At 38.4% G+C, this 144,179-nt stretch overlaps 2 protein-coding genes across 2 annotated transcripts; one reads left to right on the top strand and one right to left on the bottom strand.

Moving 5' to 3' along the window:
• Positions 1-24,964: 24,964 nt before the first annotated feature.
• On the bottom strand, positions 24,965-25,710 carry LOC145979641 (histone-lysine N-methyltransferase SETMAR-like). Its single transcript, XM_083112605.1, has 2 exons — positions 25,552-25,710; positions 24,965-25,372 (listed from the first exon to the last, which is right to left on the bottom strand). Exons 1-2 carry the CDS (start codon positions 25,708-25,710, stop codon positions 24,965-24,967), a joined length of 567 nt encoding a protein of 188 aa, XP_082968731.1.
• Positions 25,711-81,142: 55,432 nt separating this feature from the next.
• On the top strand, positions 81,143-136,770 carry LOC145979805 (growth hormone-regulated TBC protein 1-A). Its single transcript, XM_083112818.1, has 7 exons — positions 81,143-81,540; positions 98,983-99,184; positions 113,383-113,616; positions 119,117-119,277; positions 124,281-124,389; positions 125,906-126,091; positions 136,129-136,770. The coding sequence occupies exons 1-7, from the start codon at positions 81,521-81,523 to the stop codon at positions 136,216-136,218; spliced, it is 1,002 nt and encodes a 333-aa protein (XP_082968944.1). The 5' UTR covers positions 81,143-81,520; the 3' UTR covers positions 136,219-136,770.
• Positions 136,771-144,179: the final 7,409 nt, after the last annotated feature.

Genomic DNA, 144,179 nt, shown 5'->3' with positions numbered 1-144,179 from the left:
TTCAAACACGAAATTCTTTGAGGTGAGAATTAAATTGAAAGATCTGATCTTTCTTTTTTCTTGTCGGTGAACTTAGATAATAGAGTTAGCTGTATTGTACGAGTCAATGCGTACGAAGAATAACTTCACGACTCCTTAATTGTTCTTGTAATGTTGGGAGGTGGTCGAGTGGGGTCCCAGTAACATCATAAGACAATTCTGCGATAATGAGCAGGGTCGTACTGACTCAGCCACAGGAACCCGGGCAACTTGACAAGTGGCTTCCCTCCGAAACGCCACATTAATTTATTTGTTCGAAGATGGCCATCAATAGGAAAAAATCCTTGACTGTGAATCCTGCCCGGTAGGACCAAAATGACATTGGAACCTGACCCGTAGAGGACCAAAAATGAATGATGATCCGGGCCGGTAGGATTTAAATGTAAGGGTATTTGTAGGTTACAACTTACATCCCTCTGTAATGGATTATATAACTATAGGGTAAGTTCACCACAATCTTCTTGGGAGTTGCAAAGAAAATACAGGCACACACACTGATAACTATAACCATGTATTATAATGTATATACACATAACACTTAATTACACTTCCCTGCACTCCTGCCTAAGGAAACTGTTTACATGAGGTTTGCAGCTGGTGTTACAATAACGCGCCACTAATGAAACGTAGCCACGTTAAGCTTACGGTATCCATAATTGTCCGCGACGGCTTCCGGCTGTTGCCCAAGTGGCTTTTCTACACGAACACTGAAACTGCAGAGTGCAAAGATATGGCGTAACAAGACACCTCGCTCAGAATGAATTTACCAATGGGAGTGCAGGTTTCTTAAGGCATTTGATATACACAAATATACAATTGAAGCTATATGCAAATAAAAATATATATATAAAGAAAGAATAAACGTGGTTAGTTTTAAAGATAAATCCCCAACATTCCTCATATCTTACCTTTATAGCTACGCCATTTGTCGTAAACTTATAGAGTGCAAATTGTCTACAGTTAGTAGTCCTAGTAAGAAGGTTCAGTTGCTCAGCCAGTCGGTCCTTATTGCTTCACAATAAACAATCAAACTTGGAAATTTATGAACTTTTACCACTAATATTTGTTTTACATGTTGTATTAAAAATGTAACTTCTCACCAAATATTTCCAAGGAGGTCTCAAGCCACTTCATATTCAACTAAGAGCTAAGCTAAATTTTCCACACCTATTACGTGCTACAGGTTAATTTCGATTTTTAGCTTTACTGTGGCATGGTAGATCATTTTCCTAATAATTGTTAAACACTTCAAAAGGGCCAAAAACTTAGCAGGAAGTGATGCCCAGGGGGCAATTATCCTCTTGCCACAAGGGCCACCTCAGGGTATACAGTGTATGAGTTGTCACCATAATTTGGATATATAAAAATATACAAGGTGGGCACAAAGTCGCTTTTTCCAAAACAAATATTTCTTCATTTATTGGGGAAAGTGAGTTTGTGCCCACCCTGTATTAAAAAAATGTTACGAAAATTTGTCATAGATACAAGTAAAATCAAACATTATTTTGAAATAATCAGTTAAATTTTATTAAGGAATTTGAAAAAAATCTCCTTTTATGCCATTTAATATTGAACAGATAATATAATAACCAATGCATCTGGCTTCAATTTTAACCAGTTTTCACCTTAATCTTATCACGAAATTTTGCCAGTTACGTAATACAATATTTCACACATATCTCATTGATAGTAACATGAATTCAAAATGGATGTAAAGGAAGTGGATTTTAGGATAGAAAATTTCCATAACATGGTATCATCTCCATCCCAAAATATCATTGTAACTACATGATTATTCTCCAAAAACTGTAAACAAAAATTCTTAAAACTATTTGATATACTTCCCTAGTTGCATGCCAATTAAGAATACAAATATTTTTAGCTGCCCCTCGATGACTTAAAGTACATATTACATATTCTAAGATTTCTTCATGGAAAATACACACATATATGTCCAATTGGAATTGACGCATGGAGAAGCGTTGCTTCCAAAAGCCTTAGAGGAGGCAATGGACATTCTATACTCTTCAAGCCTCTAATTCCGAGAGCTTCTGTGTTCACCCATGCTACAAAGTTGAAGAAGGATGTAAACATTTTATCTCTACACTAGTCGATTGAGATACGTTCTCATCAAATACATTCTATCTTCGTAATTGTGAATCTATAATCTCAGTTAATCGGGGGAGGGGCAATTTCATGTGTGGTCAGTGGACCCTTTCCAAATCATGGACACTGCAAAGGGCATTGAGTGCTCTTCGCACTAATCTAATCTCTTTGATTGCTGGCATAAATGTTGCAAACAAGTGCAGTGCGTAGGTTTATATTGTACCTTGATTTTATAACAAAATAGGAAAGCTAGTTGTTATTTTTAATGAATGGTACTTTATGCTGTTTCTTGTGAAGGAAATGACACTTCCTCACATATGCAGTACTGACGACACAACACACAATCTCACTGCTTTCTTCTCCATTCAGACAAATATTAGACCTACACAAACTGCCATTTCCCCACACTATATCCACATTTAAGAACACTGAAAATTGCACAGGAGTCTATAGGTATTTCCAGAATACAATGACTACCTAACAACAATTGTTGTTGAACAGTGTAATATATATGAGGATACCTGAAAAGCCGACAATCATTAGGCGGATGCGGAAGTTGTCACATCACATTTTCGTCAAGAAAGTGACTAGCGCCATCAAACGAGTAGGAAACGAAACTAACAGTCCCAAAATCACTAGTGGCTGGAAACAGCTTTAGCAACTTGTGAAATATACAGTCAATAGTGATGTTATGACCTTATGTATTTATTGTCTGCTCAGCAAACTACGCTAACAACACTAAACCTAACCTACCTAACTACATGCTTATTTCTGCTATTAGATAAGCTTACATGCGTAAGTAGGTTAGGCATGTCAGATTTGTTCGGTTAGCACATCCAACTTGCTATCTCCTTGTCCCAAAATCATAGACAATTGATAGGATCTGCCCTGCTAATGTGGGCGAGCCCATGAACCTAACTCATACAGCGATGCTGTAAATTATTATTTTTGTATTACATTTTCTGCAGTACCTTGTTACGTGCTGCATATTCAAACATTTAAAGTTCAAACTGTTGTAACTGAGATTTCCTGAGATTTGACGTCATGCAGATTGTGACGCACTACTCGTAGTTGGTTAACTTGTGGTAACGCACGGGGTACCAAGAACATTAATTTTTTGTTCTTAGCAAGATTATTAGAATTACATAAGATTGAGTTGCCTGGGTGTATACTCAAAATGCATACCATCTGATGACGTCAATTGGGATCGGGTGAACCTAATCCTCGAAAATTCACATGGAGGTGTTGTTCAAAATCACTAAAACGCGACCACTTTTGCGGTCCTACCGTTGAAACCAAAAAACGTTTGCATAAAATGTGTTTTAAGGCTATTAAATCAAGACGTTTGGTAATCTTATAATTGCATTGTTGTTACGACAATGTACAAGTGAGTCCTCTTTTGAATATGTGAATTCTATTATTCTTGGAAGCCAACAATACTTGTATCCCATGGAAATGATCATACTAGAACGCTATTAAAAGCTGAGTCTATATTGAAATGCGGTTCAAAGAACAAAAGGTAATTAGTGCTTACATAATAATATAAATAGCACATGTATGTTTTTACTCGCTCCAGTGCTCGAAGTTGAAATTAATACTTGATGTAGGGGAAGGGGAAGATGGTTGTATGAGCAACATTGGGACAATGGAGTAGGTGGGGGATGCCCATGCATATTATCCATCTGGGGAATGCTTTACGAAAATATTCTTAACTGAGGGGATAGTATCCCCTACATGTCCCCCACCCCGCTTCGAGCATTTGCTCTCTCACAAAATGTTAAGATTTCAAAATTTAATTATCATCAGGAATGTTATTTTGTTATCATAAGGAGGTGAGTGGTAAATTCGTCTACAGAAACAGAATAATGAATTCCATTACTCATTAAATAGGTTAGTGTGCATTAACCGAAATTACAACGGACAATCTTTACCAGTTCTAAAATTTTCGTTTCTTGTGAGAATTGTGGTTCTTGTAGTATAAGAAACTCCTTTTACACAGATTGACAAAAATCATTGCAGTATTTGTTATTTGTCCTTCTCCATATTGCTTTAACTTTCAAGTCAGATTTTATATTACTCTACACACTACAGTATTTAAAACAATTGAGTATGGTATTGAATTTAATATTACTATTATAAAGTTGTTGACATATTTGCCAAACAGAAATTTCTTACAAATGATTGTCTGTTAGTACGTATCAACTGAATTCTGTAATAACACTTCTTAACATGTATTGTTGCAAAATCTTTCATTGGCCTCCTTTTTTATAATTCTCAGTCACGCATATTTAAAATGACATTTTTTGGTCTATGTGTAAATATTTCAAATACAACAATAAGGTATAACGCAATAGTAAAACATGTCACTTTGTAATCAAGGAATCCCGGATTCGATTCCTGGTAAAGACACAGTGAAAGAGTTCGATTTCTAATTTACAGTTCCAACTAACCTTTTTTGAACATAAAGAAATAAATTTTTGATAATCTTTACACTCGAAATATTAAGAATGAACACTGCGGTGACTCTAGAGATCCATGACAAAGATGGACAATTGGTGTATGTCAGAAACAAACACAGAAAACGGGATCTGCACCTAGGACACCTAGTTATATTTCACCATGCCCTAACCACTATAACACAGGCATTTTTATTTAATACTAGCTGATTACCCGGCGTCTCCCGGGTATTTATTTATCCAAATCTTGTATTAGACAGGAAAATAATGAATTGTAACTAAAGTAATGTAAATAATTTTAAATGTGATCGTAAATGTCACCACTTAACTTAGCGACTCCGAAAAGTATGGATTCGACACTAATCTAGGTCATTTGTGGCATTTTATTTTTCACCCCCTCTCAACCCCCATGCCGATAATCGATGAACCGCATTGGGAGTGTCACGAAAACTACGGATTCCATTCGCAACACAGCCTGAATGTCAGACAACCCGAGAAACACTATCATTATGCGAATTGCATAGAGTCACGGATGTCTGTTTGTGCATAATTTAATATCGGTGGTTCCCGATTATTTTTACATGTCACCCCTTCCCACCCAATCCCTAGGGGTGCCAGGGGTGTCTTACCCCCACAGTATTTATTTCCAGGTTGCAAGTGATACGCGGATCAAGTTTGGTTGAAATCGCTCCAGGCGTTCGAGAGTTATGCCGGAACAAACAAATATACACACACACACACACTCACATATACATTCATTTTTATATAGAGAGAGAAGAGAAAATGCGTGCAAACTGATAAATCTTGATCGAAAAAACGAATGTTACTTGATTAAAATATAGTCCAAGTATACAAAGTGTACATAAAAAAATGTTATTTTTCGATTTGACTTGATTGATTGATTTGGTTTATTTTACTTCTCTTCTCTGCCAATTTTGGCTAACCGCAAAGATGAGGATGAGTGATGATACAATGAAATTGATGAAGGTATCCTCGCAAGGAACACCCATTGCCCAGGCCGGGATTCGAAACCGGGACCTCTGACATCGTAGCATGCTGTGCTAACCACTCCGCCACGGAGGGCGCTACAAAACACATGGTTTCGAAAACTTCGAAATCACATTTAGATATCTCCTGCAGATGTCGGCAAACTAATATTACGTATTTTGTACATTTTAGGTAGCTATTATTATTGCAAAGAAATAAAATGATTTGATTTGTACAGAAACTTACATTTTATTTCTCAGGCTACGACATCTTCAACGAGCCATGTGTACTGGATGATGGAGCTAAGTTCAACTTCCTAACGAGGCTATGACGTCGAAGGAGCCAGCAACAGCACCTGCCAAGAGAAGTGCCTGTTAGTAGCAGGTAAACTTTCAAGACAGACAAATGCTTTAATTGATTGATTGGGTTTATTTTACTTCGCTTCTCTGCCACTTTTTGTTAATCGCGAAGATGAGTCATGATATGATGACATGATGAAATTGATGCAGACACTCACAAAAAGAATGCTCGCTTACATAGGATGCAAGATGACCTCGACAGCAAAAATGGTGGTCTAGAATTTTAAAATAAAGACCATATTATTTTTGAATGAGAGAGATCTAGGTATGGAAGCGAGGCGGGAACCAGACAAGTCAGACGTTTGTCAAATCAAGACTTGCCATTAAGAGGTTCTCGGTTCGCTCCAGACATCAGCAAAGGCCTATTAATTTGAGACATAACAGGGGGGGCGTGTGATTATTACTCATGGATTGCTTGTGTACAAAATTATTTAGATTTTTTAGTCCGTTTTAGTAAGAGCGTGTGTGTGTTCTACCTAGTTCATGACAGTCTGAATACGTAAAGCCGCTGGCTTAATTATTCCCTTCTATTCGCTGCACTTTTTTGACTGTTTGCACTCACGCGTCTAGGTGATTACAAAGGGCGACATCGAGTCATTTACTTCGTGTTGATTTGGTGTCACGTAGTGTATTTAGTGTCTCGACCGTTTGCACTACGTTCTGGAGCGGTGGTGGTGTGGTGTATAGTCGAATGAATGTTGAAAGCAGCAGACAGGCATTTGTTGATTCTACTGAACTTGAACACAGCTTATCGTCTATTTGCACTACACTTGGGATACACTTGCACTACACCTTGTGTGAAAAAGTGTAGCGAACCAGACGGGCTATTGACTGGTAGAATTTAGGTTCAGCTGAGAATAAATAGCATTACAGCACTTGGTTCATTTGCTTCTTACTTTGTCCTTTTCAGAGGCAACAGAGTGACACAGGGACGACAACGACAGTCAGATTCCCAAGTGCTGCCTCCTGGGAGCAGAAAACTCACACAGGGCTGGTGAGTACCACTTATTCCATGTTCTGTCTGCCGCTCTTTGATAACATCACAGATGCTATTAAGCACACCACAGGAAGGAATCGGTTTCGCTTCAAAATCGTTCCCGCATTAGTTTTCAGCTTGCCACTGCTTTAGTTTCATTGTTATAATTACTAAAATTGTTCATTTTACAGCATGGTTAGTATGAACATGTTCAATATCTTTGTGTAAACATCATAGGCTTGCGCAGATCACGTTATTTCAGGCTGCCTTATGGGGTGTTTCAATTGCCTATCTGGACAATGTAAGACCCATTGTCGAAATTTTATGTTCCTTTTTCACAGAAACTGTTAGGTATATGAAGATGAAATATTAACATTATAGTTTGAGTATTCGTTACCGTTCCAGCACAGGTTTTCCTTTGTGATGATATTTATATTATTTAAATAATGAAAGTAAACAATTGAAAGACAATATTCGTGTAGAGTAACCAACTCTAACAAATGTAATACAATACAAGTCTATATCTCCACAGATAATATCAGCTGAATCACTCTCTTTAGATAAATCTGTAGGTTCAGATCTTTCACGTTTTTTAAAACGCGTTACATCATAAAATATAATATTGTGCCTGCTGACTTGATAGTTAATAGAGTTCCAGCTTTCAGATCTCTCAAATCAAAATCTGAAAATTCATATTTCTTATATATTTTAGTCATTCGAACTCCATTAAGGGAGTAACATAAATGCTTTTTTGTGATTTCCAAAATTTACATTACACAACTTCATGCGACATAGTTTTTCACAAATGAGAAAATATTTAGCAATTTATAAGTGAAAAACGTATTTACTACGTCATTAGACGGTGTCGCAGGACCTGAGTTGCACCCCTTGTACCCCCCTAAAATAATTTGAAAGACGCAAGGTGCTGCTACAAAAAAGAACCTATTTGCTAATAACTCAACACAAAGTTTATATTGTTTACAAACATTATCTTCTGTTCCAAAAGGATTGAAAACAGGGTTAACTAACCTATTCTACTATTTGTGGTACTCTAAGTTAATTCATCTGTGCTCTTGTATACCATTTTAAGGGGATGAAAACTGTTTAAAAAGTGTGTGAAACGATGGAAGCGGATACGGATAATGTTAAGTTTCAGGAAATCATGCTGCAGGCTAATGCTCCTTTTTGTAAGAGGTGAGGGGCGTACACTTTTCTAAAGTAAGTTAGTAGTCAATTGATTGATTTATTTTAGTAAATAAAGTCACATTGTTTTGGGGAGAGCGAGAGAAGAAAAAAAACCTGTCAATGGGAAAAATATAGATTTTTTTCTGTTCATGTTCTTTACATGCATACACGGGGGAAGAAGAGCCCACCTAATCACCCCTTAACTTGTCCTAAAAAACTAAAAAATGTAGAAACATCGGTTTAGAATTCCGTTCAGAGCATCTTAGTGTGGTTTGCTTGCGTTGTTGTCTAGATACATGCGATAATATCGTGGCACAGTGAGTTTATTTTTCTATCACTCACAGATATATGTATATACAGCAGGGATTAAGCTACACAAATATCAGCTTGAGTGCTGAGCGCTTTAGAAGGAATTCTGAACCATTTTCATTTCTTCAAAATAAGGAATACCATATCGCAGGCTAGAGATCCAGGACGGTCTTAACGAAAAACATTAAGCGTCAACCATTTCACACTTTGCTAAATCAGATTATTGTTCGATTAATTTCAGTTTTTGTCTTAAGTCCACTTTATGCACAGGTAGGCTAATCGAGACTCGACATACAGTTTAAAGTGGGATCCGAATGACTATGTGTTTCAAGCCGGTATCGCATCCGGGACCCCTTAATTACAAGGCGACGACGTTACCACTACGCCATCGAGGAGGCTACATTAGATTATTATTTTCAGAGGAGTGGCCATGGGGAGGGAGGCGGGGTTGATGGTGGTTATAATCTCTCTTTGACCCAACGTTCATACAACAAGTAGGTAATGAAATGTTGTAAAATATAGTAGTGGCTGCTAAATTAAGCAGATCTCCCAAATGGTCATGCAAACCCTTGGCACGCCACTGACCGTCTCTTTCCAATGCTTTAACTGAGGCTTGAGCAACTCGCTTGTTCTTGTGGAGACAAATGAGCGCTCCATGCAGCGTGAGCTTAACTCCTGCACCTCGAGGCCAGCAAACAGTAGAGCAGGAGTGGGGAAGCATCTTTCGTTGAGAGAGAGAAAAATAGTGCGGAAGAAACCGCACGAAACCACCTCCTGTTTTTCTACCATAAAGTAGAATGCCAAGGTGTACTGTTACCAACGAATAAAACAAAAGGGTTTCCTACTGCACGGACGCGACCGACGGAGTCTCTTGCCTAGCTCATCCCCTTCTCTTCGTTCCTCTTACAACGCTGCACTACCGCCGCTCGCTCCGCTCTTCCACACATACGGCGGGTTGTCCAGGCTTGCTTTAGCTAGTACAGGGTGTCCCACATAAAACCGGTACGCCTGTACTGTACGATACATCCGGTGCGTAAAAGTTTTATGTCGAACACGCTGTATATGAGTAGAAGTGCTGCCTGTACGTTGGGAAAGACACATCATTTATATCTGGAACGTGCGATGAATATTGGGGAACATCTTGCTTTGCTTTGAATTTTTGCTAATTAGTGTCGCATTTCTGCCACTTTTGGCTAATCGCTGCGATGAGGACGAGTGATGATTAGATTAAACTGGTGAAGAATATCACCCATTCCCATACCCGGACTCGAACCCGAGAACTTGGGTGGTGTGATCTAAAGCCGTAAAGCTCTCTCCACCTAGTCGACAGGAACTTCTTCCTGTATAAAAATGTAAGTCAATGTCTCGTTCTAGTTATGAACAGAAAATCTTTAAAACATAGTTTGCGTATGAGTGAGGATTTTCATAAAAGTTAAATAATTTATTTATGAAAGTTCAGTTTTTAAAGGCAGATTAAATACATTTCTGCTGTAGTTTGCTGGTACTTTTTTCTAGTGACGAATTAACAGAGGATACAAGAAGGTAAGACATGTTTATCGTAAATGTTACGTGTCAACTGTTTACATCGGGAGGTCAGTAGCATGCGTGCGTGTCAATGACGACTGCAGCTCCAACATTCCTCAACAGGAAGACGGACAACGCAATCAATGTATATTCTGTACTGTACGGATACGCAAGCCACGAGCTATAGCTCTTGAAGTGATTATTATTAACAAAATAAAGAACTAGCTAATTTACATTGTTTTTCAATCTCATAAACGACTAAAATAGATGTTATTATTTGTTCCAGGTTCCACAAAAAAAAGTTCGTTGCCTAAGAAACCCCTCCCTCGATAAAAGGCCAGTTTCGGCGCTAGAGGAAACACTGGGGTCCATCTTTTAAAGGGTTGACTCACGGGAAGGGGGAGGGTTTCAGAGGGGGAAGAAACAGCACTGCGGAGGGGTGAATGGTCCGTGGGGGATGTAACCCAGGCCAGGAGGTACGTAGGCACCAGCGGTTTGCTGAAAAAGCAGTCGTTGGTGAAAACTCCATACTTCCACCCTTTGCCGAGCCCTGTCTGAATGGGCTCCTTGGGGCTCCTGGTCTCGGTATCGGGGTGGTGTGATGGCGTACAGGAGGCGTGGGTGAATACTCGCCTCTGTCGGTGTTCGTGAGAGGCGGGGGAGGCCGTCCCTTTTCCCCTCCTTAGTTGTGTAGGGGAAGGGTTGCAGGGGATGTAGTGGTTGCATGGAAACACGCACGACTCGCTCCTCTACACTCCACACCGCTCTGTCGCCTGGAAGCAGTTCGATCTCCTTTCCATTTTTTTCCAGATTTTTTCCAGTATTCTTCCAGTGACTCATGGTCCACAAGCAGAACAGCCAGCTAAAGGTGGCAGCATTCTTTGGCATTCATTGCATTTTGGTTATTTAGCATCCTCTTTTTACTTCTTGAGGCTAATCGCGACATCAGAAGCGAGTGGTAATATAGAGGGGACAAACACAATGACGCATTCATGCCTTATCCAGAATTCGAACCTAGGACCTCTAACTTCAAAGTGCTTTAGGCTAACCACTCCCATCATCACAGTCACTGACACACAGAACATATACATGTCAGTACAGGAAATCACTTAATCCTTCACACGTTATATCTGCCACGTATACAGGGTGTCTCAATAAAATGTATACTCACCTTGAATGTTTACAACGTCAGTGTTCATTAAGGTAAAGTTTATTTTAAAAATTTAAGAGAATCTACAGACATGAATGATTTTTCCTTTTCAATGCCTGTTATCAAACTGATGATCGTTCTGGTCCAGGCCCTGCTGGAAACATGCAAAGTAATGGAATCTCGAACATCAAGAATCACTCCTCTCGGTATTTGGGCGGATTCTCGTTCAATCGCTGCCTTCAGTTCGTCGACTGTTTCCGATTTTGTACCATAAACTTTATTCTTTATATATTCACAAACAAAAAGTCTAGTGATGTGAGGTCTGGTGAACGCAGAGGGTATTCTTCTCATCCTCTTCGTCCAATCCATAATTTAGACACATTTTCCCAAGTACCACTCACAAAAGTGCAATCTCTGGTCTGGATCATCTACACTGAGGGCATGGACTTCTTGGAATGTATCTCTTCCAATACCAGTGCTATAAAGACATGTATGGATCATCTACACTGAGGACATGGACTTCTTGGAATGTATCTCTTCCAATACCAGTGCTATAAAGACATGTATGGATCATCTACACTGAGGGCATGGACTTCTTGGAATGTATCTCTTCCAATACCAGTGCTATAAAGACATGTATGCCGCACACATATTCTTGAACTCTGGCGATTCGTTACCAAAGCTTTCATACGTTATGAGGCTCGTCGATGTCCGCGGTTTTCCAGAACTTTCCTTGTTGACATTCTGATCATTTTCTTCTTCAATTCGAGTGATGTAAGTCACGTAGGTTGGTCTGCTTGAAATTCTCTCCTAAAGTGTCTATACACTTCAACTGCATTTCCAAACTTCCTGTCGCACTTTAGGATAAATTTCTTTTGTTCATCGCTTAGTCTGGCTATTTATTTCAAATTAGATTCAAGTAAATTGATTAAACCTGAAAAGGTCAGAAAATTATTTGAGTTATCTGCTGTTAAAACGTGTGTACATTTTACGGGACACCCTATAGCATTCACGTGCGTTTTCTCTCACACAGAATTCATAAAAGCTATATTTACACTTTCATATCACAGTTTAGATATCAAAATCTTCTAGAAAGCACAGGCAAACACAAACTCTATAAATATTTACTCAAAATACAAATATTCAAAACCTCATGTAACACTATATTCTCTATTATCTCAGAACATCTCAACTAACTATAAACTTCGTAGCTACTAATAACACACAACTAACCTTAATAGTAAAGATTTATCTCACAACACTAACTGACAATAATTTCTTGTACTTTCACCATAATCTGGGAATGAGCTCGTAGGCACAGCTTCTCTTCATGCTTTGTTCCCCTTTCTTATGATTAGGAAATTATGGTATGCTGAGTCAAGATCTAGGACTTTAAGTCAAAATGTACGACACAAATCATTCTAACTTAATGATACATTTCTAGAACATGTTAGCAAGTAATGTAATTACTATTAACTTTCCATGTGCCAACTTTTCACATTAGTTGCTGTTAACGTTCTAAAGGCATGAAAAATATCTAAAGGGGCATTCCGTTGTCACGAGTGGGACACAAGACTACACTTTTCATATTAAAGTAACTATTCTTCTGATAGTTAAGCAACATTGTTCTTTCAGTTTCTGTGCAAAGAAATATGAAACTAAAACTGTTCAATAAACATAACTACCCTTAAAATACTTAAAATTCCCAGATTTGCAACTATAAGATCAATTTTGTGTCACGGGTGAGACCGACGAAACATTGCCTCTTCAATTAATAATACATTTATTTTAATTCCTGTGAATTTTCAAATGATGAAAAATAAATTATTTAAGGCAAAGAAAGTAATTGGCCTTTTAGTATTCTAGTGGAGTTGATGGGGAAATGTAACAGTTATAGGAGAAATTAATTGTTTTTCTCGTGTCACGGTGGGACACAATGGAAAACACAAGTGAATAGAATATTTAAAATAAACGAACAACATATAAAATACCTTCTATCTTCTAACTTAATAATAATAATATTGAACTTTTATGCAAATTACAATTTTACATTGTTCAATCACAAGTTACAGCATTGCATTTAAAAATTGCAGAGGCACTTTCACATAGAGCGAATGTCCCTTAAAGAAACAAACTAAGCTTTTCAGCAAACCCCGTGTAAAAAGCATTGAGCAAATTAATGCAAAAAATAAGCCTCTAAATCAATTTTAAGCCGCTACTAAGGTCCATAGGTTCCCACACAATGTGTTCTAATCTTCTTCTCTGCAACATTAGAAAAACACAAGCACGCACATTTAGGGTCAGATAACACGGTTAGGTAAGGTGAATAATGACATATGAAGGCTACTTCCTAATAAGGATAAGGATTATCATTCATACAATTACAAACAGAAATAATTGTATGTAGAACAAACGACATATTATAATTTTTCGTCGCCTTTTTCTTATCTAAGGTAATCGCGACAATGAGAATGAATTTATGAACTAGATAGGGACACAAACTCAACATGCGTGCCTTATTCTGGATTCACACCTAGAGCAGACAAATGACGTAGGAATCCAAAAGCCATTGGATACTGAATGTGAACATGAGTCACTGGACCACGAACACTAATGTCACTTCTATATCTGTCTCAGTTCTGTTTTAAATTCTAAGTTTTTTTTCGTGTTTGTACTTGTGTTTCCTTACACATATTTCATTGGTAAATTTGTCCAATGGTTTTCCTTTAGCTTTATACTTTAGCATATAATTTCTTCCATCCGTTGTCCTCTTGCCCATAGTTCTTGTTTGTTATCTTACCAGTAGCGGCGATTCGGAGCCAAAACTTGGGGACAAGGACAGTTTACTATTTTTTGGTTAGCATTAAGTATTAGGCTTAGCATTAAGTGGCCATAAGAGAGAGGGGGAAGTAAAGGCAACTGCCCCGTGCCCCCTCCAATCGCCGCCACTGTATCTTACCCTCATCTATTTGATTTTCTACCATCCTGGTGTTTCCCTGTCATCATAGGCCCCACATGCTTCCCTTTCTTATTTTTATTTCGATTACTTTCTGTTGCTTTTGATCTTCTAATCGCAACGAATAGGATGGATCATGAATAGGAACCTTGATTTTTGGATTTTAAAATATGGAAAAACCGGTGTTGTTTTTATTGCTTTTCATGTTATTTTTCTCAGAATTCGCGTTTTCAACAATCAAGCTGCACTCAGTATTAAAATGACAAATAAAACGTTAAACGTTATTAATGCTTAATCTTACCCCAAAATTAATCGAAAATGAACTACTTTTGATACTAAAAACATTTCTTTCAACAAAAAAGATTGTCAAAAGAGCGCCTGTTCTACTGAAGTACGGTTGTACATTACTTATGTACTTATGTAACGAGAAACGTGACATTTCTTTTCCAAAATTGTCGATTTTTGTTTTTACTTTTTCGCCCTACATTTTTCAAAATTAGCGTTTTTATTTTATTTAGCTTTAAATAAGTATATTAATTTGTAGGTCACATTGTTTATGCTGTTCATGACAGTTTGGAAACGGTTTTTGAGGTATTTCTCCCCCGTTATTTTTCGTGCGACAAATACCAATGTAACAGCTCCGAATGACCGTAGGTGCACACCCGATCTCCGTCAGAACCGCGCCATTGTGATAGGTAAAGTAAAAAGTTTCTCACGCGACAAATACCGATCTTACGGCCGCAGGGTGGCGATAAGTGCGCACTCGATGTCCGCCAAAATCACGAATCTTCGCTCGGTAAAGCAAAAGGTTTCACGCGTGACAAATATCTGCGTTACTGCTCCCAAGTGACGTTGATCTTCCGTCCGAACCCAGCGACTTTGGTCGATGATTCCCAACGTTCGCACAAAAGGTGAAACATAATGGAAAACTTCCCCTTAAACATGGTTTCGCATAACTTTCGGAATTAATCCATGTACAACGCACCATAGTTTGTTAGGAGTGTACTAAAATTTTGGAAAACATGCACGTTATACATTTATAATTATAGTACATTTTATTTTTCAAGCCTAAAACACAAGACTGTTGTACTTTCGCGACATTTTTCGTCTTTTAAGCCCAGAATATGTTGATATTCCCGAAAAAAAGCCACAATTCGTATTTTGTCCCAAATTCGCGTTATTTTGCTCTATTGAATGTATGAAAAGTGTGTTTTGAACATGCGACTGTACATACACAAACACTTTTGGGCAACATTTAACATTTTTTGGTGATATCGCGTTTGCGAAAAATCAAGGTCCCTAATCATGAATTGATGAAACGTCCATGCTTTATAAAACATTCGATCCTACGGCCTTTGCCTTCGCAGTGCTAACCACACTGCAAGGAGACAGGCGTTACCTCCAGTTTTAAACCCTTTCAAGAGGAGACTGGACTGCTTCTACGTTCCTTCCTTGCTTTCTTTTGTCTTCTTCAACTTTATCCATCTTTGGGTCGTTCATGGTTCTTCTATTTTCTCTCAAGTCATGTTTAACTGTGGAAATATCTTTATCACTACTCCTATGCAACGTTCATTGATTATTTTTTGATTACTTTCCAATTTGACTCTATCATATAATTGGCAGGCACCTGCAGTTAACTCTTCCAAGATACCTTTAGGTGAACAACTGCATTGCTTGTGAACTATCGATACGAAAATCTATATGAATTTATTAAGAATGTTAAGTTTAGAATTTAGATTTATGTACTATTATAGGAAACGCAATTGTAAGACGGCCGTGGAATATTATCGGAAATCTACATGAATTTATTAGGAATGTTAAATTTAGAATTTAGATTTAGGTTTTATAGGAAACTCAATAGTAAGACGGCCGTCGAAAAAATGATGGGATATCTATATAGATATATTGAGAATGATAGGTTTAGAATTTAGATTTAGGTTTTAAAGAAAATCATTAGTAACACGGCCGTCGAAAATTATTGGAAATCTACATGAATTTATCGAGATTGTAAAGTTTAGAATTTAGATTTAGGTTTTATAGGAAACTCAATAGTAAGACGGCCGTCGAAAAAATGATGGGATATCTATATAGATATATTGAGAATGATAGGTTTAGAATTTAGATTTAGGTTTTAAAGAAATTCATTAGTAACACGGCCGTCGAAAATTATTGGAAATCTACATGAATTTATCGAGATTGTAAAGTTTAGAATTTAGATTTAGGTTTTATAGGAAACTCAATAGTAAGACGGCCGTCGAAAAAATGATGGGATATCTATATGTATATATTGAGAATATTAGGTTTAGAATTTAGATTTAGGTTTTATAGGAAACTCAATAGTATGACGGCCGTCGAAAATTATCGGAAATCTACATGAATTTATTAGGAATGTTATGTTTAGAATTTAGATCTAGGCTTTATAGGAAACTCAATAGTATGACGGCCGTCGAAAATTATCGGAAATCTACATGAATTTATTAGGAATGTTAAATTTAGAATTTAGATTTAGGTTTTATAGGAAACTCAATAGTAAGACGGCCGTCGAAAAAATGATGGGATATCTATATAGATATATTGAGAATGATAGGTTTAGAATTTAGATTTAGGTTTTAAAGAAATTCATTAGTAACACGGCCGTCGAAAATTATTGGAAATCTACATGAATTTATCGAGATTGTAAAGTTTAGAATTTAGATTTAGGTTTTATAGGAAACTCAATAGTAAGACGGCCGTCGAAAAAATGATGGGATATCTATATAGATATATTGAGAATGATAGGTTTAGAATTTAGATTTAGGTTTTAAAGAAATTCATTAGTAACACGGCCGTCGAAAATTATTGGAAATCTACATGAATTTATCGAGATTGTAAAGTTTAGAATTTAGATTTAGGTTTTATAGGAAACTCAATAGTAAGACGGCCGTCGAAAAAATGATGGGATATCTATATGTATATATTGAGAATATTAGGTTTAGAATTTAGATTTAGGTTTTATAGGAAACTCAATAGTATGACGGCCGTCGAAAATTATCGGAAATCTACATGAATTTATTAGGAATGTTATGTTTAGAATTTAGATTTAGGCTTTATAGGAAACTCAATAGTATGACGGCCGTCGAAAATTATCGGAAATCTACATGAATTTATTAGGAATGTTAAATTTAGAATTTAGATTTAGGTTTTATAGGAAACTCAATAGTAAGACGGCCGTCGAAAAAATGATGGGATATCTATATAGATATATTGAGAATGATAGGTTTAGAATTTAGATTTAGGTTTTAAAGAAATTCATTAGTAACACGGCCGTCGAAAATTATTGGAAATCTACATGAATTTATCGAGATTGTAAAGTTTAGAATTTAGATTTAGGTTTTATAGGAAACTCAATAGTAAGACGGCCGTCGAAAAAATGATGGGATATCTATATGTATATATTGAGAATATTAGGTTTAGAATTTAGATTTAGGTTTTATAGGAAACTCAATAGTATGACGGCCGTCGAAAATTATCGGAAATCTACATGAATTTATTAGGAATGTTATGTTTAGAATTTAGATTTAGGCTTTATAGGAAACTCAATAGTATGACGGCCGTCGAAAATTATCGGAAATCTACATGAATTTATTAGGAATGTTAAATTTAGAATTTAGATTTAGGTTTTATAGGAAACTCAATAGTAAGACGGCCGTCGAAAAAATGATGGGATATCTATATAGATATATTGAGAATGATAGGTTTAGAATTTAGATTTAGGTTTTAAAGAAAATCATTAGTAACACGGCCGTCGAAAATTATTGGAAATCTACATGAATTTATCGAGATTGTAAAGTTTAGAATTTAGATTTAGGTTTTATAGGAAACTCAATAGTAAGACGGCCGTCGAAAAAATGATGGGATATCTATATAGATATATTGAGAATGATAGGTTTAGAATTTAGATTTAGGTTTTAAAGAAATTCATTAGTAACACGGCCGTCGAAAATTATTGGAAATCTACATGAATTTATCGAGATTGTAAAGTTTAGAATTTAGATTTAGGTTTTATAGGAAACTCAATAGTAAGACGGCCGTCGAAAAAATGATGGGATATCTATATGTATATATTGAGAATATTAGGTTTAGAATTTAGATTTAGGTTTTATAGGAAACTCAATAGTATGACGGCCGTCGAAAATTATCGGAAATCTACATGAATTTATTAGGAATGTTATGTTTAGAATTTAGATTTAGGCTTTATAGGAAACTCAATAGTATGACGGCCGTCGAAAATTATCGGAAATCTACATGAATTTATTAGGAATGTTAAATTTAGAATTTAGATTTAGGTTTTATAGGAAACTCAATAGTAAGACGGCCGTCGAAAAAATGATGGGATATCTATATAGATATATTGAGAATGATAGGTTTAGAATTTAGATTTAGGTTTTAAAGAAATTCATTAGTAACACGGCCGTCGAAAATTATTGGAAATCTACATGAATTTATCGAGATTGTAAAGTTTAGAATTTAGATTTAGGTTTTATAGGAAACTCAATAGTAAGACGGCCGTCGAAAAAATGATGGGATATCTATATGTATATATTGAGAATATTAGGTTTAGAATTTAGATTTAGGTTTTATAGGAAACTCAATAGTATGACGGCCGTCGAAAATTATCGGAAATCTACATGAATTTATTAGGAATGTTATGTTTAGAATTTAGATTTAGGCTTTATAGGAAACTCAATAGTATGACGGCCGTCGAAAATTATCGGAAATCTACATGAATTTATTGTAATGTAAAGTTTGGAATTTAGATTTAGGTTTTATATGAAACTCAATAGTATGACGGCCGTCGAAATTGATGAGATATCTATATGTATATATTGAGAATTTTAGGTTTAGAATTTAGATTTTATTTTTATAGGGAATTCAATAATAAGACAGTCGTTAAAAATGATCGGAAATGTACATGAATTAATTAAAAATGTTAAGTTTAGAATTTAGATTTAGGTTTTATAAGAAACTCAATAATAAGACGGCCGTGGAAAATTATCGGAAATCTACATGAATTTATTGAGAATGTTAGGTTTACAATTTATTTTCATAAGTTCGAAAGCGAGGTTCCAGACTGGAAATCTAGAGTGAAATAAGGGGAAAAGTATAGTTAGGTTCAGCTTAGGTAAGTTATAAGTTACTTTAGGTAAAGGTTTAAGATAAAAACAACGATAGTTTAAAGTATTTGTGATATGACTCAAGTAGTTTGTAACATGACGTCCATTCTGTCGACACTACAATCACCCATATTCACCATTATCTGAGTTTCAAGAGGCAACAAGAGACAAGGGGGAACGGCTACGAGGCTGGGCCTAAACATGTTGTTACAGATAAACTATCCCCACATACAACAGGGTTTCCGTGTTACCGCTATTTCCGAGGTAGTGTATGGGATTTTAAGGGTGGTCTCCGGCCGTTCGAGCGGCTAGAGACCACAATAGTGATTAAGAGTGATATCTGGCTGCTGTATGGCGGCCGGAATCACTGTAGTAATTAAGTGTGGTCTCCGGCCGTTCGAGCGGCTAGAGACCACAATAGATATTAAGGGTGATCTCTGGCTGCTGTATGGCGGCCGGAGTCACAGTAGCTAGCAAACTAGGGCCATTGTAGATAACCCCCAATTCCCGCTTTAGTTTAGCTCATAGCTTTTTGGATTTCTTTTTTGTGTGTGTCTGTGTGCGTATGTGTGTGAGTGTGTGTGTGCATGGGCCTCTCTCGTCCCTTTCGGCACTTACTACGGAGGGTTGATCCCTAGATCTTCTTCTGCTGCACCATCACTACGGCGTCCGGGAACGCTGGGGGGCTCATTCCCACGGGGAGGGGGGATTCGGTGGGAAGGAGGGCGGAAGGCATGGATGTACCCCACGTCCCCCTCCGACCTGGGCTCCCCCATTGTCCAGGATCTCCTCAGCAGTGTTGGCTTTCCCCTAGGGGAGATTGGAGGGCTCAAAGGGCTCCCGGGGGTCCTCAAAGGGGCCCAGGGGAGCTTTGAAAAAGCCCAAGGTATCCAGAGGGCCGAATTGGATCTAAAAGGGTCCAGGAAGCCCTCAGAGCTCAGGGTGGGAGGTGTGGTTAGTCTGCCTCTTAGAGAGTGGTACTCCAGTGTCCGAGGAAGCATAGAAAAGAAAAGAAAATAATAAAACTTAGGCAACGATCTGCGTCAAATTTGGAGCCTGCGAAGATCAAGGGAAGCAGCATGAACAGGTAAGTCTTGTTGTTTTGTGGAATATTTATATGAAACGTATAAATTCAATAGAAGTAAAACAGCAGGTAGGAATAAAAGTAGTCTCATTGGTATTAATGGTAGTTGAGTTTTCAATAACATTCGATTCATTTATATTTAAAGTAACATTGCTATTCACTACAACAATCACACAAAATAATCCTACTATGTATCTCTTCTATTTACCGAGCTTTGTAACCTTCACTTGGCACAATTAGAATTATATTCGTATACATAAAACACACATCACAGAACTATGTGTATACATATTACTGTTAACACGAACCAAATATCACATGGTCACTTGGCTTTGGCTTGGACCCAGCTGCAAAGGGTATACAGGCGATTCAAAGTAGGTATACAGTTACATTTCTTGATTTATCTCCATGAATAGAACATTCTGATATGAGCAGTTTGGCTAGATATATAGAGATTCTTGTAATATAGTTTTAAATTGGTCGTTCCTAGTGTTGTAAATAATCACTGGAAATTTCTTAGAAACGAAAGGCTTGGGGCAAGAGTGACAAGCCACACTTCTGGCGAATTAATATGTCTTATTGCTTAATTCGTTCTTGATTTATCTAACACTATGATTGTTACAATAATTAAAATAATTTGTTGGGGGTATGAGAACTTGCAGGCTTTTTCAAAATCGATTTTCTCAAAGTGTGCGTTTCCCACAATCACACCATTAACCGTTTGTTTTTCAAGTTCAATGCAGGTGTAAGAGCAGTACTTGCTGCTACCTTTTCCGGAAATCGCGAAGTCGAGAACGAATAATGCAGTGGTGCCTTTGTCAATGCTGCTCTTATCCGGAACCTTTGGTAGGACGATTGTTTGTCGATTACTATAAAACGAGCTGATAGAGCAAAGTAACATACAGGAATGTACAACTAACAACCGTATACCTACTTTGCAACCTCTGTATATTAGTTTCTGACCATAGAGGGACACGATTGTAATACCTCTGGACATTGTTCACTATATAACCATATTTCGTGATTAGAAGGTACTTCTTTAGGGTGCATATCTTGTTACAGAACAAGCTGAAAATAATTTAATGTGTATTCAATTGTTATTCTTTCAGTGTCAAGACAGAACACCCACAGCAAGAAATCGTCCCGAAACTCTGGACTTTCAGCTCATCAGGTGCGGAAGGCGTACTCTTTGGAACAGCAAGCAATAAATACTTTAGAGAATATCAAAGTGTCTATGCTTTAGTCTCCACATTTATCGCTTTAGACCACTGAACTCTATAACATGACAGCTCGGTTCGATCTTAATTGCCTTGAAAACAATGTGCCATGAGTTCTCTAGGATTTCCAGAGAAAAAGTGAAAAGTGAAGATCCATGAGTGAAACAAAACTGCAGCTACTGTAGAACTTATACAGAAGTTTTCTTGCGTGCTTATTTGCTAAAAGCCATCAATAATTTTAATTTAGCTATTAAATGTAAGGGTGTCTTGGATACCAACGATAATATCTCAAGTAATATTTCCACAAATTAAATGTGTGAATATTCCAACTCAGCGTATGGAATTAAAATCGTCTAAATATCCAATTTTATCGGTAAGTATCCTCGTTTAATGAAGTATTTTTAACGGTTCCGTGTAAGCTTAAATTTCGTTACCTAAAATTTTATAATCGTGACAAATCTTTCTGAAGAAAGTTCTTGCTCTTTGTTTCCAGCGCCTTGAAGACTCTTGATCACTTTTTCAAACGTTTCTCTTGTGTAACTAGCGATCGAATATTTGAATGCATAATTTATCTTTATAATACTAAAAGCAACATAACTAATGGAGGGTAATTACAAATCTCATAAGGAATAAACAGTTCTCAAGCTACGACAGGTTATTGAAACTTCAAATTGAAGGAAACATTGGAATAAAGCAATGATGTGCCGTGTACAATATTAATAATCATAAAATGTACAAGTAAAGGGCATTGCTTTGCTAAATTGTAAATTGTTGACGTTGACAACATATGACTTTTGAAATCTTGTTAAATGTTAATCTTTGTAGTTACGTTACTTATAAGGGTTTACGAAAGTAAAATTTAAATTCATTTGATCAAATACTTGGAAGCCTGTTATTTATGACAAAAATCTGGGTGCGTTTGTTTCTTTTCAGCCATTTCAATTGTCTTGACACATTTAGTTGAAGTCTAGCGTATCTCGTTCCAGTAAGTCATGCAACTTTGAAATTGATTTGTGTCTAGAATATGGAGAAATTTTCAATAAAATATCTTCCGCCAATGGAGGATGTAATTAAATATCGTAAATGAAACACATGTAATTTACAATTTCAAGAGTATGATCCAGAAAGAAAATTATGACACGAAAATAGTCCAAAATAATGAAAATAGGGGTCAAATTAACCAGATCGCCAATATTTGAAGTACGTTGTACAGTGTCTCTCAAAAGTTTTAGAACAACGACATTTTAAACTAGGCAACCCAATTTACACAAGCCGTTGGTGGGTTGCGTGCAGAGTTAGGCTCAATTTCAGGGTTGCCACATGCACAATAGATATTTATAAAATATGCGAAAGAAATATAAACAAGTATTATTGTATAAAATTATTAAAAATATCACTATTATATCGCAAATGACAAAATTATTTCTGAAAGAAAAAAATAGCTTTTCTAGTATTTCATCGCTGATGAGTCTACAGTAAGGAAAAGAGGTGAGAGGAAACGAAAGGTTACAAAGGAGAGGAGAAAGAGAAAGCGAAAGGAGAAGAGGAAAAGTAGAGGAGAGAAGAGAAGAAAGAGAGGATAGACGAGGAGAGGAGATGTAGTGAGGAGAATGGAAAAAGATTCGAGGAGAGATGAGGAAAAAAGAGCAAAGAAGAGAAAAGAGAAGGAAAACAAGACGAGAGGAGGAGACGAGAGAGGGAAGTGGAGAGTAGAGTAAAGGAGAGAAAGGAGAAGAACGAAAAAGAGAGAATAGTGCAGTGGAGTCGGAAATCTAAGACAGGAAAGGAGATAAGAGGAGTGGAAAAGAGTGGGATGGAGATAAGATGCGAGAAAAGTAGGGAAGGCGATATGAGATAAAAGCATAACAGAAAGAGGGGAGAGAAGAAGGAGAAGGAACTGGAGAGAAGAGGTAGTTCCAGAAAATATCCTCTGAGCGTCAAGAATGGATGCATTGGTCAAATTATCGACATGAAACATTCAAATAACATTTTGAAATCTATTGGAGAATATATTAGATCGGTGCGAAATGCCTTTTGGCTGAGTTCAGAGCAAGTTAAAATCTTCCATGTAAGATCTTTGATTTTACCTGCGATTACACCACTAAAAAAATGAACGTAATTTTTAATATTTATAATAATTATTCAATTTTTCTCCACTTCTCGGTTCGTTGAAATGGAGATTTTGTAATTCAATATTTCCCCTCCCCCCAGCGTTAATTCCAAACGGAATCATTCCGTTTCACACGGCGTGACAATGAACACAATGGGATATGTCTAAAATTTATGAAAATTTTCTGCCACCGGAAGGGTTTGAACCTACGACCATCAGATTGACAATCCTAAATGGTATCCACTACCCTACAAGCTTTAGCTCCCTAAACCACCTAGCAAAACCACTACACCACGCCTTTACCTTCGAATGAAACAACAATTGTTTTTACGTATTCTGTCCCTCCAATATTGTAAATGTCGTTTGGTATACGTGTAGTTGAACTTTTACTTTAATTTTGATTTGCTTTCTTGTTGTATAACCGATATCTTCGAGAAATAATTTTCGAAGTGATTAAAAACGAGAATATTGGTAGTTGTGAAAATGCGAGTTATTTCTTCTAACTTATTATTGTGATTAGACATTATTAATGGAAAATATCTAGAGGCTTGAACATTACAGGACGATGTTCTTTTCCTGTGATACTGTAACAGACAAGATGCTTGTTTACTGATGCAAGTCTTGTGTCCAGAACAGTCTTATGATTGATTGATTGATTGATTTAGTTTATTTTACTTCGCGTTTTGTGCCTCGTGGCTAATTTGCGAAGATGAGGATGAGTGATGAAAGGATGAAATTGATGAATGGACATTCACAAACAACCAAGCCCGACCAGGATTCGAACCCGGGACCCTTGGCGTCGCAGCGCGATGTGCTAACCGCTCGGCCACAGGGTCGGGCAACAGTCTTATGAAATGTATTTGCTGTTGCGTAAGGTAACACGAAATAATTACACCGTGTGCGAACTACCAAATCTGCGCAACGTTATACGTAAACAGGCGGAAAATTTTATTCATAAAATCATCTCACATTTGACAGTATGAGTCAAGAGAGACTCGTGGGACTCTGTGTTAAGGTGCTGGACTAAATCCTTCTAATTTTTCTTCCTCGAAGAACAACAATTTCTAAGGAAAAGCAACAGTTATGCTCTTTCTTATTTCTTTTAAATGCTTACACTTTCCTTTAATTGGGTTAAAAATAAATAAGATTATTGATTATTGCTTGCATTTCTGTCATCGACGTAGACCAGGTCCGTACGCAGGATTTATTTGAGGGAGGGGCCAGACCCAAATATATATATATATATATATATATATATATATATATATATATATATATATATACAGGGTCTGTCCTTAAAGTAGTAGGAGTGAGTGAATTAAAAAAAAATATTGACAGAAATAATACATACGCTTAATATTCTTCGAAATATGATCCTCCTGCATCAACACACCGCTGCCAGCGGGATTTCCAGTTTGTATACGCTTCCTGGAAGGCGGAAACTGGAATGCTGTTCAGCTCCCTCGTCACGGCCTGTTGTAATGCTTCCACCGAGCCGTGATGATCTCCTTTCAGGGTGGTTTTGAGGCGGGGGAAGAGGAAAAAGTCTGGTGTGGCAATGTCGGGACTGTAGGGTGGCTGAGGCAAGGTTGCAACGTTGTGTTGGGCCAGATACGCCGCCACTCGGATTGTGTGGCTCGGCGTATTGTCATGATGCAGTCGCCAGGAGTTGACGATGGCTGGGCGGAAGCGTTTCCTCAGCCGTTCCAGGACCTCGAGATAAAAATCTGCATTGACAGTCTGTCGTGGGGAACAAATTCCCTGTGAATCGAAATGAGCATGCTTTTCACTTTTGACTTCGTCATGCGCGCCTTTTTTGGGCGTGGGGAATTTCGGATGTGACAATCCGCGCTTTGACGTTTGGTCGCAGGGTCATACTCAAACGTCCACGTCTCGTCCCCAGTTACTACATTGTCTAAAAAGTTTGGATTTTCACTCACTTCTTCAAGAAGGTCCTGGCAGATCCGTTTGCGAACGTCCTTTTGCTCGCCTGTCAGCACTCGCGGCACCAACTTTGCGCAAATTTTCCTCATTTGCAAATTTTCGTGCACAATTTCATGAACTTGGGTTTTAGCAATGCCAAGTTCATCGGCAATCATGCGAACTGTTAATCTTCGGTCACTGTCCAGCAAATTCTTCACTCTTGCAACATTTTCCTCAGTTTTAGAGCTTGAAGGTCGTCCTGACCGTGCGGCGTAAGAGACATTTTCGCATCACTTTTGCAGTTCGAAAAAGTCGGGACAGGGATTGAAAGTAACTCACTGTCCTGACTAAATCGGTGAATCGGACGTCTGGAAGCCTTGGATCAATGATTATAAAACTAAAACCACCCAATATTGCAGCCTGAAGACTTTTGCGCAAGAAACAGATTCATTTATGCAAGAGCAAAATTGAAATTTTTACACATTTCAAAAATCGACAATGTAATTTTCGTATTTATTTATTATTAGGTTCACATTTAAATATTTTAGGGTTCGAGGGGGGAGCATGGCCCACATGGCCCCTCCCCTGGGTACTGACCTTACATAGACAGTGGAAGAGAAATTTTGGAGAACCTTTCTATTAAATTTAATATTTACATTCACCTTATGCTCAGATAGGTTAAACCGTTTATTGACAATCGTGAACTTTTCGTTTAATAGATAATATTTGGTTTTAAACGACGGGAGAACATTGGTCGAATTTCCTTTCTTGCTCTTTTGAGAGAATATATACTTCTACAATAGCAATCGCGTTCGGAAACCGTGAAACAAATGACTTGGTTTTCAAAGGCAGACAAGCTTGGTAGTCTAGCTTGCTCGCGATCAAAGTGACACACTCACGCTATTCAAGGCCGCTTCTTATCGCCAAACATGTGCTTCGATGCACAGTGTCTGCACCCAGCACGTTACAAGTGATCAGAGTCGAATTTGAAAGAGAATCTGAAGAATGATAGATTTCATCAGAGGCGGCTAGGTGGGCATTAGCTCAACATGCAATAGTTTAAGTGATAATTCCTGACAAACAAAAAACCGTATTGAATAATTATTGGGATAGTAATACGTGTATCCGCTTCTTTTTAACAATGTAAGCTCGAAGACAATCTGTATTCCATTTGTTTATATAGGCAACTTGGTCAACCGTAGGTTATTTCATCGCCTTCGATGATCGAATTGTCTGATCGATTATTTTTTGTTTACCCAGGAACATGCCCCATAGATGATTTCCGAGACCGGGTTACGCTACACCCTCGTAGCTCCCCAATTTCCTCACGATGGTGGGTTGCCACCGGTCCCATACACAGGCCGAGAACCTAGAGAGTGAGCATAGGTGGACTCGAATCCATGCCGTCCTGCAGTCGGAGTCCAAAGCACAGCTCCTTAGACCGCACGCTCACGGAGGAGGACTTTTCTTATTTTACCTTTGGCTAATCGTGACGATGAGGATGAATAATGAATAGAAAAATAAAGAAGGTCACGCACAAAGTAGAGGACGATCTTCAACCTCTTAGGTGACGAGTTCAAGCCCTAAATATGAGGATTTCAACCTTAGACGACCTCAATTTCAAAATTATAAACAAAATGCCTACTTACACTAAACTTCTCATCAAGGCCAAAATAGTTTGTAACTGTGAAACTACCCCTGAATACAAATTGACATTTTTTTCCCATTTGAGTAAGAATTAAATGTGTGGCATACAGAGATAGATGATACCTTTTGAGAAACAATTAACTGTATTCTGTCCCAGCATCTCTGGAGCAAAGCCGCGCATAGCGGAAGAGAAGTGGAGAGAGGGGAGAGGCGATCGAGTGGACAGAGCGAATCAGTGCACGCTGCTGGGAAGGCTGGTAACTGAAGTGGGTTTCCTCCCTCCACGCAATCCCGTTCCTCTCACGTGTTCATCGCTGCTCAGATACTTGTCTTCGTTCACCTGCTCCAGAGATAAGTGGGACAGAGTGTAGTTCGCATACATGTAGCAAGTAAAGAAACTTATTCCAGAATGAAAATTCCACATAGTTTTAAAACGTTTGTTTAAGCAAGGAATGACTGGAAACGGATCACTCACAATTCCCTTGCCAAAATTTAGTGGTCGAAAATTAATTTCAAGACATTTCATATCTATTCACCATATTCCAAGTTATAAGGAACAATTTCATAGATGTTCATGAAACTGTTATAAAATTACAAATAAAATATATTCACAATATATATACTAATACGAAGAAAGAAATTCAGAGTTAAATTTCAAATGCATGTGTATAAAGTAATTCTAGAAGTACAGAGCTATATCTGAGTATTTAACTTCTTTTTTCCAGATAACGTTTACAATATTGAGGCGACAGAATAATTAGGAACTGTAGCTCCAAGAGAAACAAAGGGCGTATTGTATTGGTTAGAGTTCTTGAAAGCATTGCGGTCCCACGTTCGATCCTCCATACTAGATGTTCCTTAAAAAATATCCCTTCCATTAAACAAGAGCATGGTAACATTATTTATAATAGCAGTATATAGTGGCTACATTGTTCTGCATATGGAATTTATAAAAAAAGAATGAATTGACACACGTTCAACGGAATATTTTTATATATAAGATCGTGAATTATGATACTCTAACGATAATTGTGTACTGCTTCCAAGACATTGACAAATATTAATGAAATAACTATTTATATGTGTGGCAATTCAGCACATGCTAATTTTACCCCTTTTCCCACTCGGGTTCAATGCAAGGATACCTCCGCAAATATCGAATGAAAAGTTCTCACCATGTGCAATTCTCCATTAAATATTTTCGCCGAGTCGTACTACTTTCGTTTTCTTTGTTACAAACAGTACTTGTTTGCACGTTACATGCAGGAGAGTTACATCTACATTTCTCATTGGTCAGCTCCTTCTACCTGGCTTAAGGAGCGAAAGCTTGTAGGGTAGTGGATACCGTTAAGGATTTTCAATCTGATGGTCGTAGGTTCAAACCCTTCCGGTGGCAGAAAATTTTCATAAGTTTAGACATATCCCATTGTGTTCATTGTCACACCGTGTGAAACGGAATGATTCCGTTTGGAATTAACGCTGGGGGGAGGGGAAATATTGAATTACAAAATCTCCATTTCAACGAACCGAGAAGTGGAGAAAAATTGAATAATTATTATAAATATTAAAAATTACGTTCATTTTTTTAGTGGTGTAATCGCAGGTAAAATCAAAGATCTTACATGGAAGATTTTAACTTGCTCTGAACTCAGCCAAAAGGCATTTCGCACCGATCTAATATATTCTCCAATAGATTTCAAAATGTTGTTGAATGTTTCATGTCGATAATTTGATCAAAGCATCCATTCTTGACGCTCAGAGGATATTTTCTGCAACTACCTCTTCTCTCCAGTTCCTTCTCCTTCTTCTCTCCCCTCTTTCTGTTATGCTTTTATCTCATATCGCCTTCCCTACTTTTCTCGCATCTTATCTCCATCCCACTCTTTTCCACTCCTCTTATCTCCTTTCCTGTCTTAGATTTCCGACTCCACTGCACTATTCTTTCTTTTTCGTTCTTCTCCTTTTCTCTCCTTTACTCTACTCTCCACTTCCCTCTTCTCGTCTCCTCCTCTCCTCTCGTCTAGTTTTCCTCCTCTTTTCTCTTCTTTGTTCTTTTTTCCTCATCTCTCCTCGAATCTGTTTCCATTCTCCACACTACATCTCCTCTCCTCGTCTATCCTCTCTTTCTTCTCTTCTCTCCTCTACTTTTCCTCTTCTCCTTTCGCTTTCTCTTTCTCCTCTCCTTTGTAACCTTTCGTTTCCTCTCACCTCTTTTCCTTACTGTAGACTCATCAGCGATGAAATACTAGAAAAGCTATTTTTTTCTTTCAGAAATAATTTTGTCATTTGCGATATAATAGTGATATTTTTAATAATTTTATACAATAATACTTGTTTATATTTCTTTCGCATATTTTATAAATATCTATTGTGCATGTGGCAACCCTGAAATTGAGCCTAACTCTGCACGCAACCCACCAACGGCTTGTGTAAATTGGGTTGCCTAGTTTAAAATGTCGTTGTCCTAAAACTTTTGAGAGACACTGTACAATTAAATCAACTTCGCCTCCCAGATGATTGAACCAGAACAAGAGCGTATAAATACCCAGAAAATGAATTTTTATCATCAAATGGCGTACACGAGAGAGGGGCTGGTGGGTGTATTGTGAACAGAGTTGCCAACCTTATTCGCATAAAGAAATAACTAAGCTGAATCTTAAATGCAGCTAAAATGAATTTTAAGGAGCCAGAGTTTGGAAAGCCCGGTAAACTGTCTCTTAGGGTAATTTTAGGTATCAAGTAGGGGAAGGGGAAGGTAGCTAGTTTACCATAAACGTTAAAGTGAAGACAATTTGATATTAGTCTTCATCATCTAGATTGGCCGGTACCTCGCCTCTCGATAATCCACTTATGGTCTCATGAAATCAGAAATAAAGGATTCCCGGGTATTATGTCATCTTCACACCAGCCACGGCGCCATAACACTGGCTGCGGCCCACATAGACCAACTTTTGCATAAATATAATACATTTTGCATGCGATATTGTGGTACTGGCTGTGTCGCCCCACCCACTATTACTTCCCCACCTATTTTTTTAAAGCGCAGTGGCTGACGTGAAGATGACAATATTGGTATCCGGTAATACTTTATTTTTTATTTCATACTAACTGATTACCCTGCGTTGCCAGCGTGTTTAATGAATTCTAACTATTGCGTAAAATGTAACTAATTTTATTTACAGGTATTTAAAAGTATAAGTACAGTATACAAATTATGAAGTAATATATTTTACAAATTAGCTATAATATAAATTTAACAACAATTGATGAACAACATTTTTATTCCACCTCCAGGAGCAAGAATAAATAAATTAAACGGCATTGGGGGTGTCCCTATTCATCTTATCGACACCGAAAAATATGGACTCAACAATAATATCGGTCGTTTGCGATTATCTTTACATGTCACCCCCTTCCCACACCCACCCCTAGGGGTGCCAGGGGTGTCTTGGAGTTGAACGGCATTGAGAGAGTCACTATTCATTCTAGCGACCCCGAAAACTGTGGATTCCACATTAATATCGGTCGTTTTAGATTATTTTTACATATCACCATATTCCCACCACAATCCCTAGGGGTGCCAGAGGTGTCTTGTAGTTAAACGGCATTGGGAGTCTTACGATTTAACTTAGCGACCCCGAAAACTATTCATTCCACACTAATATCGAGCGTTTTACATGTCACCCCTTCTCACCCCACCCCTAGGGGTGACAGGGGTGTCTTGGAGTTGAACTGCATTTTGAGTGTCACTCTTTATCTTATCCACCAAGAAAACTAATGATTCCTCACTAATATCGGTCGTTTTCGATTATTTTTATAAGTCACTTCCTTCCCACCCCCACCCCTAGGGGTGCTAGATGTGTCTTGGTCTTGGAGTTGAACGGCATTGCAAGTGTCACTCTTCATTTTAGCGACACCGAAAACTATGGATTCCACACTAATATCGGTCGTTTTCGATTATTTTTACATGTCACCAGCTTCCCACCCTCTCCCCCTAGGGGTGCCAGGGGTAGCTTGGAGTTTAATGGCATTGGGAGTGTCACTATTGTCACTATTCATCTTAGCGACCCCGAAAACTATGGATTCCACACTAATGTCGGTCGTTTTACATGTCACTCCCTTCCCACCCCCACCCCCACCCCCAGGGGTACCAGCGGTGTCTTGGAGTTGAACGGCATTGGGAGTTTCCCTATTCGTCTAATCGACCCCGAAAACTATGGATTCCACACTAATATCGGTCGTTTACGATTATTTTTACATGTCAACTCATTCCTACCCCCACCCCTAGGGTGCCCGGGGTGTCTTGGAGTTGAACGGCATTAGGAGTGTCCCTATTCATCTTAGCGACCCTGAAAACTATGGATTCCACACTAATATTGGTCGTTCTCGATTATTTTTACATGTCACCCCTTTCCACCCCCACCCCTAGGAGTGTCAGGGGTATCTCATCCCCACAGTATTTCTTTCCAGGTTTTAAGTCATATGTGTACAATGTTTGGTCATCGTGAATGTCACATATTAGCTTAGAGACTCCAAAAACGATGGATTAGGCACTAATCTTGGTAAATTTTGACATTTTAATTTTTACCCTCTCTCACCCCACATCCCGATAGGTGATGAACTTGAAATGGAACGGCATTTGGAGTGTCACTATTCATCTTGGAGACCCCGAAAACTGTGAATTCCACAATAATATCTGTCGTTTTCGATTATTTTTACATGTCACACCCTCCCCACCACACCCCGGGGGGGGGGGGGCAGGAGTGTCTCATCCCCAGAGTATTTCTTTCGAGATTGCAAGTGATAGTGTTCCATGTTTGGTTGAAATCGCTCTAGGCATTCGAGAGTTATGCCTGAACAAACATACACACATACCAGGAGCGAACATTCCAGGCTAGCTATTCTATCTTGGAAGCCTGAAGCCTAAAAAGCTCAATACTGAAGAAAAATCGATTAGAAACTGTGAATTAACATGATTCCAGAAATAAGATAATGGCAATTCAGAAGTTGACAGAATTCTTAGGAGTTGGCAACCTGAATTCTTAGGAGTTGGCAACTAGAATTCTTAGGAGTTGGCAACTAGAATTCTTAGGAGTTGGCAACCTGAATTCTTAGGAGTTGGCAACCTGAATTCTTAGGAGTTGGCAACTAGAATTCTTAGGAGTTGGCAACCTGAATTCTTAGGAGTTGGCAACCTGAATTCTTAGGAGTTGGCAACCTGAATTCTTAGGAGTTGGCAACCTGAATTCTTAGGAGTTGGCAACTAGAATTCTTAGGAGTTGGCAACTAGAATTTTTAGGAGTTGGCAACTAGAATTCTTAGGAGTTGGCAACCAGTATTCTTAGGAGTTGGCAACCAGAATTCTTAGGAGTTGGCAACCAGAATTCTTAGGAGTTGGCAACCTGAATTCTTAGGAGTTGGCAACCTGAATTCTTAGGAGTTGGCAACCTGAATTCTTAGGAGTTGGCAACCTGGATTTTTATAAGTTTGCAACTTGACTACCATTGGGATGGCAACGTGGCTTTCTTGAAGACGTCAAGAATGAGCCTAAGCCCCGCGACAGGTTAAGTTAGCAGCAGGTTTTGTGTATCAATCCGCGCGAGAAAGGCGCTCAGAATCTCCCGTGCCAGTCTCGCCTCAACCGCCGAGCTGTTGATATCACAGACATTGAGAAAATTGGCATTATTGCTGCGGAACTATGTTCTGCGCGCACGGTTGTGCCTACATATGCGAAAAGTTGCTGCAATCTTAACCTGTCGCGGGGCTTAGTCTTCTCCCTTCCTCCATACCCTAGGACCAGATGTTATTGTGAGCTAGTCCAGGTCTTTGACACAGCATACGCCACTGACACATACACACATACATCCATCTTTATATATTAGATGACCATTGGTGGATTAGTGACATGGCTGAAGACACCAGATCTAGACGGTGAAAACTAAGAGTAAATTGTCATCACTTTCAAGTTAACGGTAATAGAAGTGGTTCCCCTTCCCTTTGACACCTAACATTACCCTAACAGACACTGTATCGAGCTTTCGAAAAATCTAGGTCCTTGAAAGTCAGTTTTAACTCCATTTAAAGTAAAATTTAGCTCTTTTATGCGCATCAGGTTTGGCAACACTGCCAGAATGGCCGTAGAAGGCAAGGAGAAATGCATTACGCTTATGGGAGGATTATATTATTTGTTATCTTGGGAATATCAAACTTCCGATAGCATAGAGAAAGATATCAACCGAAAGAGGACGGGTTGAAGATGTGATTGATAAGCGGAAAAGTCGAAGCTTCCATTTGATAAGCCGTAACTTGAAGTGGAAGTTGCGTTTTTTTCCATAAGGAATGCATGGGATTCTGAAAATTCTTATTCATCATCCCAGGTTCGATACCCGGTGGTGGCACATAGTGGTTCGGATCCCACTTGAAACTGTAGGTCCAGTTCCGATTAGCCTTACTGTGTATAAAATAGACTTAAACACCAACTCAATCAATCAATCAATCATTCATCATATTTTTTTTAAAATGTCGTATATAGGTTAATAATGAACTTTATAAAAACGCTTCCACTTGCAACATGTGGAGAAATTCACAGTCTCTTGTACACCTTGGTTTCTTTTTCAGTAGCATTGCATATTCCGACGACATTGAAATATATGCATTCCTGGTGTGAAACTGTCACTCTTCGCCTTAACGCGAACAAAATACAGTAAAACCTCGTTAATCCGGATCCCGATAAACCGGACTTCGCTTAATCCGGACAGGCAAAAGGAAAAAACAGAATGCAAGGTTTTAAATGTGGCTAGAAGCACTGCATTGTAGTATTGTTTTACATTTTACTGTATTGTATAGTGTATTTAGGCCTATGCCCTTTAAATACACCATAATAAACATGTTTTGTTGCTATAAACGGAGTTTTAATGCACTTTCTACTGTTCTTTTAGGTTTAGTTAATCCGGGCTTTCGTTGAACCGGTCAACTTATCCCCCCATTAGTCCGGATTAACGAAGTTTTACTGTACTATAATATCATTAATTCATTTGTTCAAATTTTCGCTAACCTAAAACTTCACCTAGCAACATGAGCATGGTGTGAGTTAGTTTCTTGTTTATACAGAAAAAAAATTGAGTCAATGTTCAAATTAAATAAGCGTTTTCGGTTTAGCGAAACGACCTTTTTCGTAGGATTAGCGAACACATTTTTTGACAGGAAAGGAGATAGGAGGGGTTAGCTAACATGTAGCATAAAGTCCGACAGTGGAAGACGAGACTCGGGAGCGGCGCAAGGGGGTGCGAAGGGCTGCTTGCGCCCCTTAATCATCTTCTTCACCCCCTCAGCACCCCTTTTCAACACCTATATTTAACCAAAAACTCTTACAGTATCATATTATGACGTCGTCCTATTGAGCGCCGAATGTTAGGTATTGAAGTCTGGCCCTTGTTATTGTATACTCAAGATATCATCAGGTGCTCGGGAAATTCTTTAAACGCGAGTTTTATTCACGGCTCCCCATCAAGGGCGGGTTAAAGGGGAAAGGACAGGGTGACCAAATATCCGAGGTGCGATCCAAGGGGGTGGCGAAAGATAAGATTGAAGAAAGATAGGGGCGACGAATGATAAAGGAGCAAACAAAGATAAGAATGACGAAAGATAGGGTCGACGAAAGATAGGACGCGGCGAATGATAAGGGGGCGAGAAACATAAGATTGAAGAAAAATAGGGGCGACGAATGATAAGGGGAGAGATCAAAAATAAGAATGACGAAAGATAGGACGTGGCGAATAGTAAGGGGGCAACAAGAGACATGGAGCGAAAAACAAAATTGAAGAAAGATAGGAGCGACGAATGATAAGGGGGCGAACAAAGTTAAGAATGACGAAGGATGGGGAGGGAGACGAAAATAAGTACGAAATGAACTTAAGGTGAAGGGCTAGTATAATATTACTAGGGTGGATCCTTCACAGAGGATCAAGAAAATATTCTCGCCACCTTTGTCTCTTCAGTCATTTTTTTTTCATGCCTGGTCACTGTAGAAACGTCTAGCCAGGGGGAGAGAGCGAGAGCAGTTGACATGTACCCCAGTGCCACTAGGGCGATGATGAAAATAAAATTAGGTGAACTAATGTCACGGATACTTCTGGGTTGGAACAACCTAATTAACTTTTAATGGGGTCATTGCAACCCAGAAGTGTCAGTGACTGTACAACTATCAATCTTAGTAGCTTGCTTCAAGGGCGAATTAAAGGCTTGAGGGGTCATCATTGTTCTCCTACAACCCTCACACTGGCTATTTGGCTATTGATAAATTTGCAAAGTTTGTATGAAATACATCAAACATTGTGACATTTTATGACTATTACAGTTTTTATTTTATTGAAGGTAAACAACTTGGAATGATTGGTGTGCTCAGAAAACGTTGTTATACAGTTTTATAAAAGTCTGAGGTCCCAGTGATGTTTCGAGCTTTGGGGCCTGTTACAAACAGTAATTGTTTTGTTGTTTTTGTGTTTTGTGTATAACTCTGTATGCTTGGGTTTCTTCCATGGTTCAGTGTAGTTTAAAAGAGCCAATAAGATTTGAACTTTCTGCCCTCCCCCATGCGACGAGGGAGGAAGTATAAATATGGCCTCTGACGGAGGACAGGACAGAGAGTGTTTATGAACCGGATAGCAGAAGGGAGAGTGATCTTCGGTCTCCAGTGGCCTCCCATGAGAAAAAGCATCCCGAGGCGGTTCCGCCGATGCTAGCTTCCACTTGGCAGTTCTGTCGTGGGGCTCAAGTTAGAGGAATGTAAATAATGTAAATTAGAGAATTATTGGAATAATCCGAGCCTTGTTTTGTTGGATTGTAAATAAATGTATAAAGCCCATTTCTGCGAGTTTTCAGCAATCAGCCTGCAACATTAATTCAGTAACCTCTTGCCTGTGATTGATTATTTGGTTCCGAGCGCTTTGGTGAGGAACGGGATGGGAACCCTGGACTAACGAGCCTATTTAGTTGTCATTTGGGTTTTTCCTGCCAGAAGCGGCCCGGTAAGGGTGGAGTGTTGAGGAACAGGCCGCGGGCTCCCAACCCATCTTTTTTTCTTAAATTTAAAATGAATATTCCTTTCTTTTTTGTTATGCAGTTAAATAAAGATGAAATTGGAGAAAACAATAACATATCACTCATTAAGTAATACAGGCTGTACTAAAAGTGCGTGCAGCAGGCCGCCGCGATTGAAATGCCAGCCGCAAAGTTTACGTTAGAGCAAATAATTTTTATGCATGACACTTACGTGTGAGATTATTATTTGTGGGGGAACCTTAAAAAATAGTCTCCCGACATAACCCTCATAATATCAACGAACTAAAAGACAATTTAAGGGCAGAACTTGGAAAAATTACGGAAGAAATACTTTTGCGTGTGAATCAAAATTTCATCAAACGATGCCAGGAATGTGCGAATGTCTGTGGACATGACTTTGAACAACTCTTATAACACAGGTTAGTGCTCGTTTTGCAATATTAATATAAATATCTGCATGCTAAAGATAAATAAGCGGGACGTTACTGGTCGAGAATGTCGGCATCTCCGTTAGCGCCGCCCGCACACTTCCCCCGATCTCTCGGCCTCGCAAGGAAATGGACGCATGGTACTTCCTCGGCAAAGAAAAACAAATATATACAGTCTGCGTTTTGAACAATGAGCACAGGTAAACGGAACGGCTAAACGTTGAACACGCTGTGAACACTTTGCTCATGCCAAAGCACGCAAGTGAATGTTCTAGTTTTTCTAATAATTACTTTACACTGAATTTAATATCGTTACTTATGATTGTTCGATATGCGTTAAATACACATTCAACCTTGTTTTGTTGTAAAATGCAAACTTATTTCAATAAACATCAATCATGCAGAGTAGATTTTCTGAGTTAAACATGCAATTCATAATTGTAACCGTCAAATACCATGGCTGGTTGCGGAGGTGGGGGGGCAAACACATGATACACAATTGGGCCTCCAACGTTTTACGTTTTAGTTCCGACAGTGATTTTATGACATATATGATAGGACCGTAGTTTGTGAGGGAAGTGTGCTGGGTGCCAAAAGTTCGGAGGGGGGCGTCGAAATGGGTGTGTCCCCTCCGAGATAACGTCTTTAATCCGCCACTTGCTCCCCTGGAAAATGGAGGTCACTCTAAAATTATATATTTCACACATTTGAAATTCATTTCAGTTACAGTAATTATTATAATAGCGTTGCAGGAACATGATAACTTCAAACTGAAGTTTATTTTTCTTTTTTTGAGAGAGAGAGAGAGAGAGAGAGAGAGAGAGAGAGAGAGAGAGAGAGAGAGAGAGAGAGAGAGAGAGAGAGAGAGAGAGAGAGAGAGACTATTATAACACTCTTAGCGGGAAAAACATGTCTAGTTGACACACCATACCCGTGAAAAAATACCTTCCTTGCCTCTCTCTGAAATTCAAAAACTGCCCTCGTCATCCATGTATGCCTCCCATGGACGTCCGCAAGATTTTTTCCAGGGAGGGGCAAGGAAGGTTTCTTTTTCCAGGGGGTGCAAACAAGGCACATTTCCCTCAATTATAGGGTTGTTCCCTCAAGAAACATTGCTTAAATTTGAATTCATCTTATTCATGCAATAATTAACACATATTATTGTGGCTGTTATGAAATTAAATGTGAAAAATATATAATTTTTGGTTGTCTTTCATTTTCCAGGAGGGGCACGGCCCCACTTACCCCTTCCCCTTCCGGACGCCCATGATGCCTCCCTTGAACAAGCTGTTCATTTCAAATTCCCAAACATGTCGTTCTTGTGCTAAAATCATGCCAAAATGAAGCAACTCCCTAGTATTCTTCAACTTTCATTAGCCTATCATAATATCATATCAAAATCCGTGCGGGATCTACAAATCTTGGGCTCCCCCGCAAGATATTAGCAAAGACCCCCATATACCTACCTACATTTACACCCCCCCCTCACACACACACACACACACACACACACACACACACACACATATATATATATATATATATATATATATATATATATATATATATATATATATACGAGGGGGTATCCAAAAGTTTTAATTACAATAAAGAAGTTATAGAGATATTTACATGAAACTTTTTGTGCATAATCAGTGTCATTGCCATGCATACTTGTGCAAATATCAAATCTTTGTCTAACGTAGTTTTCTTTCCAAAGGCTGTAGAAGACATCAACCTGCATGATGAACAAAATTGAAGCCCAAAATGTCATAAAGTTTCTCCATTTTAAGGGCAACAACGCACGCCAAATCCACGACGAAATGAAAGCTGTGCATGGGGATGAAAGCCCATTATATGACACGTTTGTGTGGTGGAAGAGGAACTTTCAAGGCGGGTAGACCCCCAATCAAGGATGATCTTGCCATGGTGAAGAAAGTGGAGACCGTTATCCTCGACGACAGAAGATCGACCATGGAAAGAGTGATGGCGGAGACTGGACTAAGTTACGGAAGTGCGTGGAGGATTATTCATGAGGAACTGCACATGAATAAGGTGTCTGCACGCTGGGTACCTCGCTTGTTGACACCTCTTCAAAAGCAAACTCGCCACGACTTTTCCCAGCAGAATTTGACTCTGTTGGGGCGGAATGAAGACGATTTTTTTGCTCGTCTCGCCACTATGGACGAGTGCTGGGTATACCTCTACGATCCGGAGACGAAAGAAATGAGCAAGGAGTGGAAACATCCATCCTCCCCCCTCCCAATAAGGCGAAGGTCCATAAATCTGCCGGGAAGGTGATGCTGTCCGTTTTTTGGGATAGCCGCGGGGTAATCTTAACAGATTACCTTCTGAAGGGCGAGACCGTCAACAGCGATTATTACTGCAACCTTCTGGAGAAACTGTATAATGCATTGAAACAAAAACGTCGTGGCATGATCAGCAAAGGCGTCCGTCTCCTGGCCGACAATGCACGCGTCCATACGGCCCAAGCATCCGTTGTCGCCGCCCACCGGTTAGGCTATGAACTTTTGCAGCATCCACCTTATTCACCTGATCTTGCGCCAAGCGACTTCTTCCTCTTTCCCGAGATGAAGAAACCACTTCGTGGTCGGCGATTTGACGACAGAGACGATGTCATTTTCGAAGTGGAACAGTGGTTTTCGAGCAAATCGGAGGACATTTACAAAGAGGGCTTGAAACAGGTGAAGAAACGCTGGCAAAAATGTGTGACTCTGCAGGGAGACTACGTGGAGAAGAACTAACTTTGACCACTGCAAGTGACTATTGTATGTTTTTTATTTCATGGTGATAATTAAAACTTTTGGATACCCCTCGTGTATATGTATATATATATATATATATATATATATACATGAATACATACATACATACATACATACATACATACATAATGTAGTCTATGTGTGTGTGTGTGTAATTCTTGATTACAAAGTCGCATATAAGGGCCTACAAAGGTGATTCAAAAGTAAAGGAGTTAGGCTGGGTACAAATGGTCATGATCAGAGGCGTGGTGTGCATGTAACCGCTGTTACCGCAGGTAACAACAAAATATAAAGAATTGAAGAAACTGTCTTAAAATATTACATACATAAACTGGTAATATTGTCGTAAAGTAAATATTGCAGACTGACATTTTTTTTTTTACACCGGCAAAAGCGAAGAGGAGGACTGTTCCGGTACCCTCCTGAGACAACATGAGGAAAGGGCCCTGAGCTATTCTGTGCTCCTGAGCTCAGGCAAGGAAGACATCTCGTCGCGGCAAAGACTGTTACGGCGGAAGGAGGAGGCGGGTTATTGCCATGCCTGTTTAGCCGCCACAGTTGCCGGTGATCCTAAGCTGTGAAGTGCAGGTGTCGCAGGTTCGAATCCTCAGCAAGAAATGGATATTTCAATGTTTGTTGATATGCTTTTACTTACGTAATAATTACATATATATAATAATAAAAAATATTTAAATAATTCACCATGCATCCTCATCGTCACGATTACGATTATCCTATAAAGCGAAATCCTTAAAGGTAGCAAGGGACGTAAAATATACGAAATAGTAGTGGTGTCAGAAATGAGATTTCTGTGGATTTAGCGAAACATAGGAGTGGGAGTAGTTAGGAAACAGATTGTAACGCTTGTGTAGGGCGGTGCTAACTGACCCGAATTAGTTTAATAATAATGTAATGGAAGCGCGTGGTAAAGTTACCCTTGTCAGCACCCACACCTAGACAAGAGATACAAAACACAAACTAACGCGACGTTCCTGCTACGTGATTGTTCCCAAACACTAATCAGACAACAGAAAGGTCGCGTCAGGTTCCATTATTCACTGGAATCCAAGAGAACGGGCGTAATCCTAAAGATTCCGTTCTTTTTGCCTTTTCTTAAACAAATAGGGGAAAAGGTAGTGGCTATATGCATAGATGTCAATTATATTATAATAGGGCACTTGTCCTAATGCATCACAAGGTCGTTAAAGTTTGTAAACACAAAGGTACACTTTGCATAAATAGATATATAACATAAACCAAACAACTGTTGCATGTCAATCTCCTCAAGGCGTCGCAAAGAAAAAAGACTAATGGCGACGTTTCAACATTTACCGTTGATTAATTTGACACAATCCAAAAGGGAAGGGGAACAATTGTTAACATGAGGCCCCATTCTCTTTACCTATGTAACTGTCTAATCAAGTACGTTCAAAAATGGCTATTCAAATAGGGAAAATTTTAATCATACAAGAACAAGCCGATTTCTTTATATCTTTAACAATTTCTGTTTGATTTATTTCTCAACAAAAAATATAAAAAATCCTTCTGGATTTAACATTAACAGTCATGTCACTCAAAGAGGACAAAATTCAGAACAGGTGCAATATAGCACGCCACGCTATTTGCGTGAAAACTTACAGTTCTAACAATTTACAGTTATTTTTTTGTAATGGTATAATTTCTCACGCATGGGTATTGTTGCTACTATATTGGTATTTAGGTAAGTTTTAATTCAGGTTGGTAATGCGAGGGTTGCGACGTTCGAATCAAGAAAAAGGGAATATAATTAAGCGCAAGATTCTGACAAGCTCCCCAACGATTCGTAAGCAGCACTCTAAGTATGAAGAGGACCTTTCATCATATGATAGCTCGCATAGTCAAAAAGGAGTCGCGTTTGAGTATCCCAGATTACAGTCATTATTCCACGTGGGTAACGTTCGTATGTCTGACACTTCATGCAGCCTACGTTTAAGTCAATTCCCTTTGGGGGCAATTAGGCTTGGTTACTGTTCATGCAATCAACACACGACGCTCGCTTATCACCACAAAAAGGGGGGAATGGGACGTCAAATGCGAGTTCGCAGATAAAAGTTCTGAAGCAAGCAAACTACAGAATTTCAAGATAGTAGTGTCCGATTTACGTACCTTATTTATGTTCCTTTGGTGTCTCCTTCTAAATCATTCTCTCTCGTCCGTTCCGGATACCCATTACTACAGCCGAGAAATCCCGCTTGAGTCCGGAAGCGTAGCTGGTAAGAAAGGTCTTCCGTCTCGATATGGTCCTGGTGGGCACTCAAAGGAACGGGCACTCTAGGCGAAGGTTTCCTGTGTTGCTGCTTGGAAGTCTGGTTGCGAACTGAAGGTTACCCCGATCGGAATCATCGGGGAGAAAAAAAAGGGGGGCAGAAGTAGTTTTCATTATCACCGCTTGACGGCGAGAATCTCCAAACACCGTAGTGCTGCCGTCTATAGGGTTTATTTGAGAGCTTATTTAAACAAATAAGGTCTATATCCGTACCATATCGTACGTGTAATATTCGCAAGTGAAAGGTAGAAATTGTGAATATTACAAGATCAAGAATACGTATACTCTACATACGTCTTATTTGAAGCGAAAATTTTCGCGATTTTGGCAAATCTGGTTTCAAAATAACTAAGATGGCAACAGTAGTAGAAGTGGACTTCTTGCAGTGTAAGGAAATATTGGCTATTGGGGAAGCGCCCATGCTGAGAGGGGAGGGGGCAAGGAGGGTGCTTCACATGTTACAAAAGTAAACAACGGTTGGCGAGGACTGTGCAGTGCGACTTTTGTGAGTGGTGTCCTTCGTCCTTTTCTTGTTTTCGGGCATTGTCAATTAATTGACAAGCGGTGTTAATTACTTGGATGTTTCTGTATGTATCAAATTACGTATTTCTTTATTAGGCTAATGTTTATTGTGTCAACAACAAATGTTTGCGATTTCACTTCAGTGCTTATGCCAACATTTTTTCCTGATTAATAACTTTACCAAAATCTAGTACTGAATTGCAGTCGTACCAGAATAATATTATACGAACTACTTGGAAGACATGGGGGGGGGGGGGCATGAGGTGGGGAGGCGCCCAAGTCTTAAGGCTCCTTCCTTAAATGTCCTAATGATAACCGGTAACACTTTTAAAAATCTCACGCCACGCTACTGGTCATGATCAGAGGGGGAACCATATTGGTGTGTTCCAAGCGGACGTCCGCCATAGAAAATTCAACTCGAAGTTTTTAAATGGGAAAGAAGCGATGTGATATATATACATATGGCACTTTCTTCTCACACCTCGAAAATGATACGTTTGTTACAACCATGCAGTCAGGTCGGTATTTTTCCGGCTTTGTCCCCGCATAAGGCGACTTTATGTCCCACCCAGCCTCAAATTAAATGGTATCCGGGAGGGGGTAAAGGCGGCCGCAGCGTGGTGCTGATCACATCACCTCCGAGAGGCCGACATCGAAAATATGTTGAGCTCTACCCCAACTTACCCTAAATGTGCCTTCATGGCACGGTGCCATGCACAGGGAACTTTATCTTTATCTTTACCTGTATTTTGAGCTTCGAAGCGATAATTTAACAAATGGAGGTTTCGATTTTTATGCTCCTAATTCCTTCATCAATAAATTGTACTCGTTTCTGTACCCCTGAGTACCCAAGATTATTACATACGCATGTACGAACTCTCTACTATGTTAATGGCTGAGGGCCCCCTAAATACTGACTTGTCTCGGGGGCCCCCTGCACTGCGAGGTTTTAGATCCGGCACTGCACACCACCTTGATGCACTTCGTACATTGCTGGAGAATGACCGGCGTTGGAACACCCACCTTATTCTCCTGACATGAGTCCCTGCGACTTTGATTTTCCCTCTGAGGGGGAAACGATTTCCAGATGTCCCGAGCATCATTTCGGCCTCAGGGCGGTCTCTGCGCATACTGGCACGAACGGGAGCTATCAATTGCATCCAACGACTGCCAGATATTTGGAAACGTGTTCACACAGCAGCAGGAGATTACATTGAAGGATTGTAAATGATTCCAGGTATGTACGTATCTTCTTTAATGCCTCTCTCATACATCGTATATCTAAATGTAAATAATTTTTTTTGGGATGGAAATATGTTAAATCTTAGGATTTTCATATTTATTAACAAATTTATGGAAACGTTGTTTTTAATAACATGCATTAACCAAAACTAGAACTTCAGTATACTTATGTTCTTGGTCCAAATCTTCATAATTATGCTTGTCAATATGTAATTCAACCATTAGAACATAGACACGTGATATTTAGCATGTTTCATATGACAACACAAAAAATGCAGAATATTTTTTTTATTGTGTATAAGTACAAGAAATTTAAATTAGTCTCACATAAATTTAAATTTGAAGCAGGTAGTGTTTATATTTCCAATGCTTTTTACGTAGTTATTACTTGAACCAATAAAATTTGCACATCACTGCAATGAAAGCTTTCTAAGTGTCAGTTCATGAAACACAATAGACATAAGTGTCCACTACGACAGACATAAGTGGCGTCGACAGAATGATGATAATCTGTTCAGGCATCCTCTTCGCTCCTTATAGAAATGCATTTCCTTTTCAATGATCTCAAAACTGAACTTCACCTCTTGCATTAAGCTCTTCTTAGTTTTGTTAACTAACCTGCAATGAAAGTTCATAAACTGCACCGTAAGATCGTGATTGAGGCGTCTGTTTTGGACGAAATAACGTCCAACCCGCTGCTCTGAAGCAATGCGTTGATCCGTAAGCTTCCTGCATACCGTTGCTTCCAAATCCTCGATCTCTTTGGTGAATCTCGACCGTGCAGTGTTATAGAGCAGTTTTTTCTTCAGTGCGGACGTCTCGGAGTCCATGAACTTTTTCAATTCTTCATCAGCGCGTTTCCATTCGTCGTTGTACTGCATTGTGAAAGCCTTCTCTTCGTTCCCTCCAGCTTCCTCGATATCTTTCCTTCTGCTTGTCTTCCGAGCTTCGCGCTGAACAACAACCATGTCTCCTCCCTTTGCTGCGAAAGTTACGACCTCAGCTGCCGGGGGGTTCCCTCCTCTCGTGGTGGATTTGCCAGGGAGCCCCGTCAGCCGATGCTGGTTCCTCTAGGCCCTGGTCGGAGTGGTCTTTGGGCTGTCGGCGGAGCTCAAGGAAATCCCAAAGAACTGACTATTCTTCTTCTTCTTCCTTTTCTTCTCCTCGTAGAAACAGGCCTCTTTGCATAATCGTCTGAGGTTGCTCTCTAACTCGTTCAGGAGGTTCTCCTTCAATCGTCTCACCACATTGCGTTGAAAGTTTCCGAACTTCAAAATGTTGTCTGATGTTTTGTTTTTATTTGAGAGCAGGAGGTGTTGAAGCTGTTCCTCCTGTTTAGATTCAAGCTCGATGCATCTCCGTGCTAATGCGGCTTCCAATCTGCCAATTTCCTGCTGGAAAATCGAGAACGCGCCGTCCTTCAAAGTTTTCTCTTCCATGCGCTTCATGGCGGAGAATCTTTTAGTTTCTATGGCCGAGTAAACTGTTACCATTGTATACTTCCACTCGATACGAACATAGTTCCTGATGAACTTTTCCCCTGGTCGAAAGTGCGGTTCCTCCTCTGCGAGCTGTGAGGGCGCTGTTTCCTCAACTTCTAGCTTGATTTCTTCGAAGGGATCTAGTTCAGTTTCGACATATTTGTCAGATCCCCTCTTCATTTCGCTACCGAAAGTCAAAACTCCTGTATAACCCTTGTCGCCTTCTTTGGAATCGCGGGCTGTGACTTTCGGTTCCTTGGGTTCCGAACTCTTTCCTTTGTCCAAATCTTGGCTTATCGCTAGCGATGCCTCCGATGTTACCTTTGCTGGTTCGGCAACTGTGCTGCTGCCTCCTCCGGGTGATTCATTTACATGATGTCTCAATGCAGCGTCTCCAGAATCTTGAGGTTCTGCGGGCGAAAACGGATCAGCTGCCAGAGCGCCTTCATGATCCGTGGACGTTTCCACACGATCTTCTGGCAGTTGACGCGTCGTGGCCTTAGTCATTCTCTCATGTTTTCTTTCCCTCCGAGCCACCTGTATCCCGTGGGACAAAAGACTGCAGTCCTCGTCGCTTCTTTCGTGGACGTACCTAGAAGACCTTCCTCCTTTCGCTGTTTGGGATCTGTGGGTGGTTGCACATCAGCCGACAGAGCGCCTCCATGATCCGTGGTTGATTCCGCACGGTCTTCTGCCGGTTGATGTATCACGACCTCTGCCATTCTGTCATGTTCTCTTTTTCCCTTTCGAGGAAACGGTACGCCATGGGACATGAAACTACGGTATATGTCGTCTCTTTCGTGTACGCAGCTCAAAACATACTTAGATGTTTGTGCTCTATCGTCACTACCTTGAATGTAGACACCCTGGAACTTTTGCTCAACACGTCTCCTCCTTGGTATTTTGCTTGATTCCTCTGTTGGTATCAATTCTATCGAACAACGACGTTTCCTAATGGCTCCTTCTACGGCTGGCATTGCATCCGCTAACAGAGAGCCTCCATGTTCCATGGGAATTGCCCACGGTCTTCTGTTAACGGATGGACCATTGCTCCACCCACTGCTTCAACTTCTGTTGGTCTCATCGTGGCTGACCGGATGCCGTGGAACAAGAGATTGCAATCTTCGTCTCCTGATTGGTGCGTAACTTCTAAATTTCGAGATACGTGATTTGGTTTGTACCTCCGTTCGTCAAGGTCTAACGTTTCTAAGGGCATAGACTGTGTTTGAGCGACAAATCTTCTTGACGTCTTGGTGTAAATCTCTCTTTTATATTCCGGGAATTAAAAGCTTGAGGAACTGGCTGCATTTGTGGTGAAAAACTCATCGTCGCTTCCCGCCAGTAAAAAAGTAAAAAAGTAAAGTGCTCCCCTGTGCATAGCACCACGCCATGAAGGCGTATAGGGGGTGTGGGGGTAACGCTCCACACTTTCTTGATCCGGTCATGAGTGGGGGTGATGTGATCAGCATCACGCCCCTGACCGCCTTTACCCCCCAGGGTTTCCCCCAGGTACCCATGTTATTCGACGCTGGGTGGGCGCCGGGGCCGCTTCCAACCTTAGAAAAGTTCCCGGATTTGAACCGGCCGGGGATCGAACCCGGGACCTTGACGCTTCCCGCCAGTGCGGGGAGTGAACTGGTAGCTCCTTGGTCTGTTCTATCTTTTCCTTGGAAGAATCTATCACACCGAGCACAGGGTGCTGAACAATCTATAAAACAATTCATTTGAAGGGGTTTTATCGGTAATTCGCGGCTTGGTTTCAAATCTACTTGAAGAAGGTGCCTGTTGAACTCTCTTTTGCAATGTACTCGTCCTGTTCTTTGGCCTTACTGAGCTCCTGAAAAATGTTCGGTTCCTCAGCAGCAATGCAATATCTAACCTCGTCACATAATATCTTGGCGCCTGGCGATTTCCTACTCGTTGCAGAAGCAAAAGTAATCACCAGTGCTTCATCTTGAGCCAAATGTATCTCCTGACCACATATTTGGTGTAAACGTCGACAGTTGGGGTCCAATTTCTTGTCTTCTTCCAAAACAAGTCGACTTCTGTTTTCTTCTGAAGCAGTCAGCATTTTACATGTAATGTTTTCACTATAATCCTTCACCAGGAACATTGAGCCTTTATAGAGTAAAGTTCTATCTGTTGTAATAGATATTTCCTTTTCATCAGATTCCGTTTTGCTGTCAACTGAATGACTTGTCGTCATTAAACTTTCGGCAATCGGCTCTAGTTTGTGGAAACCGTGCAGCAATACATCGAAAGCTAACACCTGCAGCGTGTCGTCTGCCTGTCTATAACTTTTTCTTGTACTGGCTGAAAAGAAAACTCTTGTTTGGCTGTCGGCGTGAATGAAAGCGACGCATCTTAACACTGGCAAGGATTGATAAGACACAAGTCGAAAGAGGAATGGAGAGCTATATACAGAGTCCTTGAACTTCCAGAGAGTGAAGAATGGTTTTGTTTGTATCCGACACACAGCATATGAGTAGTCATCGTCACGTAAAAGTTTTGCTAAGCAAGATTCTGCCTTGCTTATATTTTTCATTACCTTAAAGAAAAGTCTTGAAAGAAATGTGCTAGCAGTTTCACGACTAAGAATTTCCAGCCTCGTCTTGACCGAGAGGATGTCACTGAAGAGTTGCGACACAAGATCTTTGATGTTTTCCATTATTTTCTATTTTTTGCACGTCTATCCAGAAAACTTGTGTGCGCAGCTCTAATTACCGGGCAATGTTTTTCCTTTTATATTCAGTGCCAACAATGCGCTTGATCGTTTTTTTAATTGTGCTAATCCGATAACGAATTGTGTTGTTTTCACTGAATGTATAACCTCGCCTTCCCGTTCACTTGCTGCCGAATTCAACCCCTTTTGCTGCTTCATTAGCGAATAAAGACCGAATCACACGGCCAAAAGTATGTTGGCGCTGAACTGACCGGAAGTGATGGCTGCCTGACTGGTTTTGAGGAACAAGTCGTGTTCTAATTGCAACTGTCTTTCCTCGACTGGATTATGTGGAACAGCCAAGTTTGGCCTAGTGAAGATAATCTGTGAGTTTGCCGACGGAAAGTTTTTTGTATGTGTTTTCCGAATGTTGGCTTGTTTCCTTCGCTTCAGTTCGTTAGGTATTTAATTTATGCAAAGCGATTAGATTTATACATTGCAAAAATCCTTATTATAACAAGTGCATTGATTGTTCGATATATTTAGTTGAAAAAATATATTTTTGATGAATGGATGCCTCGAATCTCGTGTGTGAATATACATACCCGAATTAATTGAGAAGTTTTTACAGTACGCATTGATTACCATATTTTCTTTCGAGCCAAGTTTTAGTCCACACTTTTCTATTTTAATTTTCAGTATTTCTCCTACAACATTCTTCAAATCGCCCGTCCATCTTTTTAGATCGACTGGTCTGCGCAATGTCCAGGGTATTCCTACAGGATGTCCAGTTCCGTTTGATTAAGGATTTAGTTGACGCTGGACTGGCTACCCATCTGATCTGCTAGTTATCGCCTCACACGATGCTTGTTGCTGTACTTGTCGGAATCCTTTGAAGGAGACAGTTCCAAATAGCGGGCGAACATTACCATTTTCTTAATTTTGTAAAAGTTCTGTTTCTTCTTGAGCAGCCCTTGTATCTTGGGTCGCTTCGTCCATTGATGCTGCTCGAGCGAGTGTTGTGAGACCTGTAGTATGTTGTTGTGTTTTTTTTAAAAAAACTGAGCCGAAACTCGAAATAGTTTCCGATCGACTCACAAGATATCCAAATTCGATGGATTAGTAAAACATTTGACAAAGTGGTTATTTATAATGGAGTTGGCTGCACTACAAGCAACAAATACTGAAAGTACTATCATTATGTATTCAAAACGGAAACCCTTAGGTTCTTAGAGCAAAATAAGAACTTGCCAGTGGCGTGCATACAATGAAAGCTACCGAAGTATTGCTTCGGAATGCAATAACGTAACAATATATTATGTCATTATAATCACACGATTATTCAAAAATATCTAGATAAAACCGTTCCAATTCTTCGCTACGCATAGAACAAATACCAGTCCCCGCAGGCCTGCACTGAGGTTGAGCCGAAGCGATCTCCCTCTCGCATCTGTTCAGCAGTGGCAGACAGTTGCGCGCGCCTCAAGGTCACGGGCCGTGTGCGTGTATTTCTGCTACAAACGAAGCTAGCATCGGACAAGGAGTTAGTAAAGTCAATAACCGAGCACGGACTGTCTGTTCGTCTGTAGCTATTCGCGATTAAAATTATCCGATATGCCATCTGGTGAGATTTTCAAGAACCATTCCACGTAGGACACCTCGCTGCGCTTCGCCGTGTTGAAGCCGTTCAAAGCATGGAGAACATGCGAAAAAGTAGCGTATACTGTTCAGTTTCTTGCTCTAAATCGTTTTGTGGTTCAGGACAAGTGAAAAGCATACATGTGTTTTCCACCCCGTGGAATCAACAAAATGAAATGTTAGTAGTATCCGAATGAGATAAGCTCGCTCGCTTTTTAATATTCGCAATTCATTTGCACGGGTTTTAATTAATTTGCATGTACTTAGAACTAATTTGCGCGTACTTAGAATTCATTTGCAAGTACTTAGCGTACTTTACATTTATGTATTTGCATGTTTATAACTTTTTATGAATATATATTTATTTATTTTATGAAAAATATGTATATAAAAGGTAATTAGAGGTACTAAATGCTATGCATATGGTTTTATATTCATTACTGCAAAGTATGTAATGTATAAAATGTTAATATTAATGTTTATAATATTGAAAATAAGTTTTCTATGGTTTATGAACCGCTATGAACGGTGGTAATGATACGAAAGAAGACGGTCCCGGTACTCGAACCCGAGATATGTAATATTATTAATTAGTACTATGTAATAATGTATGTTATTATGGTATGAAACACGGTGGTGCAACACGCTAGACAGAATACTGTCTCAGAATTTCGACTCGGCTGTGATGCCAGACAGGAGACTGTGAACTCCGCGCAGGTAGACGAGAAAGGAATTTGGGGGAAGAGCGGTCAAGGTCAAATGACGTCACAACGTCAGAACAAAGGAAGATTCTGATTGACCAATCAGAGAACGCGTCGGTAGATTTTCAGAACCGGTTTTTTCAAGGTTAACCAGTACGCAAGAACAGGGGAAAGCTATGCAATACTGTAGGGCAGGGGAGGGATTCAACCAGACAACAAAGAATGTCTGAGAATGCGCAGCAAGCTATGCGTCGCTTGTAGAACCGGTTTCCGCCGCCAATTAATATTCCGCTCAGATTTGCCTCCAAGGCACAGGACGCTTTAGCGCAGGTTTTTTTTATCTGTACTATGAAGAAGGGAGAGCTATTAGGGACGGGGCCTACAGTTTTCACCATTTGCTTTTATCACGGGGTAACGAACCTAGGACCCTTTGATTATTGATTTAGGTAGTAAATGTATGTTACTGTGTGCTATTTAACTTAATTTTGAGTTTATTTTTTACCAAACTTTGACTTTATGTCAAATCTTTTACAAGTTTTTATGTATTTTTACCAAAATAACACTATTTATACTATTCAGGCAACATTTTTTATTAAATTTTGCACTCACAAAAAACATTTTTACAACTTTTTAACTTATTATTTTACAACTTTATGTTAATTTTTTTACCAAAATAACACTATTTGTACTATTCAGGCAACACTTTTATTAAATTTTGGACTCACAAAGACATTTTTTTCAACGTTTAACTTATTATTTTACAACTTTAAGTTAATTTTTTACCAAAATAACACTATTTGTACTATTCAAGCAACATTTTTTATTAAATTTTGGACTCACAAAAAACATTTTTACAACTTTTTAACTTATTATTTTACAACTTTATGTTAATTTTTTACCAAAATAACACTATTTGCTGATTGGTCAATCAGATTCCTTCTTTGTTCTGACGTTGTGACGTCATTTGACCTTGAGCGCTCTTCCCCAAAATTCCTTTCTCGTCTACCTGCGTGGAATATTAATTCATTCTCTCTGTCTGGCATCACAGCCGAGTCGAAATTCTGAGACAGTATTCTGTCTAGCGTGTTGCACCACCGTGTTTCATACCATAATAACATACATTATTACATAGTACTAATTAATAATATTACATATCTCGGGTTCGAGTACCGGGACCGTCTTCTTTCGTATCATTACCACCGTTCATAGCGGTTCATAAACCATAGAAAACTTATTTTCAATATTATAAACATTAATATTAACATTTTATACATTACATACTTTGCAGTAATGAATATAAAACCATATGCATAGCATTTAGTACCTCTAATTACCTTTTATATACATATTTTTCATAAAATAAATAAATATATATTCATAAAAAGTTATAAACATGCAAATACATAAATGTAAAGTACGCTAAGTACTTGCAAATGAATTCTAAGTACGTGCAAATTAGTTCTAAGTACATGCAAATTAATTAAAACCCGTGCAAATGAATTGCGAATATTAAAAAGCGAGCGAGCTTATCTCATTCGGATACTACTGACCACCTTAAAAATGAAATATCTAAACACAATCAAAAGGTAAGGCGGAACAGGGACATCCTTAAAGGCTTGTCAATGCAGTGTGTTTTCTGGGAAAACAAGAGTTGGCATTTCGAGGACATGATGAAACAGCAAATTCTATTAATCAGAATTACGTGGAATTGTTGAAGTACACTGCAGAGTATGATCCTCTTTTAGGTCTAATTATTTCAATATCTATTCTTTTAATTTAAACTATTACCAGCTGTGATTTTTGTCAAGGCAAGCCTGTCCCTTGATTTACTAGTGTTTACTTAAAAAAAATATATATTCAGTGCTTCGACTATCTAAATGGTCACCGCACGCCACTGGAACTTGCCATGGCTAGAACTCTTGAAACATTGAAAGCAATAATTGATTCACCGTGTATAATGACTGTAGTTCTGAAGTTACAAGAGTAGAAGGTAAACGCGATAGTGGATGTTTGTGCCCTCGGGCGTTTAATATTCGCAATTAATTTGTATGTACTTATAACTAATTTGCACGTACTTAGAACTAATTTGCGCGTACTTAGAATTCATTTGCAAGTACTTAGAATACTTTACATTTATTTATTTGCATGTTTATAACTTTTTATGAATATATAATTATTTATTTTATGAAAAATATGTATATAGAAGGTAATTAGAGGTACTAAACGCTATGCATATGTTTTTATATTCATTACTGCAAAGTATGTAATGTATAAAATGTTAATATTAATGTTTATAGTATTGAAAATAAGTTTTCTATGGTTTATGAACCGCTATGAACGGTGGTAATGGGTGTAGGTACAGGTCCAATTACGATTGGGGACAGTCCTGGTATTCGAACCCTCGATATGTAATATTATTAATTAGTACTATGTAATAATGTATGTTATTATGGTATGAAACACGATGGTGCAACACGCCAGACAGGAGACTGTGAACTCCGCAGGTAGAGGAGAAAGGAATTTGGGGGAAGAGCGGTCAAGGTCAAATGACGTCAGAACGTCAGAACAAAGGAAGAAGCTGATTCACCAATCAGAGAACGCGTCGGTAGATTTTCAGAACCGGTTTTTTCAAGGTTAACCAGTACGCAAGAACAGGGGAAAGCTATGCAATACTGTAGGGCAGGGGAGGGATTCAACCAGACAACAAAGGATGTCTGGAAATAAGCAGCAAGGGTCAAATCTCTGAAGCTATGCGGTTTCCGCCGCCAATTAATATTCCGCTCAGGTTTGCCTTCAAGGCACAGGACGCTTTAGCGCAGGTTTTTTTTATCTGTACTATGAAGAAGGGAGAGCTATCAGGGACGGGGCCTACAGTTTTCACTATTTGCTTTTATCACGGGGTAACGAACCAACCTAGGACCCTTTGATTATTGATTTAGGTAGTAAATTTATGTTACTGTGTGCTATTTAACTTAATTTTGAGTTTATTTTTTACCAAACTTTGACTTTATGTCAAACATTTTCACAGCTTATCCTTATTTTTACAAAAATAACACTATTTGTACTATTCAGGCAACATTTTTTATTAAATTTTGGACTCGCAAATATATTTTTACAACTTTTTAACTTATTATTTTACAATTTTATGTTAATTTTTTACCAAAATAACACTATTTGTACTATTCAAGCAACATTTTTTATTAAATTTTGGACTCACAAAGACATTTTTTTCTACGTTTAACTTATTATTTTACAACTTTATATTAATTTTTTACCAAAATAACACTATTTGTACTAATCAGGCAACATTTTTTATTAAATTTTGGACTCACAAAGACATTTTTTCAACTTTTAATTTATTATTTTACAACTTTATGTTAATTTTTTACCAAAATAACACTATTTGTACTATTCAGGCAACATTTTTTATTAAATTTTGGACTCGCAAAGAGATTTTTTCAACTTTTAATTTATTATTTTACAACTTTATGCCTATTTTTTTACTCAAATAACACAATTCAATCTGTTCAGGAAAGACTTTTAGTTACATTTTCGACACACAAAGTGTGTGTTCTCAACTTCTATCTGTTTATTTCACAAGTTTAGGCTTATTATTACCAAAATAATACAATTCAATCTGTTCAGGAAAGACTTTTAGTTACATTTTCGACACACAAAGTGTGTGTTCTCAACTTCTATCTGTTTATTTCACAAGTTTAGGCTTATTTTTACCAAAATAACACTATTTATACTATTCAGGAAAGACTTTTAGTTACATTTTCGACACACAGAGTGTGTGATCTCAACTTCTATCTGTTTATTTCACAAGTTTAGGCTTATTTTTACCAAAATAACACTATTTATACTATTCAGGAAAGACTTTTAGTTACATTTTCGACACACAGAGTGTGTGATCTCAACTTCTATCTGTTTATTTCACAAGTTTAGGCTTATTTTTACCAAAATAACACTATTTATACTATTCAGGAAAGACTTTTAGTTATATTTTCGACACACAAAGTGTGTGATCTCAACTTCTATCTGTTTATTTCACAAGTTTAGGCTTATTATTACCAAAATAATACAATTCAATCTGTTCAGGAAAGACTTTTAGTTCTCAACTGCTATCTGTTTATTTCACAAGTCTAGGCTTATTATTACCAAAATAACACAATTCAGTCTGTTCAGGAAAGACTTTTAGTTCTCAACTTCTATTTGTTTATTTCACAAGTTTAGCCTAATATTACTCAAATAACACAATTTAATCCAGTCAGGAAGGATTGGTTATTGTATTTTGGATGCACAAAGAGATGTTTTCAACTTTTTTGCTGATTTTTTGCAGGGTATGTATTAATTTTTATTTATTTTGTTTTGTATTATACATACATTTACAAATTTTAAACTTAGAGTTTATTATTTATTTAAATTTTTTCGAAAACACTAAAGAAAAAGTACTTTTAGCTAAAATGTAAGCCACAGAATATATATTATTATTATTATTATTATTATTATTATTATTAGGGTTTACTGATTTTTACTATGCTATTTTTGGATCTGTATTTCTATATGTATTTATTTAGGTCAGGTTACGCCTGCTACGTAGGAAAGTTTGTTTATTTTAGAGTTTGCTGAGTATTTTGTTACTGTTGTACTAGGTAAAAGTTTTCTAAATATATCAGGTAGGGCTCCATTTATATACTTTTGTTTTTGCTATTTTGGAGATGATGCGATCAGCATCACTCTCCATCTGCTTTTTATTTTATGTACCCAATATTATTTTGAGGCTTAGTGAATTCTAGAGCCTATTTATGCAGGAGAGAGGGCTTGAAAATTCTGATCTCAGATAACCCACAACTATTTGTCAGTGTATTTTAAAGGATATTTTATATTTATTATGTGCTACTAGAATATCAAAGCTTGCTTAATTTTTATGTCTGTAACGCTGTTATTGTATTTCTAGCTAAGCCTTACTGGATAAAGTACACGAAATGTTTAACATTTCGACTATTTGCCAAATTTTTAGTGTAACAAAAATTATTGTGTGTCTATGAGGTCTGAAACCCCTTTACCGAGGGGTCCACAACTGGACGCTTACCAACATTGTTTATTTTCTTTTTAAATATAACCATTTATAAATATATTGACAATTCACAGGACAAGACGAAGTTCACAGACGTCTGACTATATGAACCATAGGTCCACTTGCTAAACTTTTTTTCTATGCTAGAAGAATAATTTAGCCTTATAGCCTTTTTCAAGGTATTTTTGAAGTATTTCTGGTTTTTTGGGTGCATCAACACTTGGGTTATTTCCATTTGGTTTATTATACGAGGCTACAATCACTATCTGAACACTGAAATCCTCTGATTGAAACTAAAAGCTTAGGCTGTAACTAGAGACTTAGTATGTATATCGACAATTTATAGGACAACACGAACCTTACAAAGGATTATAGGTGATGTAAGCCCACACGCCAGAGCCTTATTAACCTGCAAGAAGCATTTACAGCTAATGCTACGAGGAAATGAGGTTGATTTTTTACTGTTTCACAAAAGTGCTATCTGTTATACACCCAATATTTGCTTTTTCAAGTAACTACATGTACCAGAAGCACTTACAGGCCAACTAACTCTAACTAGACTTCGACTTATTCTATATCAGGTGCTAAATTTATAAAGAACTATGATTGTGTATATTTCTGAGGAAGTACGCAAAAGCAGATTACCAGATTAAAGTATCTGAAAAACAGATTTTTCTATGCAAGTATATTTTTATTGACTGGATTATTTAACAGATCAAACAGGAAGACTGCAAAATTCATTAAATGTAGTTCTATAGTATAGGTGGTTCCAGAGATATAAAAATAACAAATATAAGATTTCGCTTTTTTTTTTTTTTTTTTTTTGCTTCTGAGGCTAATCGCGACGCTAAGGGTAAATGGCCAGGAAATGTAACGGAGGAAAAACAATCCCAAAAGTTATGGGCTGCATGTAAGTTAATACCACAGAGATATTACAGTAGGTGTAGGTTCTTCCACCAGAACATTTCTATCATAATAATACTGGTTATGCTGTACTGTTAGCTAAAGATGCTGATATTTGAGAAACTTAAAAGCTTATTTGCAAAATTTTAGATAAATAATAATCTGTTAGACTGTAAACATATTTTATATCCATTCTGCAAAAGATCCGATGACAAAATTTAAAAATTGTTATCGCCCAGACAGGGACTCGAACCCTGGACAGATAGGTTAAAAAGCCTAACGCTATACCAACTAAGCTATCTGGGCACAAGGTATTCTTTTTTGAAAAGTTAGTTATGTTAAGAAATATATTGAAACACTTGAGAACACTTTTGGTCTGGTTCGACAGAGAAGGAGACAACATTTCTAAATTTTTACAGACTGGGTGTATTTTTCCACTATAGAGGCCTTCACTATATGTAATTCGAACCGCTAAAGTTCAGCTAGCTTCCAAAATTGAGGTAAAGATTGTGTTTGGCGAGATTAACAAGTTACAATTATATCCAGTTACGGACAAATAAAGCTAAAACTCTTAGATTTACTGTACTAGCCAAGTTTTAGTAACATTTTCTTCACTTTAGTACAAATACCAAAGAAATAGGTATTTGTACTAAAGTGAAGAAAATGTTACTAAAACTTGGCTAGTACAGTAAATCTAAGAGTTTTAGCTTTATTTGTCCGTAACTGGATATAATTGTAACTTGTTAATCTCGCCAAACACAATCTTTACCTCAATTTTGGAAGCTAGCTGAACTTTAGCGGTTCGAATTACATATAGTGAAGGCCTCTATAGTGGAAAAATACACCCAGTCTGTAAAAATTTAGAAATGTTGTCTCCTTCTCTGTCGAACCAGACCAAAAGTGTTCTCAAGTGTTTCAATATATTTCTTAACATAACTAACTTTTCAAAAAAGAATACCTTGTGCCCAGATAGCTTAGTTGGTATAGCGTTAGGCTTTTTAACCTATCTGTCCAGGGTTCGAGTCCCTGTCTGGGCGATAACAATTTTTAAATTTTGTCATCGGATCTTTTGCAGAATGGATATAAAATATGTTTACAGTCTAACAGATTATTATTTATCTAAAATTTTGCAAATAAGCTTTTAAGTTTCTCAAATATCAGCATCTTTAGCTAACAGTACAGCATAACCAGTATTATTATGATAGAAATGTTCTGGTGGAAGAACCTACACCTACTGTAATATCTCTGTGGTATTAACTTACATGCAGCCCATAACTTTTGGGATTGTTTTTCCTCCGTTACATTTCCTGGCCATTTACCCTTAGCGTCGCGATTAGCCTCAGAAGCAAAAAAAAAAAAAAAAAAAGCGAAATCTTATATTTGTTATTTTTATATCTCTGGAACCACCTATACTATAGAACTACATTTAATGAATTTTGCAGTCTTCCTGTTTGATCTGTTAAATAATCCAGTCAATAAAAATATACTTGCATAGAAAAATCTGTTTTTCAGATACTTTAATCTGGTAATCTGCTTTTGCGTACTTCCTCAGAAATATACACAATCATAGTTCTTTATAAATTTAGCACCTGATATAGAATAAGTCGAAGTCTAGTTAGAGTTAGTTGGCCTGTAAGTGCTTCTGGTACATGTAGTTACTTGAAAAAGCAAATATTGGGTGTATAACAGATAGCACTTTTGTGAAACAGTAAAAAATCAACCTCATTTCCTCGTAGCATTAGCTGTAAATGCTTCTTGCAGGTTAATAAGGCTCTGGCGTGTGGGCTTACATCACCTATAATCCTTTGTAAGGTTCGTGTTGTCCTATAAATTGTCGATATACATACTAAGTCTCTAGTTACAGCCTAAGCTTTTAGTTTCAATCAGAGGATTTCAGTGTTCAGATAGTGATTGTAGCCTCGTATAATAAACCAAATGGAAATAACCCAAGTGTTGATGCACCCAAAAAACCAGAAATACTTCAAAAATACCTTGAAAAAGGCTATAAGGCTAAATTATTCTTCTAGCATAGAAAAAAAGTTTAGCAAGTGGACCTATGGTTCATATAGTCAGTCGTCTGTGAACTTCGTCTTGTCCTGTGAATTGTCAATATATTTATAAATGGTTATATTTAAAAAGAAAATAAACAATGTTGGTAAGCGTCCAGTTGTGGACCCCTCGGTAAAGGGGTTTCAGACCTCATAGACACACAATAATTTTTGTTACACTAAAAATTTGGCAAATAGTCGAAATGTTAAACATTTCGTGTACTTTATCCAGTAAGGCTTAGCTAGAAATACAATAACAGCGTTACAGACATAAAAATTAAGCAAGCTTTGATATTCTAGTGGCACATAATAAATATAAAATATCCTTTAAAATACACTGACAAATAGTTGTGGGTTATCTGAGATCAGAATTTTCAAGCCCTCTCTCCTGCATAAATAGGCTCTAGAATTCACTAAGCCTCAAAATAATATTGGGTACATAAAATAAAAAGCAGATGGAGAGTGATGCTGATCGCATCATCTCCAAAATAGCAAAAACAAAAGTATATAAATGGAGCCCTACCTGATATATTTAGAAAACTTTTACCTAGTACAACAGTAACAAAATACTCAGCAAACTCTAAAATAAACAAACTTTCCTACGTAGCAGGCGTAACCTGACCTAAATAAATACATATAGAAATACAGATCCAAAAATAGCATAGTAAAAATCAGTAAACCCTAATAATAATAATAATAATAATAATAATAATAATATATATTCTGTGGCTTACATTTTAGCTAAAAGTACTTTTTCTTTAGTGTTTTCGAAAAAATTTAAATAAATAATAAACTCTAAGTTTAAAATTTGTAAATGTATGTATAATACAAAACAAAATAAATAAAAATTAATACATACCCTGCAAAAAAATCAGCAAAAAAGTTGAAAACATCTCTTTGTGCATCCAAAATACAATAACCAATCCTTCCTGACTGGATTAAATTGTGTTATTTGAGTAATATTAGGCTAAACTTGTGAAATAAACAAATAGAAGTTGAGAACTAAAAGTCTTTCCTGAACAGACTGAATTGTGTTATTTTGGTAATAATAAGCCTAGACTTGTGAAATAAACAGATAGCAGTTGAGAACTAAAAGTCTTTCCTGAACAGATTGAATTGTATTATTTTGGTAATAATAAGCCTAAACTTGTGAAATAAACAGATAGAAGTTGAGATCACACACTTTGTGTGTCGAAAATATAACTAAAAGTCTTTCCTGAATAGTATAAATAGTGTTATTTTGGTAAAAATAAGCCTAAACTTGTGAAATAAACAGATAGAAGTTGAGATCACACACTCTGTGTGTCGAAAATGTAACTAAAAGTCTTTCCTGAATAGTATAAATAGTGTTATTTTGGTAAAAATAAGCCTAAACTTGTGAAATAAACAGATAGAAGTTGAGATCACACACTCTGTGTGTCGAAAATGTAACTAAAAGTCTTTCCTGAATAGTATAAATAGTGTTATTTTGGTAAAAATAAGCCTAAACTTGTGAAATAAACAGATAGAAGTTGAGAACACACACTTTGTGTGTCGAAAATGTAACTAAAAGTCTTTCCTGAACAGATTGAATTGTATTATTTTGGTAATAATAAGCCTAAACTTGTGAAATAAACAGATAGAAGTTGAGAACACACACTTTGTGTGTCGAAAATGTAACTAAAAGTCTTTCCTGAACAGATTGAATTGTGTTATTTGAGTAAAAAAATAGGCATAAAGTTGTAAAATAATAAATTAAAAGTTGAAAAAATCTCTTTGCGAGTCCAAAATTTAATAAAAAATGTTGCCTGAATAGTACAAATAGTGTTATTTTGGTAAAAAATTAACATAAAGTTGTAAAATAATAAATTAAAAGTTGAAAAAATGTCTTTGTGAGTCCAAAATTTAATAAAAAATGTTGCCTGATTAGTACAAATAGTGTTATTTTGGTAAAAAATTAATATAAAGTTGTAAAATAATAAGTTAAACGTAGAAAAAAATGTCTTTGTGAGTCCAAAATTTAATAAAAAATGTTGCTTGAATAGTACAAATAGTGTTATTTTGGTAAAAAATTAACATAAAATTGTAAAATAATAAGTTAAAAAGTTGTAAAAATATATTTGCGAGTCCAAAATTTAATAAAAAATGTTGCCTGAATAGTACAAATAGTGTTATTTTTGTAAAAATAAGGATAAGCTGTGAAAATGTTTGACATAAAGTCAAAGTTTGGTAAAAAATAAACTCAAAATTAAGTTAAATAGCACACAGTAACATAAATTTACTACCTAAATCAATAATCAAAGGGTCCTAGGTTGGTTCGTTACCCCGTGATAAAAGCAAATAGTGAAAACTGTAGGCCCCGTCCCTGATAGCTCTCCCTTCTTCATAGTACAGATAAAAAAAACCTGCGCTAAAGCGTCCTGTGCCTTGAAGGCAAACCTGAGCGGAATATTAATTGGCGGCGGAAACCGCATAGCTTCAGAGATTTGACCCTTGCTGCTTATTTCCAGACATCCTTTGTTGTCTGGTTGAATCCCTCCCCTGCCCTACAGTATTGCATAGCTTTCCCCTGTTCTTGCGTACTGGTTAACCTTGAAAAAACCGGTTCTGAAAATCTACCGACGCGTTCTCTGATTGGTGAATCAGCTTCTTCCTTTGTTCTGACGTTCTGACGTCATTTGACCTTGACCGCTCTTCCCCCAAATTCCTTTCTCCTCTACCTGCGGAGTTCACAGTCTCCTGTCTGGCGTGTTGCACCATCGTGTTTCATACCATAATAACATACATTATTACATAGTACTAATTAATAATATTACATATCGAGGGTTCGAATACCAGGACTGTCCCCAATCGTAATTGGACCTGTACCTACACCCATTACCACCGTTCATAGCGGTTCATAAACCATAGAAAACTTATTTTCAATACTATAAACATTAATATTAACATTTTATACATTACATACTTTGCAGTAATGAATATAAAAACATATGCATAGCGTTTAGTACCTCTAATTACCTTCTATATACATATTTTTCATAAAATAAATAATTATATATTCATAAAAAGTTATAAACATGCAAATAAATAAATGTAAAGTATTCTAAGTACTTGCAAATGAATTCTAAGTACGCGCAAATTAGTTCTAAGTACGTGCAAATTAGTTATAAGTACATACAAATTAATTGCGAATATTAAACGCCCGAGGGCACAAACATCCACTATCGCGTTTACCTTCTACTTACAAGAATGATTTTTACATTTACATGACATTTTAGCATTTTCTTTCAAGACTTAGGTTTATTTTCAGGTATATTCGTATTAAATGCAGATACATGACCTTCAGATGAATATCGTATTTTTTTCTCGCTTATGTGAAAAGGTGAACTTTAATGTAAGCGAAAGCAGGCCACTAGTTAAAATTTCTCACATGCACAAAGAAAGTCCAAAACATATTGTTACGTCATTCAACAACCTTGCGTATCAAATCGAAATTTTACCAATATCAACAGTTGAATGTGAAATCGTGTTCAGTGATGTGAATCTAACCTGAACTGATCACAGAAATCATCTAGAAGTTGCAACACTTTCAAACTTTCTTTTTCTTTCAATAACTGGACCTCCAATCCATTGCTTCGATGCTGAAAAATCTGCAACAAAATTGATCAAGTGTAAGCATCACAGAAGCCTTCGCAAAGCAACTGGAGAGACATCATATACTGGAATAGTCCCATTCATCTAGTCTATTCAGCTGATTTATTTTCTTGTACTCTGCTAAAATTATGTCATTTTCAATAAATTTACGCAAGCATAAAATGGGGAAAATATAAAAATAAATTCTGCTTGTAGTGATGGATTCATACAATTTCTTTCGTGCCAATTGTGGAAGTATTGAATTTGGGAAAATTCAATTTGAAAAATTCGGAAGAGCATACGTAAGCAGATTTATACCTTACCTTTCAATCGACTAATTTTTAGAAAAGTGTAACTCCCCCCCCCCCCGACACACACACACACACAAAGGAGAATTAGCCTGCAGCGCGATTTCCTGAAAGTAAATTTCATCTGATTCCATTGTTTCACACTCATTTTAAACAATTTTAATTTAATTTGAAAGATTACCAAGAGCAAGTATCAAGTGAGCTAAGTACGAGTACAATAGGTTTCCAGTGATTTAAATTCTTTTATAAAGGGAAATAATCTTTGTAAAAAATACAAACTTTTTGTGTTGAGTTATAAGAAAATATGTTTCTTCAACAGCAGCACCTTGTATATGTCAACTTCTTTCAGGGGGGGCTCCCCGATGGCGCAGTGGTAGCCTCGTTGCCTTGTAATCAAGGGGTCCCGGGATCGATACCCGGTGAAGGCACAAAGTGGTTCGGATCCCACTTTAAACTGTAGGTCCAGTTGCCTTACTGTGCATAAAATGGACTTAAAACACCAAATCAATCAGATCAATCTGTCAATCTTTCATTGGGGTACAAGGGGTACAACTAGGATCTGCCGTTTAGGGGGTACTGTTGTATCCCCAAAATTTAGGGGGTTATAATGTATCCCTGTACCCCCCTTCCTGCGCTACTGTGCATACACACTAGAACTAATCTCCTTTACGAGAACTTAAACTGAAAGTTTACGTAAGTACAAATTTCCCATTCCAAAGGTAAAAGATGACGTTACAAGCAAGCCGGTACCCAGGATTTTTTTGAAGGAGGTGCCAGATCCGTGTCTATATATAGTGCAGGGATATATATATATATATATATATATATATATATATATGCTTGCGTAAATTTATATTGTAATATATACTACACACACACACACACACACACACACTAAAATATTGTCCATGACACAGTTGCGCCATCAAATCGGTCCCGAAACTACTGTTGTTCATTATAAGAGCCCATCTTATAAAAGCTAACAAAAACGAAATTGGCGTAAATCTCCTCACCAGCTCAACGAGCTCAAGATAAACGTTGACCTATAGATTTTGTACAACCCTGGCATATAAAGTTTTTGATGTATGGACACTGCCAAAAAATTATGATCGTTTAGCTTCTTCTGTCGGAGCTTCGCCATTCATATGCATCAGAACATTAAAGTGTCAAAAACGTTATTCGTTGCTGCATAGAGAAAGTGGCACGAGTCGAAAATGAGCAAATCCTTTGGAAATTGTGCAAGTTGTCAACGCAAGGTGTCTTAGCGGAGTCAATCATTCAATAACTCTATATCTCTTCCGTAATAACCGATATTGTATGTCGATAGTTCACAGCCTTTATGGCGGGAAGATGAGATCGACGGTTGAGAAAAATACAAATCACGTTATACATACACACGTTGTAGATAAGAAGATTGACCAATCCTTACGACTGCTAGGATGATAACAAAACAGCTGTTTTCTTCCGTTGTGTATGTGTGTGTCTGTGTCTGTGTGTGTGTGCGTGTGTGGGTGTGCGTGTGTCGGTGTGTGTGTGTTGTGTATGTGTGTGTGTGTGTGAGAGAGAGAGAGAGGGGGAGAGGGAGAGGGAGGGAGGGAGGGAGAGAGAGAGAGAGAGTTTCTCACCGTTTGGGTCTTTTTCCTATTTATTCTTTTCCTATGCCACTTTGTCCCTCCCTGTCTGTGAATTTCTGTTTGATCCTCTTCTCGAGTCTCTCTTCCTCCATAACGGTGTAGCGTCAAATCATCGCCGACAAAACATCGCCAACAAAACATCGACAGCACAAAACATCGACAGCACAAAATATCGACGCCAAAAACATCGACGGTAAAAACATCGACGGCAAAAACATGGACGGCAAAAACATCGACGGTAAAAACATCGACGGCAAAAACATCGACGGAAAAAACATCGACATCAAAAACATCGACGGAAAAAAAAAGCGACGGCAAAAACATCGACGGGAAAATCATTTTTTGACAAAGTTTTCCACACTAAGGAATTCAGATCTAATCCCGAATATTTTGAGATGGGCTACCCCTGATTATAAAGTATTTCAGTGAAACGAACAATGTGTAATGAGCGAACTCAAGTTGCCAACTTATAGTGCTACCTTGCTACCAATGTATAATGGTCATTGCTGTAAGAACGGTCCGAGAGGCCGAAACACGCCCTCTCAATAAATACGTTATTATTATTATTGATAAAATTACAAGCAATGAGATTGCGTAGTGAACGTGATTATTTAGTTTCTGGTAACCATTTATGAATTCTCTCCGGCAGCGTTTGTGGTCGGGCGAAAGGGAATGAAAGGCTCCTCCGTGCGAAAGATGAAAATACCACCGACTATTGTTATTCCTTGTTTATTAGACGCAGGAGACCGAAAGGACCAATATACAACTTGACTTTTCCGAAGTGACTTTCTTTCGGTTCATGCACTGGTATACACCGTGTGCAAGTAATATAACTGCCCCCTTGCATATTGTCTTGCCCCCTTCCTCTCCAGACATTTTCCCCGGGTGTCGCACCACGAAGCGCCCGCCATCACTGTGTATCAGTACCGCTGTTGTATTTGAATTAAGGCGTCCGAGGTTCGATCCCCGGTGGAGTAAAGTTGCACAGTCGTATGGATTCTTTAAACTATAGGATCAGTTCCGATTAACCCTTCATGGGTCACACGAGAAAAATTACCTTGTTGATCGATCACGGTGCCAGTGACCGGGCTCTTAATATATGTTAAATTAAAGGTATAAAACACCAAATCCTAATTATTACGATTATATATATATATATATATATATATATATATATATATATATATATATATATATATATTGCTTTTTGTTATAAATATATTTGCAAACAATTCAGATTGTATAAAACTACGAATTGCATGTTTCAGTTTTAAAAAACACATATACTGGACAAAATAAATAATATTCCAAATGCCGTATATTTCAATGTTACATTTGCACCCATAAAGTAATAATAATATTAATAATAATAATAATAATCGTTTTAAGTCCTCTTTATGCACAGAGAAGGTAATCGGGGCTGGACCAACAGTTTAAAATAGGATCTGAACCACCATGTGCTTTCACTAGGTATCAAACCCGGAACCCCTTGTTTACAGGGTAACACTGCGTTTTTTGCAGAGACAATTGGAAAAATTAGTTTCTTTTGCAAATAAGGTAACTGGTGATTGAAAATATTTTTAAATTTTTCACTGCACTCTTACAAATGTTACAGTGATGGGTATCAATGACCATCTGAATCAAACTGTCCATCTAGTGAGTCACTTTCCCTCAGAATATTCGCTCTTATTCCCTTATGTACATACACCTTATCAGGGACGGCGTTCCAGGCGGGCTAGGGGACTGAAGCCCCACAAAACATCTCTGGCTCCCTTCTCCCCAAGATTTTTATAGTAGGTTAGAAGCATTTCGAACAAAAATTGGAAAAACTAGAAGTTTTCTCACTCAATCTTTTTCATTAAAAAACTTCAATTTGGCCAATCATAATTCACCAAACTTGCTACAAAAATTGAATCACTATTTTTAGGAATAGGTGTAACAGGTTCGAAAATATTATTTTATAAGTAGGAGAACGTTCAACACCTAACGAACCTTTAAGGTTCATTTTCATAGGCGTGCGCACGTGGAGGCAAGGGTGGCCGAATGTCTCCCCTAATCCTTAACTTAGAAATGCAATGTAATCTTATTGCAGTTATAATATTATACTCTAAACGAATGTTACATATTTTTAAGTCAATACATGTCCAAGCAACTACGGGAGAGGGGGTTGCTTGTATTACTTTGTATATAATTGAACTATTTCACTCCGTTTTCTAGGAAATTTCTTGTTATTAACACTCACTCATACTTTATTCGTTAGCTGTGAGTTGTGAGCTGTGTAGCTTAATATGGCTGGCGAATAAATGGCTCATACTTGGAAATTAATAAATTATGTGTAGTTGTTTTGAATCTGAACCTGAGAGATTAATTTAAAGTCACGTATAATTTAAACAGTGTGATCTTTTTTTAATAATGCAATACATATATAGCTTAATTGCTAGTAGTCCAACAAGGCATGGTATCTTCGAAAGCATCTTAAGAGATGCAGGATAGAAACTTATTCCTTTAAAGATCCTATCTGTAACAAGATGGGCTTGCTGTGCGAATGCTACGACAGTCATAAATTCTTTCCTTAATACAAAGAATTTTATTTCCTAAACAGTATACAAGATATGGTTACATAGAACGATTATTATTTTATGTATACGGATAAAAGTAGTCAAGCTACTTTCGGAGGTATGCGCTTATGCCCTGGTACCTGAAAATTAACCCAGGGCGTCAGTTCCTTGAATTTTTTACGGATTCCCCGCTTTTCTTTGATTCATCCTTGATTTCCATTATTTTTTTAATTACAATAATTCACTGTGACATTGGCAAGAATGTCCCAGTGTGAAGAACCAAATTTGTTCGGTTTTCCTGAACAAAGTTGGTTTCACATCATTCTACAAGGTAAGAAGATTAAGATAAAAGTTAGAAATAGTAGGTAGTAAATAAGTGTTAGTGTTTAACATTAATATTATTTATGATCACAGATACGAAATTACATAAGTGTGTAATTGGGTGGGTAATGTTTTCTTAGGATAAGTTTTATTGTGTGTCGTGTGCATTAGTGTTGATGGATGAGATGAGGAATGGACATTAACACGATTCTATGAATGTTAAGCAGGGTCTATGTTCTAGTATGTTATGTTTGAGATAGTGAGATTATTATTGGCTTTGAGATGTACGTATTAATAGTAGGAAGAGATATGAAAGAACGAGTGGTACCTGATGCAAGGAGACTTGCGGGAGACCAGCAAGAGTTGGTCGGACTGGGATGAACATCGGTATGACGGTTGGTACCCGGGACATCATCAGGAAGGGAAGAAGTAGGGAGGGATTTCTTGGGAAGTATCGGGTACATTAGTACGTTCGGTAGTGGAAATGTAGAGAATTGTCAAGAATCAGTGAGAGAAGTTTGCAGTGTGTTTAGTAACGAGAATAAAGAAGGGGGTGTAAGATTACAATTTAAGAAAGAAACGAAAAAGAAAAATCTGGGTTAAATTCGGTTGGTTCCTAGGTCGAGTCCTTGCAGTGTTATCCTTTGCCTTTCTCCGGGGAGGCGTAACCTTTTTTCGTTTTGGCGTATCACTGTCTTGTGTATTAGTGTCTCCTTCTTGATGTTCCTGTGGGAGGTTCTGCTTCATTATCCTCTTGGTGATCTTAGTCCTAAGGAGGGATGTCCTGTTGTTGAGTTTGTTGAAGGTGGATTCTTTGTGATCTTCTGGGGGGTACATTACATTCCGGAGGTAGGGGTTGAATGGGGAGGCGAGTGATGCCGGATTTGAAGAGGGAATGTTCCTCTTTCGACACCAGGTTTGTTAAGTCGTTTAGTGACGTAAAGTGCTCGGGATTTCTTATTAACTGGTACGTGTTGAAGTTTGGTAGCTTTTGTCTTAAATCTTCGATTTGTTTGTTTGATGTCTGGCAAAAGAAGGCTTTATGTTCCGGTGTGTCCGTCTCGGTTTTACATTTCAGGCATTTATCAGTCTGTCTGAGGGAGGTTGTGCTTATTTAGGTGTTGACCATAGGGACCATGTCCCGTTAGGAAATGCATGAGACCTCTCGTGGGATGGAAATAGTCCATAGAAAGTCGTTCTTTTATGTTTGGAAGGAAGCTGTGAAGTCTCCTTCCTTGCGTCCATTCCTGTTGCCAGACGCTAAACAAGTGGTTGTAAATTTCTGGTACCGTGGCAGGGCGTATTCCAATTAGTTTATAGATTTCGTCCTCTTGTCCATTTCTAAAGTAATACTTTGATGCTCTAGTTTTAATAACGATTTCAATAGGCTGTAGGCCCGCAATCATGAGAAGAGCCAGGGTTGAGGTTGTTCTGAATGCACCCGTTAGGCGAAGTATCACTTTACGTTGTGAAGATCTCAATCTGTTTATAATGTACTGTTTACTGGTTTCCATGGCCCACAGGGGCGAGCCATAGGAAATAATAGAATTATATATGGTAATGAGATATGTTTTTATGTGTGATAGTGGAAGGTTGTAGTTTGCTGAACTCAATGTGGCTAGACTGTTTATAGTTGTTTCGGCCTGGGTTATGTGTCTGTTAAAAAACATCTTCTCTTGAAGAGTAATACCAAGGTATTTAGCTTCTCTTACTCTTTTTAAGTTTCTTTCTCTGAGTTTGATTTGAGGGTTTCTTTGTAACTTCCCCTTAAGGATAATATAATGAGTCTTTTCCGAAGCTATTTTGAGTTTAGCATGATCACACCAATTGGATAGCATATTGATTGCAGTAGATGCTTTATCTTCGATTTCCCTTCTTGAGTTACCGGAAGTGAGCATGATAATGTCATCCGCATAAGCTATGATCTGGTCTATGTCTGGATGGTCTTGTAGTTTCGTTGAGAAGGCATATTGGTCTGTATGAATTGACCCTGGTTTCATCTTTATTTGGATGTTTCTTGATGATTATTAAGTTTGATTCCTTCCAGGTTTCTGGGAATATCTTCTGAACAAGGCACTCATTAAATAGTTGAGTAATGTAAGGCGTAAGTACTGGGGTGATTTCTTGTATTATTTCCACAGGAATTCCGTCTGGTCCCGGGGACTTCTTCATTTTCATGCTGCTTATTTCGTTTTCTACTTCCTGGGTAGTGAAAGGTAATATTGGTGATTCTGGATATGGCTGGTGATAGATTTTTCTTGTATCCTTATTTTCATCGCTGTCGTTTTCAGGTTTGTCGTCTGGTATGAGATTCTTCATTAAGAAGTTGATGGTTTCTTCCAAGTCCTTTGTCATATTCGTGTTGTTCCCGTCATTAATTAAGGTGGAAATGGTTTGCGGTTTTTTTATTTTGCCGGTAGCGATTTTATACGGGGTGCCCCATTTATTTAATTCCAGACGTTTTTCGATCAAGATATTCCATTGTTGTGTCTTATAATTTAGTAGCTCGGTTTCGTATTGCTTTTTTTTGGCACGGTAAATCTGGAGGTTGGCATTTCTGTATTGTGCGATGATGGATTTTTGATATAGTTTCCTGGCTTTTTGCATTTGTTTCTTAAGGTTGGTTAGTTTCTTTGGCCATGGCTTCCTCTTCATTTTCCTTTGGTTATTTCTGGGTGATGAATTTTCAATTGCTTGTCTGATGTTCGCAGAGAGTTCCTCTGCGAGCGTGTTGAGTGACTTTTGTTGGTCCAATTGTTCAGGGATAATGAGCTTTTCTAGGAATTTTTGATGATCGATTTTTCTCCAGTTCAATATGTTCTCCTGGTTTGTCTGTTCAAGCTGATGTTGCCTGTAGATTAAGTCGAATAGTATTAAGTTGTGGTCGCTTGTTGTGGCGAGATCTATAACTTTCCAGTTTTGGACATCGCCCAAGGCCCTTGCATTCGTGTGCTCAGAAATGAATTCCTCCATGGCTACCCCCTTGGTGTCGGTTTCTTGGCTGTACCACCACGGAGAGGAGGAGTTCGTGTCAGCTGTGATTATGATCTTGTAGTTTTTGTACGCATTGCAGATCAGATCGATTTTTTCCAAATATGGGTCTATGTCATGGCTGAATTGAAAATAACTATTTATTAGGATGCAAGAACCATGCTCGGAAGATACTTGGACGCAATTTATGTGTGTGTCACAAAATTGTGCTATTTTGGTGATTGTTAGATTTCTGTTTAGGTTAATTATTGCTGCCATGGTTTGATTGCGGTCCTGAATTGTGTGAACGTTGAGTGGTATGTAGGGAATTTTGTTTTTGGATGTGTATGGTTCTTGCATGAGAATTATGTCAATGTATTACTCTTTGCAGTAATTGATTGTTTCAAGTGTTGCAAGCTTGCTTCTTCTGGTGTTGATCTGTGCAACGCGTATCTTGTCGTTATCTATGAGTGCCGTACTAATTGGTGGCATCGGGGCCATTCGTTTGTTGCTATGAACTCCATTCTCCCGTGTGCCCTTACAAAGTCCGCGTAAACATCGTCAAGTACCAGGGACTCTCCGCGACGTCCGAAAGCTGTCTCGGTTAGCCGGAGCAGCTCCTCTGTGTCGGTAGGAAAGTTGTAAGTTTTTAACGTTATCCTGTCCACTGCTTCTGGTATGGGGAAGGTAATAGTTTTGCCCTTGCTATGCTTCTTCCTGACTAGTAGTCTCAGTGCAGTAATGAGAATATCTCTCTCTTCTAGGCGTGAAAGTTTCAAGTTGTGTTCGAAGTTTCTATATATTAGGTACGGATCCGAGGGATGGGATGAGTGTTCTGGCGAGGGTGATGGAGGTTCCGAGTCAGTATCGAGATCGGTGTCATATAAGTCAAGTGTGTCTTCTGCAGTGAGTTCAATTTTCTTGAATGTGAGAGGGGTGTGAGATAATGTGTCAGATGTAGGTGTTCGTGTCAGAGCGGGTTTTATTACCTCAATTGGGGCAGAAGGTGTTGGAAAAGGGTCGTTGAGGATGGAATGGGTGTTTGTAGTGGATTTTATATTCTCCGATTGGTTGGACGGTTCAGTAGAAAGTTCGAGAAGGGTTGGGGGATTGAAGTATGTGCTTCTGGGGAGCTTCTGGGTTTAGCGTGGAAGAGTTTACTAAATCGATTGCTTTTTTTAGTCGGTATGCTGCCGCTCTTTTAGCGTTTCTTTTTCTTCTACTTGGTGGATTTCTTTTCCGTTTTGTTTTAGGGGTGTTCTCCATAGTCTGTATTGTCCACTAGTCTTTGCCACATGAGGGTGTATGTTGGGCAGTCTTTGTTGTCTTTACTATTGCATGTTTTGTTCCTGTTTTTACATGGAATGCATGTTTTCGGTTGGTTTTTTTATCACAGTGTTGGCGTTCATGATTCTCATTTCCACAATGGGTGCACAAGGGTTTGTTTTTGCAGTATTTTGCTACGTGGCCCAGATCTCCACATTTCAGACAACGTGCAACCACGATATAATCTTTGATGAAAAGAGATAGGAACGGTAAATATACGTTTTCTGTGCGAAGAAGGATTTTTCTAATTTTACTTGTGGTTTGTACAACTAGATGTACTGTGTTGCTGTTACGGGGTCCTGTTTTAAATCTCACATTGAAAATCATTTGTGTATTCTTCATATGGAATTGATTCTTGGAGATTAAGGCTGTAAAATTCTGTGTAAAATTCCTCTGGGTCTTTATTGGCCGGAACGTCATATATGATCAGAAGTGGATCCTTTTTTCGAGGGTTTTCTACTTTCCGTAAATATTTGACATCAGGAAATAGTCTCAAATACAAAAGTAACTGAACTGAAGGCAATAGAAGAGGACTGCTTTCGCAAATGAGAATGGCGGAAGCAAGGGGGGCATTGGCCGTCTAAAATTTTCAGGTTTATTAAAATTTACTAGTCAATGTTACTTTTATTGACCTCTTCGGGCCAGAGGAGCAATTTTTATGATTTCACAAATGTGACAGTTGTTTCACAAAATAAAAATAATCTTGGACGCTATTTTTATGGCGTAGAAAACTTTTTAATCCTCCCCAAAAAAGTTAAGCGGCAAGTTCGATTGTGAACCCCTAAAGTTAGATTCAAAGTTACGCCCATGAACTTGGATAGAGAAATTCCTCGTCAAACAAAAAAATAGATAATACGTGGCAAAATGATGTCTAAAAGTGGAAGCGATTGGTTTCCAAAACTAAGGGGGGGGAGGACAAGGACAGTTTACTTTCCCCGAGAGAAAATGTGGCAAAATGTATGGGGGGTGCAACTTCCCCCCACGTCCCCATGATCTCCGCCACTAGTAGTTAAATGTGAAACAACATTTTTCTACTTTGCAGCAAATCATGTGTTACCTTCGTAATGGGATTGGTAACTGGAGGTTGAGTGCTGTATTTATTCCCTCAAATGTAACAGTTATTTAACAAAATAGTCCTGGATATTATTTTTATGAGATGGAGATGGAAAAACCTTTTGATTGTCGATTAGTGCAGTGGCGGCGATTAGGTTGGCATGGGGTTGCAGATGCCACTGCCCTCCCCCCCCCCCCAACACACACACACCTTTTGCCGCTTTGGCCCAGCATTAAACCATATGTACGATGAGAAAGTAAATTGTTCTTGCCCCCCCCCCCCCAGTTTTGGAACCCAATCGCCTCCACTGCATTTTACTGTTGATGGATAACACAAAGCTTATGAAGTTCGTTAAAGGCAATTCTGAACTTTTCAACCATTGCAAGCAGTTGCTGAAGGGTTCTTATTTCTAATTCTCTTCCATATCACAACAGAAGTGAGCGGCAGAAGATTGTAGCTTTCCGTAGTTCATAAATTGGGAACTTTCTGAATTGAAACGGCCAAATCCAATTAACACATCACTTAGTGTCCTTTAAAGCTTTCCTTTAATTTAGAAATTAATAAATCATAATTTTAATATTCTCTTCACATGTAGTGTAGGTCTTCTGCTTTCACATGCTGGAATCGAAATGGGCTACTATGACAGTGCACAAATTATTTTCTAACCTCAGAAATTACAGGTTAATATAAATCCAACCAACTAAATACTGCAATACGGTGCAGGAATCAGCACGCTTGGGGAACCTGATAAGGTGGACATAAGGGATCTGAATATTCTGAGGGAAAGTGACTCACTAGATGGACAGTTTGATTCAGATGTTGATTGATACCCATCACTGTAACATTTGTAAGAATGCAGTGAAAAATTTAAAAATACTTTCAATCACCAGTTACTTTATTTGCAAAAGAAACTAATTTTTCCAATTGTCTCTGCAATAAACGCAGTGTTACGCAGTAATCAATGGGTCCCGGGTTCGATACCCAGTGAAAGCACATGGTGGTTCAGATCCTATTTTAAACTGTGGGTCCAGTCCCGATTGACTTCTCTGTGCATAAAGAGGACTTTTTAAAACGATTATTATTAATATTTTATGGGTGTGCATGTAACATTGAAATTTTCGGTATTTGGAATATTATTTATTTTGTCCTGTATATTTATTTCTTTAAAATCTGAAACATGCAATTCGTAGTTTTATACAATCTCAATTGTTTTATAACAAGAACAATATATATATTTAATCGTAATAATTGCGGATTTGGTGTTTTATACCTTTAATTTAACATATATTAAGAGCCCGGTCTCTGGCACCGTGATCGATCAACAATGTAATTTTTCTCGTGTGACCCACGAAGGGTTAATCGGAACTGATCCTATAGTTTAAAGAATCCATACGACTGTGCAACTTTACTCCACCGGGGATCGAACCTCGGACCCCTTGATTCAAATACAACAGCGGTACTGATACACAGTGCCGGCGGGCACTTCGTGGTGAGGCACCCGGGGAAAATGTCTGGAGGGGAAGGGGGCAAGACAATATGGCAAGGGGGCAGTTATATTACTTGCACACGGTGTATACCAGTGCATGAACCGAAAGAAAGTCACTTCGGAAAAGTCAAGTTGTATATTGGTCCTTTCGCCCGACCACAAACGCTGCCGGAGAGAATTCATAAATGGTGAAACTAAACAATCACGTTCACTGTGCAATCTCATTGCTTGTAATTTTATCAATAATAATAATAATAATAATAATAATAATAAAAACGTCTTTTTTGAGAGGGCGTGTTCCGGCCTCGCGGGTTGTTCTTACAACAATGACCATTATACATTGGTAGCACGGTAGCACTGTAAGTTGACATCTTGAGTTTGCTCATTACGCATTGTTCGTTTCACAGAAACACTTTATAATTTAGGGTAGCCCATTTCAAAATATTCTGGATTAGATTTGAATTCCTTAGTGTGGAAAACTTTGTCAAAAATGAGTTTTGGTGTCGATGTTTTTGCCGTCGATGTTTTTACCGTCGATGTTTTTGCTGTCGATGTTTCAGCCATCGATGTTTTTGGCGTCGGTTTTTGCCGTCGATGTTTTTACCGTCGATGTTTTTGGTGTCGATGTTTTTGCCGTCGATGTTTTTGGTGTCGTGTTTTTGCCGTCGATGTTTTTGCCGTCAATGTTTTTCCGTTGATGTTTTTGGCGTCGATGTTTTTGCAGTCGATGTTTTTGGTGTCGATGTTTTTGACGTCGATGTTTTTGGTGTCGATGTTTTTGACGTCGATGTTTTTTCCGTCGATGTTTTTGCAGTTGATGTTTTTGGTGTCGATGTTTTTGCCGTCGATGTTTTTTCCGTCGATGTTTTTACCGTCGATGTTTTTTCCGTTGATGTTTTTGACGTCGATGTTTCTTCCGTCGGTTTTTGGTGTCGATGTTTTTGCCGTCGATGTTTTTGGTGTCGTTGTTTTTGACGTCGATGTTTTTACCGTCGATGTTTTTGCCGTCGATGTTTTTGGTGTCGATGTTTTTGACGTCGATGTTTTTACCGTCGATGTTTTTACCGTCGATGTTTTTGGTGTCGATGTTTTTGCCGTCGATGTTTTTGGTGTCGATGTTTTTGACGTCGATGTTTTTACCGTCGATGTTTTTGCCGTCGATGTTTTTGCCGTCGATGATTTGTACCGTCGATGTTTTGTCGGCGATGATTTGACGCTACACCGCTCCTAGTTTCTACAATGCTCTTCTTTGTATGGCATGCTGCCATCTATCGTCGCTTTCGGGATACATTTCTTCCTTGCATTTTTCATTGTGTCGTCGGAACTGGCACGTGACAAAGCTAACACGAAAAGGATACAAACCTTTATTAATCGCTGTCTCAGGCGTATCCTCAATATAAAATTGCCAGAAATAATATCAAATGAAGAATTATGGAGAGAAACTAAACAACAGCCAATTGCAACCCAAATAAAAAGAATAAAATGGAGCTGGCTAGGACACACCTTACGAAAACCAACTGGAGCAATAGAGAAAGCAGCCTTAGACTGGAACCCCCAAGGAGCCCGGAAAATAGGACGTCCGAAGAAGACATGGAAGAGAACAGTAGAAGAAGAAGCAGCCGAAAAAGGAAAAACATGGAGAGAGGTCAAGGAGTTGGCACGTCACAGAGCCAAATGGAGGCGTTTCACTGAAGCCCTATGCTCCTGATGAAGGAAAAGGAATTAAGTTAAGTTATTGATTGATTGATTTTATTTATTTTACTTCGCTTTTCTTCCACTTTTGGCGGGAAGGGATTCGAATCCGGTATCCCTGGCGTCATAGCGCTGTGCTATACGTTGGGTGACCAGACACATACATGTAAAAAAGAAGACAGAGCATGGTGAAAAAAGAGGACAAAGTCATAAAAAAGAGGACACCGCGAAAAATGGCAACTCATTTGCCATTACTCATAATTAGGGACGTGAAGTTTTCGTTTTATTTTCAACTGAATTTCGATGTTATTTTTTACTGCAATTCGGTATTATTTTTCGCGGTTTAGGGCAAAATTCGGTGTTATTAATTTAAAATCGGTTATTTTTACATGCATTTTTACTGTTCCTTCTATGATTAAGATTTTCACATTGCTTTAGTTCTGGAAAATTGAGGCAAATTTTAGTTTTAATGAGAAAAAAATATTTAAGGCTTACCTTTGTTAGGAATTACCAAATTTCTTCCATTTGGAAAATTATTTCGTCTCATCAGCCAGTAAATATCACCCAAATCTTTGAAAATAGTCATACATATAACTTTCTCCAACAATGCCAGGAAAATCCCTCTGCGACCTCAAATTAGGCGTTTTGTGTACACACACTCGCATACACAACCCCTCACCCGAAACACAAAAGGTGCTTCTCCCTGAAAATTTTCCCGATCCTAATCAATTTCCCTTCTGTGAAGATCCCCTCCCCCACCACGCCCCGAGCAAATTCTATTTCAGGAAGAGGTTAAATAGCCCACTGTCAGTCATATCTGTGCAAAACTGCAATAATGAAGCATGGCAATTTCGATTTAATCGAACTTTCACCAGCTAGACTAGAAACGACAGATCAAATAGCACTTCAGGTAGTACTTTTTGAACAAAAGAAGTGTTATCCCTAGTTTATATTGCATATTTCGCGACGTTTTTCGTGTTAAAGTGCAAAATTCGGTGTTATTCTGAAAAATGGGATAATTCGAGTTATTTCACGATTCCGAAACACCCAAAACTTGCCTCCTTAATTTACCTAAATCCATTCTAGACACTTTATTGTGCTTTCTTCAAGTATTCGGTGTTATCGTTAAAACGAAAACTTCACGTCCCTACTTATAATTTAATCAATACTATAAATCTGATGATTTTTTAAATAATTTCCTATTACCTTTAAGCAACGAAAGCAATCTCCTAATCGTATTATTTAGCACAGGACAATCATAATTAAGAATATCTATAGTTTGAAGCATAGAATTTTACTCTTTTTACAATTCTTGGATATTAGAATGCAATATCACCATAATTGAATGCAAATGTGACAAGTAAGCTTCGCTTTAACTTTTTTCCAAAAACAGAATTTAAATTTTAGGTAGTTTAGATTGTGTCAGGAAATATGATTCTATTGCCACGACCATTTTTGCACTCTTTCAACATGAGGGGAAAGTGACAGCCACCTTACATTTTACCTCATATTCGTTTCTTCCATCCTCTAAAAGCTGGATTTTCTTTTGCAAGATCATTGATGAATTTCCACATTCGCTTCGTTATTTTATAAAAGTAAATATGACTTAATAATCAAAATTCTCACTACGCGTTTCTGTATCGCGTATTTGACTCTAAAATGAACTGGCCGACCTCTGTGGCGGAGTGGTTAGCACACCGCGCCAGAACCCCAGAGGTCCAGGGTTCGAATTCCAGCCTGGGCATGGGTGTTCTTTGTGACTGCCCTTTCATGAAAATCATCATATCATCGCTCATCCTCATCTTCGCGATTAGCAAAAGTGACACAAGTCTCAGATTGCAAAGCAACGAGTTACAATAATACATACTAATGACTAGAGGTGTGCGGAACAGAACATTTTTTGGTCGGGACGGGGAATTTTTTTAAAATCCCGACGTTCCGGAAGGGTAAAATCCGCAATTTCCCGAGAAATTTTCAGGAACGGGTAATGATAAAACATTCCCGACGCTATTGAAATCGTGAATTTGACGTCATTTCCCTTTCTTCGATTTCTGAAATAAAAGCTAACAATTTCAGAGAAGTGTCAAGACACTTATAATGAATGCAACATCAAGAATTAACCACTTTTTAAAACGACCATTTGAAAGTTTCGAACTGCTCGGGATCTCGAAATGTCTGGAAATCATTTCCTGAAGTCGGGATCGGGAAGGGAATTTTTTAACCGACTTTTCTGGATCCCGCACACCCCTACTAATGACTCAGTCAGGAAAGTGATCATGTTCAGCTCCCAGATGCTAGGTGAGCATTGATCTCATATTTAACGCGCCCCAAGTGATATGAATATCATTATGTGTGGAAGCATTCTCTATGCAGAACATTGCTACGGTAGGTGCTATACTCTTTCTACAAAAGGAGGACATTTACCGATTTCTAAAAAATCCGCCCGGTCGCCGGACAGACACCTAAAAAGGAGGACATGTCCGGATAAAAGAGGACGTCTCGTCACCCTAGCTATACGTACATCCATTATGTTCGACTAGTGTGCAATAGTGTGTGTTCCGTGAGTGTTATTGTCGCTCTCGAAAGCTAGCGCCGGTAGTACAGGCACCAAGGGAAAAATAATACGTTCACAAGACAGAAATCTTATTTTTAAAGTATAGTCTTACTTCAAGAAATTACGTCGGAAGAAGTGCGTGCTGAAACTGTGTTTTCTCAAAGTCGAAAACTTACGGCTAAAGCGTGTGGTGTGGTGAAGTGTGCAGAGGCGAAGATATAGTACAAACAATGCAAGCACTGCTTGCATAATTCGAATATCATTTAATGTACTTAATGTTCTAACCGTATTTAGTTTCCATCGCACTCGATTTCGCGAAAAAATGCGGCCGCAAACTCCCCCAGCAGCTCTGTAGCAAGCACCAGCCTCAATACTTGCAGCCGTTCTGCGGGAAAATAAGGCCTCCGAAGGAGTCACATGGCGAAGCGTGAAATTCTGGTGGAACCCGTCCACAAAGCTTCTACAAAAAGCTGTGCTTTCCGAGCTTGCGTGATTCCCGAAAATAGCCGAGTTCAACCGAAAGCAGAAGGATTCATCTATGGGTACGTTGCCCGCAAAAACTAGTAACGAATATTTGTCTTCATGAACACGTAAACAAGATCGCAAATATAATAATAATTGTTAGTCATAAAATAACTAAAAGAAGTTATTATCACTGTTCTAAATTCCATATATATCATATTATATTACAAATTATTTTAGATTTCGCGAAATGTAAAACGCGTAAAGAAAAGTTGACATTGGGAGTTGGAGCAGTGGAATTTCTGCACCCCCGTGAAGAGTTTTCTCAGGGAGGGAGGGAAGATTGGACGGACCTTGGTCCTGCACCCTGCTTCCTGGTCGGTCCAGCTCAAATTACGCCAGAAGTGTTGACCGCTACCAGTGTTTGCAACTGCCAAATTATTTACGCAGTAATTCAAGTGAGCTCTTTCACAAATTTTATAATCAATAAATTGACTGCTTTTGAATAAAACTTGGGGTGAAAATAAAGCTATCTGAGAAAGAACTATCTACTGATATTTGTACATGGCATAGAAGTAAATCGTATACATTCTGCATATTATGAGCACAAGAATATGTTTTAATGATTGATTGATTGATTTGTTGTTTTAAGTCCACTTTATGCACAGTAAGGCTAATCGGGACTGGACCTACAGTTTAAAATGGGATCTGAAACACTTGTGCCTCCACCGGGTATCGAACCCGGAACCCCTTCATTACAAGGCGACGACACTACCACTGCGCCATCGGGGAGGCCCGAATATGTTTTAAGTTCTATTATTATGACGCAAGTGGTGTTCCCAGGGTCTTTTTATGGTCCCCATTTTGTCATCTTTTCTTTCCTTTGACGTTTTTTCTTAGATATACTGGGCCAAAAGGGGGTTATGTCTACCATCCACCCCCCCTTCGCCCCGGGCACGCCATTGAATGACACTTTATTACTTAAATATTAATGTACATACTCGTTCTGCTGAAATGATTCTGATTCCTCCGCGTAAATTTTATCTCCAAACTGATATATCTTTCCTTTGTGACGGATAAAATTAAGGAAATAGGTTGGTATCACTTTCTGTTGTTTCAGAGATTTTCAAAGTGATCTTGTGTGGATGCTTGCATTTGCAGTTGTGGAAAGCGCGTGGGATAGTGTGAGTGTTTGTTGCTTCGTGTTTTGTGCTGTGAATTTATCGGAATGAACGCGTATTTAGGAACGGTTGATGTGAAGTGCGGGTGTATTATTGAGCAATTGAAAATTGCTTCGTTTAGCTCGAGAGAGATAAGTGTTAAAATGAAAATCGTGGAAGGGGTCGACCAACACCAAGAGTTTGAAATTTATTGTGGTGAGTACATCGTCTATGCATGTGTTTCTTTGCTTTGAAATGAATTTTTTATTGTTTGTGTTTAACTTTTCATTTAGTGTTTAAGTTACTCCAATGCGGTTTTTAGGGTGCCCAAAAATACTAAATTACATCATGCAGCGTAAAATAAACAAATGATTCCCATTTTTTTTTATCTAAATCGGTTTGGCCACCGTTTGACCATATTAAATAATAATGAACAAATAAAGGTACTAATAAGCAAGTAAGAAATTCCGTCTCCCTTTAGTCGTATGCGGAAAGTTCGCATATGCAAAACGTTTAATATCATATGAATAACGTTACCTGGATTTTTTTTAAAAAGTAAATGTGACGTTTGCGGATCATATGGTTTATTTTTAGTACAGTCACTTTATTACGATATTTTGACAAATCCAGCGACTGGGTAAATGAGGCTATAAACCTTGAATCTTTCCCCTCGGCATGTCGTTGTACTACATGTTTTGTTGTAGCCTACTGAAACATTGCTTGCCTCCTTCGTAAGACTACGCTTCGCTACTGGTAGTGTGCATACGGTGTATAAAACAGGGTAAAATATCTACCACAGGAATTGGTGAATCCCTATTCAAATCTCCTGGGAAACATCCTAGAAAACGGAAACGAAATCGATTATGATGACTTTGCAGATCCTCTTCAATAAATACCTTCAAACTTCTTTCAGGTACGAGTTTCTCTTATATGCTGCAGTAATATGCATACACGTTCGCAGGATTTTTTCCAGGGAGGGGCAAGGAAGGTATTTTTTCGGGGGGAAACGAGGCACATTTTCCTCAATAATAGTGTTGTTTCCTCAAAAAACATTGTTTAAATTTCAATTTATCATATTCATGCAATAATTAATACATATTATTGTGGCTGAAATGAAATTATATGTGTGAATTATATTCTTACTGCTGACACGTGCGTGGCAGCAGACTCGGCCATAATTTTTGGAGACTTCCATTTTCCAGGCCCGTTCCGAAAGTCGCAACGAGTTATGGTAACTAGCTGTCCCATAAGTGCTTCCGAGCGTTTCGCGAGTTTCATTATGCTGTCCCAAAAGTCGCATTCCGTGCGTTTCGTGCAAGAGCGAGATTCACCAAACGCACGGGCCAAGAGGCTGGTTTCTTCGGTGAGAATCGTCTGCTGCCTTCAGACAACGCGCATGCTGATGGATTCAAACTACACTAGTTCGGAAAATGTATTATAATTTTAACAGATAGCGATATGAAGCAACATGCACAAGATGAGTATGCCTTAACCGTTCTTAGAATGTGATTAAAATTAATAACAGTGTCCACAGTAGAGTTTATTTTTGCCATAAGGACATTCTTTCCGCTGGACGTCATGTGGAAACTTTCTCTAAACAAAACGCTACGCCTGTGCTTTCGCCTAACTGGTTTCATCAGATTCACGAGACCAGTTATTTTCGTTGGATGCGTTCCTTTCATTAAGACTTTCGGAACGCACTCCATGTAAGTTTCTTCCCCCCCCCCCCCCCCAACGTGATTGTTTTTGCATTGCTGGAATAAAAACTGCCATTTCCAAGGAATTTCAGAGCATCGAGAAATAACTAAACAGAATCATTTGGAATTTCCCGACTGTTCTGGATCCCGAAAAGTTGGGGAATCATTTCCCGAAGTTGGAATCACGGTGGGAATTTTTTACCCTATCCCGGTAACCACTTTTCGGGAACCATCACGTCACGCCCCTAGTTGCTTTCATGTAATCCGCGGTCGGCGCGGTCACTGTTTTGTAGTATGTCTATGGTTTTGTTGCTATGTATCAAAGTGGGCGGACTTCGGGAGATACGTAATCTGTGGTTTCTCTGGGATGGATATTGGATGGAAACATGAGATAATGTGATAAGAGAGCAGTTATCAGTGAGTGGTATGCTGCATGTCTTTCTCAGAGAAATGATCGTGGAAGTGAAAACAAAAGTAGAAATTTGCATTTGTTTCTCATCTCTAGTGTGTACCATACAAAACTTTAGCACGAACTAAATTCAGCTATAATGCAAGGCGGCTAAATTACTTTTTGATCCATGCATTTCACCGCAGAAGAAATACAAAGAATTCTCCAGTTGTTACAAAACGTTTTCTTAGAACACTCCAAATGGCATCTTCTCATTTCAGGCAAGTACGGGTAATAGTGAGGATTTTGTTTCCCCAGAATTGTGAAGAAATTACATTGAGTGTAGTATGAATCCTTGCACTTTTCGTGCCGAGATTTATTAGGGAAATTGCTAATTTACATATGCAAGGAAGTACTAAGTGCTTCAGCAAATAATGTCGATTGTTCCAAGTCTGTATTGCTATGTTGTACGTACCGCACAAAATACGCAGATGAACATTAGGCTGTGCGATAAGAGAAGTTGCCAGTAATTGTGATATGCATATTTTGTGAACTTTGATTTACACGTAAGTAATGTATTTTCTGTAGTGCAACTGTTACATCTGAGGATAACACTTCGAAATAGTGAAAACGGATTTCTTCATTTTTGCAGAAGAAACTACTTACGGAAATCAGTTTCTATAGCATTATCTAAGTTTGTCAATGTATTTTCTTTCATCGTGTAATCTTGTTTAGCGCGAATTCATGTTTTTTTTCTAGAAAAATGAATTTTTAACTACGTTTGCCTAACGGAACCTAACCTTACCGTGGATGTTTTTTGGGGCTATGCGTGAATGGTGTTTGGGGCTATGCGTGAATGGTTTGTGGGGCTATCCGTTAATGGTTTGTATGGCTATCCATTAATAGTTTGTATGGCTATCCGTTAATGGTTTGTATGGCTATCCGTTAATGGTTTGTGGGGCTATCCACTATTATTTTCGTGAGAAAAGCATAATTCCACCGTAAAGAATGTTCTGCAATGCAGAATACATAAGTAGAAATATTAAAAAGGACGAAATAAATGAGTTATAGGTGTTTTCATGAGATTGAAGTAGTACCCATCTGAGAAAATACAAACACAGTATTTGTGTAGCATACATCAAAATTCACACATAATTGCCAAGATTTTAGTTGGTGAATATTTCAGTTTTTACCTGTGTAATATCAAAAGGCATCAAACAAACAAGGAGTGGCAAAACTTTTTGGTACCAGTTGTATAAGCCAGAAACACATTAAACTCGTTTGTTTTCAAATAAAAATCATTTCTACTTACCTCATATGCATACCGGAACATTTTTCAAGCTGGGGATCACTTTTTTTCCATGAAAAAATCATTATTTTTAACATTATAATCATTTATTGGTCGTTGCTAATTCGACAGGCAAATCTTGACTCACGTTGTCTATCGTCAGCTGATGTGCAGTGTTTCCAAACTTATGAACCGATAAATGCCGCACAAACTATTCACAAAAGGTTTTTAAGCGAAAATTGAGGCTAGACTCTACTTTACGTCCTTATCTGCATGGTGATTGCTTCTTTGTGCTCGTGGTGCGGCACCCGGCATCTCTTCGGGTAAGTACCTTTTTCTTTTTACACTTTCTGTTCACGATAGCCCCACGATACCTCGGGGTCGAGGTATGCCTATGAGGTTAGGTTAGGCCTGTTAGGTTAAGTTTCATTAGCACTCATTTCACCCCTAAATATGTGCTTCATCATCTAAAAAATTCCTCAGTACGTTCAATTATGCATATCCGGACAACATCGGTTTTTCTCGATTTACTCCTTCAGGAAATTTTTCCTCGCTTTGGAATTTACGTTGTTGAATTCCTTGTAAAATAAGCTTTATAACGATATATATGACACATATTCCTTAGGAAAAGGACGTAAACTAGAGTCTTACCTTAAATTGGAAAAAAAAACCTTCACACGTCATCTTGTAAAACTACCACGTGGTTGCTACACTGACAGGGGTTTACATAATCGAATGCATGGAACATTTGATTCACGTAGACGACGGTAATGGCGGCACGAGCTATCGTACAATGGAGATGCATGAATGACGAAAAATACCTTACTTACAGGCCAAATAAGTTGCACGATTCGAAAAAACAATTTCCCCAACTTCAGAAAGTCCTCAAGAACGCAATTCCGTAAGTACTTTCTCGTCTTTTCTCCTGTAAATTGGAAGAAATCCGTCTCCGACTTATACAATTGTTACCAACTTTTTTTAAAAAAAGAAAAATTGCATTTTTAATTAATAGCAAAGAGACATGTCAAACATATAAAACTTTTTAAACATACAAGAACACTTATTTTTGTTATATCGAAGACACATTTCTTCATTTTTACAGAAGAAACTACTTACGGAATGAGTTTCTCCAAGCTTTGCAACGTTTGTCGAGGTATTTTCTTTCATCGTGGAATATATTTGACCGGGAAATGATGTATTTTTCAACAGAAATATCTCACTGACGCACAATTGCCATTGCTTTCGCTACCTGAACTGCATGCTGCATGTGTTTGATGAGATAAGCCCCTGTCAGTGTTTCCAACCACTTTTTTTTTCACTATGCTTGCCTAACGTATCCAAACCTAACTTAACCTTATCGGAAATGGTTTGTGGGGCTATCCGTCAGCTACCGTGCATAATGGTTCGTGGGGCTATCCGTCAGCTACCCGTGCATAATGTAAAATTTTCACACGTGACGAACACGATAGTAGGTATTTTTCGAGGAAGAATGTTGGAAACACTGCATACCCACAACATGAGTAAAAATGTGCCCGCCATATTGTGTGTTACAGAAGCAAAGAAAGGAATCAAAAAAATCACTCTGTATGTGAAAAATTGTGTTTGTACTACACGATAGTAGATATCGTAACTGTTTATACTCCTAGCCCAAAGACTAATTACACAGGCCTGCGAAATTGAAGTTGTTGAAAAATACAAGAGACGTGTTCGCTGAGTTTTATGTTATTGGGTGTGCTGATTTCGAAAATGACCTCCATTTTTTTCCATCACGTCAGGATTTTTTGTAAAATCGATATCAATATTTTTGCTAAAATCCTATGTGAAAAGGAATTTTCGCGAACAATTTTGCATGCACTATCTGGCAACAGTGGTTTTGATCCATTTAAATCTATGTAAAATCGATGCTTGGTGATGCAAATTGATTTATTGGCAATTGATTTTATTTTTTATAGGTTTAAATGGAAGAAAACCACTGTTGCCAGATCGCACGAGCCGCCTCTCGTCGAGAGAAAAACACAAACTTCCCTTGCGTTTACACTTTTTACATCCCATTATGGTGAAGTTTCTAGAAAAAAAAAGCACCAACGTATTATGTTCATTTGTGTTTATTAACGTAACGTACATAAAATAGACGATTGACCACGAGGAGCAATGTATGTGTACATGAACGTTTGACACAAATTGTAAGCTGAACAAACAACAAAACCAAACACAAACAAAGTTTATATTTACGTACCTACCCTTTTGCCTTTGAAACTTCTTTTTGACGTTCTTCTTTTATATGCAATCTCAGGCCTCTCTCGTGTTAACATCCAACAGTAGTCGGCGAGCATGTTCTTGTCCCATCGTCCTTGATATTTGCGATCCATATCTTTAATATCTTGGTGGAACCTTTCACCCTGTTCTTCGCTGACTGCTCCTAAATTTTCGGGGAAATAGTTCACATGTGAGTGAAGGAAATGTAGTTTGACACTCATGGAGCAACCCAACGCTTGAAATTTGTCCAGCTTATTCATAACAATTGCTTTATAGTCAGGATCCTTGTAATTCCCCAGAAATTTACTGACCACATCTTTGAAGGCAACCCAAGCTTCTCTCTCCTTTGTTGTCATGCTAGTCTCAAAGTCTTTATCCTTCATGAGCTTGCGGATATCTGGACCAACAAAGATTCCCTCTGTCAACTTGGCTGCGGATAAACCTGGAAACTTTTTGCACAGGTATTTGAAACAATCGCCATCTTTTGGAATAGCCTTGACAAATTGCTTCATTACACCTAATTTGATATGCAACGGGGGTAACAATACTTTTTTGGGTCAACTAAGCTGTTCCGAATCACATTCTTGGTGCCTGGTTCAAGATTTTGTCTTTTAGCCCATTCTTTCTTGACCCAATGTTGAGTCTTTGCACGGCTGTCCCACTCACAAATGAAGCATGGGAACTTTGTATAACCACCTTGTTGACCAAGAAGCATGGAGATAACTTTCAAATCACCGCAAATGGTCCAACTGTGGTCGGCATATTTTATTTTGTTGAGGACGAGAGCCAGGTTTTCATAGCGTTCTTGTAAACTGGTACAGATGCATACTGGCTTCCGTGATGAAGAAGGACAGCTTTCAGGCTCCTTGTCGATGAATCTATAAACAGCCTCCATTGATCTTTATCGTAGGTGATATTAAATTTGCTCATCAATTCGGGAACATCAGAACAATAGACCAGGTTCTCCGCTTCCTCAAAGTACTGAACAAAGTCCTTTTCTCGATTACCAATAAAACGTGGTTCCTTTGGCCAATAAATGTTTTTCTTTCAATCTGGAGCCCAACAATTCAGTTGCCTCTTTCGAAAGGCCCAGATCTCTAGTCAGATCATTAAGTTCAACCTGAGAGAAGGGCTGAGGTGAATCGCCTCCAGAGGGCTTATATTCGGTATCGGAGCCTTGGCCGTCTGGATGTTCCGAGTCTGAAGACTCTGAAGAGATGACTGGTAATTCAGTTGGAGGCAAAGGCACTGGCACATCAGGTCCATGAGGCCGATATAATGTTCTCAGGATAAGAGATTAGCTTGTGATTTTTTCGGTTATACCCACGGACATGGCAGGCACAAAAGTAACAGTCATCACAGTGGTTCCTCGGCTCCCTCCATGTCATAGGAATTCCAAAGCGTAAAGCAGTCTTCTTTCCGTTGAGCCATAAGCGTAGATCATTGAGACACTGCACACACACTTTATGAGGAGCCCACGATTTGTCCTGGTCTCCGAGTTTCATGCCAAAATACGAAAGATAAAGTTTTCTTACATAGTTTGTAATGCTCCTCATGCGATGTTTAAGAGCACTATATTCGCCGCATATGTAACAAAAGTCATCTGGCACATTTTCACAACATCTCGAACTCGAAGCCATGCTTCACGAAACGCACAGAGGAAAACATCAGTTACAATTGTTTTTGTGATGCAGTTTCCACTTGTCACTGTATCAGCACACGCACGACACTACACATGAAAGACAAATTGAGACGAACCTACAAATTTCCACGTCTTTTATCTTACTATGAACATGGTAAGTACATGATCTGCTGGGTTAAAGAGCGATAAACTGAGTCCCTCATGAGGACATCTGTTTTATATCGTTTCTGCTGCCTCCATACAAGTCGCGAGAATTCAGTCTTACGAATAACACGTTCAGGATCAATCCAGATAAAGCTCGACACAACTGGAAGGTGACTGCCGATTACGCTGGCTTAGCGAGCGTTCCTGCACAGTCTGCGAACCAAGATAAGGATTTGCGCGACGCTATTGGTCGAGAGCGATTGCGACAGGGAGGGAGGGACGTCGATGGGGGGAGTCACCGAGGGGTAACGTTTCACCACGGTAGAATGATGTTCAGGCAGGGAGGAAAGATATTCCATGCCTAAACAACATATTAATGGTAAATGTTCATACAAATCCAAGTACAATTAAATTTTTCAAGAAAACGTGATGTGATAGACATTTTTCTTTATTTTTTTTGAACTCAGCACCACAAAATACATAAAGTTCACCTATCACTTCCCTTGTATTTTTTTCATCGCAGGCCTGTGTTATCATAGAATTTTGGAAATCATTGTCACATGAAGTTTGAACCTTCCTTAAAGTAATGAGCACTGTTTGGACTTGGTAAGGAATCTCTTAATAATGAAATTGAAGGACTGGGCCCAACTTTCTAATGTTTAATTCTGAAGTAATCATGGTACACATGTATTTTTAACATTGTTCAATTTCTGTTTATGCCTGTGCACATATACTTTGTTGACTTTGTGATTACATTATTTTTTCTGGAGAATGATTTTCCTCTTCTGTTTACTCTTATTTGATTATTAGGCTGAGAATCGATAGACATTAAAATTGATGGACATCATCAGATTATTCACTATTTCCCCATATTCACGCTCTCAAAAAGCAACTATCTTCAAAGTAGGCATTTGAGTGAAATAGGTTAAAAACAGGAACTGTAAAACTTGTTTTTTTTCCTTCTGAGATTTGGGTATATATTAGGAATACTGAAAGTATCTCAGATTACTTTAAGATTCAGTATACTCACTAATTTTGGCCTCGTAATCACGAATCTGCAGTTAAAAAATGACGGTCAAGTCTAGAAATTGTGTAACAAGCTTGTCAATTACCGCTATGCAATAACGTAGAAACCATGTTTCTCGCATGTGAGAAAATGGCATCTTGCGTAAAGTTGAAAAATATGTTTACCCCACAAACCATTCACATGAGGTTAGGTTAGGCAAGCATAGTAAAAATTAAGGGTGATCGTAAACATAGTTTTGAAACACTAATCATTGAAAAAATCGTTGTTTTCTTCATAAATCAATGGTGTTTGCTCCGTTCATGGACCCACTTTTTTCGACTTATTTTGCAATGTTTAGACGTTACCGCCAAATTTTAACTGCAGATTCGTGATTACGATGTCAAAATTAGTGACTATGCCAAATTTGAAAGTAATTGAAGATACTTCCGGTATTCTGTATTTGCTCCTAAATTTGCACACAACCTCTCTCATGACTGAAAGTTAGAGCTTTGATCTTTCCTTTGATGGATACGTAGACCGATATGGTCCAATCTGATTAGTTGCATTTTCCCTCAAGTACAGTGTACTATAATTGCCAACAGGTGCAGAATTTATGCACCATGTCATAGCACAAATTGATAGAATTCACAGACATGGCCAAAAAGAAAGAAACAAAACTTGAAATCCAACTGGAATATATAGATATTCAACTGATAATTCATAATATTTCTCATTGTAGGCACTCAAAATGGCAGCTATACAAAAACCCTGTCGAGAAAGTGAAATATTATGAAGATTGTGTCGTTTATAAATGTTTTCCGTTGTTTTTCGGTCGCAGAGATGTTTTATTGTGAAATATAGCATGTCTGTTACCTTACCATTAAGCTGAACACCCCGAAGACTTCACACAACAGCTATATTTTACATCGTTATGTTTGGAGTTGATATCCGTTTCCAACATGTCCTTTTGGTATTTTAGTGTGCATACAAACAGATTTTACGAATAAAAATTGGCAAAAGTATTTCCAGATGGCAGGTTTTTATTTATGCAGGTCATTCTTTGAGATAAAATATCTCCGTTATTTGTGTTTTCTACATGCTGGAACCAATTTTATATTACATAATACATCGAAATCTTGTCAATTGACAAAAATCAACATAATTCTGAAGTAGGTATAGTGGGTTAAATGCTCCCAAAAGCCTACATTTTCCGGCCAAGGAAAAATTTAAAGCAAATCCTCAGCCTAATACTCATTTGTTTGTGAGCTGCCATTGAAGTCCAAGTTCCTTTTGCTTTATTGCGATTTCATCATGCTACAAATGCAATTTTAACATGGTTTGATTTCGATTTACTTCTGTTAACACATGCTGCAGAGTTTTAGCGATTACTTAAGATTTTGTTCAATATATGCTTCGTAATTAGGTTGGGCAGGCAAGGTTTGGTTCTCTTAGCATTCAAATAAAGTCCCTAAATGCATTCTACTAAGGTTCTGATTTACTTCTACATTAATTCTCACTAGTCTACGATACTTACAGTCGCTTGTCAATGGAAAGGACATTGTCCATGGGAAGCACACATGCTTGCGCAAGGTAATTTTTAAGTTGTTTTTTCAACATAAGTAACTTTTTCGAAATCCAAGCAGTGCTCATTACTTTAAGGAAGGTTCAAATTTCGTGTGGCAATGATTGCCAAAATTATATGATAATCAGTCTTCCAACTAGGAGAATTTGAAAAAAAATAATTCATAAAACAATCGGAACTGTTACCACCATTCATTTACTCTCGTCATGGATGCAATGCTCACACATGTAAATACTGCAGGAGCCTGTGTCCATAATGACTGTAAAGAAAGGATAGCATCTCCATGGAAGGTATGGCTGCTTATGCAAGCTACTTTTTACATCTCTTTTTTTTTTTCTACCAACAGTACTTTTCAAAACTCTCAACTGTGCTAATTACTTTTTTGAAGCTTCCAGCCTACTGTCACAATTATTTCCAGAATTCTACAAAACATACTGATTGTTGCATAAAATCATCAAATGTTCAGAAATTGGTGGGTCAGTGACGACTCGTAGTTTTTTTGGGGTGTAGGAAGAAACTATGGTATACCGAGGAAGGTTTGGAAGAATGTGTACGATGGCTCAACAAACAAAATGGGTTCAGCAAAAAACTTGAAACTGTTTTGGAGAATTCCTTGTTTACCCCCATCCTTCTATCAATTTCCTGATATAAAATTTCCTCGAACAAAATCTGGCAGGATATAGAAAAGATAGAGGATGGATCGTGGCATGGTTGTAAAAAGCACTCCCTTTTATTTGAAACATTTCCGCTGGTGAAGTAAATATAAGATTTGGATCTAATTTTATTTTATTTCCCAAAAATATATTCCTTTGAATTCTATTTCCCTCTCCCAGAGGCTCAAGTTTGCAGATTATGCTAGATTTTACAATTGTGCCAAAAGCAGGGTGCTAGGTGCCAACAAAGATCAAACTCTGATAGGTTTAGTACCATTTTGCTGCAGCTTGCACCACTGATTGAGGAAACCCTCGATGCTTCCTCGCTGGATGCTTTAAAACCGCAACTTTCTTCCTGCCCCTTTTCCACTTCTCGCCCATCTGTTTGTAGTGATACCAGTGAGGTTCCTCAGCTGGGGCAGCAAAGCCTGTGTGTTCATCGTCTTTGGGCTGGATGGAACTGGAGCAAGCGACAGCAGTCAACTCTCGACAGTAGCTAACTTAGTCAATTGTATGTACATTGAGCATATAATTATGTAACATGCATTATTATTAAACTCGTAAAAAGTAGAGAACTGGAAGCAAGTATATATGAACTGTAGGAAGTTCCTCACTTCCTGCATGGAGAAATCGCCCCTGCCGTGGGTCAGGGTAATCCTCGAGTACCTTTGGACTACAAATTGTGGTCCAAGCTTCAGGAGATGGCTTGCAAGAAGAGACATCCCAATATTGAAAGTTTAAAGCGGTATCTTCTGAAGGCAGTTGCTCATTTTCCAGTCGATGTGTTGTGTAATTCAATTGGTGCGTGGCCACAAAGACTTACGGAATGTGTGCATGCTAAGCGTGGCCATTTTGAATAATGATTTGTGATTTTGATTTGTCATGCATCCATTTCAGTAATGTTATTAGGATATTAAAATATCTCTCAGCATTTTGTGTCAATTTACTTAAAACTTTGTGACAGTATTTATGGTAAGACTAGGTACGATTCGACAGAAATAATCAATTTCTGTGGTGAACTTGTTTCTCCGATGAAGCTGACGAGTTGAGCGGATCTGTCAACCGGCATAACAGAGAATCCCCACTGGATGAGGGAGCATCGTAGACAGTACCCGCAAAAAGTTAACGTTTGGGCTGGAATATTGTGTAATCGTATTATCGGGTCATACTTCATTGATGGCAATTTGACATCTGAAAAGTACGTAAATTTGTTGACAAATGAGATGCATTCGCGAATGTTTGGTATCAACAAAATGGAGGTCAAGTTCATTTTGCTTTAATTGTTCCCAATGTGCTGAACAACGTTTTCGCTGACAGGTGGATTGGTAGAAGGGGCACCATAGTGTGGTCACCGAGGTCACCCGATTTGACACCTCTTGATTTCTTCTACTGGGGATACTTGAAAGGCAAAGTTTTTGAAACCAAACCCAACGATATCTAGAAATTGAAAGACAGAATTCGTACAGTGTCAAATGCCGTTAGTCTGGAGATGTTACAGAATGTTCCCAATGGTGTGTATCTTCAGTTGGGACTGTGCCAAGAAAAGGGGGATACCAATTTGAGCAGAAAATGAATTGAGGTTGACGAGAATACCAAATGGTGAGAGGCAAGGGGACTCACCTACAACAAGCACCCTGATGGTGAGAGGCGAGGGGACTCACCTACAACAAGCGCCCTGATGGTGAGAGGTGAGGGGACTCACCTGTTACAAGCAACCCGATGGGAACAAAATACTACTATGTCCACGTCATTGTACCTGTGTTATGCGAAATGTAGTACCGAAACCTGGGTATTTTCTGATTCTACAATACAAAATGGGGGTTTCCATTTCAAATTTCACAGTTGCCCCCCACCCCACCCCCAGGTGTGATATCATTGAATAGCTTTCTTTCACTTGTTAGACACATATTTTTTCGTTTTCCGATTCGATGTGTATTGACCGTTCCAGGACTTTTGGACCACCCGGTATATATACACATCTATCTCAATGTATCATTCACGATCGTTTTTTTATTGCTAATGTTTACATTGCTATGGGTTTCTGCATGTATGTGTATGCTTGTATTGCATGTCCAATTTTGCAGAATATGTACAGTAACCATCTCCCAAAGTATATACATAGCATCATACTATATATTTCTTGCTTTTGAGATGCACAGTTTGAAACTATTATTTCCTATTTAACATTTATTTAGTTTTGAAATTCTGAAGTGATACATTGCCGGTTGCAGATGGCAGCCATTACTCTGCTGCACGTGGGTTAACTCCACTTTTACTTGCTGATCTTGAAGGGTAAAGTTGACCCTCCTTTTACTCCCAGCTTACCCGGCATTTCCGTTGGTGCAACAGATAATCAGCCGATTCATGTTTTAACTCTGAGTTTACTCTTACTTGCGAGTAAATCGACATTGGTGCAAACAGACATCAGTTTCAAAGAGTAAACACATTTGGAAATGAAATCGGAATGGGATACCCATGAGTAATGAAACTTTGGGGGTGTAGAAAGAAAACATAGCAAAGTTTATAAGTTATGCATAATTGGAAAACAAGAACCATGAACTTCAAGAAATAGTACTTATGATGGCCCCTGATCATATTTGTAGTAATAAATTAACCTGGAACTTGACAAATTTTCTGTATCTGGTATTCATTTAAAATGTACACTTTAGTGAGTCTGTAGATGATTTTTAAAGTTAAATGTGGCATAATTTATTCTATATTATTTAGAAAAATGAATCTTTACGGCAAAAATACTTAGTTACTGAAATATAATTTGTTAAAAATGTCAAAAAATATGTTCATGAATCCATCACGAGTATATCAGAAACAAAAAATTATGTATCATATGCACACATGCATGTATTTGGTACAGTCAATAAATAACCGGAATGAAAGTTGTACGGACTTACCTTTTAATACTGGTCCGCATACTCCGCTGCGTTGTTGAGGCAGGCATCCCACCGCTTCGTCAGATTTTTGATGCCCCTGTCCCAGAAATCCTGTAGCTGCTGTGAGTACCAATGTAAGACCGCCTCCTGCAGTTGTGTATCCGAGGCTTTCAGTGGGCTAAACACATGAAAGTCACTCCGGGATAGGTCAGGGATGCAGGGGGATGATCTAAACATTCCCAACCCATTTGTGTGATGATGTCCATAGTGTGTTCCGCAACGTGGGGACGTGCAATGTCTTGCAGTAGGATGACACCTCATGACAAGAAGCTTCACCGCTTGCACCTGATTGCAGGTCTCACCTCGTTTCGCAAGATGTCAGAGTACAGAGCAGCATTCATTTTCTCACCCTGCTGGAGGGCACCCAGCGAGAGCACAGTTTACGATAACCCATCTGATCATGAATCATCATAGATGCACTACCATAGGATATGTTCAGTTCACTTGCAATGTCTTTAATTTTCACGTGGCGGTTAGCAACAATGATTGCATTCACACGCTCCACGTTGTCGATGTTGATCAGTGTCAGGCTGCCCAACATGTGGTTCATTGTTCATGTTCGATCTTCCCTCTTCGAACATCTGGCACCATTTTGCGATCATAGGGTTTGTCATCTTATTCTCACCATACACCTCGACAATTTGGCGATGGATTTCACTTCGATTATGCCTTTGTGCCCACAAAAATGGGACGATGGAGCACACCTCAATGTTGGACGCTACCTCAATACGACGCGCCATACTGACACTGTGAATACTCGCATACTAAACCAGCTGAAGCACGGCTGCTTCTGGTGTGTGAAGACATTCCAGACAGTGTTGCCTCCAAGCAATATTATTTTATCTCTCTTAGTACACGAACACAGGTCGGGTGTAACTTACTTTTTGATTCACCCTAGTAGATACCAGGTATACAAAAAAGTTCATGCCGTATATTGCAGTGAGAAATAAAGACTCTGTAATTTCTGGCAAATGTGTTTTGTTCAGCAAAATAAGCTCCTTCAGCTTCAATTACATGTTCCCAACGTGATACAAGCTTATAAATCCCGCGTTTGTAAAAGTTCTGGTCCCTAGAAGCAAAAAATTGTCCTATGACCTGTGTGACATCATCTCGGTTTCGGAACTGTTGCTCACGCAAATGGTTATCCATGGCCAAAAACAAGTGAAAGTCTGATGGGGCAATGTCCTGGGAATATGGAGGATGAGGTAAAATTTCCCAACCAAGTGTGTTGATTACCTCCTTGGCCGCTTACGCCGTATGATGTCTAGCGTTGTCTTGAAGAAGGGTCACTCCTTTCCTGTTGACTAGTGCTGGCTGCTTCGGAAGCAGTGCAGCTGCAACCCTTTGCAACTGGGACGAGTACACCTCGTATGTGATGGTTTTGCCATGCTCTAGGAATTGAATGTGCACTACACCAGCACTGGTCCACCAAACACAGAGCAGAACCTTCTCTTGATGAATGTTTTCTTTGGGAGTCAATGCAACAGAACCAGGGGACGACCAATGATGTTTTCTTTTGCGGTTACTGTATAACACCCATTTCTCATCACATGTCAATATCTGGTCCAGGAATGGAGCTTTCTTGTGGCGTGACAGAATGATGCGCAAATGGTGAGCCGTTGTCCTCTGACAAAACGTGAGGAATCCACTTACTGAGCTTCCAAGTCTTCCCGAGGTTGTGCAGATGCAATCGAATGGTTTCCTCCGACACTCCAAACCCTTGTGCAAGTTCTTTGCACGTTTGCTGTGGATCTCGCTCGATGATCTCCTTCAGCAGGGCTTCGTCGATAGTGGCGGGGCATCCAGCTCGAGGTTTGTCCTGGAGGCTCTCATCGCCCGATGCAAAGCGACTGAACCACTTTCGCGCTGTGCGCTCACTCACATATGCCTCTCCAAACGCGAAGCATATCTTTCGAGCAGCGGCTGCAGCATTGCTGCCCAATTTGAACTCATACAGTAAAACACGGCCGTAAAACGTCCTTTGACACTGACATGTTCCCTTCAGGATTGTAGTTCCTACAGACCTGCTGTCTATGCGACCGACACGCCTCCCAACTCTGCACTGACTGACGGTTGCCAGGAATGTAAACTTTTGATGCCATCCAGACAGGGTTGCCGACACATGCCGTTTGACTTTTACTTTTCGTTCCAGCAGCACGAACGTTTTTGGATACCTGTTTGTCAGGTTGTATTCAGGGAAGAGGAAGGTTTCATAAAGATATTATAATTGTCATATCCCTCCCTGATTGCCTAGAAGTCTAGTCAGAATTACAATATGTTTATTGCGAACTACATAACTACTTACAGCAGGTACAAAACTCAAACTTCATTTACAGTACTTAACCAAAAGTTAAATGAACATTCCTCCCCGTGTTGTTTCTGACAGGAAGTAACTGGAACCTCAAACATAAATTAAGTGTTATGTTTCAACCTTCAGACTCTGTACCAAATACAAATAAAATAAGGTACAAAACAGGAATACACACACGCACACACACAAATCACTCCCCTTCGAACACAAGATTATTAGAAAGGTGTTTATCTGGAACATTCCTTTCCAGGTGTTCCATCAGGTGGCCTTCTCCTGTCAACTGTTATTTCACCTGAGAGGTGATTTAGATAAACATTTCCTTTCATCTGGAACGTGACACGCACCTACACTGGTCCTATAGGGCCTAGGGTGAGTTGCTAAGTTACGCTTTATCGGACTTCTCAGTTAGCTGTTAGGGTAACTAATTTGCAGGCCCTGACTTGGTCACTGGTGTCGGATTTTATACCTTTCTTAAGTTAGAAATGAAAGGGTATGGAACTTGCTTCCGATAAAGTCTGGTTTATTATAGTTTATGCACAGTATACAGTATCACTTATCCACTGGCAATCTTGGATTCAGGTTAACTGATGCAGATCTAAGTGCAAATCTGTAATGGGTAACCCTTCCAAGATTATTCACGGTTGCTTTTTGGTATCGCAAGAACCCAGAGCCGAAGCAGTAGGTTTATGAGAAACTAACCCAGGCAAATTGCAGCGTCCACAAAGGACCGGACAGTTCTCCCTACGAGGTAGACTTGTGATACCAGCAATCGGGTAAGATAGCCGAAATATACAGAAATCTGGTTCCTTTTTATACTAAATGGTACAAAATACCAAGGAAACTTGGTCAATATTTACACGTATCTATGGATTTACATAATTACAAGGGTTGTTCAAGGTTGACCGGGATTTTCGTACGTAAAAAATCTATGAATAGCCGGATCATGATGAAATGTGCGGGTGATGTAATGTATTCCTTCGCGAGTAACTAGCGCCCGGCATGACATATTTCGCGCATGCGCAGCAGTTGCAGCGAACATGACGGCAAGCAGTGTGTCTGTGGCTGTGGAGCAGCGGTGTGTAATCAAATTTCTCGTGAAGGAGAAAGTGAATCCAGCTGAGATTTTCAGACGATTGCAATCACAGTATGGTGAACAAACGGTGTCGCGGACAAGAGTGTACGAATGGTGTGAGCAGTTTCACGAAGGACGGGAGCTGGTGACAAATGAAGCGCATGGACACATTCGCCCGACTGCAGTCACACCAGTGAATATCGCACGTGTTGAGCAAATGATTCTTGAGAACCGGCGAGTAACAGTGCGGGATATTGCTGCCGAGGTGAATATCAGTGTCGGGAGTGTTGAGACAATCATTCACGACCACTTACGGTTCCGCAAAATCTGTGCAAGGTGGGTTCCCCGCCAGCTGACATTCGATCAGAAGTGGACACGCAGGACGGTCTGTGAACAGCTTCTGAATCGGTTTTGAGCAGAAGGTGATGAATTGTTGCAATCCATCATCACGTGTGATGAAACATGGTTGCACTATTCAACCCCAGAGACCAAAAGACGCAGCATGGAGTGGCGGCATAAAGGTTCCCCGCCCCCCAAGAAAAGCAAAACGCAGCCGTCCGCTGGAAAGATCATGGCAAGTGTCTTCTGGGACATGAAGGGCGTTATCCATGTGGATTTTCTGGACAAAGGGAGCACGATTAATGCCCAGTATTACTCCACATTGTTGAGTGGTGCTGTACGAAAGTCCATTCGCAAGAAAAGACCTGGGATGTTGTCTGGAAATGTCATTCTTCTCCATGACAATGCCCGCCCTCACACGGCCAATGTGACAACAACAACTCTGGCCGACATGCGCTGGGAAGTTCTGCTCCATCCCCCCTACAGTCCAGATTTAGCCCCCAGTGATTATCATTTGTTTGCACCCCTTAAAGACCATCTGCGAGGGAAGAAATTCACGACAGACGAAGCACTGCGGAGCGATGTCCTCCAGTGGCTACGACAACAACCAAGTTCTTTCTACGCCAAAGGAATTCGGGAGCTGCCAGAACGATGGCAACGGTGCCTCGGCGCGCACAGAGAATACTTTGAAAAACTGACATAGTTTGGTGTTTCTTCTGCTACCTATTTCCTCTGCAGAAATAAAAGTCCCGGTCAACCTTGAACGACCCTTGTACATCATACAATTTAGATTTTTACAATATTTACATAAAATAATCAAAGTTGTAAATAACGTACCTTTCTAATATATTTTTCCAATGCCAAAAACGTTTGCATAATTATTAATTTTGTTATCTTTATGAAATGCAGATTAATTCCCGAACATTCGAATCTTGTGCAAGTCATAGATAATTTATGCACACGCAGATGTTGAACTCCCTATTTCCAAATGGAAGTATGACCAGATTTGACTGGGGCGACACAAACGTGGTTGGACTCCTATCTCATGCTCTTTTTCCTTATCCTTTCTTTCTTTCTTCATTCCTCTTCCTTCTCTCCTCCTTCGCTCTTGTCCTGTCCACTCTTTCTAACACCTTTTCCCATTCTTTGTTTATCTTCAGTCCCCCATTCCAGTTCATTCTGTCTTCTCCTTTCTTCTCTATTTCCTTGGCCTCCTTCAATTTTGTCACTAGTATTCTCTTCTCCCTTCCTATCTGCTTAGCCTCATCCCACTCTATGTCATGTCCTGTTTCTCTGTTGAAACATAACTTTTAGTTTGTTTTAGAAATACAAAGGCTGTCGCAGAGAAGGTGAGACTAATTCCTGTATAGGAAAACGGCGACTTCCATTGGCTAGCAAATGTACTAGGGTGAAAATTTGGTTCATTAGCTGCCGATTGAGACCAAAATTAGCGCAATAGGTCAAAAAGTCGTGACTGCGTAGCAGTTAAAAGACAAGCATGTACATGAACCCCTCCAAGAATCATTAAAATTAATCAAAAAAATTACAAATTACAAAATTTTTATTCAGAATCAGCCATATCAAGTAGATATACATCTTTTTCAAAATAGGCACCATTGACAGCTAAGCAAGTGTCCACGCGTCCTGCCACTTTGTGAATGTCTTTGAAAATTCGTTGTCAGGTAGCGAACTGAAGAAAACTTGCGCTGCGGTGATCACTTCTTTGTTCATCATGAAATTACGACCACGTAAAGCGGCCTTTGAAAGTGGAAATAGCCAAAAGTCGCAGGGTGCAAGGTCTAGGCTGTCTGCTGGATGCGGGAAAATTTATATTTTTCTCTTCGTTGCGTAATCCTGAAAGGCCCACGTGGTATGCGGGCATGCGTTGTGAAGGAGTTCTTCAAATGCGGTCTCTTTTTTGCTACGTGCTGGCACAGAGTCTCAATGACTCATTGGTAATACTGTGGCTCTACTCAGTCTGTCTTGATCGGCATATGCCTGTTGAAACATCGCATATGTTTGCGCAGCACTTTTCCCTAACCGCCAATAACATTTTATGGCATGTCGCTATTCATCTTGAATACTTATTGCGAAAAGCAATATTATACACAAAAACCTGGAGGGGTAAACGAAACACGTTCCACATAAATCAACACAACTGCTCACTAACATGGTTTCGCAACATGTGACAACTTGCTACGGAAACAGAATGAGTCATCCTACTAGTGCCGAAACCATACGCAGTGTTGCCAAGCCAGGAAAAAATCTGTCTCACCTTCTCTGCGACAGCCTTTTAAGTTTCTTCCTTGGTCGGCATATTGAGTTTTTGATCAGCTTTCTTCAGTTACTGAAGAAGAAAAGAGCCCACTATTGGGAAGTTTATGATACACTGTATCTACAAACAAAAAATGAAACTACCGATTTATCTCAAGAAAGGAGCATTTCATGCTTATAATAAGTATTATTTGTTCATGTTTTGCAGCAAGGTTGACGAGTATGGTTTTGAAAGACCAGATGATTTTGACTATGAGAGCTATGAAGAGTTCATGCAACAATATCTTCATGTTTTGACAAAGAGGGCAAAGAAATGGAGCGGATTGATAGGACATGGGAAATCCCTGAAAAGGAACCTCACCGTCAAGAGATACATTAGGAAAGGAATTCCAGGAACATACAGGGGGCAGGTAATTCTTTTACTTTTCTTTTATATGACAGGTAACTTTGTACAAAATATAAAACATTATGTAACTCTAATTACAAGATGTCGTTTGAGACTGTGGCATATTTAGATTTCAAATTTTAGTGGATTAAAAAATAAAGTGAACAAGTGGTCCTGAAACTGGTAAATTGCTGGATTGTAGTATTTGTATTATTATCATCTAGCATCCTTTCTCCACTTTTGGCTAGTTGTAATGATGATGATGAGTGACGATATAATGAAATTGATGGAAAGACACTCAGAAAGAACATCCATGCACACAAGGGCGTCGCTATAAATTTTTGCATGGGGGGGGGGGCCAAATAATAAAAGTTGAAGAGTAGTAAAATAATAAATATTATAAACTAACAAAAATAAATTTTATTTGAAATAATAATAATTGAAATAATTCTTGAAGCTTTCCTGGCAACGCATATTGAAGAGGTTTTCTCGGGCAATCACCTGGCTGATTGCCCGAGAAAACCTCTTCAATAATAATAATAATAATTATTAGATAAAGGGGAAGACTCGATCCACAAAAACGAGTGAATACCAACACAACTATTTTCTGTATTTAGTATCTGAAATGCATTTTGATATTAACTTTCCACGTCTTGTTCAAGAAAAGGCTTTAAATGTTAGGGGGATTTTTTCCATAAAATTTGTTGTGTGACCTCTCACCTACAACTGTAATTCTTAGAGTTTTGAAAACTGTAGAACCATTTGTTCTTTGGATGATGAAATGGTAGAATATAACCTTGTTCGTGTATATTTCACTCAATGTTTTCCATCCAATTCATTTTTACTTTGATTATTCTCTTCGAATACTAACTAAATGAACTTTACTTCTGTTCTTAACAATAAGGGGAACAAACTTTCGACTTTCTTGTATCTTGAAATGAACAATATCAATTTGCAAGGGAGTCCACTGACCCCTCTCCCCCCCCTCCCGATGCCCGTACATGCACACACTGGGATTTGAACATGGAACCTTTGATGGCAAGATTGAAAGTCTACCATTCAACATTATTGACCCGAGCTGGTTGCTGTTCATTGAAACAAAATGGAAATCCCAATTGAGATTAAGTTCAAGCCCCCCCCCCCCACCTAAAGAAAAAAAAAGAAAACCTATTAACTCATTGCTGCATGTTAAACCACCATCAATAAGGAGGTTGCCTTTCGGTAAAGGATATGCATTGTAGGAATTTCAATGCTTGTTTCAATAATCCCACAGTGATGTTAAATTTCTTGTGTCTGCATATTATTTTCTATGTGTTGTTCAGCATTACTGGAGTCACATTTCGGATTGCAGCAGAAATGCGATGTTGTAGATCAAGGTCACAAACTCGTGTCTGGTACACTTGTGACTTTACAAAACTCCCAAGAGTCCACATAGCTACTGACACTACGACTGTTCAATTCAGTTCGCGAGAGCAAACCAACGAGTGCTGTTGTTTTGCAAGTGCAGAAAAAAAAAAACATTTTAAGATTACCTTTCAAACTAAGTAAGGCTTAAGGTGCTCTTGGTTAAATATTACACATAATGATTTTTGTTTTATTGGACTTTTAAGCTGGACACGCTGTATTAAACCTACCAACAGACATCTTCAAATTCATTGAATCCACCTGTTGTTTGTTTTGTATTTTCCTTAATGCAATTTTCTTCCACTTTTGAATACTTGAAACCATCATGATGAAATTGACATTCACAAGGCAACATACATCTTCATTGAAAACTGAATAACACCACATAATTTATACAAATAAATCTTTTGAGTTTCACCCCCACCCTTAAATTGCACATTTTTTTATTTATTATTTTTTTAACAAATATCAAGATAAAAAATACATGGATGAAATGAATAATTGCAACTATAGAGTAATGTTTCAATCATTTCTTCTTTGTCTTAATCTAATTTTTTCTACTTCATGAAAGCCAGTAGTTGACTGTAATTGTTGCTATACAATTAAATTGCCCCCAAGTAAGATGGCACCATTCTATTTGTTTATTGCTAAATTTGCATGCAAATTTTATCAGATTTGAAACTTCTAGAATTGTAAATTTTGTTATCCTTACGTATGTGAGCAAAATACAAAAGGCATGGATTTGGATTGCAAACTCATTGATCAGGAGCGTGCAGGGATATTTTCAGTGGCTCATGCATGGATGGCCTCATTACACTGCATGTGTAGGTAGGCATGTTGATTGAAGCATTTTAAAATTTATATTAACTAGGGATGTGACGAAGCTGAAAATTTACCGATGCCGACGTACTCACCGATAATTTTTGGAACCGATACCGATGCCGATATTTAACCGATTCCGATACATAAAGATTATTAAACAGAAATGGGATGTTATTTTCTGCATGACCAAAATAAATTTCGTATGTACATTTCTATTGCATATCATATGCATATACATATGTATTCACAAGAGATACGAATGTACAGTTGCATCTACAAAAGGTTATATGAACCTAGAGATTTAACATTAGTACACAAGCATTTGTTTGAAATGCAAAATGAATTCCTGTTCTGCCAGATTCAACTTCAGAAACACGAGATTTGGAAGCACTTCAGGAAGTAACCTACTTCTTCTCTTATCGCAAATCTGTTCAGCAACACTGAACACTCAATCACTGAATACTGACGCAGCAGGTATGCTCAAGTATTTTCTCAGCACTTGCTTCAGGTTTCAATACTCATTTTTGAATTTCCAATACAACAGCAGATCCTGGTTCAGCAATATACTGTTTTGTTTCAGATTTATAGTTAGGTTGATCCTCTGAGAGTTTGAAATAATTGTATTACAAAAACTCTACAATAATGACGAATCATAACCAAATTTTCAATAAATCTTACAAAACTAGAATATAAAACTTATTAGAAGGTAAAACTCTAGTATAATCTGTACCGGTTTAAATATCGGATTTTTGCTGATTCCGATACCGATGCCGATATGTCAATTTCTGCCGATTTTCATACATCTGTAATCGGCTTCGGCACATCCCTAATATTAACCAAGAAATTGTAAAAAAATGAATCCACTCTTGGTTAGAAAGTAGCTTCAGACTTTGATGAACTCTGTAGCAGACTGTTTTTCAACAGTTCTCAAACTGGTGTTGTTAAGTACTGTATCTGTTTGCCGTTGGATTGGATCAAATCTTCATAATTGGTATATAGGTAATATGCTACATATTAATTCCATTAAAAGAGATAGAGTTGGTTTTACCCCATGCCCCTACTTGTGGTGACTTTTCCTTAAGCACCTAAATGACAACCTCACTTCCATGAAGGGCCTCCCCGAAGGTGCAGTGGTAGTATCGTCTCCTTGTAATCAAGGGGTCCCGGGTTCGATACCCGGTGGGAGGCACATAGTGGTTTGGATCCCACGTTAAAGTGTAGGTCCAGTCCCCTGATTAGCCTTACTGTGCATAAAGTGGACTTAAAACACCAAATGAACCAACACTGTCCGGTTATCTACATCTAATAGTCTGAATGAGTTTGTTATCATTTCATTTATTTGGGTTATGAGTGAGTCAGATTCTGCCTTTATAAAATCAGAGTATTCGTAGCTTCAATATCATTGATGCCCAATAGTTTATAGGGTTACGTCGTGCCATCTGCAGCTTGGAAAATGAAACTTAGGTGGCACACAGTCCAAGGTCACCACTGTTACACATCACCCTCACTTCCGTTTTTGGTTATTGCATATAGGCACACGGAATACAGTCTCAATCAATTCCGAACAGCCTAGATATAATTTGCATTGTTCATATATTCCACAGTACCATACACTGCCCTCTTCCATTTCTATATCTCTGACTCTTGTGCCGGTCCCACATTTTCACGGGGAAAAAAATAGTTGCGAGGACTTATGCACCAATAATAGATATTTTTGTATTCTCATTTATTTTTTTTAATATTTTGAAGCATAACTCTGGTAAATTGCTGCTTGTAATTGGAGTAGAATACTCACCCAATTCCGTTCAACTCCAAGTTCATCACCTATCGGGATGGGGAGTGAGAGGGGGTGAAAAATATAATGTCAAAAATGGCCTAGATTAGTGTCGAATCCATAGTTTTCGGAGTCTCTAAGCTAATTGGTGACATTCAAGATTACCAAACTTGGTATACATATGACTTACAATCTGGAAAGAAATACTGGTCGGGTAAGACACCCCTGGCACCCCTAGGGATGCAGGTGGGAAGGGACTGACATATAAAATGACGGATATTAGTGTGGAATCCATACTTTCCGTGCCGCTAACATGAATAGTGAGTCTCCCAATGCCATTCAACTCCAAGACACTCCTGGCACCCCTAGTCGTGGGGGTGGATAGGGGTGACTTAAAAATAATCGATATTAGTGTGGAATCCATACTTTTCGGGGCCGCTGAGATGAATAGGGACACTCCCAATGCCTTTCAACTCCAAGTGCATTTTACACCCAGGCAATGCCGGGCAATCAGCTAATTAATCTATATTTTCAATAACTTTTAATTGGTTACAATTTTCAAGTATCAGTATTAGTATTGGTGGGACTTGGTGAGAGTGTCGGTATGGCTATCGGTTAAAATGGTATCGCCTCAGCCCTCTAATAAATGTATATACCAACTTCCCCCTCCCCATTCCTTTTTTTTTTGTTCTATTTTATCAGCTCACTGGAGGATGATTTCCAGATAAACATTGTATTATCAAATATTTACATTCAGCTGTGAGAACAGAAAATCTGAATTCAGATTGGAATGAATTGTAGAATTATCGAGAAATCGGTGCTCAGTTATGTAATTTCGCAGGTTGAAAGCCTACCTGTCATTTGATTGATTTGCTTTATTTTACTTTGCATTTTTGTGCCAGTTTCGCTAGTTTGCGAAGATGGGATGAGTGATGAAGTGATGAAATTGATGAATGAACACTCACAAACATCCATGCCCAGGCTGGGATTCGAACCCAGGACCCCTGGCATCGTAGTGTGATGTGCTAACCACTCTGCCACGGGGGCCAGCTACATGTCGTTAACACATGTTGTTATCCGAATTTTTGAGTACATACAAGTACATAATGTATCTTGTTTAGGCCATGGTAGGAGGCTACAATGATGCTTGTGATGCTACTGCACTTTGGAAAAAGTTTCATCCTAAAATATAGTAGAACCTAGATTTGATTTGAATTCTCTTTTTTTAAAGTTGTTAGTAGTTATTGAATGAATGATTTTGTCAAATCCTTCAACACAGTGCAGTGAACAAAAGATTATTAATAGCTTGTAAATTTCCCATTTCTGTGCTGATTTATGTCAGCCTTTATGAACCAAGCATTTGTTTACATTTCAACCTGAGCAAAAACTTTTTTACTTGGTAGCTTGAAGATGTCCTGACGAAGGTTATTTCTCTGCAGGCTTCAGGCTTAATAAAAGCAACGTGTTTCTGTGGGTGCATCTGATATACACAGCCACGATAGCATGAATATTCAACAGGTAGAGTTGAGTTTGCTCTGGCATTTGACCAAAGTATATTAATAAGCAAAAGGTAGTATTCAAGTGTAGTGTTTTGTGTTGTGTACGGGGTTAGATTGGCTTGTGGAATGCATTACATAGACAATAAAAAGTGTTGTATTAAAATTGCTTTAATGAATGTAATAAGTCAAGTTACAAGATTTAAAATTGTACTGTATATATGTTCATTAATTTTTAAACAGCATAATGTGGAACTAACTTCAGATGATGATACTTTAAGTAACTCTCTTATGTATCATTTCTGATAATATTTTTGTACTTAGATGATGTTTCAAAGTGTTATTGTTTGCTAGATAGTAACTTGACCCATTACATGCTCTACTGGCAAGTTTTCTATGGCACTGAGTGCAGTTCATTTCTAGGTGTAAAGATAATTTTGCTTTGAATGCATTATTTGAATAAGTAGGGAATCATTTTCCAGTACAAGGAGAACTGAAAATTTTCTGCTAATGCTCGTGAATAAGTAAAAGAGAGAGAAGCATTGACCTTCATATATCTATCTATCGAGATATCTATTTTACATATATGTATACAAATATGAAGGAAATAGGAAACACTAACAAGACAGTGGAAAAATTTAAATTTTCACTGTCGCGGGTCACATCTTTAGTCAAAGAAAGATGCCAGAAATAGAAGTGTGAGTTCTGTAACGATATACTTACTTTAATTTTAATCAAAGGGAGAAGCTACCATAACTATCTTAAATTGGAGGCTGGGATTTTAATCAAGAATTAGTAGAACGTACAAAATCGTAGGAAGTGTGAGGTATTTGTCATGTGGTTCATAACACCTCAAGGTTACTAAGGACTTCAATTGTTTAGTCTTGCACTGGGCCCAAATAAAGCTTGCGCGATTGAAATACAATAAGAACAGAGTGTTTTCACCTGAAAATCAAAAAATATATTCATGAGACTTTCCAGTTTGTGAACTTGCATTTTACAACATATGTCATGATTATCATACACTTATGTATACCCAGATCTTATATCACTAACTAATCTACCATCACCTTTAACTACGCATGATTTTCTACTGAGGTCAACTTTTGACAATCTAATGTCAGGTTGGAAATAACCAAGAGGTAAGCTTCAAGTTTCAACAATTCAACAGGTTTATTCAATTTACGTAATTTTGCAATAATTCCATTTCTCATATAACAAGTAACAAGAGAGAAGATTATTTTTGTTTTTGATTAAATATATATATGTGTGTGTATATGCAACAACAATTTGTTTTCGTAGCAATAACTTTTTACAGATATCCTTGTTCAAGGATGCATTATTTCGTAATTCATTTTGTATCATATGCTGACATGTATAAAATTGCTCATTTACTTACAATTCATTTGGCACGTTTAATGTACCATGAGAGTTTACTACAATCTTGCAATTAAATACATCAACCTTTTTGCGAACATAACTAACACAAGTTACAACATAAATCTTATGTGCATGTTTTTTTTTATTATTTTATATATATATATACATACTAAAAATCAAATACAGAGATGTTCCTTGTAATTTTAATTAGCAAAATTATCTTACCAGCGTTCAACGCCAAAATCAACCTAACTACTCATATGAGCGTTTACTTACAATTTGACTAACGTATCATTTTGATTTAATCAAATATACTCATGTGCCTTCTTGTTCCGCAAATTAATGCTTATTCATTTACTACGCAATAGTTGCTCACAAAGATAAAGGGTTAGACTCGATTATAGGAGAAGGTAAACCAGTATTGAAAAACAACGTGGGCTAAAATGACTGTGTCGTCAGGATTAACTCAATTCACTTTACACGACGTTCTCTTTACTTTGTGATCTGCGAACTTATTTAGTCAAAACCAAATATTTAATTCAACAATTTTTATTTGCGTTCTCTAATTTACTTGCACTTTCACTTTTGTGTTCTTTGATTTTACGAACGTGGTTTTTTACGTATGTATTCCAAATTCAATAAGTTCAAACAAAAGTTACCAAATTACACCAAAGGCCATATTTAATCAATGTTCTCGTTTTGCTTATATCGCAATTTAAAGTTTGCATTTACTTACTTTTGCACAATTATAGTTTGTTTCACTTTTCAAAAATTTAAACAGTCAGTACAGTGATTTGCAATTCAAAGAGGGGTTGGGTCATAAATGTATCTTTCCACCAAACTACGTCACTAATAATCCAAAATAATCATACCTGAACTAGTACATAACGGCTTTCCACATTTTCTTCCTTACCACCATCTTACGTCCTAAGTAGCCAGCGTGTAGTGAAAAAGGGATATGACTAGTAACACGCGGGACGTATCACAGCAACTGGAATTTCACCTTATTGCATCTTTTTGTCGAATTTCAGCGTATGTAGACTTCATTTGTTCCATAACTACAACTTTCGTACATAAGCGTGCACTGGACAACTTACGTAGATTTACTTTTAAAACTGCCCGTTTCAAACTATGCCATACCTCCTGTCAAAACGTTATGTTCCACTCGTACGTTGAAGTCAAAAACTTCCGCATTACGTAATACTTGCTGCTCAGCGAGGGGGAGTCGGAAAGAACTTGCTTGCCCTTGCAACTGCCCGAGAGAGAACCGTTGAACTGTGTGCTCTATCAGGAAAATAAACTCATTAGTTGTTTGCCAGAGGGCGTGACAACCGGTTTGAATTGACAGAAGGTTACGTGCTGCCATCTATTGAGAGGTGATGCAATTAACTCCAATTCATTTATGTATTTTGAGCATATATCGCATAATGGAACAACAAGGAAGGAGTTGTAACAAGTTTGTCAGTATAAAAATTATAAATAGAATAAATACTGAAAATCGTTACAAATCAATGTGCAAGGTCCAGCTTTACACCTAAACTATCTATTCCTGTCATGCCCCCTCCATAAAACTCACAATCTTCTTACTAGCAAGAAATTGTACTCTTGAACTTACCCATGCCATGTATGAATTTCAGCTACGTCATGCCACAAAACTCTCAATTTCCATCCAGTCTCTAACGAAAATATTGTTGTTGTTTTGTAGTTGATCCCAGGTGATAGCCACCAAAAAATTAACAACTTCAAAAACTGTCCAATCTCTGCTGTCAAGAATTTTAGGCTCGCTGTCCTCTTCCACTTCCACCCAAATTCCTTCCCAAATCGTTGCCTTGTAATCAAGGGGTCCCGGGTTCAATACCCGGTGGAGGTGCATAGTGGTTCGGATCCCACTTTAAACTGTAGGTCCAGTCCCGGTTAGCCTTACTGTGCATAAAGTGAACTTAAAACACCAAATCAATCCATCAATCAATCCTTCCCAAATCGGCATGTCCACTATTACCTGATCCTTCCTTGTAATTTCCTCATCCCCCTGCAACACTACTGAATCCCCCTTCCCAAACCAAATTTGCACTCTCAAACATTGCAGTCCTAGGACAAATCCACCCCTACCAGGTCCATAGTTACCAACGACGTTAACCCATCTCAAAGTAACCAGACCGGCTTAATTTATCCAGCCATGAACTCGCCACTGCTGAAATGGCTGTCTTGTCCAGTCTTCACCTTCTTTCCCAGAGCTTCTACCAAAATCAATTCTGACTCCTCCTTCCCTGCCTACCAAACCACTCCCACCTCTGACAGCTCATTCCTAGATGCCTTCCTCCACAATAAATGACATCCAAATACTCCTGGCTGACAAGAGGCCCACCTTAGTGGTCTTGAAATCTCATCATTAGCTGGCTGAAGCCAGTCTCCAGCTGGCAGACTCCTCCACATACGAAACCAGCCCTGTTTACCTATCAACCACATACCTGATCAAAATCCAGGACTTCGTGCACACCCAAAACCCCTCCTGGAGGGTCTTACAGCCTCTACTATAAGGGTCAGTCAGTGGAAAACAGGCCACCTCATGCCGTGATGCCACTGGAAGGGGGTTAAGTAGTTGCCCGGAAGATGACAGTCACGTCGCAAGCTTGTGGGAAGCAATGCGAGTGTGAGCCTGTGAAGTACAGATGTGCAGGGACTTGCCGTCCGGCATACCATGGAGGCCAGTAAGGAAGAGCAGCGAGCAGTCGTGCATTTCCTGGTGGCGGAAGGTGCTAGTGCACAAGATATTCACCGTCGAATGATGGCAGTGCATGGGGAACATTGTTTATCTCTCTGGAGTCGGTGGTTTCGTGAAGGAAGAGCGTCACTGCAGGATGATGCACAACCTGGACCATCTGTCACTGTCGCAAATGATGACCTCTTATTCGATGGTGTACAGATGGTCCAGGTTGTGGATCATCCTGCCATGACGGTCTTCCTTCGGACTTGTGACGTGGTTGCGTCCTTTGAGTATAGTGGTATAAATTTTGGAAGCTAAACAAAAATATGAAATAGGTTTTGTTATACCAGTAAGTCCACGACCACTTCACATCAGCACTGGCCAAAAAAAATAGAGCCACAAAAAAGGTTGGTTGTCAAAAAAAAAACTAGATCTGTACGAATATTCAAATACCCACAACCCTTTCCTCTTTTTTGCTCTATTCCACCATTTATTGCCACTGTGGTAAAATCACCATTCATTCCAAAACGATGACCACAGATATAATTGGCCCCCTTGCGCTGACTCCGAAATTAACGTGGATCACGAGCACCAATCCCCACCATACCATATACTTCCCAGATTATCTAATCGTCGAGATTTAATATTGGTTTCCGTGTTCGTGGTCGTCTAGTCACGAAAACTGAAACGCTCTCAACATATATACACTGCCTGACAAAAAACGTTAAGCACCCAGAAGGAGTGGTTGGACGTGAATGAAACTACATATGCTGAAAGTCCATGTACCTTTATTGAACTGATTACAATATAGGATGCAAGAGTCAAGCCCGTTGGCAGTTACAGGTGGAATGGTGGCGCCAGGTCAGTAGGGTGTCGCACCCCCTCTGGCCGCAATGCATGCCCTTATGCGGTTCGGAATAGTGTCAAACAGCCTTTGGATCCTCTCCTGAGGCACGTTCGTCCACAGGTGTTGCAGCTGTCCCTCCAGATCCCGCAGGTTGGCACTAGGACGGAGTCCCCGTCCAATGTCATCCCACACATGTTCAATGATGGAGAGGTCCGGGGATCGTGCTGGCCACGGGAGGACCTCAACATGCTCTTGGCGGTCCATAGTCACATGGGCTGTGTGTGGGCGTGCATTATCTTGTTGGAACACTGTCCCAGGGTGCTGTGCCATAAGGGGTAGGACGTGTGGACGCAGAATGTCTGTGATGTATCGCTGTGCCGTCAAAGTCTGCCGAAGCACTATTAGAGGTGACCTGAACGCATATCCAATGGCTCCCCACACCATGATGCCAGGGGTCACACCTGTGTGTCTCTCCACAATGTAGGCAGGATGTGCCCTCTGCCCTCGATGCCGCCACACCCGCACACGATGGTCATCGGAGGTCATGGAGAAGCGGGACTCATCACTGAACATGATGCGACGCCATTCGTCCTCTGTCCATGCCTCCCGAGCACGGCACCACACCAACCGCAGGTGTCGGTGTTGTGGTGTCAACGGCAACCAGCGCATGGGGCGGTAGGACCCGAATCCGGCAGATGCGAGTCGTCGAGACACTGTGCGGGAACTCACAGGATGTTGTAGAGTGTCCAGTACATGTTCTCGGATGACGGGTGCCGAAGTTGTGGGATCCCGCACTGCTTGGAGCGCCATATGACGGTCCTCCCTCAGGGTGGTGTTTCTTGGTCGACCTGAACCTGCACGACGTGTATGGGTGCCCTCATGTACCCATTGATTTCAACATCAGGCCACTGTGACATCTGAATGGCCCACATGCCTGGCAATTGCCCGATACGACCAACCTGCCTCATGCAGTCCCACAATGCAGCCTCTGTCAAATGCTGTCAATTGCCAGATCGGCTGTCTAATGCGTCTGCGAGGCATTGCCGGTGCTTCGTTTTCCTCTCTGAACTTCGTGCTGCACTGTCTGACTCACAGCAGGTGACTGGTCCCACCTTATCAGCAACAGGAGGTGACGTCACAAATGCCCTCTGGTGGGCGTTCTACACATTACAGATCCTTGTACATCTAATCATTTACTCATACATCAATGGTATGCAGGTATACCGAAATGGGGTAATCTTCGACCACTCCTTCTGGGTGCTTCACTTTTTTTGTCAGCCAGTGTATATCAAAACAAGGTGGAAAGCTAGTGAACGTAAAAATAAGAACTATTGGATACGTCAAAATTCATTTTTAGTGTCCATTTATTGTAACAAATTGTCACCCGGACAATTAGAAACATCTCCCCAACAATTTAACAAAAAATCTCTCCCTATATATATATATAATTGTCTGTACAATATAATAAAACCCACGTGGAGAAATAAATAATTCCCTTTTATCCTACATGTCGTTAAAAATTTAACAATGAACACCCGTTAAATAAATACAAAATCATGTTTATGGTTTAGGTGACGCAAAACTCCTTGTTAGAATAACGAGGAGAATCTGGTGGAGCTTTTAAAATTATACGAGTTATAAGCAAACACCACAGACTCCACTACTTCACCTGCTACAGAGATGTACACATTGAAGAAGGGCATTTGAAAACCTCGTCCACATGACATCCACCAACCACATGCAGTACTTGCACTTCTCCATTCCACACCAAGAACACATTCCCATTCTCCCTGGCTGTCAGAGGATAACACCGTAACACCTCATCCACCTCCCAACAGAATTACATCCTCTGCCTATACCAAGTCCTGGTGAACAGTGATTATACTTCCACCCTAGTCACAAAACAAATATCCCAAGCTGCCTCATACACCACCAACAAGAAACGTGACATCAACTTCCCTATACTTGTCACCTAATACCACCTCAACAAAATCAGGCACGCTCTGCTTTCTCTCCTCCTCATTCTTCACAGTGATCCCAACACCAGAAAATCTTTTCCGACAAGCCCAGAGTTGTTTTCAAATGTCCTCCAAGCACCAGAACTTCCCACACCCTCCAGATTGACATTGCCACTTCAAATTTATCCTCCACCCCCAAAGGGACCTGCCACACCTCAACCCCCCATCCACCTCCCCATCCCCCCTACACACACACACACCACACTCTGGTACTCTCAGCTTTTGACAAGCCTTGTGAGAGAGCCAAGTTTTTCTGTACCAAGTATATTTGTGCCATTTTTTTTCCCCATGTCTGAAGATGCGACTCTTGACAATGATTTTTTTTAAAATTTTTAGTGAGTGTTTTCTACTCCCTTATTATTATCTGTCAAATTTTATATGAAATAAATATGTTTCAATTGCAATTTTATTGAACACACCAAAACTATTAGTTATGATGAAGAGATTTTTTCGGGATATCAGACAGATGATTTCCGGATAGACTTCCTAGCTTTTGAGAGCTAACATCACTCTCATCTTCAGGGATTCACTTAAACATCACTCTCATTTTCAGGGGTTCACTTCAACATCACTCTCATTTTCAGGGATTCACTTCAACATCACTCTCATCTTCAGGGATTCACTTCAACATCACTCTCATTTTCAGGGATTCACTTTGAGAGAGTTAATGTCACTCATCTTCAGGGATTCACTTCAACATCACTCTCATCTTCAGGGATTCATTTCAACATCACTCTCATCTTCAGGGATTCACTTCAACATCAATCTAATCTTCAGGGATTCACTTCAACATCACTCTCATTTTCAGGGATTCACTTTGAGAGTTAATGTCACTCTCATCTTCAGGGATTCACTTCAACATCACTCTCATCTTCAGGGATTCACTTCAACATCACTCTCATCTTCAGGGATTCACTTCAACATCACTTTCATTTTCAGGGATTCACTTTGAGAGTTAATGTCACTCTCATCTTCAGGGATTCACTTCAATATCACTCTCATCTTCAGGGATTCACTTCAACATCACTCTCATCTTCAGGGATTCACTTCAACATCACTCTTATCTTCAGGGATTCACTTCACTGGTTGATATTCCGAGAAAACATCATCATTTGCCGCCAGGAAAGCTTCAATAATTATTACTTTTTACTATGTCACAAGCTATTTTTTATCACACTAAGTGTGTGCAAAACTTCATACATGAAAATAAATTAATAAATAACCCTTGGTTTATTATGTGCGCAAGATAATTGCTACCCAGTTTCTGTACATTTGTATTCAAAAGTTTTTAAGCTGAATGAATAAGCAGAAATATTATAGTAAGATCAAGAACCTAGGATAAAGTTATACAGTGCATACAAGACTCAGTATTAATTTACTGTTCGCTCTTATAAATGAAACTGAAGGAGTATTAAGTATTATTATATTTTTTTGTATTTATTAATAGTAAAAAAATGAATAAAATAAATAATTTTAAGAATATTTTCAGAGTATCTTTTTAATTAGTGCTGCTTTTAAAATAATTTTCCAAGTGAATTGAAACAGAAATTCTTCTTTAGTTCTGAAAAAATTGCAGATTTTATTTATTAAATCTGTTAGAAAATATAATTACATCAGCTTGAACTTGGCACCTAGAAATTGCACTTGCCTTACAGATGTAAATAGCAAGTAGTGGCAAATGGTATGAAATGTCTGTGTATTAATCTCTTTGTGAATATATTCAGATATCCATGATGGGTTCCTGATTTCTCTCAATGTCCATATGATTTACAATTCAGGTTTGGATGACGATAAGTGGTGCCGACAAGTTAAAGAAGCAGAAGCCGGATCTGTACAGGAGCTGCTTAGAAGCAGATCTTGATGACGAATTGATTGAAACAATAAAAATTGACTTACCACGAACATTTCCAGATAACATATTTTTTGCTGAAAATCAGGCAGCTCACCAAGAAAAACTGTTCAACGTTCTTGTTGCATATGCAAGTGCGAATAAGGAAGTTGGATACTGCCAGGTATGTAATTAATTACTTTTCTGTTGTCGTATAAATACAGCTCCTATCATGTCCCTTCGATGTTGCCAGTTCTTGTAAAGACACCCACATGGAAAGAGAAGTGGAGAAGTATAGAAAAAGTTCAGAAGGGGCACAAAGAGGGGTGCAGGAAGTGGCTGCAACACCCAGGTTTAACATACAAGGGGCGTACTATAATGATTTACACTTTTTTTTTTTCAGGTCCCATGGTCCACTATTCGAGAAGTGAGGACTTGAATATGAAGCTACGAGTCTAGTCTACAGATTGCAGGCAGCAGTGCCCAAAAAGTATTCCCGGTGTTGACACAGCAGCACGTTCCGTACATCATTGCCAGCGGACTATTGGACAAGATGGAAAGCGATATTAATGGTCAGCGTTGGACAAGTTGGTTTCTATGGAGAGAGGGTGTGACCACAGCAGAGATTTACAGATGATTGGCAGCAGTGTGTGATGAACATACACCTTCACGGAAAACTGTTTACAATTGGGTGGAAGCCTGCAAAACAGGACGCACGTCAACAGAAAAAGAGACAAGTTCGGTAAGGAAAGTAACTATGACAACACCAAGAAACGTTGCACAGGTTGAACAAGTCATTCTTGAGAACAGGTGCATCATGTTTTCTTAAATGGAGGTAACCACGGGCCTGTCCAGAAACACCCTGCAGTGAATCGTGCAGGATCACCTTAATATTGGGAAAGTGTTCGCCAGATGGGTTCAGAAAAAACTACCACGAAAATGGGCAGAAGGAGTGCTCCTGCAACACGACAATGCACGCTCCCACACCAGTCGGGAATCAACCACGGCCATTGCTGAAATGGGGTTCGAGGTCCTGCCACACCCCGCGTACTCTTGTGAAATCTCTGCTGTGGTCACACCCTCTCTCCGTAGAAACCAACTTGTCCAACGCTGACCATTATAGTTGCTTTCCATGTTGTGCAATGATGTACGGAACGTGCTGCTGTGTGAACACCGGGAATCCTTTTTCGGTACTGCTGCCTGCAATCGGTAGACTAGACTCGTAGCTTCATATGCCAGTCCACACTTCTCAAATGGTGGACTATGGGAGCTAAAAAAAAAATAAAGTATAAATCATTATAGTACGCCTCTCGTATTGTGTCAAATAGGGAAGAGAAAATAATTGAATTAAATATGATTTAAATGCCTACATTAACATGTTTGTTTATGATTCTTATTTTAACTTTTTGTTACAACTTTCTAATGTACCTATAAAAACACAACAAATAGAAGCACACTAAATCAACTGGACACCATACAATACCACATTCAAATTAATGTAGATACGAGTTCAAGTCTGAGATTATGTGTCCACAAGATGGTTTGTGTGGAGTCTATTTCTGATAATGACCCGTATCTGTGGTGTTTCAGTACCAATATTAGCAATAACCAAGGAATGGGTTTATGTATGAAGCTGAAATAAGTTATATTTTTATCTTTCTACATCATGGCATGTAGACTCAAAGAATTGTTTTTATTTTCCGTATTTGTACACACATATATTAGATTTTGGATCATATTTTACATATTTTAGTTGTTTTTACATATTATTTCCATATTTCAGAACATTTCTCAACATATACTCCTTATTCGCACTGTAACTACATGTCAACGTGTGACCGAAGGAGTTGGGTGAATTTCTTGCAAATAACTGATGAAAGACCGAACAAACAAAAGTTTACAACCTTTTTTTATACCCACCAATTGGGTTAATTACAAGTTTTTTGTCATCGAAACAATGTTTTTTTAATCTTTTTCTCTCTCCAATTTTTCACCTCCCAATTATTTGCTTTTGCTATTGTAAAACACTTGAAATTCCTGTTTATTTACAATTGTTGACAACAATAGATAATGAGGGTTCAAGCATTGGCTCCTGGTTGTTATAAACATTATTTGGGCAATGGAAGAGTCCCACGTTGAAAACCCATTGCTAAACCAACCCTCGCTACTATAATTTATCTCTGGAATGTATGGAGCAAAGCCGCGCATAGCGCAAGAGAAGATGGGGGGGGGGGGGATCGAGTGGGCAGAGCAAAGCAGTACACACTGCTGCGAAGGCTGGTAACTGCAGTCACTTTCCCCCTCCTCATTGGTAGAGCAGTCTCACGTAACTACTTGCTCAGAGATTTGTTTTCATTCTCTCACTCCACAGATACTCGTAACAGAATATAGTTGTGTGCCTGACAGTAGTGCCAGAAGCAAGGATTTTGCGGCACACATACAAGATTTGCTTCTGTATTTTATGTAGCTTATGTCATATTATTAAAAAGGTAAAGTGAGTGTTCCCCTGTGCTTAGCACCACGCCATGAAGGCATATAGGGGGTGTGGTGGTAATGCCCCACACTTTCTTGATTCAGTCGTGTATTTTTTGCAATTATAAGTCCATATTTAACTTCATATTTTGGTGAAAGTAACCAAATATGTACGAGAGTTATTTTTTAAGTAAGTGTCCATTTTCCAATAAAAACGAAGTAATAAATGTTTATCGAAAACCATTTATTTTCTGAATTGACATACACTTCTCTATTTTTCTACATAATTTTATTGCTGGTTTATACATTTATCTTAACAAACTATGAGTTTTTGGATACCCTCCTGGTAGAACTCTGTCGCCTGTGATGATAGCCAGTTACTCACTGTTGTTTTCACTTCTTCATCAGTGTCTAAACTCTTGCTGTCCAGGAAGATCTTCAGATGGCAGAAGAGGTGGTAGGCTAGGCACAAGGTACCTGTAGGAAACTTTGGGGGGGCAAAGGTGGCCTGGGACATGGTGCTGATTACATCACCCCCACCTTAGGCTGTGATGAAGAAAGTGTGGGGCCCTAATTCCACCCCTCCCCCCCATATCCCTTCATGGTGTGAAATTCCCTGTTATTAAACACTGTATGTACCTAATCTGTGTCCCAGGTGATGAAAGGGACAGTAGGTGTAGCATACAAAACAGAAATGGAAGCTGTTTTGAGATGAAATCTTGGCTACAAAACCATTCAATTCTTAGTGACTATTCATCGAAGAGAGATGAACCTTGGTAACTAGCAACAGTTGCAAAGTTTACCCATGTGCACTTGCCTTACTTAGTACTCTGGCAGTTTGTTTATTTATACAGCGTATTTGCAAAAAATACAATTCAACATGTTCTGATTCTCCATAATTTCTAATCTCCTTGTAGAATAATTTTAATTTTTATTAATGAAGATAAATAAAGCTTCTAACCGTGTGTGTAACAGCTCTTTGGAAATCATCCACCGAGAGGCATGAAATAAAGCGGAAAATAAAATATTTATTATGCATGAAAGTTGCCCACACCTAAACTATTTTTTTAACATAATTCTCACTTGAATTCAGGGATTAGTCGTAGGTGTTGCACCATCTTCACGCTTGTTGAAGAAGGTTGCCACTAGCGAACTCGGCCACTTCTGAACACTGTCCATCAACTCCTCATCGCTCTCAAATTGTTATGACCCCGACCACACTTTCATCTTTGCAAACAAATTATAATCGCTCGGTGCAAGGTTTTGCGCTGTAGGTGCTCGCGAACTACGAGGCGTATTCGGAAAGTAAGTACCGAAAGGGTGTAAAAAAAAAGTAAAATAGTTTTGTACCTTTTTTATTTTCATTGCATTCTACAGACCTTAAACTACTTTTCTACTTAGTTTCCACTTGTTCAAGCATTTGTCGTAGCGTGGCACAAGGTTTTTGTATCCCATCATCATAGATGAAAGCCATCCATGCACTGCTGCTTCGACGTCGTCATCCTTCGTCAAAACGCTGACCAGAAGGAAACTTCTTCAGATGAAGAAAGAGATGAGTGTCACTTGGTGCCAAGTCAGGGCTGTAGGGTGGATGATCAAATTTTGAGTTTGGGTCGTATGTGGACGAGCATTGTCGTGAAGCAACACAATGCCTTTGCTAAGCATTCCACATCTTTTGCTTTGAATTGCACGACGCTGCCGGATTAATTTGTCACAGTAGGCATCTTTGTTTATGGTCTGTCCTCTAGGCAAGAATTCTACCAGTTTCACATTTCTTGCATTCAGAAAACTAATCACAGACCGAACTTCACAGTCGGTGGGTCGATTGATTTTCTTGAACATTCCAAACCTTCAGAAAACTACGAGGAAAAAGCATTATTGTACTGAAAATAGTGACTTTCTTGAACACAAATAGCACATAAAATGCTATATTTCATAAAAATTATTATTAATTCATAATTATAATTATTAATTTATTATAAATACCTAAGAGTCCTAAAGTGGAGTTCATAAATAAGTAATTCCCTCTTTTTGGCACCCAAGAACCTGTTCTATAGTTTTAATACAGTAAGGAAGAAGTTCTATAAGGTTTTCCTTGTTTAGGTGTCATATTCCACAAGCCCTTGAAAAATGTAATTTTATCCTCTATGTGTGCAATCATACAGTACCTGTTCACAGTTGCACTGAAATTATTGTTTGAAAACACAATTTTTCATACACCGTGGATGGACAATGTAACCAGTCTATGTAAGGATGAACTATAGAGTGAAAACCTCTGTGCAAAATTTACGAAGCCCTTACGTAATGCAAAGAATAAAACAGTGGTAGTCAAATACAGGGTGCTGAGTTGCCATGGTGCCTGTAATATTTTTAACTGCTGCATGAACTTTCAAATTAAAAAATATTGTAGAAATTTCCATTACTTTTTTTTAATCTGTATCATCTGTGTCATTAAATGACTTCTGAGGTAAAAAGGGCAGTTCCTGAATTATTTTTAGTTTTGTCTATCCCTGTATATTTTTATGTATGTGAAATTTAGGGTAAAGGGTTTAAACTGTGATTCGATTCTTCCTGCTGGCATGGTGGTATTTCTGTATCTGTATTGAGTACTGTATATTTTAAGATGCAATGCATATCAAACATGTCATCCTTTAATTTTGTACAGTAAAACCTCATTAATCCAGACCCCGATAAGCCGCACTTTGCGTAATCCGGCAGGCAAAGGACAAAGAAAAAAAAATACATATATTAGTGAAGGAAATACATTCCAAACTGTCCCAACATAATATAGACATGTACTTCACAAACAAACTTCCACAGCAAGAGTTTCGCCAGGCTCGTCGGGCACATCATCATAATATGGGTATCGTGTATGTACGGCATTGTATGTACAGTATTGCTTTACGTTTTACAGTACTGTATAGTGTGTTTAGGCCTATGCCATTTAAATACACCATAATAAATGTGTTTCATTGCTATAAACGGAGTTTTAATGCACTTTCTACTGTTCTTTTAGGTTATTTCAGTTAATCTGGAATTTCGTTAAACTGGTCAACTTATACCCCCCATTAGTTTGGATTAACAAGGTTTTACTGTATTAAGTTTTAAAGAAATAAATTGGGTAATCAAAATGTAATCGACACACACAGTTTTCAGAGTGCAAATTGCTGCATTGTTTGGAATGTAAATCATGTCTTTGGTTTCTATTACAGGGTCTTAATTACATAGCTGGTCTACTGCTTTTAGTCACAAAGGATGAGGAGACAGCTTTTTGGCTGCTTAAAGTTCTCGTTGAAGTTATTCTCCCTTGTTACTACACAAGGAATATGGATGGTTTAATAACAGACATTGACGTGTTAGCTGAGTTAGTCAGGTAAGTAAGTCACAGATGTTGTGAGTTAAACATTACTGCTCTCTCTGTAGAAAATAATAACTTTGTTTGAACTGTATTTAATCGCAGTATGCTCATTGGATACTAAGCAGAACCTGTCATATCTCTATTCTGTAGAATAAGACTGTTATAATTTAAATTATACCATTAAGGCTCGACTGTTCCTTGGCCGATGCAAGGGCAGCTGTTTTCGAATTTCCCTGTCCTTTCGAAAAATCACCTAGTTATATTCCAAAATTTGAAAAATTGCATGTGATTTGCTTTCGTTGTTGCTTAGATATCTTCAATAGTTTCATGGCTATGTAAGTCTATTAAACTATTGATAATATCTGGACAATGGCTGTAGCAAACTACATAAAGATTTACCTAAATGCTCTATATGGAATTCTAAACACATGCAGTTTTTCAGGTTTTGGAATATCGTAACGGTTTTTCGAAAGGAGAGGAAAATTGGGAAACCGCTGTCCTGGCTCCGCCAAACATACAGCCGAGCCTTAATTTCTTACACATGCATAAACACATGCTCACTTATACTTGTAGAACCTTTTGAAGAAGAAAAACAATAGAATTTTCATTCAGTACAAATTTGTGTGTGCCTCAAACCTCCTTGATACAAGAATTCTGATGTGCAAAATACTAGCAATGATATGCAGGAGTTCGACTTGCCAATTAGCTTTTTCCGTCAAATTAATATCTTTATTTTAACATCTTGTTAATGTAGTTAAGATTTATTGTTCACAAATGAGATTTTCGCAGTCTTTAAGTGGAGTAACTTTACAAGACAAAATTAGAAGTGAAGATATCCTAAGTAAATGGTAGGTGGAAGACATTCAAAATTATCAGTTGAAGGGTAATCAACATGTTCTGAGGATTCCAAATAGCTGTTTGCCTCAAAAATTACTGAATTAATGCTAAAGAAAACAACATATTTAGGAAGATAATATCACCGATGTAGTGATCAATTTTTGTAGTCGCGGAGCTGGTTACACAGACCTTCAAGAGGAAGATGATGATTAACAAATAACATTGAGACTATTTTAAGGTTTTAAGTATGTTGAAAACTTGTTGTTTAAATGTAATAATACTAGTTTATTTTATTTCTCTTGTAGTTTATGGTTATTACAAGCATAAAAACAGTTTTTCGTTGTGACGTGTCAGGAGAACACACGCTCCCTTCATCAGACATTTATTTTTAGTTTGACTAAAAACACAGTTATAACAATGGTTAAGAATTTTTTTAATAAAAAAGAGAATCCCTTATACAATGGATATTGTAAATGTTACATTGTTGTAATATAGCAACATAACTGTGAAAAACAAGCAGTCTGTTTTATTTTTATTTCAGATAAAAATTTGATCACATTATTTTTTATTTAAAATAATAATAATAATTATTATGAATCCCAAATATCATCAGGCAATTCAAAATCATCATTGCTTTCATAGAGTTTCTTGATGTTTTCTGTTAAATTAAATTCTAGAATGCAAGCAATACATACATACAAGAAAAACTAGTTTATATGTTTGAAGATATAACTTATTTCAGCTAATGTAGAAAGCTTTTTACCTAGTTTATATAGGATGTATAATATGTAATAAGTTAGCATTTTGGATCACCTTTCGTTACTGAAAGTTTATATATTTCTGTACTTCTCGTAGTTTGCTAAACAGACAAATCAAGATCACTGATGTCTTAAAAAAATATATTATTTCATTGGCATTTCATACTACCCCCAATAGCAGACAGACTTGAAATTTCGTATATGCTACTGTTCTATGTTGTGAGTAAAAGAGGTATGTTTAGATTCTTCACTGTTTGACAGGAAAGTGAATGGTCCTGTTGAAAATATTTTGCAGAATTAAGTTGTTACTGATGTGCCTCATGGCACACCAAATTACATGTTATCTTTGTATTCCTGATCTTCCTGATGGCGTAGTGGTAATGTTGTCACCTTGTAATCAGGGATCCTGGGTTCTATACATGGTGGAGGCACATAGTGTAGGGCCCGGTCTCGATTGGCCTTTCTGTGCATAAAGTGGACTTGAAACAAGAACTGAAACTTATCTTTCTATGATTCTGAGATCTTGAAGGTTCAGAACATGTTGATTGTTCACTATTAGATGTTTGGCTTTCATCGACAGATGGGCATACTGAAAAAGACTGTTTATGTTGCAGTAAGGTACTACTGATTACATCTTTGTATCCCCAGGAGTTATTGCATAATAACTCGATTGGATTTGCTTGTTTACTAGAATAATCATTGCCCAATCACCCATGTGCACACATATCCAGAGGGAAGCAAAAGTCAGATTAAATAGAAAAACAAATGTGTGCTTGCATACACACACATCATTCATATGTAATGGTCACAGTTACAGTACATGTTCAATATGCACACCATTTGCTTCAATGCATGATTTAATTTGACGCTCTCAGTTGTGTAAGATTTATACTAGTGTGGTGGGTTGATTTACTTATGTTTTCATCAACAGATTTCACTTCACCTTTGGCTCCACAAGTAAAAAGCCACGGGTGTTAGGTTTGGCAACCATGGTTGCTATTCACCTATGCAACCTTACTTTTGTCTCACCCTGTATATAAAGCATGTAGGAACTAATACATTTAAGTTTTCTTTTGTGTAAGTTATTTCATGTTGCTATGCAAATTGCACGCAAAGTAAATTTTGAAATGTGAAAAAAAAATTGTGAAAATTTTGCAGAATTTTTTAAATGAGCTTTTTGCTATGTGCAGATTTGAAAACCATTTTTAAATTCAGAAAATCAAATATCAGATGAATATACATATTGATCATGCACCAGTTTTTTTTCTATTATTTTCCCTGTGTGAGAACAAGACATAGCTTTCCATGTCAGTCTTACCTTTCATGAATTATATTCTCACATAGTGCATAGAAACTTTAACTGCCTCTCTACATCTGCTACCATTGCATGCTGGACAACTATTATTTATTGAATTTTCACTCTTGAGAGATGGAATTGCTGTTTCTGCTTGATCAAGAAGAGAAATCTCTTTGGCAGTATCATGAAATTTTCAACCCCATGCAAGTGAAGGAAGTGTAGGTGATGCAGTCAGCTTCTACCATGTAATCCTGCTCCTGCGTTGCCAAAATGTGCAGCATTCTTCAACGCATTGTCTTCACCTATATTCAGTTCCAAGTGTTTGTACCATCATAAAGGGGAAAAGCATAGACAGCAAAAGCAGGGGCATGATATTTAATATTGTTGAAGTTTTACAACAAAGCTATGTGGGGAAGTTACGCATATGGTAATATCAGCGGTGGCTCGTGACTTGTCACAGATGCGTGCTACAGGTAGATGTTGTTTCTTGCATTTACAATTATCCCCCCCCCCAAACACATACAAATTTACACACTCACTTGGAGCTGCTAGCGTACGCAGGGTTTTTTCCCGAGGGGTCTGGAATTGTAAACGTCTGTATCACATAGCTGCTTTCTACGTACGGCCAGAATAATCTATAAAATATTTTGCAGTCACCAATTTAAACCTTCATTTTAAGTTATTCAAAGACAAAAATGCTAATCGGAGATCATTTTAAGGGGTGTTTGCATTTAACACTGTTTTTTTGTTTCTGAGTTCTTTGCTGCTTTCATCCGAAACGCAAAATTCGGAGATGGGATGTAGCCCCCATCAATTTCATAGCCCCCAACCTCTCATACGCCACTGCTTGGAACAACAGAGCACAACTGTCCTTTACAATGACTGCTCCATATGCCACGTGCATGACCATCAACCGCGTGAAAAAAATTCGTGTCTGATTCTGTAAAGCTATCCGCAAATTTCTTCTTATACTGAGATGACAACACGTACCGTGCTAGCACACTGATTTCGCGAGCTGATTGGCTCCGACCATACCTCCCCCACAGAACCGAGGGGCATTCGGTCATATTCGGCACACCGCAAGGTGGTGAAAACGTGCTATGAAACCAATAGCGCAGTATTCGTTGTAGCTTAACAGCGTGCGGAAAATATTATAGTGCGCTGCAAATTTTTGAGCCTCTTAACGTGAGAAGTTTCATTTCACTGTTTTATTAAACTTCTTCAATCTATGAAATGTGTCCCTTTCTTTCTTTTCAGTTTAGTAAATTGAGTAACGTGCTATAGCACGGTAGCACGTATTAAGCAGCCGCCACTGGGTAATATGCAGTGACGTAAGGTGACCTCGGCAGTTGGTGTAGCAACTGATTGAAGGTGATATTTAAAGCATCACACGTCAAGATAATAAATATAGGCACAAGATTCCAGAAGGCAATAAATACTGTGATTTTAAAATAATTCAAGGTGTGAGATTGATTGACCTATCAGTGCTAGACTCGCTACTGCTTAGTGCACGTCACTGGCAATACAGGGACACTTGTGCACAAAAGAAGTGGATGCTAGAGGAGAAAATAAATGACTCTCCACTTTAGTCTGTGACTTTTCTGTGTTTTTCTCGTCTTGGTTGAGTTGTAGGTTTCACTCTTCATTCTGTGTAACCAACTGCTAGTCTATATTGTGAAGTGGTCAATATCATGCACTAGAAAGCCATAGGCCCAAGGACAAAACTGTGGCTAAGACATGGATGTATCATTCCTTTTTTCCTTTTCGTCATTTTATCCTCATCAGCACGATTAACGAGAGAGGTAGAAGAGCATCATAACATAACGGACGTAGAATAGAATGGAATATGGTAACTCACTGCCTAGTTGATGAATCAAGAGTTTCAAGTTTGTTATCACTTTGTCCATATGTTAGAATATAAATAACTATTTCATTGCAAATGGGAGTTTTGGTCCAGAATAAAACCCTCGTGAACATAACTGTTCTCTGCACGGACATGTATGTTTTACTTCTGAAGCATTGCAGAAAGCTTAAATTGTCTCTAAGCATAGTCTTATCTATCTACTACAACTGCCTTCTTATTGTTCCCATGAATTTTATGTTGTTTTTTTTCTCTTCCCTCCCAGGTTAAAAGTTCCTGAAGTGTACAAACATGTAACTGACATTGGATTACCATGGGCAGCAGTCTTTACCAAATGGTTTGTTTGTCTTTTTGCTGAAGTTTTACCCATTGAAGTAAGTATTTTTATGTTTGAGAAATAAAAGATGCGGTAGTATAATAAAGATATGTAAGTGAATTACTATTTTTTTCTGCGAGACTTACTTGTAATAGTTCTATTAATTTCGGTTTGTGTCGTTTGTACACTAGGAACACTAGTGTAGTCAGTTCATCTGCTGCGTTTGTTGCAAATGCTGGGTTTCAGTTGTTGCAGTAGTGGGAAAGTTAATAATTGTGTGCATTGGTGTCAATTAGCTTGTGTGATGTTTGCCTGGCTGAAACTTTTTTTTACCTTTTTGCCTGTTGAATTTGTTCCTGTTTTGGAGGAACAATATTCACCAAATTAAGTCAGATTAATGCATACGCTGATAATATAGCCATCGTAACTAGAACAAAAAAAGAGTTAAAGAAAGCATATGTGTCACTTGAAGAATAAGCAAAGTAAAATTGGACTCCAAACAAGTATGAATAAAACTAAATTTATGTTGTTGACACTTAAACAATAGGGTGAAACATTATGATGATCTCATAATAGGTGACACGATATTCGAAGCAGTAAGAACTTTTAAGTACCTTGGAATGGTAATGAATGATCAAATTTGACATTCGTGACACAATACGAGAAAAAATAAATGCAGGAAATAAAGCTTACTATGCCAACATGCAATTATTAAAGAGTAAGCTGATACGCAGAAAAACTAAGTCATCGATTTATAAAACTATAATAAGACCTGTGTTAACATATAGTGCAGAAGTATGGACAATGAGCCTAGAGGATGAACAATAACTAAGAAAAATGGGCACGAATAATAAGAAACCAATCAAGGAAGGTGATAATTGGAGATCCAAAAATAATGAGGAGATAAATGCCATCTTAAGCCAGAAATATATAGTAAAATTTATCAAAGCAAGGAAGATTAGTGGGATGGCCCATGTAGAATGCATAAACAGAGATAAACCAGTCCTCCTAGCACTATGCAGGGAAATGACATGAACCGAACCAAGTTCCCTTATGGATGGTAGCAGCAAGCACCTAAATTAACAGAATCGTTACATCTAAGTCTAACGTATAATTCACTTCCGTCTATTGTTTAAGTATTTTTATTGTTTTGGAAAAAAAAAAAATAGCATGAAATACATGAAGCGTATTGATTGATACTAAACTACTAAACATTTTAAGTGCTGGAAATAGTTGGAAATCTTGTTGTGTATATGAAAACAAGAGAAACATTTTTTGACATACAATTGGGATTTTGCTAGATATTCGTATGTAACTTACTGGAAAGTAATGTGGAAGATATTGCTCAATTAGGAATCAAAACTCTGTCTTTGACTGTCCAAGTCTACCACTGAGCTATTATGTTGGCAGTATGAAAGGTGTGTCACTATTTTATCACTAGCCTACGAACACTGAAAGTCTAAAGTCCACATTATCTTGGATTCCTGTTCAGTTTTCTTGCTTATGTACTGTGTAGATCTGTGTAGATCCATTCATTTTCAGTGTAATGCCAAGAAATTCGTATTTATTTACAGACAGTTCTTCGCATTTGGGATTGCCTGTTCTATGAGGGTTCAAAAATCATGTTTAGAGTTGGTGTGACACTAATGAAGAGAAACAAAATTGCTTTACTTGAATCTACAGACTTTACATCTTTAGCCACGTGCTTCAAAGAAATAACAAAAGATTCAATTGTATTGCAGTGCCATGATTTTATGGATGTAAGTATTTTTTTAAGCATGACTGCCTTGAAGCTACTTAAATTTATTTTTCTATTGCGTTAGGAGAAATTAACCATTTGTATTTAGAGGGAAAATGTTGCCTCATTTCATCTCCTTTTACATGTACAATTATTGTAAACTAACTGATTACCTGGCATTACCCAGGTATTTATTTATCCCAATCTTCTATTAAACAGGAAAATAATTACTTCTAACTATAGTGTAAAATGTAACTAATTTTATTTACAGGTATTTAAAAGTGTAAGTACAGCATTCAAATTATAAAGTAAAATCTTTTACAAATTCAGTATAATATTAATTGAACTAAAAACTTGATTATAAACAACATTTTTAGTTTCACCTCCAGGAGCAAGAATAAATAAATTGAACAGCATTGGGAGTGTCACTATTTATCTTAGCGACCCCGAAAGCTATGGATTCCACACTATACCACGTTTGTTACAACCTGTCCCATCCGTGCTAGCTGTTCGCTGGCTTTTCTCCGTGCTGGGGAAAGTCAAAGCTAGGCAGCCAATTAAAATACGCAACGTCGCAACAGCGTCTACGTAAGCGCCTCTCTTCTGGCTCCCATTCGCTCCTCGCTGCCCAGCAGACGATTTTTTCCTCGTTTCTCATTGGCACCGAAACTGTCGAGCGATCGCTAGCGCAGGAAAGGGGACAGGTTCTAACAAACGCGGTATAATATCGGTCGTTTTTAATTATTTTTACGTCACACCTTCCCACCTCCACCCCTAGGGGTGCCAGGGGTGTCTTACCCCCACAGTATTTATTTCCAGATTGTAAGTTATATGTGTACCAAGTTTGGTTGAAATTGCTCCAGGTGTTCGAGAGTTATGCCGGAACAAACATACACACACACACACACACATCCATTTTTATATACAGGTAATGGACAAAATAATGTGAACACCAATGCAATTGCAGAAAACTTGTATTGAATGACAGCTTGTATCCTACGTGGGATAGACAAATAAAGGTCCTGTACAGTGTGAACTGGAATACGTAGTCACTCCTCGCACAAAACAGTCTCAAGTTCCGAAAGTGTCATTGGAGGTGGAAACCGATTACGCACTTTGGCCTCCAAAATACCCCGCAAAGGCTCAATGATGTTAAGATTGGGGGACTGTGGACACCAGATGAGATGTTCTACCTCATCACTGTGCTCATCAAACCATGCATCAATGCACCTAGCAGTGTGAATAGGGGCGTTATCATCTTGGAAGATCGGGCATGCATCGGGAAACAGTCTGAACCATGGGATGGAGGTGGTCATCCAGGATGGTGCAGTACTTCTCTGCTTTGATTCTCCCATGCAGGACGACAAGTGGACCAACACCATTCCAAGATATAGCCCCCCAAACCATCACAGACCCCCCACCATGTTTCACGGTAGGCTCTAAGCAGTCAATATCAAATGCTTCAGCAGGAGTTCTCCACACATAAACACGTCCTGTGGTCTGAAATAATGTGAAAGACGATTCGTCTGACCATATCACATGTTCCCATTGCTGCTGTGTCCAATTCTTGTGCTCTTGGCACCACCTTCTTCTTGTCACTGCATTACGTGGAGTCACCAACGGTTTGGGGATGGCAACTCTGCCATGAATGTTCACAGAATGCAGCTCCCTTTGAATGGTTTTTGTTGATACAGGGTCCTGGAGGTGATTGTTCATCTCTGCGGTTATCTGGGACAGTGTTGTCTTGTGCTTTCGAGTCACTATTCGCTTCAACACACGTCGATCCCTGTTGGATAACTTTGTTTTTTGCCCACTATTCTCCTTTGCAGACGTCTTTCCATGTTGTCTGTAGGCTGTCAGAACAGTTGACACTGTACTCCGTGCTACACCAACAAGTGTAGCTGTTTTTGTCACAGATGCTCCAGCCAGGCGGGCTCCTATGATCATGCCTCTTTTGAAGTCTGAAAGGTCGGACATACCTGCATTTGACGGATAACTGACTGCTCGCATGCAACTCTCACACCAGCTTCTGATAGACTGATATGTTTGCTTTTATCGCCACTAGATGGTTGAAATCTCTGCTGAGTGTTGTTCCTTTTCCACGACGGCGTATATAGGCCTTTGCAAATCAAGGTGTTCATATTATTTTGTCCATTACCTGTATATAGAAGATGATTTAGGTGAATGAATACCAATATACAGGAAAAATACAATGAAATATACAATATTTATAAAAAATGGCAACAAAACAATTGCAAATATACTAGTTAAGTAAAGTTGTTTGGCTTGATATACTCTAAATGCTGTTTAAATTTGTTGGTACTGGTGTGTGTGCAAGCATTTGCATTTATTAACATATTCTTTTATCATTTATTCCACACATTATAAACAAAGAAACATTTCATTCATCAGGGATACCAATTTAATGGTGAACTGTTAAAGTAATTTTGAGCAATAAAAACCTTAACCAAAAATATTGTTCCAAAATAATGCCTGGAATATTTCTTTTTTTTTTTTTAATAGAATTCGGGATGCACAGTCTGATAAAAAATGATGAAAGTATTCCATCACATTATGTTTCCCTCCCAAAATTGTGATTATTATCATTACGTAGTATATTCAGTAACCTTTTTGAAAGGAAAACTTTGACTTATAAGTCTGGAAATAGGCAAATTGATGGTGTCTATCCCAATGTCATAGTGACATCCAATAGCAGAGAGGGTTTTTAAGACTGGGGCCAACAATTTCACCATGGGTTGAAACTACGGACATTTGAGTCCAAGGAAATGGGTGCATTTGACTTCACTAAAGTGTAAGTCACCAACCCTGAGACCTTCTGTAAACAAACTGTCTCACCGATTCGATGTATCACTCCGCGTCAGCTGATTCATGACCGCAATGATCTGCTGTTACACTTATAGTTCGCCGCACCTATTCATTTTATATAAGAGCCTCTGAATGTGAGAACCCGCTCTCAAAACATCAGACGAATATGCAGCCGCATACATTGTTACTCTCCCGGTCATTCTCTCTTTCATAACCCTTAAAACTGCAGACACTGACACACCACTGCACTGGGATACCAACTTAACCACTTCATTTACTGGTTTCTCAGGATACCACTGACAGAACGTTACATAAATATTGAGTAGAATCTGTTTCTCATCCCTTTTCAAAGGCTGTTCTTGCTGGTGTTTTGAAAACAAGCTCGGAGAACACTGAGACCTTCCCGCACGCATAGAACTCGGCATGTTATTTTTCTAAGGATAAGTCAGGCAATATTACTAAGTGGCACTACTTCCTTGCTGTTCACATGATTATTTTTAGAAAATAACCAATGTTATAAAATATCATTATGTACACATATCTCTAAGCTCATTGAAAGTTACAATGCATATTCCTACAAAATGTTGACACTTAACTTGCCTTGGCATGTCACCAAGTTATTTTACGAAGTGCACTACATTTGGTGGAACAAAAATTCGGTAAATTTCTCGTAAGGGACAGACTGATTTCATCAAATTTACAGGAGATATTACTATCCGAATGCAGTTTCTTTATATTTCTGGAAGTTGGGGGAAGTGTTTTCTTGCATTGTTCATTGAATTTTGCCGGTAAATCATCAATTTTTCGATATAAATGTGTGACCGATGCACGAGAGCTCGTCCATCCGTTTACTTCCAGGTGGATGTAGCCTGTGTGTGATGATGTAATCTGGGCCAGTGTTTCCAAACATGCGTTTATGTAACTGGTCACACGTTTAAATACATATGTTCAGTTGAACATGCTCAACGTTTTGAAAATGATGTGTGCAGGATGTGTGGTGCAATTGAAAGGGGTTGAAGATGTTGTAGAGTTCGTAGTACAGCATGGTATTGTTAAAGAAGAAATTGAATGTCTGAAATGTGGTAGCACATGTAAGATGCACATTTTACGTACACATAAATGGAAATTTGTTTGTACAAAGTGAGTGGCAGGATGTGGCAAAATGAGGCGCAAAAGAGTTCCGTGTGGTTTTTGATGATGTATCATGATTTGTGATTTTGCATTTCTAACATCCCTTTAACAGGGACTCTAAAGAGAAAGCCGGAGGCCAATTACCCCAGGGGCAGAGCCCGGAATCTGTGGGAAATTTGGACCCAAAAATTATTGCAAACAATAATATTTCTTGAGTTAGAAATTGGCCGGAGTCACCTGGCCCCAAATGAGTTCCAAACTTCAACTGCACATTCACTATTAGGAGGCCAAAAATAGTAAGTATAACGAATTTCACCTTTCCGACATTCCTCCTCACCGGTAAATAATGAGCAATTGTGCCGATTGCGGTCCACTGAATTTAGCTTATCTTGCACTTTCTACGCGTGGTGGGGTAGAAACATTGCATAGTGACTACGGTGGTGAAACTGTGACAACCATTTCACGTGTTACGGAAGGGAAGAAACAACCAAGAAAACGTACTCGATATGTCGCAAATATAGCTTCTTTCGGTGAAATAAGCTAAATGCCACCTTCAACAATGTTTCTCAATGCAGAATATGTAAGTAGAAATATATAAATAAAAAAAAAGTAGCAAATTTCATCCGTCTGTCCCTTAATGAGAAATTTACCTAAAAATCGTTATTAGGATGCTTGTCAAAGTTTCCAACCGCAATGAATTTATGAACTTTCTTTGTCTTGTGTTGATCATCATCATCAATATATTTATTGGACTTACAGCATTGCGTATGGCTGTTTATTCCCATTATATATTTTATTTACGTAAGATACAATTTACATAAAATCCACAAATTTCAAATACGCTCCTATCTATATCAAACCTTAGAAATATACATTACCATGTTATATCATTTTGTCTAAAAGAATGCAAGTAAAATATATTCAATTCGCATGCAAGAAAGAAGCCAAATGTATGGAAAATGATTACTGATGCAAAGAGTTAACCATAAAGGTGAAGCAATAAGTACAAAAGAAAGAGCATTGGGTTTAAAGTGAGACGTCATTTGGTGCAGTGTATCCCTTACTACAAATTGGTTGTTGTTTTACCTTATGTAATGAATCCTGTAACAACGCTGGATTTTCGTGTGGATTATTTTACTTCTATGAGTTTGCAATGCTTTCTGCATGCACGTGGTTTTGTTTACAGAATGTCTCAGGGTTGGAGATTTGAACTTTAGTGTTATATTTATCAGTTTCACATAACAGTTTAGAAGTAAGTTATTTATATCCCCAAATGTAAAGAAACTAACAAACAGAAAGGCACCAGAAGTTTGTAAGAAATGAAGACACTTCCATAAGAACTATTAATGGGTATATTGTAAGTTAATTGACATATTTTATAATTTTCATATATGTCATTTGACTTTATTTTGTTCATTTTATTTCATTCTAAGAGTTCTGCTTGGTTTATCAATGAAAGTAAAATTTACTAACACACAGTAATATCACATGTGTGTTGACCCTTAAACAATGGAGATGTTTGCAGGTGAACCTTTGAACTACAGATGTGTTTTCAGCAGGACATTTAAATTCCGCATGCTTTTACATAAAAATTTTAAATCTCTGGAAATAAGAACGCTAGAGTTACAAATTACACCTTATTTTGATCAGCACACATTGGCTATAAGCCTCCTGTAGAAAAAAAACAAATTTTCTGTAATCTGTTAAAAGAAGAAGAAGAAAGAAAAATATTTTTTCACTAAACTTGAATTTCATCAGATCCCCATGCAGGCAATGCCCAGACGTGGAGGTACAAAACTGCACCTGCATATTTCCTGATAGGTTTTCGATTACCTTGGAAAAAGTGCTAATTACATACGTCAAGACTCATGCAGAACTCAAAACATTTTCTCCATCATTATCTGAGACGCAGTATGTCCTGAAAGCCACATACTATTAGAAAAAGCCCCTTGTTTCATCATAGAACAATCCGTAGTTTAAGGGTTAAATGGTTGACTTTTGATCTTGGTTCACATCTCAGCATAGGTATGAATGTTTTTTGCAAGTGTTCTTCATCAATTTGATTGTATCATCTCCTATTGTCATTGTCGCAATTAACCAGGAATTCGCAGACAAGTGATTCTTAAAAATAAATATATATATATATATATATATATATATATATATATATATATATATATTCAGTGCTCGAAAACTTTCTTCAAAGCTAGGTGCAAGCTCTGAAAATCAAGCACCAGGAAAACACCTACGAGCAATTGTGCATACTACAGTATATTTCAAAAGTCGCACAATTCAAACTTTGAAAATGTATATCATGAAAATCGTAAGAGATATTTACACCGGGTTTTCTGTACTAAACTAATCCTGTAGGCTATCTTTGGATCCATAAATTTATGTTAGCATCTATCTAAATAAAGGCAATTACATTATTTTTTAAAAAAACATTGTTAATTTGCTGAAGACATCTGAGAACTAATTTTCTTCAATAAATGCCAACTCTTAAACAATTTATGGGATCATTTGTTGGTGTTGGTTGTAAAACAGTTGCTTTGTGATGTAGCTACAGCAGAAGCAGCGACGGCATTTTTATTGGAAAACTTCTTGCACATGAGTGTAAGAATGAGTAGTAAAATACTCTTCAGCAATGGACACGTACTGCTCCAATGAATACGCCATACTGAATCAATTAAAACAAACAGGCACAGTTGCAGCGAAAGTGAGCGAAGAGCATTCAATGTAAACAAGGGCAGCCTAGGATTCTCTCAAGAGTCCAATTTCGGCACAAAATCTTGATTTACGATTTTTCACGTAAATGTATAGCCAATACTTAGACACATGTTTGCGACTGTTGTCAATATTTCGACCTGCTAGTGTTGCCATATACGAAGATATGTCCCAAAAATGGCACTTTTCGCTCAACCATAAAATCGCCAGTCAAAAATTCATCAAATGTTGCACATGACAAATATTGGTCGCAAATGACAGACTGACATCGCATCAGTCATCAAATGTCTGATTATGACCCTTCGATAATTTCTTACATATTTTTCTTATTCAGAAGTTCATTTCTGTAAAAATTTGAATGGTGCTTTCCGTCAGTTATTAATTTATATAATTTTCTGTATGGATTGAACTGATAATTTTAAGCATATCTCAATGGATGAGGCTTTATAATGCAGAAAACCCAGTGTAAATATCTCTTATGATTTTCATGATATACCACAGTTTCAAAGTTTGGGTTTTGCAACTTTTGAAACCCTCTGTATAAGATGTTGAGCATCACGGTATTCAAAACATTGCTACATTATTTGAGAATGCAGGAAATGGTGTGTTGGGGGACAAAGGGTAAGAAATTGTTACGGACTCTATGAAATGCTCACAGCGTTTAGATAAAAAAAAAATCGTATGCTAACTTACGCTGTACTGCAATTTGAACTTAGAATCATCAAAATATCGTACATATAACAGAAAAAGATCACAGGCGACCGTGATTTTTCAAGCCCTGTGTATATATATATGGAGAGAGGGTGTGACCACAGCAGAGATTTACAGACGATTGGCAGCAGTGTGTGGTGAACATGTGCCTTTACGGAAAACCGTTTACAATTGGGATCGAAGGCTGCAAAACAGGACACACGTCAAGAGAAAAGGGGACAAGTTCTGTAAGGAAAGTGACTGTGACAACACCAAGAAACATTACACGGGTTGACCAAGTCATTCTTGAGAACAGGTGCATCACGTTTTCTGAAATGGAGGTAACCACGGGCCTGTCCAGAAACACCCTGCAGCGAAAGATGGGTTCGGAAAAAACGACCAGGAAAATGGGCAAAAGGAGTGCTCCTGCAACACGACAATGCACGCTCCCACACCAGTCGGGAATCAACCACGGCCATTGCTGAATTGGGGTTCGAGGTCCTGCCACACCCTGCGTACTCTTGTGAAATCTCTGCTGTGGTCACACCCTCTCTCCATAGAAACCAACTTGTCCAACGCTGACCATTATAGTGGCTTTCCATGTTGTGCAATGAGGTACGGAACGTGCTGCTGTGTGAACTCCGGGAATCCTTTTTCGGTACTGCTGCCTGCAATCGGTAGACTAGACTCGTAGCTTCATATGCCAGTCCTCACTTCTCAAATGGTGGACTATGGGACTATAAAGTGTCAATCAATATAGTACGCCCCTCGTACAAAGCAATAATAAATATGTGATTACATCGCAAGAAAAATAAAATTGTGTAAGATTAATAAATATTTTGCTGAAGATACATTTTATTACTTTATTTTCATGAGGTTGGCACGAGGTGAAAACAAGATAGTGATACACATGCTTCAAAATTTGTGAATATGCATATATATTAAAAGGTCAGAACTGACCCTTCCGTAACAAGAGTGTCACTATTTTCTTCAATTCCATTTAAGGTTTAATGTAAAATGGGATTAGTGAAAAAAAAATAATAATGTGTTGATTTTGTAGAGTATGTGTCTACATGACCATTTGTGGTCATATTTTCCTTTTTAACAGATGTGAGTAAATTGTGTCATGTTTGATGTACATTTCATTGTTTGAACCACAGCTTGTATCTTAGACAACAAACTCATGATTTGTATTCTAGTATTATGTGATATACAGGCTGTCCAGGCTAGAGGTAAACAAAAATAACTGCTTATAATGGAAAACTTCAACTTATATTGTTTCGTAGTGAAGCTCAGTCGATAGACCATCGATCCCAGATTTCAGTAGTCACTTGTAACAGTTGGGCTGAAAGGTTCGTAGGCTAACATAGTAAAAAATATTTTTTTCACAAAATTCGATTTTATTATTCAATATAGTTGCCTTCGAGGGCGATACAACGATTATAGCAGTCATACAATTTTTCATAGTACGATTTCTCTTTAGCCTCAAAATAGGCATAAGTTTCGGTGATTACCTCTTCATCAGTGCTAAATTTCTTTCCAGCGAGCATTCTTTTAAGGTCTGCAAACAGGAAAAAGTCACTGGGGGCCAGATCTGGAGAATATGGTGGATGGGGAAGCAATTTTATTACGGTTGAATATCGCTAAACATTGCTCCGAATCATCAAAACGTTGTTGCTTTTGATCGATTGTGAGCACGCGCGGCACCCATTTTGCACACAGCTTTCGCATGTTCAAATATTCATGCACAATATGTCCAACACGTTCCTTTGATATTTTTAAAGTCTCAGCTATCTCGATCAACTTCACTTTAGGATCATTTAAAATTATTTTGTGGACTTTTTTGATGTTTTCGTCGGTAACAGCCTCTTTGGGGCGTCCACTGCGTGCATCGTCTTCGATGCTCATTTCGCCTCGTTTAAATTTAGCAAACCACTTCTCAACTGTTGATTTTCCTGGTGCAGAGTCCGAATAATGTTTATCAAGCCAAGCCTTGGCTTCAACAGTATTTTTTTTCGCCAAAAAGCAATGCTTTATTAACACACGAAATTCTTTTTTATCCATTTTTTCACAATGACAAAAGCTGCTTCACTCACAATGCTATATCTCACGAACTAATTATCCGGCAGCTGTGAAATTTATACACGTATCTTTTGAAGGTTAGTACTAAGTAAAACTCACATGGATTTAATTCTAGTAACGCCATCTATGAGTCAGCCTACGAACTTTTCAGTCCAACTGTTATGATCAATTGTGCTGTTGAGTCACGCATATGCAGCAACTGCCTGGCCACCAAGATCCCCAGATTTGACACCATTAGACTTTATTACATGGGGTTTCATTAAATATGTTCTGCACAAGAGAAAAGCTTATTATTAGGGTGTTTTGAGACAGCATGTCTTGGCGCTAATAACTCCTCAAATGCTGGTCAACACTTGGCATGAGCTTGAGTATTGTTTGGATATCTGTCGAGCTACAAATGATGCCCACATTGATGTGTGCCAGCGTACATAGAAGCTTGCTAAGTTACTTTGTACAAAACTGGGACAAGAAAATTATTAATCTCTATAGATGCTAAAATTTGTGTGTATTTTTGTATATCTCTAGCCCGGACACCCGGTATTGAAGGAATTTTCTGTTAGTGAATAAATTACACTGTTATTGAAAGTTTATTATTATTCATTTCAGAGCATTTTTAAAGTTCCTGGATCTCTGCCTTCAAGTACAATTAAGAGGCTTCGGACTAAGCACAGCAAACAAAGCCCGAAGGACACTTAGCTCTTGTTGAATAATGTTGTTGAATATTTGGGTATATTTCCCGTCCATACGTTAACTTGCGATGCATACAAGCATTTCAAACATGATATTTAAGCCTTTGTGATAGTTATAGTAGTTGAAGTTTTTCTTCTGTTTAATAAAACAGATTGTTATCTATAAGTCTCTAGTCATAGGCACCCACAGTGATGAAATACAAGGCTCATCAGTACCTTTTTTTTAATGATTTGTGAAGTACTATTACTAGGGCATCATGTTCTGATTTGTATATTTTAAAAACCTGTAAAGAATGAAAGCTGAAGTCATAAACCACATTATGTAGTTTCATATATATTTTTCAGTATTATTTTTTATATGTTGTCTTCATGGTAATTTATATATTCTGCTCAGTTCATTATTAGTTGAATTGTTATATATACACACATGTAGAATTGTAAAATATTTGATGTCTGCAAAGATCCAGTACATTTTTATGTTGTTTTTATGTTTTGAGTACTGAGTGCTAAAGAATGAAAATGAATACGTACACTTGATAATAAATTTATTACATCATAAGTGTGTGTTTTTAGAAACCTATTGAGTAGGAGGCTCCCATATCCAAAAGTAGATAAACTCGGTAGTATTATAAACTTGGTCAGAAAAGTTCCAGGGCTGATGTTGTTAGATAATATATTCACTTCTCCAACTAATGGTTCTTGGTTTTGTCAAAGTAGTCGCCTCCACTATCTATACACAAGCTGCCATCATTTCCGGAGGTGTCAGAAGCAAGCAGAGAAGCCTTTTTGATTGCTGGAATATCTTGATGTCACTTCCCTTTCAGCAGAAAGAAATCACATGGTGACAGATTGGGTGAATATGAAGGATGCGGAAGAGGAAAGATACAAAATTTGTTCAGATATTCCTGTACCGATACATCAATATGGGGCCTTGTATTATCATCCACAACTCAGGTTGGCAGCATTTGATATCATGTGAACTGTAACACGACGGTCTTCTCAAAGTACCGTATTTACGCATGTATAGTGCGCATGCGTGTATAATGCGCACTCTGGTTTTGGATGGGTAAAAGTGACAAAAAATTAGATATCGTATATAATGCGCAGTACAATCCAGTTTCAAGAAATGGCTTTTTTAGTTGTAGGTTGTAAATCTGTTGCTATGCTGATCAAGAGTGAATGACGTCATACCTATTCAATTGCTCAATCCTTCTTTTTCAAAATATATACTTTCTTTTCCATGACTAATGTAAAATTTATACGAGGCACATTCAGGACCTTCCAAATAGCAGTTAGCAGCACAAAATTTCTTCCATTAAGGAATTTACACACTCCATGTATGTCATATTATTTGGTCAGTAATACATTTTAATTTTTATTATCTCTTTCCTTATGTTTTCTTTCATCCAAAGTATCATAAAAATCAGAACGTTTCTTCATATTTTTATGAACTTACTTCAACTGCATTTCACATTAGTGTTGTTATCTTGTATGGAATACTGTTTCCATATTCAGAGACTGCAAGATTCAAGCTTTACAACGATATATAACATGATAGGCTTCCGTAAAGAGGAAAAATCAATGCAAGTGTCCCAAAATCATGGAATGACCCTGTACGGTTTCATGTTGGCTGTCTGAATTATTCCATGCATAATACGCACCACAGTTTTTGGGGGCAAAAATTTTGGAAAAAAGTGCGCATTATACATGAGTAAATACGGTAAGTTCCTCACACAATCCACATTTTTGGCAATATGTGCTGTTGAAAGCCAGCCTGATCGAGGATTGTCTTCCACTGAAACCTTACCCTCCCGAAACCTCTTGTACCATTCAAACACACAGCCTCTCTCGATGTCTGGTCACCACAAGCTTTCTGTATCATGATTGTTTCCATAGGTGTTACCCACCCTAGCTGAACACAGTAATTAATGTTAACGCATTCCTCCAACTCTACTCCGCATCCATCAAGTCACCTGTGTAGCTCCAACTAAATAAGCCAACACGACAGACATTGTTGCTAGGTGCAATCCTGCCACCTGGTGGTGGTTACGTGGAACCACTTCCAAGAACATATATATTCACAACACACATCAGGTGACTAAGTAACACCCAATTCGCGTGTTTCAGAATCACAGTTTGAGAATTAAAAAATCAATCCTGGTACTTTTCTGACAAAGGTTAGATAAAACATACTCATCTTAACATGTCATAAGATTATCCTATATTTCGCCAAGTTCAGTTGGCTTCTTCAGGGGTAGATTTTTAAACAAGAGCACTTAAAATGTTGCTTTTCTGCAACTGTAGTCTAATTGCAACGATGAAAATGAGAGATGAAATTGAAGAGGATACTCAAAAAGAACACTCGTGTCCAATCTGGGATTTGAACCCGAGATTCTACTGTGTTAACCTCTGCCATGGAGGTTGACACAAGTTGGAGACTGCGCATTAAAAGTATAAAAGCAAGTATCCATAGGTTAAAATGTTTGTGGTACTACATGTGCGAAGGTAAAAAGTATGTTGTACAACCAATTTAACTTTCCTGTGGATACCTGCATTTATAGTTTTATACCTGCCGCAAAATTAGTTTCGTATTGAGAGCTGAAGGAACATGCATCACAGTGTTGCCATATCATGATGTACGGTACGGTACAGTATGCAGTGCAGCCGTTTGACGCTGTGTCGAGGAAAACGTGTTATGAAAAGGAACAACAATGATGAAATGTGTCATTGTTTTTCGAGGAAAACTGGATAACAACGATAACAACAACAATGATGAAATGTCTTATTGTTTTCTCTCTTCATTTCCATTTCCCTTACAACATGAACGAATTAACGAAACAAGCATTGTTTACAGGTTACCTTTTCAATCCATTCTGAAAATATACACTTGCAATAACCATTTTTTCTGAAGTCGCCATTAAAGTCCCATCTTTCAATTATACCGCAACTGAATTGCACAAAGTCCAGTTGGTGGGGCATCTGACTTTCACGCGGGAGACCCGCGGTGGTTTGTGGAACTTTTTCAAATATCCCGAACGGCTCTGGGGTCGACTCAGCCCAAGTGAGTACCTGGGGCAAACCTTGCTCAAATTATTTGCACTCAGAACAAACCATCTCCCACGTTTGGCCTTTGAAAAGAATTCATTTTTCTTTTAGTGCACGGCCTCTTTGGTACATGTCATCTCGAGAATTGTCTCCTGTCTTGACATTCTTCACACAAGCACATGACACACTCAAGCAGAACACAGAAAATTATGTACAAAAAAATAACACACTAAAACAACATGCTATATACAACAAAGAATACTCTTAAATTCAATAAACCTAAACAAACGGACCGGTTAAAATATCACAGCAACGCAACAAACAAACAACACGTCCTCTCCCATCAACATGAAAACTGATCGCAGGAAGAATAATCCGATAAGCGGCAACACCGAGATAAACAATTTCTGTTGCTAGGTATCCAGGGCTTGGGTGTGCTCCCCAGCGACAGACTGAGAACAACATTTTGTCTTGCCATCATGGTAACTCCACTCACATCAGACTATGGCAAACGTAAAGATAATTTGTTGTGTTTGTATGTTCGCTCTTGTGAATCTTGTCAGTAACGCTATTCCAGTTAAAGAACATTTGTGTCTCCTTTTCATAAATTCAATGGCTAGTAATTACTTTCTCAATTGAAAAGATCATGTTTCGGTACCGGTAAGGACCCTATCAAACATTTCTGTATTGTGTAAAATATGAAATGGAATGTGTTGTTCTGGTCAACTGTCAAGATTCGAGGCACCATCTTTTGCGATTTTTCCCCCATGAACATGTACAGTTTCTCTCAAAAGTTTTAGGACAACGACATTTAAAACTAGGCAACCCAAATTACTTAAGGTGCTGGTGGGTTGCGTGTAGAGTTAGGCTCAATTTCAGGGTTGCCATATGCACAATAGATATTTATGAAACACGCGAAAGAAATAAAACTAAGTATTATTGTATAAGACTAAAAAAAAATATCAGTTTTACATTTGTCGCAAATAAGAAATACTTTCTGAGAGAAAGAAAATCGATTCTCTAGTATTTCATCGCTGATGAGTCTAAACAAAGGAAAAGAGGAGAGAGGAAACCAAAAGGAATGACAAATGAGAGGAGAGAGCAAAAGGGGAAGAGGTAAAGTAAAGGAGGGAACAAAAATTTCACACATGTGGATAGGAGAAGTAATGAGGAGAAAGTGAAAAGATGCGAGGAGAAGAGATGAGGAAAATGGAGCAAAGAGGAGAATAGAGGAGAGGAAGAGATGAGAAGAAGGGAGAACATGAGAAGAACGAAAAGAAGAGTTCAGTGGAGTCGGAAATCTAAGACAGGAGAGGAGATAAGAGGAGTGGAGAAGAATGGGATGTAGACAAGAGGCGAGAACAGGAGGCAAGGCGATATGACATATAAGCAGAGGAGAAGAAGGAGAAGAAAGGAGAGGAGATATGAGGTATTTGTGGAAAATATCTTCTCAGCATCAAGAATTAATGCATTGATCAAAATATCGACATGAAACATTCAATAATATTTTAAAATGAATTGGAGAATGTATTAGATCGGTGCGAAATGTCTTTTGGCTGAGTACAGAGCGAGATAAAATCTGCTACTTAAGATCTTTGATTCTACCTGTGATTATACCAGTAAAACGTGAATGTAATTTTCATATTTATAAGAATTATCCAATTTTTCTCCACTTCTCAGTTCGTTGCAATGGAGGTTTCGTTTTTTAACATTTCTCCTCTCCCCCAACGTTAATTCCAAATAATCATTCCGTTTCACACTGCGTGGAGAATGAACACAATGGGATATATCGAAAACTTACGAAAATTTTATTACACCGGAGGGGTTGCGTTTTAAATATCGTTGTCCTAAAACTTTTGAGAGACACTGTACCACTTCTTTGGCTTATTTGGGGCACTTTCCAGAATCCACCAGTGCACAGGTAAATAATGCATCTGAATAACTTCAAGAACTATTGGTGCCAAATGTTTGGATGAATTAAGTCTTGAAGATTATATTGTTGCAGATGTAATCATCAAACATGATGAACTGCAGCTAGATTCGTTTGTGCAAGATAAGAATGTGGCAGGTGCACTAAAGCTTTCATGTGAGGCACCAAGAATACGTTGACTTCTGCTGTGTGGTTTTTATGCATACAGCTGGAAATTGGAAAGTATATTTGTACAAATTTATTTCTTTGTAAATGCTCTGGCCTAGGTTGCTTTTTGCCCGGTAGTCGGGGAAGCCAACGGTTGGGATCCCTCAACGGCTTCTCCGTTTGAAAGGTAACAATAGGGCCTTGCCTTGGTGGTTGCGGGGGCAGGTCATTTCTCTGAGGTATAAATACCGAGTTCTGACTTGTTTCGGTCTATTATAGTCTCAGATCAGTTAGTTCATATGAACTTTCCAGCCTGATCGTTACCAGTGCATAGTTAGAGATCTGTTAGTTCAGTGAACTCTCCAGCCTAATTATTGCCTATTTTTGTGGGAGCAGGAAAAGGTTTATTATCCATTTTGCCTTGACTCATCTCACTCAACAGGTCGCTAGGTGCCGTGGCTTGCCGCGAGTTGATAGCTTCCTGGAGATGAGGCCTTGCTCGAAAAGGAAGAGGTTTATAATCCGTTTCGGTATATTATGCTCTCAGATTTTCAGGCTCTCAGTTCGCAGAAAGTGGCCATCCCTCAATGGATTAAGACAAGTTTTTTGGATGCATCGTTACACACAGAGAGTAAGCACCGTATGCGTAGGGCAGGTGCATATATTCTAGGCTACCAGATTAAATACAGAAAATAATCGACTATCAAATGTGACCGATGCTTCACTCTCAAACAACGACCGCGGGAAAAAATGATAGTATAAAACCCACGACTCCTGTGCACCATACTCCCGGGAGGAGCTGCGCAGGGATTTTTCGTCCAAGGTTTGTTTTCCTTGTGCTCGCTCTATACATGGGGATGGACTCCTTTGCTTTAAAACTACCACCAGACATCAGCGGTTAGATTCTTCCCCGACCAGCACCTGGAGGCGGTCGGTGACATATTTGTAGTGGCTTCTTAGACAGGGAACTCTTCGTTTTACAACGGCGGTAAAACCTTACAGCGATGCCAATGCGCTAACCAGCATGGGATTTTCCCAGGTAAGGGAAATTTTGAAACTAAACTACTAATACACGAACGGGAAAAGAGTGGCTGAAATGTGATAGGGAATTTGTCCTCTAGGCCAAAACAACACTGTCCCATCGAACACATGCAGAACTCGCAGGCCGCTGAACTTCAACCAACCACACTTTACGATGTTTTCAACCCCTCTGCTGCTTTGTTTATGACTGGCTGGGGTAGACTGACTGGCCGAAGATGACAAGTTCATTTTACGAGTGGAAATCGCTTTGAAGGAAGTTTAAGAAAATTAGGTTTCTTACTGTGTGGATTTTCTTAAGTGTATTGAGTGAGTGAATTACGTATATATGTTTTGAATGATCTGTGCTGCGTCGTGTAGTGAATGAAACTGAATGACATAATTAACGAACTATTGCCGAAACAATTTAATCTGTTTTTGCATGAGGATAAACTTCAAATCGTGAAGGTATGCAAGCCTCTGGCATCGCAAAGAAGAGAAGAATGGATTTGATTTATTTTGTGTTGCTCTTCTGCCACTTTAGCTAATCGCGACGATACGATGAAATTCATGAAGGGTCATTCACAAAGAATACCCATGTCCATGCCTGGATTTGAGCCCGGGACCTAATAACCTTTTTACCACAAAGGTTGCCAAGAGAAGAATGGAGTTCCTATCCAAATTAAATATTCTAGGTAAAAAGTTTATTATACGCGTATATTTTATTCTCGCACGTAGGCCTACATAAATATTTCACAATATGGGCCTCTATATTTTATAAATAACCATGAAATATTTGAAATGTTTTCCTTCTTGTTTTTATATTAATGAAACAGTGATATTTTTATAATTATTAGTAAATTGTAATGTATGTATTTTAATCGTAATGTCACATCACCTTAAAATCCAAGAAATTGAACGAAAAAGAGCCTCCCATTTGAACATTATGATAAAAGAGATAACCCATGTTTTAGACCCAGCATACGCCACTGGCGTAGGGACCTCTGCATGATAAACTGCGGTGGCGGGTTAGCGCTATGCTAAATAGTGCGCTCGTAGCCAGAGAGCTGCACATCGACCAGAATCGCTTACTAGGCCAGCCTGGCTGGCAAGCGGGCGAGTAAAACTATAGACCTGGGTTTCGACCCGTCAAGCATCAAAGGCCCATGGGTAACTGGAAGGCCTTGCAAGACGAAGCTCGCTTATCTTCAGGGAACGCTCATTCTGGATTTGCACAGTCTCCAGATACATGAGTCATGCAGTCACCGTTGCCAACTTTTAGATTCTAAACTCGTCAAGGAGCAAAAATGTTCAACACGTTTATCAATTTGGAATTGCAGACAGTTATTCCTTGGTAGAAAACATTTGTATCACTCGCAGCTAGTGGCGGTGATTGGGTTCCAAAACAAGGGGGCCAAGGTGAAAAAGAAGGGGGGGGGGGGCAAAGACAGTTTAATTTTCCTTGGTGGTGGCACATGGTGGTTCGGATCTCACTTTAAACTATAGGTCCAGTCGCGATTAGCCTTATTGTGCATAAATTGACCAAATAAATGAATCAATCAAACAGATTACTTTTCTGGTGTAATTTTGCCAATTCATTATCCGAATTAGGTGCTCAAGATTCCCTCCCTGAACACTAAGGCATGATGGTCCATAAAATGGCACATGAAATCAGAATCTGCATTATAAAAGGTTTTTGAATATCTTTCTCTTTCAACAAATCGTCGTACGCTCATGTTGTTGCTAGTTATCTAGTTCTACAGACCGCATTGATAGTAATACGATGCAAAATATAATTGTTAGCATGCATCTTCATACGGGTGCAAATA

The sequence above is a fragment of the Lepisma saccharinum genome, chromosome 26, assembly GCF_977018435.1.
Source record: "Lepisma saccharinum chromosome 26, izLepSacc3.1, whole genome shotgun sequence".
Classification (NCBI taxonomy): domain Eukaryota; kingdom Metazoa; phylum Arthropoda; class Insecta; order Zygentoma; family Lepismatidae; genus Lepisma; species Lepisma saccharinum.
This window is presented reverse-complemented; position numbering and strand designations above follow the sequence as displayed.

What these genes read in the sequence shown, in the direction of transcription:
- LOC145979641 (XM_083112605.1), bottom strand. Translation starts at nt 25,710, where the DNA reads ATGATTGCCGATGAACTTGGCATTGCTAAAACCCAAGTTCATGAAATT. An exon ending in GCCAGGACCTTCTTGAAGAA is followed by an intron (nt 25,373 to 25,551) that starts GTGAGTGAAAAT and finishes TTCGATTCACAG; the next exon opens with GGAATTTGTTCCCCACGACA.
- LOC145979805 (XM_083112818.1), top strand. Translation starts at nt 81,521, where the DNA reads ATGGCATCTTCTCATTTCAG. An exon ending in ATGGCATCTTCTCATTTCAG is followed by an intron (nt 81,541 to 98,982) that starts GCAAGTACGGGT and finishes CATGTTTTGCAG; the next exon opens with CAAGGTTGACGAGTATGGTT. An exon ending in CAGGAACATACAGGGGGCAG is followed by an intron (nt 99,185 to 113,382) that starts GTAATTCTTTTA and finishes TTTACAATTCAG; the next exon opens with GTTTGGATGACGATAAGTGG.